Source organism: Streptopelia decaocto (assembly GCF_964273445.1).
Source record: "Streptopelia decaocto genome assembly, chromosome: 2".
Classification (NCBI taxonomy): domain Eukaryota; kingdom Metazoa; phylum Chordata; class Aves; order Columbiformes; family Columbidae; genus Streptopelia; species Streptopelia decaocto.
Genome location: NC_138655.1, coordinates 14,685,585 through 14,802,642, shown reverse-complemented (window position 1 = coordinate 14,802,642; position 117,058 = coordinate 14,685,585). Strand labels below are relative to the sequence as shown.

The following is a 117,058-nucleotide window of genomic DNA, read 5'->3' as shown; positions in this document are numbered from 1 at the left end:
GGGACGGGGGGTCTGGGGAGCCCGGGCGGATTTGGGGAGCCCGGGCACCCGGCTCATTCGCCCAGTTCGCTCCTGAAGTTTCTAAACTGGGTCACGGAGCAGAGTCCCCCCCGCAAAACTGGGGACATTTTGGAGCGGGGGGTTATTTTTCAACGCAGCTCTCCCGCAGTGCTGTGACGGTGCAAGACTCAGATCGATGGAAAGGAGAGCAGTTTTATCTGAGTAGCTGGAAACCGCAGACTTCCAGAAAGGAAGGGAAGTGACACGGTCCCTCTGCCCCACATTTTCCCATTTTCATCAACAACAACAGAAAGCTTGGCTGCTTGAATAAACGCTTATATTTACAAAGCAAATGATAATGCTGACCGGAATTAGGGTGCAAATCAGCGGCTTAAATATTATTTGCCAAGGCGAATTTTTTACCAGTATAGTTTGCCATTTTTTTTCTCTGATGAAAGCTTCTTTCATTAAAGTGTTTACAAACAATTACATTTAAAGGAACAGAGTCAAAGTTCGTAAGACCTCGGATGGACTGAGCTTCCCTTGGGACCTGTCCCATATTCTATACTGGCATTAAGAAAGAGAGTACAGTTTTCTTTAAACTATCTTGCAAAATTAGATGTGTACAATTTTGAGCTTCGTTTAGAGATACCTTTTACCTGCTTCAATATCTCTCCTTCCCCACCCTGTAGCTTTACAGGGCAGAGGCTAAACAGCTTTTCTACCCACATCTTCTCTGCCTGCCAGCCTTTGCTAGGAGCTGATCCTTTTTTATGCAGTTTCTTAACCAAAAGTGGCCCCATTGTGCAGCTGCATCTTTGCGCTGCAAGCCCCAGGGAAATGTAATTAGCCTGAGAAGACCTGTATCTTAGCTGCACCAGGACATCTAATTCCTCTCCCTTGTAATGACCAGGGCACTATGAAGTCAAGACCCATCTTCTAATGTTCACTTCTTCACTAGCTGGGTTGAAAATGAAATAGGTTGCAACAGGCAATATTTTCCTAGAAAAAAATGTGTGACCAGAGGTGTAGAGAATAGTGATCACGACAATTTTTACCAGCTGTTCCTATAAAATTCTTCATCTTTAGTCTCTGCTATATCATGTGGTTGAACAACTTCACCCCCAAGCACTGGGTAAGTATAGCAGTGTGTGACAGCAGCAGAAGGGAAAACAAAGGTGTCACAAACAAAAGGACTGTTGCCTATCTGTCTTGGCTAGTGAAGTTCAGGAACTGATGGGCAAAACATGGGAATCAGCAGCCCCGAGCTCTCCTCCAGCCTGGAACCCTCGGGATACTGAGTGACCAAAAGCAAAACACGACTGAATTTTCAAATCTGGTGACCAGTTCTGAGTGTCCAAACCAATATGTCCAGCCTCATTTTCAGAGATGCTGAGCCTTTGCTGTTCCCGTATATCATCCTAACACACAGGTGCTCAGTTCTTTTGAAAGTTCCTACCTAATTTAAAAATGGCCACTCAGAAAAATAAAGCAACAAACAATACTGAAAAATACAGCAACGTAGATGACTTCAACAGATCTAAAAAGACGTATTTCATTTTTCCATTCAACTAACCTCTCTGGAGTTTGTAAACTGCATTATTTCACATTGATGGAGGAGCTCATTTTGTGTTTCCTGGTCCATGCTTTATTATATTAATTAACCTCCTTTGTAATCCCCTTTCAAACTACAGATGATGGCAACTCTGAAACTGCTAATCTTTTTCATATGTGTTATGTAAGACACATTTCCCAGTAGCTCTGAACTGACCACAAACTCAGATGCACAACCAACTTTTTGTCACAAGAACTCTGCCTGAAGCCACCCTAGAATGCAAGATGAACTCATTAACATAAACAAGGTCTAATGATTTTGTTCATGAAAAATTGCACTGCTGGGTCACTGGCAATTAACTTTTTTAGCAATTAATTGCTATTTTGCTCATCAGAATACGAAAGACTAAAGTTGAAATAATGTATTCCTGGCCCAAGAATGTAGCAGTTCAGTGCAAGTTTTAGGGCTTAAATGAAACACATTAAAAAGGAATTTTATCGAGCTCAAAAGAATATAAAATGCCTCTTTATCAATTATTGTGCATAAGAATTAGCCTTTGGCTTTTATGGCTTATATGATCATACTGATTATTTTACTCGGGTTGCAAAACATCCAAAGAGCCACTAGGTGCCACTTTAAAAGAGAAGTTCATACAGTGACATTTCCACAGTTACAAGCATTCCTGTTCTGCTGTTCCACAGAGTTAATATAAGAAAGGCAATATTTACAGTCTTATATAAAACTGATTTTTCTTTAGCAGTTTTCCTCATGAGAAAAGAAAAAGCAGAGAAATCAAGTGTATTGGCTGAGTCAGAGTTCTGGGATGGAGAGGGCTCTAAAGAAATGAGCCTTTTTAGTCAGAGCCCGTAGCTCTGACTGGCACTGCTGGATGCAAACACATGGGGTGACTGGGGGCCGGGCTCAAAGCTTCCAGTGTGCTTGACAGCAGTGTGAGGGCCAGAAAGGTGCAGGACTTCCCCAAAGCGTCCCAGAGCTCTCACTCCACCAAACACAGCTTCCACATGTAGTTGTGGCCAAGAAAAACAGTAATTTGGGTACGAAAACCAGTAATTTGGGTACACAAAACAGCAATTTCAAAGAACAAAACCTTTTGATGAACTATGGAAATCCAAGCAGTGTCCACATCAAGTCTCTGCAGATACAGGCACTGTGAATCCAAATAAGCTTCCAGCAGCCAAAGTGAACATGGGTACCTCTCTGAAAACACCCTGGCGCTTTTTAGCAAAACCAAAGAGGCACAATATAATAAGAAGAGCTGATTCCTGTGTATAAAGGACTTTAGACCGTATTTTTATAGGACTTTAAAGATCAAAACCAACTATCTTTGGCACTCAGCCACAGCCATGGCTAATAAACAAGACGGAGATGGAAGGGAAGGCGAGTGCGTGAGGGAAAGAACAGCAAAGGAGCAGCAAAAGAACAGCAAAGCCAGCCAGGGTCAGCAGTCTGATGACAAAAAGACAGGCAAGACAAGTAAGAGTCAGTGCAGGAGGGTGATGACCTGCGATGAGCAGTTCTCTCAGCAGAGATCAGCCCAGGTTCCAAGTTACAGCCACATACAGGAGCCCAGAAACATGATTGCACAGCCTGGGTATGCAAGACAAAGTACACAAGAGTTGCTGAAGGATATATCTGTTCAGCTTGTAAGAATACCACTGAAGACCCAAAATAGGGTCACTGGAAAGTCCTGATGGAGGCAAAACACTCCAGCAAGTGATAGATTTGAAATGGCTGGCAAGCTGGCTTGGAAACAAAAATGTTACAATCTGATCATAAATGGTAGGGCACAAATATCTGAACGGATGCATTAAAGGGGCAGGCAGGACAGAGAGGAATAGAAGCTCTTAGCATAGGCATGGGTCAGATTGTCCCTTCCTTGGTCGTTAGGGCATGTTGTGGGAGTTGCAGCAGCTTCTGCAAGTATCTTTTGTTCTTACACACAAAAAAGCTGCATTTTGCCAAGAAGATTATTTACCTGGCAGGGCCACAGGAGCAGCTGCTGAGGAGCTGCACCACCATGCCCACTGCTACACACAAACCAGGCTGTGCCCATGGAAGTACACCCTTCTCACCACAGTGCCTCAAAAAAACACCCAACTGCACCTTGAGGCTTGAGGAACAGTCACCAATTATCTGTCTGCTCATCACCACCCCGAGGGGAAAGGTATGCAAACCGTAGTGCCTGGTGCACTGGAGGAGTGTGCTGACGATGACTTTCTTGGCCAGAAAGTTCCATAAAGGAGTGCCAGACCCTCAGGGACAATCACCGACAAACTAAAGTCTTCAAAATTGCAGTTTGCTGCAGCCCAGCCCTGAAGCACCAGGTGCCTTAGGCACCTATAGGCCCATCAACATTTCTGAGCACCCTACATAACACCTGCAGGGTTCACAGGACTGAGAGGTGAGCACCCAGATCCAGTCCAAACCTCACTGAGTATGAACGGCAAAGCACGTCGACCAGCAAAGTACGTCGCATCCCTCCTCGCCTCAACCTCCCGTAAGTGCCCTCCCAAGATGGTTACCAAGCTACTTCTTGCACAAAAAACAGATGTGTTGGGTGCACCCTTGTCTGAACCTGAACCTACATGATCTACCTACCTAGAGAGAGAAGAGGAACCACAGCCAAGGACCTGAGCCCTAGTCCCTGCTTTACTCACACAAAACATTCATATACTCACTGGGATGAGGACTGAAACCCCGGTGGGCAGCTTGGTGAAAAAAAAAGGGCACAATTCTTCCATACCACACCTCAGATGTTGCAGCTTTGTTGGCTAAATGAGGCCTGTGGATTTGGTGAGAGAGCTGCAGCTCCTGAAGCCACCTCTGATGCCTGTGGAGAGGCCTCAGCTCAAGTGCATCATGCACACACAATCACCATTTGTGTCCACACACAAGCAAAGCAAGATTTATTAGCAAGGTCACTTCTTTGATCAGAGCAGCTAGGTTAGCTGGGAAAAGAGACAAGTTTTCAGTGTCCCGAAGAAAGCTTTGTGTGCCTGAATGCCTGTCCCTCTCCTCCCAGCAGTATTACAGCTGATGAACCAACTGCCCCAACACGGGGCTATTTCACACCCTGTGAACCGCACATAAGACAGTGACAGCATTGACATTAGTCCAACATGTATACCTTCATCATCATCATCAAAAGAGACTAACATTTTCTCAATTCAGTTTCTGGACAATATTATTATTATACAGCAGTATAAGTACTTCACTAAAATGCACCAAGTTCAGAACTATGTTTCTTAAGATCTTCTTATACAAACAATCTGGAATACTGCAGAATAAAAACTCCTGTGATGAAAAATCAGTTCTTCATCGGGGGGATGAATGAGTGAAACATGCAGCCAAAGAGCCAGTACAAGTTTTTAATACAGCCCATGCAAGGCTAAGTGTGTCTTCAGGTCCTCATCCTTGCTTTCAACTGTTTGAGATGGTGATGGGTATGATAGGGGCACATCAACCACTTTACGTTCATCTTTTTAAAAGACCTGTAGACTTCAGTGGTGTGAAAATGATCCATCTGGCCCTTGACAGTAGTCTGGAGGTCTGAAGGGCTTTGCATGGTACCTTGTATGTGTCACACACAATCTTAGTTAATTTGTTTGAATTTTACAAGTGATACAACCTATTCTGTCCCACAAAAACCATAGCCCTTTAGAAACAAGTTAGAGCTAAAAGAGAGAAAGAGAGAAAGAGAGAGAGAAAGAGAGAAAGAGAGAAAGAGAGAGAGAGAGAAAGAGAGAGAGAGAGAAAGAGAGAGAGAGAAAGAGAGAAAGAGAGAAAGAGAGAGAGAAAGAGAGAAAAAGAGAGAGAGAAAGAGAGAAAGAGAGAGAGAGAAAGAGAGAAAGAGAGAAAGAGAAAGAGAGAAAGAGAAAGAAAGAGAGAAAGAGAGAAAGAGAGAGAGAGAAAGAGAGAAAGAGAGAAAGAGAGAAAGAGAGAGAGAAAGAGAGAAAGAGAGAGAGAAAGAGAGAAAGAGAGAAAGAGAGAAAGAGAGAAAGAAAGAGAGAAAGAGAGAAAGAGAAAGAGAGAAAGAGAGAAAGAGAGAAAGAGAGAAAGAGAGAAAGAGAGAAAGAGAGAAAGAGAGAAAGAGAGAGAGAAAGAGAGAAAAGAGAGAAAGAAAGAGAGAAAGAAAGAGAGAAAGAGAGAAAGAGAGAAAGAGAGAAAGAGAGAAAGAAGAAAGAGAGAAAGAGAGAAAGAGAGAAAGAGAGAAAGAGAGAAAGAGAGAGAAAGAGAGAAAGAAAGAGAAGAAAGAAGAAAGAAAGAGAGAAAGAAAGAGAGAAAGAAAGAGAGAAAGAAAGAAGAGAAAGAAAGAGAGAAAGAAAGAGAAGAAAGAAAGAAAGAAAGAAAAGAAAGAAAGAAAGAAAGAAAGAAAGAAAGAAAGAAAGAAAGAAAGAAAGAAAGAAAGAAAGAAAGAAAGAAAGAAGAAGAAAGAAAGAAAGAAAGAAAGAAAGAAAGAAAACCCCAAAACAACAAACAGAACAAAGATGGGAAAGCAATAAGGCAGGATTTCTGGGCTTCAAACCATGTTCCTTGTTTCTTTGCATAACTTGTATGTACCTTCTTTACCATGTTCAAAACTTTCCCAGTAACGTATCAGCTCTGAATTTCCTGGGTATGTAAAACCACTTATGCGGACTTCTACAATATTCCTGTAACATATCTCTCCTACTTAATCACATTTACCCTCAGCCCAAACTCTATTTGGCACAATTTTCAAGCTCAAGGCTTGGATATGATTAAAAAATTTCCAAGTGCTAATCTCTTCCCTACAAGTGAAATGTGGATATAATTAATACTGTTTTGTTTACTGTGAGTTTGTTTTCTTTGCCAAACAAGAGTTTCTGTTTGTTTGTTTTAGATCTTTTTTTAATTGTTTCTGGCACTTAGATCAAAAAGTATTCTAATTAATATTTTTCTTCCCCTTAATCTAGAAAAAAAGCCCAAACCACTGGTATTTTCTAAATAGCAAAACCCTATTTGATTTCAATTTAAAGAGATATGTCACTAGGAATATTGTTCTCAATTTGCCTGCAGTTGAGGGTTTGGACATCCATGCTCTGCAGCACTGATACTTCTTTTGGGGAAAAAGCAAAGTGGGATCAGGCTGGAAACAGAGGATTTGCTCACAACAAACAGGGACGTACCCTCACATGGGCACATTTTCCTCCCATTTCTGTGCAGAAGGAGTAATCTCAGGACTGAAAACTGGCTGCTGTTATGGTGACCTATATACGTCTATACCTATGAAAGCTTTTTTGGCACAGTAAATGAATGCATGAACAGGACAGGCCATGGCAGTGTTGTAGTTAAGACAAAAAAAAGACTGTGGGCCTTCTGAGGCTTGAATCTACACACAAACACAAGTCCAGCTCAAGTTTGGAGCTGTTTTATTTTCACAGGGACTGCAAGACAGCACCGCTAAATGCCATCAGTCCAGTATAAACAGAAGGAAATCCTCTACTAAAAAAATCCTGCAGAAATTAGGACAGCTGAAGAAGGAGAGATGACCTCTGAAAAAGAAAAACAACAATTAATAAAAGCTGGCTAAAACTCCCTGATCTGATTCACTGAGCTGTCCCATGAACACTTATGTGGAGGAGAATACAATAGGAACTGTGCAGTCTTCTACCCAAAGAAAAATGCACAAAATAAGGACACAGCTAACACTGTCACAGACTTAGCCCCCTCTACAACCCTTTTTGGGGTTACTGATTTATCTCATGATTTTAAGGCACATCTTTATAACTTACACAAGCTTAAGCCATCCCCAGCTGTTGAGAGGGGTTAGGTATTTGATTAACTTGGAAATAAATGGATTTTCTGCCCTTTTCCTTCAGAACAGAAATAAAACTGGCAGGTAGAGTCCAGTTACCAAGCACGTACCAGCAGACCAGACAGCCTGGCTAGTCCTTGCCATCACTCCCATCCCTCACACACCCAGACAACCACTCCCAGGGCCACACTGTGAGTCAAAACAGGTTAAAAATCCCTTTCTTTCACAGGTTTTGCAGTTGGAGAAGTTTCCTGGCTTGGTCCTCAGCCTTGGAAGCAGCTTGTCTGTGGGATAAAGTGATCTGCAAGCTGCTATTGCTTCTAGACCCATAGCCGGGGACTGTAGATAAGTGGCATCATCCCATGGCCATGATAGCAGATGGCAGAGCACAGAAAAGCTCTTCTTTTTCTTTTTCTTCTTCTTTTTCTCTCTCTCTTCTCTCTCTCTTCTCTTCTCTTCTCTTCTCTTCTCTTCTCTTTCTCTTCTCTTTCTCTTCCTTCTCTTCTCTTCTCTTCTCTTCTCTTCTCTTCTCTTCTCTCTCTTCTCTTCTCTTCTCTTCTCTTCTCTTTTCTCTTCTCTTCTCCTCTTCTCTTCTCTTCTCTTCTCTCCTCTCCTCTCCTCTCCTCTCCTCTCCTCTCCTCTCCCTCTCCTCTCCTCTCCTCTCCTCTCCTCTCCTCTCCTCTCCTCTCCTCTCCTCTCCTCTCCTCTCCTCTCCCTCTCCTCTCCTCTCCTCTCCTCTCCTCTCCTCTCCTCTCCTCTCCTCTCCTCTCCTCTCCTCTCCTCTCCTCTCCTCTCCTCTCCTCCCTCTTCCTTCTCCTCCCCTTCCTTCCCTTCCCTTCCCTTCCCTTCCCTTCCCTTCCCTTCCCTTCCCTTCCCTTCCCTTCCCTTCCCTTCCCTTCCCTTCCCTTCCCTTCCCTTCCCTTCCCTTCCCTTCCCTTCCCTTCCCTTCCCTTCCCTTCCCTTCCCTTCCCTTCCCTTCCCTTCCCTTCCTCCTCTTTTTTTTCCTGTTCTCTTCCCTTCTCCTCTCATCCCCCCACTTGCTGCTGTACCCAGGGAGGCAGCATCACCTCAGAACACACTCAGCTCTCCATACTTCCTAACATGCATCTGCTGCCATCTGTTTTAATGGCGAAGCACTAAAGTGTAAAACGATTGTAAAACAATTGCATATTACTTTTTAGGTCATTTCAGACACATGGGCTACCTTCCAAGCATCACAAATTTTCCTAAGTTGAACCTTGTTACCACTACTGTAGTCAAACACCAGCTTTTTCTTCTGATTACAGCTGAGTGCAAAGAAGACCAATGTAAGTACAAAAACATCCTGTAGGAACAGTACTCCCTGTTTTCTCCAGGTGAGAAAAGTATAAGCAACATTTCAATAACAAAACAATGCGATCCATTGCTGATTTTTTTTTTTAAACCCATATAATAATTTGTAACGGAATAAATTTCAAGCTCCGCAGGAATGAAATATTTTAAAAAATGAAGGAAAGTGCTAAAAATGAAAAATATGTAACTCAGTGCTAGCATGGGTTTGCATAAGGATTATCAGGGTGTTTTTGATGTAAATACTTTTTTCGCCTTTTCAGCATAAAACTTTGGAAAGGAATAAAGAATCATTTTTTTAATGGATTAAACAAGTGGACTGTAGGGAAACTCTGGCCACTTAAATATTAATAGACTTCTTCAATATTTTAAAACAAATAATCTTACTGAGGTAAGTTTTGTTTCTCCAACTCATCTTTTTTTTTTTTTTCATCTAGCAATACAACATTTTCCGAAATAATTGGTTCTTTGGTTTAATGATTGCTGACTGCTGTAAAACAAAAGCAGCTCTGCTCTGCTCAGCCTTCACAGAAGGCTCCCTACCCCAGTAAATCTCTTTTACACAGCAGACAAGACTGAGGTCAGCTTGAAATTATATTTGTTGAAGTTTCTCAGAGCAGAAACAGACAATCCTGGGTATCGACAGAAAGGCTGCAAAACAGCTGGGGCTATTTAATTTAGAGTGTTTTCACTGTCTATTGCTGCCCCTTGTCTAAGACACTTCAATCAAACACTTTTGAAGGCAATGTCTGATCCAACACAATGCAAAAAGGACTTGAATAAACTACCGCTCTGGTGAAGAGGGTGGAGATGCCTCCTCTTCCAGCAACAGCTTTGCCAGCTGAAGGAAGGGTTGCCAGTGCCTGATGCCCCACTCGGGTCTGTGAATTTGGCATTTCTTCTTTTCAGGTGAGGAGCTGCCCAGCCCGGCTGCCTCTCCTCCTCCTTTGCACCGCACCACACTGACCATGGGAGTTTCACTGCCTGGGCGATCTTCCTCCAGCCTGGTGCTGGGGAACGCTGTGTGCTGACCTACCAAACTGTGGACCGGGGCAACTGGAGGGGTGTCAGTTTGTCACTGTCCCTGCAGCTGCAGAGTTTCTCTGTCCCACCTTTGGTAGCCCTGACACTGAATTAGGCACAGGTCTCATCCCCCAGTCCCTATGCTGCTGCTACAACTTTGGTTCCTCGCTACTATCTTGTCCCAGCTCCAGTAACCCCCACCAGCCCTCGGCCCATTCCCTGTTCTTCTGCCATGGCCAGAAACCTTTTCCAAGCTGTCACATGTATCAACAGCCTCAGTCACATACAGCTAATATGCCTAAAAAAGTTTTTCTGCAAGGGGAAATATACAGCAATAACTGAGCAAGTATTCTGTAGATAGTAATGTCTACCTTGAAATTCACTTTATTCTCTTTGCCCTTTTCACCACTATTTGTCAAGAGTGATGGTGCTTCCTGCTGCACCAAAATCTCCTTCTGCCTCATGGACTTGCACTTAAATCGGGCAGTTTGAAGCAATTCTGCAGAGCTGAGCTGCAGAAGTCAAGTCATTGAAAACACGGGCTGTGGGATGGAGCGTCCCTAGGTTGTATTCCTCCCCTCTGCTTTGTTATGCTGTTTAGAATGTGCTGAGGGAAGTGTTCAAATCCTGCCCCAGGTTTGCACAGGGCTCTCCCTAAAACCTGAAGTGATTCTCTGCGGAGCCCTTTTGGAGATATCCTGTCTGCACTGACTCAGACAACTTTTGCTACAGCACGGACACAGCAGTAAATCATCCTTTCTTCAGGTCCACACGTTTCCACCTTGCAAATTATCCATGTTTGGCAAAAGAATGGGCTGGTGGGTTAGTTTGTGTGCGAACACAAGCACATGGACGTGTCTGGGAAGACCTTCTCATGGGTTAGTCCTGGCTGAGCACAGGTCTGGCCCAACAGCCTAGCGTGCTTGTGCCCTGCCCTGTCCCCACAGCTACCTGCATTTCAACAGATGTCAATTAAAAGCCAGAAGCTTGAAATTTTGCATTAGATAACAAAAAACATGTATGAATAAAATGGTATTACCCAGGGTGGTTAATATATCCCCAGCACAGGGTGTTTCAAAACGATGGACCCAATTTGAAATCAATGCTGCTTTGGAATCAGGTCCATCTTTTTGAAACACCCCATGCTTTGAGCACCACACGGATGAGAGGAAGGACCTTGGCTGAACATGCTCTTTAACAACATGCAGCAAGAAATGAAGAGCTGTGAAGAGAATGAAATGGGAAGTTGCAATAATGGGGATGGGAGGGAGCTGCTGTGGAAGGGGGAGAAGAATGGCAGGGATAACTGGCTATGTTCCACAAATGATGTGCAGGTTTGTGCATCAGATGACATTGGAGGAAGAAATAATGTTCTTTTAAAGGATGAGTTCTCAAGAACTCCCCCAAACAAACCCAAAAGCCAATGAAGAGGCAAGTGATAGCAAAGCCAGAGGTGACTTCCAGAATGAGAAGGCTTTCAGGTTAAAATATTTGAATAGCCAAAAAATACACAGAAACAGAAGATCAGAGGGTGAGAGTCCAGAAAGATGTAAAATTGTGCACTGTTTCTGTAGATATGAGGTCAGGATTTAAAGCTTGTGCACTGAGTGTCAGTGCCCAGGTGCTGGCAGGGGCTGCAGGATGGTGTCTGTGAGGAGAGGACAGGGCTGCCCCGAGCTGGACACAGCCAGCTCCAAACAACACAATGCAGGACACAGCTGAGCCCTGCAGCCAAAATGGTGGCACCTCTGGTAAAAAATATTGAAGGTAAAAAACACTGTGCAGGTGGTGAGAAGTAAGGTAAAAATTGTGAGAAGCAGCCTTGCAAACACTCTGGCCATGAAGAAGAAGGGGAGGAGGTGCTTTTCACTTCCCACTATCCAAATCTGTTTTAACTGTCCGTAAATTAAATTTATTTTCCCCAAGTCAAATCTGTTTTGCCCATGATGGTACCTGGTGAGTGATCTCCATGTCTTTAACTCAGCCCATGAGTTTTTCCATCTTATTTCCTCCCCATCTCCTGTTGAGGAAAGGGAGTGAGAGAGCAGCTGCGTGGGCAGCCAGCCAGGCTCAGCCCACAACAGCTTCCTATTTACAATCTCTACAATATATTATGAAACTAGATAAACAAAGGAGAAAGCTTATCAATGAAACTTTAGAGGTACTCCACAATAAAAAGAGAGGAAGAAGGGCATGAAGTCCTCCACAGAAATGAAAAGAGCGTTTCTGGACAGAAATTGTATTAGAAGAGGAGGCAACAGGAGACATAATTTATCTCATAGTCACAGATGTAAGGAAGGTCCACCTGCAATAGGTGAAAAGCTCTGTCTGGCTCAGGGCGAGAACACAGGAGCTGAGCATACCTGCTCTTATTTTGCAGTTTTAATCTCTTTTCATCCATTTTTTCATGTACAGCACTAGCAACTGGAACTTGTAAGCAATGGAATTTTAGCAGTACACAACAGCAAAATAGTTCTCCATTGCTGATAGAGCCCATATGTATTTATTTCCATATTTACATTTATTTGTGTACTGAACTGACAGTGACCCCCTTCTCCTTCACTCTAAATGTGTGGAGTGCACAGTTTCACGGGTTTTGAAACAAAGAAAGCCTGTGAGATCATTTGGTCAAATACCCTGCAAACACAGTCGTCATCTCACTCAGTGAAGAGCCCATGGGAGGGCGCAACCCAGCGGGGCTGGCATGGATGGCATGAAGAATGTGGCACTGGAAGGCTCCAAAGCACCATCCAGCAAGGTGCAGCAGAGGTCAAGGTTTCCTCCAACTTCGCAAGCACATGAAAAAAGTTTATCTCACTGCTGTGTTTACCTCCATTTCCATAAGTGACCCATTAATTTGGTGAAGAACCATTAATAAGCACTTACAACAGTGCATGGGAGTTCGGATGAGTGGTCCAGGTGGCACTAGCCGCAGCACTGCCAAGAGCAGTCTCATGTGTCACCTTTCATTCATCTCCCAGAATTATTCATTGCCTCCACTTCCAGCTCAACTGATGTCAAAGGATTACATTTGGTGTCCTCAGGTAAAGGCTGCTATGCAAGTGCTGTTATTAACAGCTACAGCTTTCAAGAATGATGCTAACATATCTTTAGCTATCTGGCATTCAAACTCAGCTGGCATCCTTTATGAATAATTGGAACCCTCCCCACTACAGTGACTTTAAACTCATAGCTTAACCGTCATATGACATCCTCTGAAATAAGGCAAGATTTTGTAGAATAAATATTGCTGCACAAATGGAGCACTGTTTTGTTTTCTTGACATCCTATACAGGCCAGTCTGCTAGGAAGAAACATTTCTACAGCCTTTGACTTCATGAGAAGTCCTTTCTTAAGCTAAAAAGGTCCATAGCTGTCCCTGAACAGTGCAGCAGGTCACCTTTGGGCAGCGAATGTCAGCGGCAGAGTCAGCCTCTTCTTTCTTGCAGGTACAGGCAGCCCCCCGCTACGCCCCCCTGCCCAGCAGGCACAGCCAGCGCTCCCTGTCAGCCCCCTGCCCACCTCCCCAAAGCACATCCAGCAGGCACAGCTGGAGCACTGGCGTGCCCTGCAGATAGAGCCTTGACACCCCTCTGGTAACACAGTCTTTTGAACCTGCTTCACATCAGAAATATCTTTTTTTTCCTTTTTTTTTTTTTTAAATCCAACAAGTCAGCACCCTGCTTCGACTTGCAGAGCTCAGCGTTTCCATCACAGATGTGGTGGCAATAAGGAGCAGAGCACTGACGCATGCTGACAGGAAACTTGCATGTATCAGTAGTAATTAGAAGCAAATCACAATTAAAATCTAAGCAAATCAGAAGCAAAAGAGGGACTCAATAATTAATACTTGAAAATCAAAGTAACCAAAACCATTATGAGTCTAACCATATGGAGGAGAACTGCAAGGCATGCACTGTTTTATTTACTCCTTATCAACTTGCCTCTCTAATTTACACTTTACATTTGTGGCACAGGGAGTTATGAATAAAAAATTACAGATTCTTGAAGTGTTAGTGCCCTGATTAAAGAAATCCATATATTTCCTCTGGAAAAAAAAAAAAGCTTAGGTAGAAGTACCTGCAATGGGAACCTTATTTAGGCAGATTGCCTTTAAGCTCAGAACTTTACCAGTGAAGCTACAGACACTGAAAATTTTAATATAAATCAAAAGCCAAGTGATGTAGGAGTTTTAAACTCATAATTATGTACTTGAATAATATTAATACTGTAGGAGATAAACACAAATAAAACACAAGATACTTTGCCTGTGTCTGTGCTGGATGCCAATTTTAACATTGCTTTAAGGTAACAATATATAGGAAAGGCAGCTTATATTATAAAAGTGAAGAGAGAAGACATCTTCAGAAGGCAAAACAAGCTGTAAGAGATCTACGATGGTTTCAAAAATAAGTTTTCTTCTCTGTGCATTAAATAATACTTTCTACTTTACTTATGAACCAGAGCACTTCCAACATCGCCCCTGAATGCACAGTGAAGGGACGTCCAACTTGCCAAATCCCAATCCAAGCTGCACTTGGCAAAAACACATTCATGCTACTTCATAGCCTGACTTTGCTTGTAATTATATTTATTTAAGACTACTTTGACAAGCCAGAAAAACACATGGGGCGGAAGGGGAGGGAAGATGTGCCTACCGTACCAGCGGCTCTTTTTTCTCCATGACCAAAGTTCGATGCGGAAACCTCGTTTCTCCCCAGCGGTGGCTCCCGGCAGATGCTCTTGCCCGGGGAGGTCGCGGGCTGCCCTGGCCCTGGGCTGGCTCCCGGGGGGCTGCCTGGCCACCCTGGGCCTGGGATCCCGATGTCGTGTGGCTGAAGTCAGGGTGCCAGCTGCCCCGGCGGGACAATGGCTCCATTGGGAGATGGCTGGGGGACAAAGGCACTGCTTTCAGGAATGATTTTATATGCACACATGTGACCTTTGTCTGAAATGACTCTATGGAAAACATCCCTGTCCTGAAGCTCTGCTTTCACATGCTGCACTCAGATCCTCTTGCTTAATCTGTCCTTTCTTTTTTTTCCTTTATTTTTTTTTTTCACTACAGATGCCTCAGGAGAGGTCATGTGCAGATAACAAGGTGGTGCTGAGGTCCTTTTGACCATTTAACAGAGCTATTCAGTAATGGATACGATTATTTTCTTCACTTTTCAAAGTCCTGTACCAGAATCTACTAACCGGAGTGCTTTTATCTGCGTTCAGCAATTTAACTACAAAACCAGAGTACTGTAACTTCCAATCCCGTGTCCTGAGCCAGCCTACCAGCCGCTTCCAAGCTCAGGCCACTTTTGCTAGAGAGCTTATAGGTTTAAATTTATGCATCCAGTTAATGACAGCAGAACCTTTGGATTTTTAATGGATTGGAGAGACTTATTTCTTTATTATAAATTCATTTATTTTAACTATGATTGTTAAGTATTTTAAAGGCATCTTACTTGACTGAATATAAAACAGAAGCTGTGAATACATAGTACAGACTAAAACCAAATATCACTATAGCTGCGCTGGAGGTGGGGGGATGAAGATGGAGTTTATTTTCCTTACATTAGAAGGCTGTAGCAAAGACTGAACCTCTGGTAGGTGAAAGGAAGGTCCTTCACAGTGATTCTGTGCTAGGTTATAGGGAAACGTAATAGCAGTGTGTCTCTTTAAGGTTAGCCAACATTTTCCTTTGTAAGATTGTAATTTTTGCTGTTTATTGCTCTGATAAACTAACATTTGCACTGGCCATTTTTGCGCTGGAGTGGGACTTTTAAAATTTATTTTTAATTTAAGGCAAAATCCACCAAACATTTTGAGATTAAAACAAAGGGTATATACTTTTTCTATATTGATGTTAAACATAATTCTCTATCCTTTCTATAAATAAATCTCTCAGGCTTACATTCCCTAGAGCAACAGATTGGATTTTGGGGGCTGGGGAAGAGCGGCCTTTGTTAAGTGAATACGTTCATCCATCCCTACCAAATTCCAGCCAGATTTGGTGAAGTTATAAATCTTTAAGAGATCTTTGTGTATGCTCAGCACTGTGTGCTACTTGCTCACACTGAACAGCTCAGGTCTCTTAAGGTCATCTTCTCCCGGTGTCTTTGAGCCCCTTGCAGCCCATGGGTCACACTGGAGGTTTATCTCAAGGGAAAGGAGTTTTAAAAGGTGCTCACAGAGACAATAGGATCCAGGAGTGGGGTGGTGTCCATCTGTCCATCATACACCCCCTGCCCCCAGCACAGTTACACACAGAGCGCACATCTCTCCCGTAAAAAGTGTGTGCTTGTGCATGCTGAGGAAGGGGATTCCTTGTCCTGAAATAAATCTTGCCCCATCCCCCACACATAATCAAACCCCACTGTGAAATCTCCCCATGGACTGCTCATCCATCCTCCCTGCTCCCGACGGCCCCTTCCCTCACCATCCTTCATGAGAAGGAACATGGAAATGAGGATAAAATCAAAGCTTTGAGGAGCTGCTGAATAGGTAGTGGGTCCTGTGCTGTAAATTAAACAGGGCTGTTGTCAGAAAGACAGTGCTGAGTATGTCATAATGCACAGAGGCCATAGAAGCAGACAGATTTCAAGTGTTTGATGTAGAAATCTTAAAGTACGATGTCAGTATTTTCGCATGCCAGATCAAATAATTTTAGATAAAAACTCAGAGTTATATAAGTACTAAATACAAGTGGGGTTTTTTTTTCTTTTTAAAAAAATATTCTCCAGTGTCTAGAAGCAAAATATCTGAGCATCTTAACACAGGGAGCAAAAAAAGTAAGGAAGAATAAACAAATAAGCAAACTCACAGAAGAAGTCCCCACCTCATACCACATTGTTCCCAACATTGGGTTCCCTAATGTTTGTTTGAATTCCATTTAAAAGATGTTTCTTTCTACCCTTAGAAGCTAATGCACAGCCTGCAGTGCCTTTGACAATTTTTTTTATTCTTTGATCCCCATCTGACTGTAATGTCATTTTTTTTTTTTATTTCAGCTTATCACTTTTAATTATTTTGTGCCCCAGAAAAATACATCAGTTCTAGAGCAGAGCAACTTAAACTCATCATTACAAGTGTTCTGCTGAATAAAGACATGTTTACATAACAAACTCAATGATTTCTCCACATTTGCAGAGGTTTTGTATTATCAGTGTTTGGACACAAGCACAGGCTTCCCCACTTAGTCTCCTTTCAGCACAGTTAGCAGGAACTAGCATGATTTAGTATTTCCCAATACATCCATTGCAATCTAAAAATATTTTGGTAGATATTTACCCCTGTTTAACACCACAGCATTCTTAGTCATATGGCTATTGACTTCTTTGAGTCACACTCAGTTAAAATAAATCTTAGTAAACTCTCTCTCGTTCTGTATAAACAAACTCAGGCTATTTGGCACCAGAGATGCTGCAGTCTCTAGCTGTCATGGGGAGCGGTGGCTCTTGCTGTAGATAACGCTTGGTCAGAATTAACGCACACCAACCAGCACAGTTCGAGCGGGGCAGCAGCCCAGGGCAGGGTGGAAGCCAGTGCCTGTCCTCAAGGGCCCAAAAGGCACTGGAAGGGCTTTAGGGGTGGAGCTCTACCCATAAATACATCCTTTTTCCACACATGCATCGGAAGTGGTAGACCCCTAAGAGGGGCTCAGTGCAGTGAGTGCCACTACCACCGCTGCATTTGATCAAACACCCTGTCCCTGCGGTGTGTCCCTGCTGAGCCATGACCAGAGCTGTTGGATCTGCTTTCTGGTCCTGGGTTTAGGCAGCAGCGAGGCACAGGCTGCTCAGACCAGGGCAGAGCTGGACATGCACAGGAACAGAGCTGCTGCACATGGGAGGTTTCCAGGTGTGGCTGGCAGCTGCCTCCCATTTGAAGGTGCAGCTTGGCTGGACAGCCAGAGGACTGCAAGTCTTGGATAAGGAACCAAACATCCACCCAAGTCATATTTTGATCATGCAAAACATCCGGTCTAATGAAAACCAAAATGCCAAGTTTCCAGATAAACTATGTTTAACAATTAGTATCCAGGAATTAGATTTTACAACAAATGCAGCAAGAAAGGTTATTGAGGGGCATAATTTCATGCTTTCATATGTAGCACAGGCCAGGCTATACTGAGAGGTTAATGGAAACAAAAAATATTCTTTCTTTTTCAGTATTCAGAACTGAAGGAGATGATTTAAGGACACGTGTGCAGCCACATAGGAGAAAAGGTTATACAGCCTCAGCTTTGAAGCAGCTGTTCTCCTCATCAGAATCAGAAATCTGATCATCTCTTGATCTTGTGCAGAGGGAGCAGCTATATACTTAAAGCAGGCCACACATTGAGCACCTATATACGGATTTCTGGAGCTAACATTAAGATCCTATTTTTAAAAGCTATGTTTACAGATGCCTAGATACCTCAGCCTGCTACAAATGAAGACCTTTTGAACATAACCCCTTTTAATCCCTTCATTTTCTGCATTCATTCTTAAAAATGTTGTTGCAAATAAATTGATCAGAAAATCATACTGGCAGTTAAATATACCATGGGTAGTACAGCACTAAAATAAACCATTAAAAAGTGCTTTAAAAAAATTGCACTGTAGATAGTCACGAATAAAAGAAGATTGTGACTCACAAGAAATATACAACCCCTCCTCCTGCTAATCTGTTCCATATTTGATGATTGAGCATGAATTACAGTTGAAAAATATCCCGAGGGATTACTTAATATACCGCCTAATCCAACCATCCACCCCCTGCAAAGTACAACCTCATGCGGTTTTGCTTCATCAGGAGTTTTTCTGCAGCTCCAATGTCCCAGCTCAGTTTCACCTCCTGCAAACAGGTCTGAGCATGAAGAAACGGCTTCTGTGGCCAGAACTGTGCAGAAATATGTAATTCCGTACAAGCATAATTGCACGAGCTGAGCTAATGGAAAAAACATATTTTGTCGGGCTACCTTCTAGCCATGGCTGGAATTACTCCTGCTGCAATCTGAACAGATGATGTGGTCTTGTATCTCTGGTTTTGCCTTGACATATTTTCCTTTTCTTAACGCTTAGTTTACAGCACTTGGGCTAGATAAGAGTTTTGTTCAAATTCTGAACATTTACCACTTCTCCTGCTCAACAACATTTTTCCTGCCACGAAATATTTTATTTCCAATAGGATTTGACCACGAGCACAGGTGTTATGGTATCCTTTATCCTGAGTTTATACAAAACCGTATCTTCACTTTGAAAAGTCATCAAATCCAGAACTTCTAAAGAGTCTCTGTCAAAAAATTAATCATCCCCCTCTCTTGAGCTCTGCTAACCACAGTACACTAGGCTATGAGCAGCTCTAAGACAGCAGGATCCACCCCCTTAAGGGTATCTGCCACAGGGAGCTTGGGATGGAGAAGAAATAGCCATAAACTGGAGTTGTGGGTAAATGTGTGGGGAGATGAAGCACGGATACCTGGAGAATTCTAAAGATGTTAACTAATGTTCAGTTCTCCCTGACCAGCCTGAAAAGGCTCTGCATGGGATGATGGTTTCATAAATTTGTTGAGATAACTTAAAGCTTTATCACTTGGGTGATCACACGTCGTGCTCCAGGCCCTGGATAAGAAAAGGGCCATAAGGGAGAGTAGAGCGTCACCAGTACCACACAAGATCCTGCTCCCTGGCTTGAGGGCTGACACCATGACTCCTTTATCTACTTTTCATATCATTAAAACATTTTTTTCTACACCTCCTCTTCTTCTCTTCTCCTCCTGTTTTTTTTTTTTTTTTTTTTTTTTTTTGCCTTAAGACAAACCCTATCCCCTATCCCAAACAAGATCTCTGTAATCTAACTCAGGTACAGCTCCACCCTATTTTGAAGTTCCTGGTCTCATACAATATGTACAAGTTATGCCAAATACCACATTCAGGATAAGATGTACAAATTTCCTAAATGAAACAGTAACTCACAAATTGTAACTAGGGACCATGTTAATAAAATCCTTCAAGAAATTTGACATATGTATGCCCAGAAGGGAACACCACAAATTTCAAGGCTGCTCTTACCTTTTACAGAAAATGCAGTGTTGAAAGCTGGCTCGAAAGGTTTGAAAAGAGATGTTTCACTAGGAATAAGGGATATGTACATAATTTTTTTTTTAAATGATGAACTGATAACATAGATACAGACTCCTCACAAACTGTGCCCTTTTCACCAAAGAGCAATGCATTGGGTAACACAGATCCATAAGAAATGGTAGCCAACATACACAGCCACAAATACAACCAACATATCCTAGAACACTGAGAAGTCAGGAAACTCCAGAAAAAGGCTTACAAAGGAAGGGTGATGACTTCCAAGGGGTGCCACTTCGGAACAGGGTTTGGACACACAGATGGATTTGCAGGTCGTACAATAAGACCAGACCACAAAGCACAGTGAGGAATTTTGACCACCCAGAGGCTGCTGTGCCAGCAAGAAGCTGTTGGTCCAACAGCTGTGGCCTGACTTGGGTTGTTCATGCAGCACTTGTGACTCAAGAACAGCAGGTTGGCCACCATCACCCTAGTGCCTGGATTTTCAGCTTACTGAAAAGAAAGTTGTAATCTGGAAACAACATAAACATTTCAGTCTTTTGGGGCTGGGAGAATGGGTTGATTTTTTTTTGAAGAAAAAGAAATACCCTTCTTATCACCTGCGATTGGGGTATAAAAGCTACTTCCAGTGAATGAACAACTTACCCTTGAATTTCCAAGCATTTCGAATGAAGCCTATAAAAAATCCATCGTGAAAGGAAGCTACAAGCCCAACTGCAAAGTGGATTGGGAGCTTCTGAGTGCTAGTCTGAGCAGGTATCAATCACAGTGACAGCTGTTCCGGCATCAAAAGGCACCCAATTCTGGGGAAAAAAACTGAGAGTAAACGAGCCTTTTTGGTTTTTCAGGCTGCAGAGAGGAGCCCTTGTGCAGTGAAGTTTTTGGGGCTACATAAATGATCTCTGACTTGAATTTTACATATAACTGTTGAGACTTCTAAAATGACTCCAGTTTGTTCGCAAAGCTTGTTTTATATTCCTGCTTATAATTTATCTTCTGCTTTTGATTCCTCACAACATCTGTGTCCTTTTTCCAGACCCCCCTGCATGGTTTTATTCACTAAAGCTTTCAGAGTTTTGTTTTTGTTCTAATGTTTTTGCCTTCTAAGTTGTTTTTATTATGATGTACACCACACTGAGTGCTCTGGCAGGCTGCAAGGGGTGTTTTCTAAGAAGAATAAATTATGGGCATTAATAAAACAAAGCACAGAGCTTTTGAACATTTGGTTTCAACGTGGAAGGATTCTCTTTCATATGAGAATCATGTTGAGGATTTATTTCTGGGGGGACTTTTTCCGTTATTAAGATCTAACAAAGCAGTATTTTACTGAAGGCTTTTTGTTTTTCCCTTGCTCACTCTGACATGGTTATTGCAAAGCTCTTCTGCTGTTTCTCATTTTGCTGCAAGGTACCTATGTGCATTTGAAAGGTACACTGTGCAGGGTTTGCTTTCAAGTTTGCAGTTAAGTGGGGGGAGGGAGATTTTGGAGGTTTTGTTTGAGCTTCTTTTGTGGAGAGGGATTAACATAAGGATACGGAAACCAGGGCAAAGGAGTTCATTAAAATAAACCCAGATCTCCCCTCTGTAAACCCATGCCAACCAAATATACAAATTACGGCAAACTGGTTGGCTGTGTTCACAACTGGGTTAGCGCTAAAAAACAAGAGCACTATAAGCATGAGTTACAACATTTATTTGGACCTTCTTGAAAAGTCTTCCTTTCAGTAGGCTCAATCCTGCAACATAAGCAATTTAGCTCTCATGAGTAGTCCTATTGACTAAAAGCGGTGCCTGGATTTACAGGGTCACCTAAACCAACAGAAGAGTTTTGAATGCAACATTTTCCCATAAGTCACTTCCCATTATACCCTTTTGCCACCTGGACTCCATCTCTTTAAATTTGCTTTATTGGTCCCATATGCCTTTATTTAGCGAAGTGCTGGAGCTTTGATGGAATGGAAGGGACGTAAGCTAGCACCAAACAGCTTTCCTGAACCGGTGCTGCAGCCGCTCTCCTGATTAATGCCTCCTTTCATAGAGCTGCGTCCCCGTGCTACATGCAGGGAACAGCCTCCCACTTGTAGTTCCCAAACACGCTGACTTTGTCTTCCAAACCTGCTCACAAAATCCGCTGCATCCCGGCTGTCTCCAGCTCAGAGCTTTATGCCATTATCCTTTCATAGAATCATAGAATAGTTTGGGTTGGAAGGGACCTTCAAAGATCATCTAGTCCACCTCCACTGCGATGAACAGGGACACCTTCAACCAGATGATGTTGCTCAGAGCCCTGTCCAGCCTGGCCTTGGATGTCTCCAGGAATGGCGCATCTCTTGTGAAGTACCATTGAGTGCTCAACACCATCAAGTGCTTCAGCTCCTGTGAGGTTGGGTCCCCTCTGGTTCCCCAGAGCAGGGTCTCAGCTGCAGCCCAGCAGTTCTGGGGTCTGGGACTCCCCAACTGGCACCAACTGGCACCGCTGCCCCTCCTCTTACTAACTCTGGTCCTCACTTGGCCCCCCGGGGATTTAATCTAGGTTCCCAAAAGGCACAAAACACTTTTTTCTTCTGATTTTGGTTGGATTTGGTTGCTGGCTATTTAGAAAGCTGGCTCACCCCATCAAGGTGAGCCTCCAGGCTGATGTGTGGGAATCCCCACAAGTGGCGTGGGAGGAGGATGGGACCACCATGTTCAGCAGTACTGGATTAACTAATTGTAGAATCACACCCTAATTAGGAGAGAGACAGTGGCAGCTCCATATATCTACATGCATCTTCTTCCTTGAGTCCGTATTTTACAGTACAAAAAATAAGAAAACATTTTAGTGTAGATTTCCTGAAAACAAGTACAGTCTTTGCACTTGAATGGATTTTTTAGCAGCAACTGAACATATTTCAAAGCTGGTTTATGTTAGCTATACACCTACTTCTAAGTTAGAGATGCAAACAGTTTGATTACATCATACTCTAGATCAAAAAGTGGAGAGTGGGAACCATAAACTTTGCAATGTTTGACTTGAACTCAAGTGAAAACATCTGAAGGCTTTTATGGGTGTTTATATTTCTCAGTGACAGGAATCAAGGTAAAAGCAACTTAGATTGTTTCTTTTTATCACTTTCCAGCCATGATACAAAACCAGGAATCTGTTAATTCCTTTGGACACCAGTGGGGTCAGATTGGCAGCACTGAGAAGCTCTGAGCCTTTTTGCTGTAATTGCTGTCATGAAAACCCCGGTGTGTTTCCTTCCTCGCCACGTGTCTCACAAAACGATTTACAGCTGTGTTTTAACCACACATTAATAAGCCGTTCAAGATTCACAGCAGCAAATTTGGAGACTTACCTGCAACAGAATTTTCCCACTAATTGGCTATAGCTTATAAGAAATGTTTGCATATTTAATTAGCTGTATTATGAGATTAAATACTACAGAATGGTGGCCTAAACTATGGAGGCAAGTCAATGGCACTATATCTCTTCCTAGAATGGTGAGGAGTAAGCAGGACCTGAGGGGTGAGATCAGATTTCTCAGCTGCACTATGCTGCTCACAAGCAGCAGCGAGTAAGTATATAGAAATACCAAGAAATGGATTTTTAATTGCACATCCTGAGGTTTTGCTTTGGTTCTTGCTGGATCTTTTACCATAAATGCTATGTCAGTCAATTTGTTTTAAACTGGACTCCAAAACTTCCCAGAAGTAACGAGGAACTATACAGTGAATTTAAGCTGGTGGTCAGGTTGACCTGTTTAGTCACCTTGTACTAAACAAAGGGTTTGAAGGCCATTTTCCAGGTTTGGGTTTTTGTTTGGCTGGTTGGGTTTTTTTGCAGTTTACATGCACAGGACAGGGCTCTGTGATGCTGGAATAGAGAGAGGCTTGTGAGGCCATGCCAAGGATGAGACCTGGGGCAGGTGAGAGCTGAACACTCATATTTTCTTTACATGATGTCTCTTGGTGCTGTGTTTCTTGACAGCTCGGAGCCACTTTCATGACATGCATGCCAGGGAATGGGACAGCACAGCAAAGACTCCCTGCAGTAGGTCTAAGTGGTACAATTCCCTGTTACCAGAGATGCATGTTTTTTATCAGGTCTTCTCCAAGCCACTTTGCCTCAGCTGATGACAACTCAAGTCCAGCTAAGGTGGTATCAGCTCCTCCCTCTCCCTTTTTGCCGTGTGGCCAGAACATAATCTTCCTCCACGTTTCAAATACCAAATCTTTCATCACGGCTTTGAGCATTCCCAGCTTAAATTCCTGTTACCTCTTCTGCAACACAACCACACAGCCAAAAGTGCATGTACAACTCAGACACCATGGCAACACACCAAGTTACATTCAGCTTTGTTTCTCAGTTCCATTGGGATTTTGCTGTTGTCCCTCACAATACTGAAATCAGCAAATGTCAGACTTCGCTAATGTCAGACCTATTGAGCTGACTTGAGAAACTCTAAAAAGCTCTCCATCACAGCCCATTTTCAGGTTAGGTTGCTTTGGTTCATCTCTGGGGTTCAGTAGCTCTGTTTCTCCAGGTCTGTTCAAGTGTTGGTATTTGTATCCTGTCTTTTGGCTCAAAAGGTGAAAACACCTCCAGGCTCAGCCTGCTCTGCCTCCCACTGTCATCCCACCCATACATTCATTACCTCAGAGAGAGAGAAGCACTGCACAGAATAAGCCTAGAAAGGCCTGACCCAAATTAACAGGTGGCAGCACCAGTCCTTCTTCCACTTTATCTTCCTGCCCCACTGACAGTCATTTCCATTAGTGTTGTAATGTTTTGCATATAAACATCTTGGTGCCAAAATCACATTCTACCTTTTAAAAAGTGCTCATGGCACCTTCAGAAAACATTTAATTACTACAGGAGTGGAATTTTGCTGTTTCAACTATCAGTCCTCGCACATCTTCCAGGGGACCAGTATGAATTTCCAAAGTAAAGTTGAGCACAAAATATATATTTAAAAGATGACATTTCAATGTGCCTTCCTACATCTTAGAGGATTTGGAGAGCACAATCCCATCTCCTTCCTTCTCCTTCCTGTAAGACACTCAGGAATTCTTGAAGCACAACAAAAAAACAACTTAGGTATAAACACAGCAGATGCATGGCAGAAATAAAACAAGTAACCCATTTAAAAAACTAATTATTGGATCACGTACACTCTAGCAGAGTTTCATCACTCTTTTAATTCAGCTCATTCTTTATCAATAGGTAAAACCAGCAGGATCAGTGTGGAACTGTGCAAATAAATAAGACCAGCAATAACATAACTTGCAAAGTGTTCCAAGAAGGTGTTGCTCCTCTTTTGCAAAGCAACAGTTTTCTCTCTCTGATCTCTTATGCTTTTGCCATTCATCTACGGTTGGAAGTAAGACGAAATTGTTAAATCAGAGGCTGGGGAACACGCCAGGCTTCCAAGCCCGGGCTGTGAAAGGCCCCCTCTGTCCACTGCAGAGTTTCACAGGGGCTGCAGACAGCAGATCTGACACAGCCTTTCAGGCCTGTCTTTATCAGTCAAATCTCCTCTTGCACTCCGGACGAGCCCCCCGCAGAGGCTCCGTACCCAGGCTGTGCTGGCGTGGGGGGCTCCGTGGTGGTGCCCCCATCAGCCCAAATTTGGGCTGCCAGACGTTCCCTCTGCTCAGCCAGTTGGCTGTCGGCAGCACCGGCCTCCTCTGCCTGTAGGACTCCTCTTTCTTAGACCAGTCTGGATGTATGGAAAAATAAGATACCTGTCAGGAGAAGAAATTAAGCCCCTTCCAGTTTTATTACATTCCTTCCATTTTTATAGGTAGGCTGTTTCTTTTGCATTTGCTTTGTAAAAGCCATTACAACAATAATTAACCGGTGGAAAGAGTTTGCTTTTCATTCCCTTGGATGATTTGCCTTAGAGAGACTGTGTCTGAAGTAGAAGAGATTAGTGCTATATTCACTAACACGCCACAGGCTGAGTGAGAGAAGGGGGGAGTAATCCCTCAAAAAAAGGCTGTTTGTTATAAACCCCATCACAAGTAATCAATATACCCCAAAAGAGCAAAGGCAGCGATGGAGCAAACCCTTAATGTGAACCAGACCGAATAACATGAAACAATCAGCTTGATGGGTGAAGTAGTGATTTGGCAAATGTTCTGATGCTCCTTGCCACGGGATTTCCGGACAGTCATGGTGAAAGTAAGTAAACATGCCTCATCAAAAATAACATTAGCAACAGGCACAGCACTAACGCACAGCTGGGCCCTTCATTCAGAAAAAGGATTCCTTCCTTTACCTGACACTAAATCTTACCCTCTGCACGGTGCCACAAAGCAACTTGGATATGAACTTTATGTGGGGTTCACTTGATCAAAATACTTTTCAGCTGGAGTTGCAACAGTATGTTGGTGGAGTTCACACTTCGTGACAAAACCAAGAGGTTCCTTGAATGAATCCATATCCATTACAGATGTCTGAGGAAACAATTCAGGAGCTGGCAATTTCTGGCTCCCAATCTCATGGTCTATCTACACAAAGAAATCCTGTGTTTCACTGACAGGATTACCCACAGCTTTCTGGGGAGTTTTAAGCCAAATCAATTTCCTCACCTGGAAAACAAGAATAAGAGGGTTAAAACATATAAAGGGTTTTAAACTTTCACAGTTAAAATGCTAATTGCTATTCTCCATGTGGCAAATGAATCTTGATTTTTTTTGTTGTTGTTTATATTTTGTTGAAGGAACTCCTCCCATCCCTGGGGAGAGAGAACTGCACAGAATGGAAAGAAGCAGAAAAGGGATGTCTCATTTTGTCAAGAGAAGGGATTCAGTCCCTCCAGAAAAAAGGAATATAATACATAAAGTCACTTTCTAAATCTTGAGCTCCAAAGATACTAATCCAGGGTTCCTTCAATGTCTTCAAACTCAGACGATCTCCTAATGCCCAGCCCTTCTCCCTGATTAACTGCAAAGAGACGTGAGATTTTTTGGTGACACCAAACTTGGGGAGAATTTGAGATAATCCTCTAGATTGGAAAACAACTGTGATGATTGTATACAAAGGTTTGGATTTTTGGATAAAACATCAGGACCCATGGGGAACATTTCTGCATTAGTCAGTGTTTGATTCCAAAATTTGACATGTCCAAGATGCTAGAGAGCTTTCCAGAAAACAAGACCATCACTCAAAATGTGACAGGGGCTTCTAACTGTTACAACATCATCTCCAACAGGCATTAACACTAAACTTTAAACACTGAACACTGGGGTTTGATGCAGCTCCAGGAAAGTGCTTTGCTAAGCTTTGCAGAGGATGTGCTAAATTTGGAATGTTGTCCAAAGAGAAAAGCAATTATTTTCACCAGAAGTCCATCTAATGTTTTGCAGTGACCTTAGAGCAGGCAGATATAACAAGGGATGGCAAGTAGCCACTGACGTGAACTGCATCTCATCTCAGCTCCAAGGTCACTTGTCAAATACAAATAGCAATCAAATACTGAGAAGGCACACGGTTTTGAACATGCAGCACCAGGCTGGAGGGAGCTTGCAGCAGGGCTGAGGGACGCCCTCCTGCCTTCTACAGAAGGAGCTCCCGGCTGGTTGCGTGTTTCTCTGCTACTGAGGGCCTGGTCAAAACAGTGACCAATTCTGGGTGGCAGAAGACACCAACATTGGCCAACATTTCTCCTGTGCTTTGTATTATATTCACATCTCTGCCACAACCAGCTGTAGCATGCTCTTACAGGTATCATCATAGTCACCTAAATACAAAACACATCACCCAAAATGTACTCCAAGCCACTCAAACCAGGGCAGATTCCCAGTTCCACTGGAGTATGTCCTCTGGCCAAACACTGATTCATGGCTCTGCTGCTCTGACTCCAGTGTGTCCTGTCTATTTGGTGCTTTCTGCACAGGTCTTCTTGTTGTAGGCGGTTGTTTCAAACTACATCATCCACAGCTACAAGAAAATGGTCTAACAACACCCTTGCTCCATCTGCTTCCCCGCATCAACACCACACTGCAAACCAAGTCAGGGAACTGTTCCAAATAAGAAACTTTAAGCCAGCTTGTTCTCAGTCGGATCCATTTCGCAATGCTAAACGCTGCTGAGAAGAAAGGGGCACAGCCGTACCACATCCTCGCTGCCCGCAGCCTGCATGGCTGCACACTGGGGCTGCAGGACCAGCTGCATCTTACAGGTGCTGCCAGCGATACCAACACCGAGCAGCCCAGTACAGTCACTGCACACAAATTCCTGACTTCTTTATTTATGGAGCACCATTCAAAACTGTTCTGCGGACAAGATGATCCAGAGATGCCCTTGCAATAATGTCCAAGCAGTTTACAAAATATTGTGACGACACTCCATTTTCAGATGAGACATTAACAAACTATTTCCACTGTATTTTAAGAGCCTGCCTTAAGACTTCAAGAATCCCAGTTTCTAGAATTCATAACATTATATAGCACTACTACTACAGTCTGCAATGAACACTACCAGAGACTTGCGGTACTAGATGTATGCAGCTTACACCCCTGTTATCTCCAGCTGAAGCCACCAAGACTCCTGTGTAGCCTTATCTAGGTGTTTCTGCTCCAATGGGGGGACTGGACTAGATGACCTTTCAAGGTCCCTTCCAATCCCTACCATTCTGTGATTCTGTGAAGACTCAGCAGTTCTCCTAATCAGAGCTGCGCATCTCAAGATGAGTGCTGAATAGAGATGTTAAAAATGACCTTTTCTGAAAATTATAGCTGAAATGACCTGGCAGTATCCCACAATAATTCTGTCTATGGAGACACAGAAAAAGGATTCAGCCCTCCAGAACAAGACTGAGCTGATCTGAGCGTGACCTGACTCCTCCTACAGCCTCGCTCCCACTCAAGACACTACTTTGAGATCATCTCGTCATACTCCAATGCCAAGGAGCTGAGTAAAGTTGCCCAGGTGGCTTTATGTCCACTTGAATTGCAGCTTTAATCATATTCTCCAAAGAAAGTACTTTATGTTTTTGTTTGTTTTGTTGTGTGTTTTTGTTTGTTTTGAAAAACATTTAATTCAAAGAAAAGCAATTTCTAGTGTGTCAATGATGTGATGCATGCTGACACTTTCCTGGTTCAAGAACAGCACTGGAACACATTGGGCTCACATGAGGTAAGAGACGGGCAATTAAGAGCTGTTGCAGATTGACATCCTTTTGGTAATTGTTGCCTACAGAGGAACGAAGCATGTGTTTTAAGCAAACAGTTATGAAACCTCTTGCCCAGGAGCACTGAGACTCCAGAACCTCTGGTTACAAACCAACTTCTGGAGTGGACTGTGGTTCAAAGGGATTTTGTCTTATCATTTTTGCTCGTTGATCCTCGATGCCCAGCTTCTCCTGCTTGTTGCTGTTCTCTTTCAGATCTTCCTTTGACTTTATTCTCTGTCACCAGTTCCTTGTTCCAGTACTTGTTCCATTCACCTAGTTCCCTCAGTCCCTGGGCTTAACTTTCTACTTCTTGTTTGACTCACCTGGAACAGGCTGCCCAGAGAAGCGGTTGAATCAGCTTCCCTGGAGGTGTTTCAAAGATGCTTAGATGAGGTTCTTGGGGACATGGTTAAGTGCCGGTGTTAACAGTTGGACTTGATGATCTTGAGGGTCTCTTCCAACCAGAAATATTCTGTGATTCTATATCAGGGGTCAGTCTAAACCACCAGACTTCACTCTGGAACTGCTCAGCCCAAAGTGCTCATTCCCTGCTGCTGCCTCTGCCCTGGGGCCAGCAATTGTGTGAACTGTTTCAGCCAGTGTGTATCACCCTGGTAAGTCTCACAGAAATTCACAGGGCTTTGATTTCGCCATCTTAGAGGCTCTTCTGGAAACTGGGCAAAGACTTCTAAATCACATGGATGGTTTGGCCAGTTCTACCTCTTATGTCTACTGAAAACTGAGAGTCTTTTCATTATTTCAGGCAGATGTTAGTGGATGATTCAGGGAGCAGATACACATAGTTGCCAGCCAGTGAGCTGAAGTCCAAGAGATGATAAAGTTGAACAGAACTGAGAGTTATCGAAAGCTTGTAGCTTGCGCTCAGCTCCCGTGGGAACACACAACACACACTGAGCAATGGATTCCAAAATATTAAGAAATAAGCTAGCATGTAAGAAAAATAAGGTTCTCCTGTTGAATTAAGGAGTTAGGTCATTAATGCTTGTTCATGTTACATTACTCACACTTGAGAGACAAATAACTATCTGTTGCCTCACTGACCCACATATTTATTTGAACAAATATTTCCCATGAAGTAGGTAGAGAGAACGATTTCAACAGCAATGTTCCATATTATGGTCTTATCATAACAAGCCACTTCACAGTATGCTGATATGTATCGTATACAAGCATCCATTGTAAAAAGCTACCAAGTGTATCTCATTTTACTGTGTTTGTTCATTCATAGAGGCCATTAGCTCACAATGGGGCCTCTCATTTCCATTTGCCCTACTGAGGTTTTGCTATATTTCAGAATCGAATCTTAATATGAGCATTATTAACTCCAAAGGACATGATCAGTGCCATATAAAGCCAGTTTATTTTAAAATCCTTCAGTCATTCAAACGAAATTTTGTATTAAAAAAATTACAGCCTCTGAATGGAAAGGACATAGTGTATGACTAGCGCAATTTCATTTGTTTAATATGTTCAAAGGAAAAAAAGAAAAAATACCTAATCCTAAACAAAACTACCTATTTTCCTCTAACTTCACAGCTGCCTGTGAACACAGGGCTGGACACGAGCTGCATGCAGAGGGGAATTGCTGCTTACATTTTGATCAAACACGTTGGCTATTGTGGCCAGAGCGCCGACATGACCCTCAGCATCGCTGCCCCAATCCGATGGACTCGGCTACGCCAGAGCTGTGCCGGGCAGCCACGGGCAGAATGTGATCTGTTTGGCAGTAGAAAACACGGAGGAGAAAGTCAAAACCTCCAAAAAAATCAAACAACATTATATGGAATCAGGCAACAGCTGATTAGCAGATTGCCCTCACCCATGCGCATGCAGTTTTAACCACCTCTGTCATTGTCACAAGGGAATGATAGACATTTTGGTGGCATGTACTGATGCCTTCTGCGTGAATATAATCCCGTCTCCTGGTTCTGCTCCTTGTCATATGGGGTTTGAAACATCAGCATCCTGAGCAGCTCATGTCTGAGGCTGCAGAAAATTAAAAAAAAAAAAAAAAACAACACTAGAGAAAAATAAAATGGGGTAAAGGAAGAGGGGAGACACAAGGGTAAGAGGAGGGGAGCGTGGAGAAGCAAAGTAGCCTGAGAACTGATGGGGTGGGAGGTGGCCCTTGTCCATGCGGTGAAGTCAGCTTGTGAGAGCTACACAACCGTTCACGTCCCAGCCTCTCTCCCTTCCCCAGCCTGACGAGGTGCTGGTTCGGCACGAGCAGGTGCATGAAATATCCCAAACAACTCACCCCGACAGCAGGTGTAGCCGATGAACAGATGGGTCATCACACAGAAGGAGGGGTTGGAGAAAAAGTCCTGGTGGTTGTGACTGCAGCTCAGGTGAGCTCAAGTATTTCTTGTCTATTTTATCCTGCAGCCCTGAAAGGACAGGGAAGGCATTTCCATGCAAAGAGAGGACTTAAGCTGTAATTTGAAAGAAGAGAGGAACTCTGTAGATGTAGAAAAAAGAAGGAAAAAAAAAAGGCAGCAGCCAGAATGATACCAGGATCCAAAAAACTTGGATAGTAATGTCATATCATAGCATAGAATGGTTCGGGTTAGAAGGGACCTGAGCGTTTTATTAAGTACCTGGAAGATTTTCAGTGCTATGAAAACAAATGTCTATCTTTAAAAACCTGAGTCTTAAAATTAAAGCAATTGAAAGTCTTCAGTATTTTGAAATTAGTCCAGTACTCAATACCAAACATATGAATTCCAGCATTTTAAAATGACTGCATCCTTTCATAAAAGCTTTTCAGATAGAGAAGCGTTTTCTATATATACTGCTCCAAACACAAGAAAAACAAAGATGCTTGCACAGACTCTGGAACTGTAAGATGCCCATCGGGGACAAGGGACATCTATGCCTGGAGGAAAAAGAAGCTGTAGTTGCCTCCTGGCCACAGAGCTGGGAACAGACCAGCAAAAACCAAGACAAGAGACCCAAACCCTGAGTGCACAGCATCATCCTGCTCCAAAGCAGCTTAAACTCTCTCCTTTGGCAGATGTCTTTGAGTGACCTGCCTCTCTTGAAGCCTGGACATCCCTCAGATGGCTATTACATCAATAAGCTGGAATAAGAATTGAAAGTACACAAATAATGGAGGAAAAGAAATGGCAGCAGCTCCATGGGCAAGTCCAAAATACCGAAAAGCAATAGAAACTGTCTTAGGAAGAAAAGTGATGAAACTGACGCAACACCTTCAATCTTGCCAAGTCTCTCTTCACTGCAGTGGCAGATCATCTCAGTCCCTGGGAATTAAGTGACTAAAACTAGCAAAACAATGTAACTTCCATATCAGCTTGAGAAGCTGTACTCAAATTATTTCCAAAACCACTAAAAAACCTTCTTCCCCCACATACTTTAATTTGACTCCTGGGTGGGAGATGACCTGCCCAAAGTGACTAGATATAAATGACCAGATAATAAGCAAAATAAGTGACTAGAAGCTCATCAGGACCAGCAGCATAAGGTGAAGCAGGTCCAGGACTGCTGCTGCGTGTGCTGTAGCTGGTTGCTGAAGGACGATTCTGGCCACGTTTCCATCGCCCTCATAGTGTCCCCTCGGGTCCCTGGTGAACCCTCAACCCAGGCTGTCACCACCAGGCTTGGCACAAGCTGTTCCAGCACCCACAGAAGCAGAGGGTTACTCGCACAAGTTCAAACAGCTTTTAAATCATGAGTGAGTTTGAGTCACCCCTGCTTTCCCTGGGAAGCTGAGGAACAGATGAAAACTTCCAGAAGAGGCTTTTTTTCCTGAAATAGTTTTTTTCTAAAGGGAAAGAGTCAATCAGGTCACAAGATAGGCTTTCATCCCTAATGTGCTTTCAAACATTTTTCTTCTTTCTAGGGTGTGTTTTCATTTAGAATTTTTATCAGTTGCTTATATTTTACAGTATGATTTATTTATAAAATATACGAACATTTAGTAGGCCCAGAGAGGTTCTAGTAGGTCGAGAGAGGTTCTCCTTCCCCCTCTACTCTGCCCTGGTGAGACCACACCTGGAATATTGTGTCCAGTTCTGGGCCCCTCAGTTCAAGAAGGACAGGGGACTGCTGGAGAGGGTCCAGCGTAGGGCAGTGAAGATGATCAAGGGAGTGGAGCATCTCCCGTGTGAGGAAAGGCTGAGGGAGCTGGGTCTCTTTAGCTTGGAGGAGACTGAGGGGTGACCTCATTAATGTTTACAGATATATAAAGGGTGAGTGTCACGAGGATGGAGCCAGGCTCTTTTCAGTGACAACCAATGATAGGACAAGGGGTAATGGGTTCAAACTGGAACACAAGAGGTTCCACTTAAATTTGAGAAGAAACTTCTTCTCAGTGAGGGTGACAGACACTGGAACAGGCTGCCCAAGGAGGTTGTGGAGTCTCCTTCTCTGGAGACATTCAAAACCCGCCTGGACACCTTCCTGTGTAGCCTCATCCAGGTGTTCCTGCTCTGGCAGGGGGATTGGACTGGATGATCTTTTGAGGTCCCTTCCAATCCCAAACATACTGTGATTCTGTGATTTAGAAAATGAAATGTGCATTTTCAGAATGAAATTCTTCATATTAACACTTTCCTGAAATTCAGTTCTGTGAATAAAAGTAAAATAGAACAGAATAAAATAGAATAATAACAAATACAAAAAGACTGGAAATAATTTTTTAAAAAAAACAGTTTGACCCGAAATGGCCTTAGGAGTAATTTTTGAAGAGTTTCTTTTGCCCTTTACTGTTGAGACCATTCCTTTTCTATTTTTAACATAGCAAAGAAAAAGAAAGCTGCCAGTCACATCAGCTCATCTCATTCCAGCCTTCCAAAATTTCCCAAATGAATCCAATTCAAAACATTCACTCAACCGATTCACAGCAAAATTAAGACTCTCAAAGAGGCGCAGCTGTAAAAACTGGAATTCACCCTATCTTATGTTCTCTAAGAATAAAGTTGCAAGGAGCAGCGCAGCCAAACGAACCGGCTGCTGCCCCGGTAGAGCCCAGTTTGCACCAGAAAGTCCAACCTGGGACTGTGGGGTCAGGAGCTGGGGGAGAAACAGCTCCTTGCCACAGGGGTGGTAACTGATAGATCAGCCCAAAGCACACCCAGCCACTTTCACTTTCACTCAGAAATGAAGAACAATCTAGCTAAATATGCGTTCAATTTTTTGCTGTCACTTTATGATGTTTATCGGAAAAAGATTCATGTTTTTCCTCCTAAGCACCGTATTAGGTAAAGTCTGCTTCAGTAAATACAAAGTCTTTTGAATTAAATCCTGACTCATCTACATCAACAAAGGTCACTAACATTGTATGTTTATCTGGAGAAAAATAATAATAAAAGAAAAGCTTAGAAGTGTGCTTAGTGACTCAGGTGACCAGGGACTAACACAGACTTTATAGGTTAGATGCCATGGATTAACGTGTATGCAAACACACAGTAATATTGCCATTTAAATGATAAAAGCAGGAAACAAATATATAAATATATTTTATGAATAATATATATTTTATACATATGTATAAATATATGAGTGTATAAGGGACAGACTTTTTGGCAGGGCCTGTTGTGATTGGACAAGGGGTAAACGGTTTTAAACTAAAGGAGGGGAGATCCAGGTTAGACATGAGGAAGAAATTTTTTACAACGAGGGTGGTAAAACACTGGCCCAGGTTGCCCAGAGGTGGTAGATGCCCCATCCCTGGAGACATTCAAGGCCAGGCTGGACAGGGCTTTGAGCGACCTGATCTAGTTCAAGATGTCCCTGCTCATTGCAGGGGTTGGACTGGATGACCTTTGAAGGACCTTTACAACTCAAACTGTTCTATGATTCTGTTCTATGATTCTAACTAAATCTCACGCAAAATTTTTAATTTTACCCTGTGTATTTTAAGGGCCTCTATGCAATACTGATGCTCCATTAAAAGGCAGGTTCCTAATTTTCTGTGGCTTAACTGTCTTAAGGAACTGAAAATATTGACACAACTGAAAATTCCTTGTAATTTACATAACTCATCAGATTTACATGAATATGAAATCAACTAAAAGTGAACAGTTTTCATATCCTAAAAAGCAAAGCAGTGTAAGGATACCTTGTTATCATCGATATGAACCCTAATGCCAGCTGGAGCACTTTTGGAACTGCACAGTTTGTGGCAGACAGACGGCACCAGCTCACCCAAGGGCTCAGCAAAGCTGTGTCCTGCTGTCCTTCCTCCGCAGCAACAGGACAGACTGACAGGGCCTGGTGGTGACCCAATCAAAGCTGAAACGTGCGCTCGCTCGGGCACCTCAGGAAAGGAGCTTTATCCTCATCAGATACTTGAGCACATCTACAATCTAAGAGATGCAGCAGTTAACTTTGTGGACATTTTAATCTATGATTATGCTGAGAAATAAAGCAAAACCAAGATAAATGAAGTCTGCATTAAAAATGCATTTAGGTCTTTTAATATTACATATTTGCCCTACACTTACACGTATTACAATGTTTATAATGAACAAAATAATCAATGCTAAAAACTGAGATGTCAAAATAAATTCTCCAGACTTTGACCTCTGTGCATTTTCAACATCATACGCATTTCTACTTTATATGTGTAACATGTGTTCTTCCAGTATTTGGCTACTACCTCACCTAAATCAAATATCCAGCCTTTCATTTCAACCACAGCACACTCTAAACCAAGAGTTCTAACTGAAAATCAGAACCAGACCAAAATCAACTGCACAGGTTACAGCCAGCCTAGGAGATTTGAAGGTGGTGAGCATGAAGAGCTTCATCCACCATCCAAAATACAAAGTTTAGACTCAAATTGATGTTGGGTTATAACTTGCCATAGTCACTGATTTTTCAGCAGAAGAGAAACCCAAGCGAAACTGCAATCTGCATGATCTTTGGGCAGCAAAGATCCTCCTCAGCCTCCCACAAGGCCCAGCCCATCCAGGGACCCACCGCCGTAATTTCACCTAAAAAAATGGAAGACCAAAAACATCATGAAAACGAACTACAGCAGCGAACTATAGCACTGTGGCAGGGTGAAGCATCCCATAAACATCCCCTGCAGACATTTCACAGAATAACAGAATCACAGAATGTTACAGATTGGAAGGGACCACAAAAGATCATCTAGTCCAATCCCCTGGCCAGAGCAGGAACACCTAGATGAGGTTACATTTGCCAATCTACTGCTTAAAAATATACAAGGAAAGAGCTTTCACATCATCGTTAGGTGTCTGTTAAATATTTTCCAGCTTAAAATTCAACAAAAATATTTTTTTCTTGTAAATAAAGCTAATCATTTCCTTCCCACAGGAAATATCCAGAACAACTGATAAAAGTTTTGGGTTGTAGAAATCTTTTAGATGTTAGAAGGGAGAGTTCCTTCCTCAGACTTCTTTTATTTTAGACCTGGAATACTCAGTTCCTTTTCTTTTTTTTTTTTTTTTTTTTAATCTTATATGCAATGTTACGTATTGTTTCTATTCAGGGGAACTTGCCCAACTATTTCTTAAAATGTGTAGCCACCAATCACTGGCACTTAGCAGAATAATTACTTCCACATCTTATATAACCCTTCAGTGAGTTTTGCTTTTTGCATTTGTATCAAGTTGCTCACCTCTGTGCAACCAGGCACTTTTTTGCCTCTCTGCATCTCTCGAGATGGGGCACTGGTTTGCTTTCATGCACTTCATCTTCTCTGAAGTTCAGTATTCCACATTAATTCCTCCTGGGTTTTAGCTTGATGCTGTTGGATCACCTGTGCCACCTCCCTAATTAGTCTGACTTTTGATGACATCTACCAGTCTGTGAGTTGTGTCTGTCCAAGTGGGACCCCCTGCAGACATCGACCTTACTTTCTATTCCAAACACATGAATGGATCTTCTGATCAAGAACCATGACATTACCTCAGAAACTGCACTGGAAAAGTATTTTTAGATTCTGCCCCCAACCCCCAATTTTCTGTTAACAGTGTCTTCACCATATTTCCTTAGCATATATTTAATAGTTCATTTGAAGTTGTACAGCCACGTGTTACAGCTCTGCCTCAGTTCTGTGCCCGTATCACTACACAACATGTAAGAGTGTAAATCCACATCTCCAAAAGTAGAAATTACACCAGCCTAAATTATCCGTGACCTCATTTTTAAAACATAAACGCATCTGCCTCTGCTCTCCCAAACAATGCCAGCTTTCACTGCTCATTAGCCCAGCTCTCCCACAAACACCTTTGGCAGCGCTACCTCACTCCTTTGCCAAGGGAAAAACACCGACAAATATTTCCATCCAGCTCGCAGTTGCTGCTGGAGGCAACAAATCACCCCAAGGTGCTTCCCCAATGTGAGGAGCTGCTGGCGGGGCAGCAGGTGAGCAGCGCATCCCCCGGGAGAGGCTGCGACGCTGCCCAGATCCACCACAGCCAAATCCAGCCCAAACGTATCTCAACATGTGTTCCGAGTACAATTAGCACAACTATCCATGCAATATTAAAGTGATATGGTGTTTGAATAACAAAATATGTGTACTACAAAGTACCCGGGCCTGTCATCCTTCCATTCTACAAATACTTTGTTATTACAAAATAGCAAATTGCTTCTGGTTTTAAAGTAGAAGAAGGGAGATACAGGCTAGACATGAGGAAGACATTTTTCACAATGAGGGTGGTGAAACCCTGGCCCAGGTTGCCCAGAGATCTCGGTGGCAGATGCCCCATCCCTGGAGACATTCAAGGCCAGGCTGGATGGGGCTCTGAGCAACCTGATCTGGTTGAAGATGTCCCTGCTCATGGCAGGGGGTTGGACTGGATGACCTTTGAAGGTCCCTTCCAACCCATAGAACTGTTGTTCTATGATTCTACAATTCTATGAAAAAGTACAGGATTCAACAGCAGGTATACAATATAAAAGTATTTATTAACTTTCATGAAACAGAATATGGCTTAAAAAAAAAAAAGCTTCTTGGGTCAATGTTGAACTTTTTCCCTTTGCCCTAAGAAGGCAAATCAGTCTCTCACAGCTATTAGGGAAAATTAAAAAATATATATATATTTAACCCAAATACAACCATCTTATATAGAAAGCTAAATGTGAACTCCGGGCAACATAAGTCAACCAGTGCATGGAAATCAACCCCTGCCTCTACATACAAACAAAGACATATAAAGTGGCAGAGATGATCTATCTCTATTATCAAAACTTCTAAAAACTTAAGTTTTTAAATAAAACATTTGCTGGGTGTAAACAGTACACTGCATAAAAACATAGCTAAAGAAGTTTAAATGTATCCCTTATTTAAAGCCCCAGGCCTAGCTTCATCTAATCCTGTATGTATTTCTCCTGTGGATTCATGAGCTGATCATACAGAATGCTTCCAAAAAAACCCCACCACCCCTCAGAAGGAGGAAATATATATTTTCCAATCTTTTAATATTTAGGTTTTCAAAAATATTTTTTTATCAAAGCCATCTTTCAAAAGCATATTCCAATGTCAAGCTTGAAGAAAAAATTCTGCCTCTGTCAAAATAATTTGCAAACTTTATTGGATTTTTAAAAGCCTGATTACAGGACAAAACATGCATTAAGCATTTTGCTAAAATTCCAAAACATAATTGCAGAATGTCATTATATTCAAAGGGTCATGTCCATAATAAATACCCGCAGCTTAAAAGCAGCTTGGAATTTTTTAAGAGTTTTAGTATCTGAAAAAGTCAAGTGTTCTATATACCGTTCTTAAAATTCTGGCATTACGTTCCAATGGTTAAAGCAAGAAACAGCTCAACTGAAGACTACACGCAATCCCTGTCTTCTCAGGGGGTCCACACTTGGTTATACAACACCACTCTGGAAACAGTGCTTCACCAAAGCTCTGGCAACTGGCTTCTGCTTAAAACATATTCTGCCTCGTAACAGTCTTCAAAGGATTAAAACATAATTGGCTCTGGCAGTACACATGGTCAGCATGATGTGCAGGGGGTTGCCAGTGGACATGGGCCCTTATATAAAGAGCTCTTTTCTTTGTTTAAAATGGAAAAAAGAGTGGGAGGTGTGGAGAGCAGTGAAATAGAAAATGACTCAGAATCATAGAACATATTTTTTGAATCAGATTATTTCAACAAGCATATGCAAATAGAAGGCTTCAAACACGGATGGTGGTAGAGCTTCTGAATTGCTAAGGCAATTCACATACTCTTATTTCCACAACCATAAAAAAGATAGAAGCTATATTTATATACACCCTTCTAAGGATTCAGAGAATATTGCAAGTTGAACTCCAGAGAAGCCATCGGTATCAGTCTGAAAGCGATGGCGAACGGATCGATCGTGCACTGGCTGGGCTGTTGGAGAAAGCAAAGGGATCCTTTTCCTTTTCTTTACTATCATGTTTATGTTTATGCTTATGCTTATGCTTGTGTTTCTTCTTCTTTTTCTTGTGCTCGTGGTGGTGATGGTGATGGTGGTCACTGTGTTTTGAGGAGTTTGATTCTTTACTAAACACAGAGAGCGGAGCTGCTGAGACAGGGTGCATGTTCATCTCTCCTGAAGATTGTTCTTTACCTGAAAAAATGGACACAGTGAGATTAGTAAATGTTTAACTTGCATTATTTTTCAAAAATAGGAAATTCTGAAGTATTAGACAAAACCTACGTTATAATTTAAACATGCACCATACTTGGACCGTTAGCGTTTTGTTCTTCTCAGAAAAGGCTCTGAACATGCTACTAATGTTCCCGCACCACTGACAGTTCTTACAGAGGCAATTGCTCCCTCCTCCCTCAGAAGTGTAAGCGCATCCCAGACAACTAATAACCGCAAAGAGTTGAGAAACTGCAAGTTACACTGGCTTCCAGAAATTAATTTTTAAAAAGAGTAGGAAGACCACTATACCAGGAATAATGAAAATATAACTGCTTATGAAAACTACGATATGAAGTGCAGGCCGGGCATATATAGAGCGCAGTTCTGGGATGTGAACTGCTTTTAGTCAGGAGCTAAAGGTCCCTGCAAGAACATGCAAACCTTTTGATACTGAACACAAGGATTAAATTGCTTTTTCCAGACATTGCATCTTACAACCAATTTAGCCTGTTCGAAAGATTATAGAAAGTTTCCATTTCCAATAAAGACAATTACACCATCTTCATTAGTATATATTTCACAAATACACTACAACTCCTCACACAGTGAGTAAGCCTGGTATCTGAATCTGAGGAGAGAAAATCTGACCCATGACCTTTAAATTCCTGAACCGCTTTCTTATTCTTTCTTTGCTTCATTTACTTTTTCATTATTTCAGACAAACTGCAACAGCTTCAACAGTAGGGATTAAAGGCATAATCTACGAAAACCAATGTTGATGTGGGGAAACACCTGAAAGGTCAGCAGGCTCCAACTCCTTTAGGCAGAAATTGTATCAAATAGCGTTGCAAGAACGTGCTTTAACTACTAGACCAATGTGGAAAAGCACCATCAGATTTTGGAGGCAACTACTCCTTTAAGTCTTACTAAAAATGGGTTTTCTTCACAGCTATTTTAAATGTGGATGATATTTTTTTTCTCCCCCCGTCCCCCTCCAGTTTTTGGTGAAAACAGCCCTGTTAGACAAGGAAATACATTACATGTTTTGAAATTATATTTTTCTGTATATTTCAAAACAGATTTTTTTTTTCCTGGTACATCTTTTTGTTTGGCTGGTTGGGTTTGTATCTTTAAAGTCGAGAATGTTTCATCTTGTCATCTATGGTAATGATTCCTGGAAGTCTGAAGATCCAGCTCCCTGTAGTATGACAAACAAGCATTGAGAATGATTTCCATGCAATCTTTCCAGCCTTATCCAAAAGATTAAAAACTGATTCAATCAAGCACATCTATAGGAAAGTTTATAGACAGTACAGCTGTTCTGGATTTTGTCTGTTTTTAAACATGGCTGGAAAAAACCAAAATGGACATCTGTAAGCAGTGTTCAGAAGCCAGAACAGAAACAAAACATTTTCGCAGTGAGGATAATCAATGACTTGCTACGGGACACGGTGAAATCTCTATTGGTTGAAGTCTTAAACAACAAAAGTGACGTATTTCTAGAAATGTTTGGGCTCAACCCCAAGATGTGAGTATGGTGCAATACAAAATTCTGCTGATGTTACAAAGGAGGCGGAACTAGAGTACAATAGTTTCCTATAGATTTTAAATCTCTGATATGTATTTTTAAAAAACTTTAATTTTTATTTCATCAGAATCATACAATAGCAAGCTTATGTTACCAATGCAAAGACTTATTGTTAGAACTCACAGTGACTCAGTGATTTAGTCCTAGAGTTAAGGTTGGACTCGATGATCCTGAGGGTCTCTTCCAACCAAAATGATTCCATTATTCTGTTCTATGACTTTACTTTTTTATGTATATTATGGCAGACAGAAGATATGCACACAATTTCAAACTTCCACTTGTTGACTTCAATGCAGTTGCTACAACGTTTTTCATTGTTACTTGGAGCAGCTCTCAACAATGCAGACAGCATGCAAATATACTGTATTTGATGCACAATTTAACAATTTCTAATTATGTTTCTCCTACCTGTACCTAAACCCACCCCTGTAACCTGAGCCCACTCCTCTAAAGCACACAGCTTTTCAACAAGCAAGAAAATTCTCCTTAGCAACTGCAAGGATGCAAAACCAGTCCTGAAACAGAAGACAGAACAGTGGAAAAAAGGAGCATATCTGTCTCGTGCCATTAGAAAATGAATGGTTGGAGGCTGTACCTCAGCAAACCAAAGCACACAGTATTTGACACCATTAAAATAGGCTACAGTAGTAAAAGGTGAACTGCGGAAAACACAAATGCAGCTTCTAGTACCATAGAAACACAGATTGTGGGAAAGAGCCTGCAGAAGACCCACCAGCATCTGTCCAGAAGAGATGTACAAAAGATTATCCAAGGTAGGGAACACATTCTCACATGGTCTCAAGCTACTGGCACATGATGCATTAAAACATAGAAGGCAAACTAAAGTCAACTTAAAAGAAAACAAAAAACACCCCTGTGGCAGAATGCAAACCCCCCTCTCTCCCCCTCCCTCCTTCAGTATGGAAGGAGTAGGCACATCTCCCTCTGAACCTGTATTTAAGTCACTTTTGGAGTGCTAAAACCCTGTTTCTCACCGGTTTAATAAAAGTTGTTTTGGACCCTGTTATCCCTTAAACTAACCTCGGGGTGCCTCCGTGTCAACCCCACATGACACAAACCTTTAAAATTTCAAAACTCCATTAGTTCCAAATTGTGAAATTATTTTTACGTGGCAACTGAACCTGTAAGGCTAGACACTACATCTGTAACAAACTCAAACCAAAGCCTAGGCCTCTGAGCTTTAAAAATTTTAACCCAGAATAACTGGTGTAAGGACATGGGCTTAAGTCTGCAGGGACGATGTGGCAGAGGTGCCAAGTGCCACCAAAGACCAAGGTTGCAACCAGACCCTCCTGACTCTCTGGCACCACCTGCCACTCGTGCACGTCCTCTGGCGTTAACTGAACCACCAGCTCTGCTAAGGCAACAGGGCTGCACTATCTCTACTTCTCTCAGGTAGGCTATTAAAAAAATCCATTATTTAAAGCAGTTAAACACCACTGAGCGGAGCAAGTTGGGGAGCAAATACAACGGTAGCTTAAACCAACAGGTCTGGAGGGGTGGTGATAGGCACCTAGAAACTGAAAAAGGCAGGGAGATCTTCAGGAAGCAGAGTAAAGGGATCCAACTGCACCTCATGGACTCCTAACGCTTAAGGAGACAGTCAGTATTATTAATATGGCACAAATGTCAACAAGAAATGAAAGAATGTCATTAAAAAATATACTTTAAGTGACCCAGTAGTAAGAGTACACATACACTTTCTTCATAGAGGTCAATGATAGCTATAATATGTTGCTTTTTTAAATGCAAAACCAAAAATCCAACAACAAAAAAAATCAATATCAAAGTAAAAATAAAAAAAAATCTAGAAAATTTCTTCCTACTGTAAAAGAGTGCTTTGAAATCAGGAATCAAATATATTGATCCTGGATGATGGTTCAGACAGAATGCATGCAGACTACCAAGTTCAGCTGTCTATAAAATGGACAGGCCTGGAAAAGCTTTAAAAAGAATTTTACAGCTTTGTACCTGTAAAATTCACCATTAAACTTGCAGAACGTTTTTTCTTCATTTTAATTTATTTTTAATTACTATCTACTTAAAACTGATGCCAAACCAGGAAAGCAAGGCTGAATAGGAATTACTTTCCAGGGCACTAATATAAGGCTCACACCCAGGCGGGTGGTGGGGAACCCACTTCCCCCAGTGGAGGGAGCAGGATGGGAACTCAGGCTTCTCAAATCGCAAAACCACCCAGTAAGTGGAGGGTGAGCCCAGCAGCTGGGTTCTGAAGTGGTTAGTAGCATTCCTTGGAAGAAAAGGCACATACATATGTGTACCCCCTTGGATCTCCTCCTGCTGGGCTGTGGAGGTTCCAAGGTAATTCCTGGCTGTGCAGTGTTCCAGCCAGCTGGGCAGGTGTTGGAAATGAGCCGGGATTAGTCCCCACCCTGTCACTGGGACCAATACAAGTGCTGTAGATATCATGACAGAGAATAAAATATGCAAACACAGAACTCACAGTTTAGTTTAAGAATGAAAGGGTTTTAGAACCTGATAAGCAACAATTTCTGTCATAATAAAAATTCCTGTCAGATAATTATAACATCCTGATCTAGGGTAAGTTTTTTCTTTCTAAGAATCATTGGTGCATGAATATCAAACAATGTTGTTGGGTACACTGTTTTACGTATTTTACCTTTATTTTATTATTGAACCTTCACCATTTGGGAACATGGAACTTGAGACATTGACATGTCAGCAAGCTTTCATAAGATCTTCCATATGGTCTCTCCCATATTTCTGATCTTGTGTGCAGAGGGTGGGACACCACAGACTTACAGTCTCTGTTTCCCTGCAAGTACAACCTATTTAAAACAGCTGGCTTATGTAGGACTTTTCCAAATTGACACTTGTTAAAAATGACCCTATTTGCACCCTGGTTGATTCAAACATCAGAGAGGGAGAAAACTTCACAAATCCCAGCAGAGGGTCAGGCCCAGGGGTCCAGTGCTTCGGCTGTGGGTGCTCCAGATCCCGCCACAAACCTCCTCTGGGAAGACGGGGGCACCAACATGAGCACGCGAGCACTTAAAGGGCTTCTCCCAGAGCCCAAAGAAAGCGTCCTAATGAGAAAAATAACACACTCCCTTTGCCTAGCAGTTGAACTGCAGCTCTGGCTAGCATTTTCTCTAAAGAAAAAACATTAAAAAGGCTGTAAACATCTTGAAAACTGTTTTGACAATTACCATGTTTTTCCTTATTTCAACTTTTCTTTTTTCAGTATTACCCTGGAAACATTCAAGACACACTGTTTTTTAATTTCATGCTGTGTTTATGCATCTGCTGAACCATCAACAAAGCATACACAGAAAGTTACCACGCATAAATAATTCCAAGCTTCCACAATGCAAGTGTCTCGTCATTTGTGTTAAGAAGCAGAATCTTCAAATTGTATCTCTCTGAAAAAAGAGTTATCAATTTTCTGTCTAGTAGAATGTTCTTTTATGGATCATGAAACAAAATTTCAAGTTCGAGAGTGACAAGCAAAGGTCTAGTTAAAACAAAAACCAAAACCACAAAAAACAAACAAACAAACAAACCAACCCACAACCTATCCAAAAGTTCTCTGAGGATGTGCTAAACACATCAGTTAATTTGGCTTCAACATAAAAATTTTAACTAGTTCCACTTGACTTCATATCTTTTAGTAGTATTTATATACAGATAGATAATTACTATACCAAAGGATCACCTCTGCTAAAGTACTGTAAAGATGAGCTGGTGATTTAACTAAAATATACTTTTTAACTAGTAACTATTTATTAATTTCCACATTTGACTTTCATTTAACAACTATATTGCTTTGTCCTTACATTAAAATAATATTTTATTTTTACTACATTTGATATTCCAGAAATTCTAGAATATTCCCTACTCTAGAGAAAAATACTAGTTAGATCAGTAATTCAATTCAGAATACTTTGTGCCTCTAACACTTTCAGGTAGTTCACTTGAAAATTTATTTTCTAGCCTTATCCATTTTCCAGGTTTAAGAATGATCAGTTGTTTACTCAGAAAGTCACAGCTACAATATTACGTTGCTTTTATTTTTATTAAATCGTGTAGTTGACACACTGCAGCCACACACTGGTGTGATTCTCATTTATGTTGTCATTTTATCTGCAGGGCTCATGTATGTACTAAAGCAGCTTTCATGCACTTGAGGATAAAGCACTTGAAAACACCCTTCCTTGTGAAGTGTACAATGAACAACATTCTGTTTTTGTGAGGCAAAATTATTTATAGAACCTCAAAGCCTACGAGTTACCAGTTTGGAAGCAGTTATATTTTGGGTAATATAGCTAACGTATGCGTAACAGAGACTATCAAACATATACTATATTAATATTATATTTTATTAACAGAACAGTAGCGGCTTTTCCCTCCTTAAAAAGTAAAGCAAAAATCCATAACTGTCAGTGGTGTCCTCATATCCAAGAAGTGCACATGTATATATTTCTCCATGTGCTGATGTTTCGGTGACCAGGGAGCCACTAACAGCTGAACTCTGAGGTACTGGTGCTCTCAGAGCCAACCCTGGTAACCCCGCTGAGCTGCAGACCCAGCTTTTCACACAGTTCAGACTGAAATCCTATTAACTGCTGTATCCACACCTGAAATGTGGTGATTTGCACCACAGGCTCAAATCTGCTGCTGTAAATGTACTGTTTAAACATAAGGACTACAGTAGTTTCCCTCTGCACCTTACTGCAGTATGTGCTGTAGCATTTCAAATCATTCCAGAAACAATTCAATCCATCTAAATCATTATTTTCTCAAACTGTAGACAATAACTGTGATAAACAAGACACAATCCAGTCAACACATCTGAGTGTGGCCTAGACCTTCAAAGGTTCATATACATCTACATGGTAAACAGCACGACCTATGAGGGCAGCAGTGGGAATTTCCAGTTTGATTATCCTAGGAAACAGCAAATGGATCAATACAATGGCAAATGAATTTTTCTGATCTGAGTTTCAATGCTCAGGATGCGTCCTCAAAGCCCAGCACTCCGGAATGCGAGCAGAAAAAGGACTGCAGTACGCAAAGATAACATCGCTGCATTGACTTTTTTTTCCTTTTGTAGAAATAAAGATAAGAGAATTGGATACTGCTTTGTATCAACCATCAAACTACCGAAATAGTTGGGATAATTCTAACTAAATGTTTATCAGTGATGACCTGTTGAGCCATAATGATGTGTAACTTCACTCGTAGATCACGCAGGCTACAACCAGGCATTTACTTTGGAAGCAGAAAAGACCAGGTCAGTCAATAACCACTGACACATACAGCACAACTTTTTGAAGTATTGTGCTTTCAGGTGAGTGAAGTATTAAATAAAGCATATCTTAATCTGATTTCACCGAAGACAACAATGCATGACAAACCTTACAGACTGAAATGAGAGTTTAAATCTACTGCTTTCACAAAATCTGATCTTGAAGTGCTTTTGATCTTAAGATAAAAGCAGGGAGCATTACTACTATTCTTGATGATTTAGAAGCAAATAAAAATCTGTTGTCGCATTAGAAACGTGACCTCCCACAGCTTTAGAGGCTCAAAGGAGGTTACCATGTTTCTAGTCCTTAGGGCAATGAATAATCAATGCAACAGCATTCTTCAGACAGTTTACAACTGATGTTTTGTTTGTTTTAATAACTCCTTGAAAAATGCTGAGAATCCCTTATAACCACCAGAGGCCACAGCTCTATTATCACTGACAGAATGCTTTAGCAAGATCTAAAACATTTTCTATATGAACAACTATGAAAGGCACTGTAATTGTAGTATTGAAACCTGTAATCCTGCAAGAGTTGTAGTACAAGACTTCTTTTATTGCCCTTGCAGTGTCTCAACCCTAACTTTCACAACCATAAGCAGAAGCATACAAAAAAACTCAAAAGTTTTTAAAGGAAAATAATTTTTTCCTGGCTTTATGGGGTTTACATCAACTCAAACAAATCCAAATTATCGTTTGGGGTGGTGCGGGGAGTGTGAAAACACACCAAGAATAGACAGATACGGCAGGATTGAGACCCAAGATGAACTTCTCCTGGCAGCTGCCGTCCGCAGGCTGCGCTCGGCTGATGACCTCACACTTCATGTGACATGTGGGGACATAACCCACAGCTGTGAGAGGAAAACGGAGCATGGACTGAGAGCTCACTGCCTTCCAAGAGTCACGGAACTGAGGCAGATACAAGATCTTACAGATTTAGCAACAAGGCACTGAGACCATTTCGGAACCTGTTGTCAATCTATTTCACAATAAGCACTCACTGAAGTGCCCCCATCCTCCGTCATTGCTGCAAAAACTCGAGGGCCCTCAGGAAATATTATCTGCGATTCTTTTGTAAAACAAAACACTCCTATGTGTGAACAATTTTATTTACGTATGCTTTTATTTTCCCCCATCTGTTTGGCATTTCTCCTCAGAAGTATGCCATTTCCTAAAGACTGAACTGCCTGTATTCACTCAGCCTGAAATTCATACATCTCTGCTCCTAAGAAAAACGCTATGAATAAGTAACAGGTGAAATTTTAGAAGCAAAGAATATCTGACATAACACAGCTTCTAACCACACAAACCAAAGAAAATGAAATTAATCTGAAATGTTTCAAAATAATGCTTTTCAAAGGCTTGTTATTTAAAATGAATTCTGTGGCGAAACCCAGCTTTTGTCTCATTTACTACCTAGGAAAGAAAATGTATTCCAGTGTGCTGAATGCCTAAAACAGCAGAGGTGAGAAGGTCATTCAGCACACAAGTGAGACTTGAAGTAGCTTTTGCCTGCTTGCTGTAGGTCTATAAAGCAGCAGCCAACCAGCCATTCTTCGGCTGGTGATCAGGTTTTACCCTTTCTGAAGTCCAGTGCAAACTTAATATGCAACAGTCCTGGAGCACAGAGCTGGCGTACACAGGGTCCCGTAAGTCCTATTTGTGAAGTATTTGGCAGAGTTTTGTTTATGACTTTATATTCCGCAGAGTGTGTAAACCTAGTAAAAAAAATTGTTGCAAAATACCATGGAAGAGTTATAAATACTAATCCTCAGCGGATTAGCTTCACACTTGCATGCCCTGGATGTGTCATTCTTTGCCGTAACAGAAATGCGATGGTTGACCATAACACTGAGGATAAAATTCAAAGCAGTTCTGAGAGGTTTAAAATAAAGGCTGTGCAAAATTAGGCTCCTAAGCTCATGACAGCAACCTATATGCAGCCTTCCCTTCTACTCTGCTGAAATACCTATGATTTAGGTAAAAAGTCTGGAGTTTTGCTACTCTACATAATCTAACAACAAGTCCATCCGGGTGGAGCTGGCTGTACAGGCACATGTCATTAACCAAAGGCCATCTGGAATCCAGAAACTAGACCTCCCTGTGTTTTATGTCCCCATATGAACTTCATTTGTTAGCTGAGCCATGACAGCAGTTACCTTCTTCTTCAAAAAAAAAAACAACAGAAGGAAACTCCTTAGTGGCTGAAGCATCTGCCAAGGAAGTAAAAACATAAGTCCTAGGCCCTAAGGGAGTATGAGCCTGCAGCCCGAACCCCCTGGCCAGCACCAAGGCACCAGCCCCAGCAGGACACTGGCAGCAGGAACATCCCCCAGCCTGTCACTTCCACGGGGCCACCGAACTGCCAGGGCACAGGGAACACAGATGCGGTCGCCTGTCAGCGCAGCTCACGACGGAACTGACGTTCCAGATCCCACTGCTAAGGTCTGCTTATGTTTTACATTAGGCAACCACTGGGTAAAAACAGAAAAACAAGCAAGAGGATAATTATTCTGAATCCTACTTCTGAGGCCAAATGCTTCACTTCAGCTTAGCTCCACTGGCACATTGTGGAACCAAACTTAAGAAATATGGTTAAAATATCTTGAGAAAATGAGACTAACTATGGAAATTTTTGCTACTGACAGAAGCAAAGAAGGTGGAAGTACATCAATGAAGTTCAGTCTCCCTTAAGGTTTTTAAGAAACACTATTGAGAAGTAATTTTTCGAAGTATTTTGTGAAAAAGATTCCTTTGAAATGAAATCATTTTACTCATAGATGCAATCTCTTCAGCTTTGAAAACCCCTTCTAATCATCTCTGAGGCTTGCATGTCTTTTAACTACTGATGTTAAGTTACAAATCATTAAAATTAGAGATTTTTTAAATTCTACCGGAATAGTCTAGCTATTTTCTTTAAATTTAATCTTCACATTTATTCTTTTTTAAATGACAACTATGGCAAAATACATCTTACCCATTTGCTTATGATGTTCTATTTCAGCTTCATATAAATTTATTCATTCCTTAGCTTTTCACTTTTATAAGCACAATGAATACTTGCCTTACTTAGATATGTATGGAAGTATACATGTATACAGTTATAGATAAATATATCAGAAGCTAAGTAAATGTTCTTTTGCACCCTTTACACTCTTCCCTGAATTCAGTTAACATTCAACACTTACCAGCATTCTGTGTATGGGAACAAACAGTAACAAACCCACCCCCGCAACGGAAATAGCTGAAAAATTCAAACTATCGTTTTGCCAATAAATTTACTCGTACCTGGCGTGGATGGTCTCTCCAACATGTTCAAATGATGGTAAATAAAGGCTTGACTGTCATGAACCGTGTCCATATCAATTTCCTCTTCTTCTTGAGAGTTTGAGAACTAAATATCAGGAAAAAAAATAACGAGATGCTAATAATTCATAGGAATATCACTAAATCAAACTTAAAATATTTTATTTTTGATGTAAACTGGGGGTGAGAGGGAAAGGAAGTGATATCTACCACTGCAAAGGAATAAAAATTCAATAAAATTAAAAAAGGTCAGTCTTTTCTTCTTTCTAATACACTGTGAAGCTGTGTGAACAAGAGCATGAACTGTCAACTTTAGTTCTTGCCAGCCAAAAAAGAATCTGATGGGAAATGATTTTGCCAAAGTAAGCGTAACAACTACTGTACATATATACACAACGTGTCTTTTGTTTGAACACAGCTTTAAGGGAAATCAGCAGAAGCCGCTGCTCTTACTCTGAATACCCTACATATTGTGCAAGTTGAGTTTCCATTTCTTACTCTGATTTTGAGTTTGACTTTACTGTCTTCATTCTTCTCTAGTATTTGCCCTGGCTCCAATGGAGACCCGAGTGGCATATCAGCCTTCCTCTTCACCCCCTGCTGATGACCAGAAATGCTGGATGCTGTTTCCTTAATAAGATGATCATCCTCCTGAAGCAGCATTAAAAGACCAAAATTAGAAGATAGCAAGAGCCATGTTTCAGCCTAAAAGAGACCTGATAGCTGAAAACACTTCTGAGAAAAGTGGGTGATTTGAACAAAGTTTTCCCTGTAGTCCTGGCAAAAAGTATTTTCTAAAACCCTGTATGGATTTGTGCCAACCTCTCCAACAAACATAGTTTCTCTTTACTTCTATCCCTGCTCCCTCTGCATATCTAGCATTGGCATCTTTTCTGTCCCTCCTCACAATCATGGTACTGTTGGTGTGCAACAACGTCTGCTGCCTCTGAATAGTCTTTCTATGAATCTGTGCCTTGCAGACTTTCCTCAGTCCAAATCGCAGCTGAAAAACTGTGATAGCCTCTGATCTACACATGGGATTTAGCTAAATCTTCTTTTAGTTAGCTTTAAAAGCTAATGCTTATTTTGTTCAATACAAGTCATATTGAATGCTTACAATTTAGTTTGTTTGGGGTTTTTTTGATTTCACAACAATATTTATTAAAAAGAGTTAAACTGTTTTGTAAATTACTGCTTTGATTATCAAACAGGGGCAAAGGAATATAAAAATAGCAGGGGAATGTACTAAGTTATACATATAGTCATTAAAACAGGAGATGGGTGTTCCAACAAATCCAATACATGAAATAGAGAAGGAAAAATAAAGCACCTACAGAAGCAAACATAATTAAAAGCCCACTAAAAACTAGATAACATAGACTGTCAAGGGCACACACTGCTCCACTGAACTGCTCTTCCTCCAGCCCCACAAACTCTTGCCCTGAACAATTCAAATTCAATTTTCTGAAGTGGGTAACCTCAGCAAATTCAGTGTCACGAGTCTATCAGTATTGATTTTAGTGTGGTTTTGCTCTCAGGATATACAGTCTGCTTTAAAGAATCTAGTTAATCTCATGTATTCTATCACTTGTTATTGCTTTTTTCCCCTCTAATATGCATTGTCCTTTTTTCATTCCTATTATTTAAACCAACACACGGCTGTTGTGAAACACTTTTGGATAAGCTTTGGCTGATGTGAGAAGCACCTTTATTTCATGTTACTGGTTCTTTTTTTCTTCTTTTTTCTCAAGGAAAATCAGTTCCCAAATTTCGTGAGAGTTACAGTGAAAATGGTCACCTTAAAGTAAGGGGTAGGAGAACAGAGATAAGCATGGGAGAAGATACTAGGGATGAATGTGAACTGAGGCTTATACTAACGTTGTATTTTCAGACTACAATAAGCCAGAACCGCTGATAGAAGAAGCAGCCTCTTCACCTTCCTCACACATTTCTGTCCTGGGCTGCCACAAGCACTTGTATAACTACACGATGAACTGGACCAGTAAACTGACACAGCAAGAAATAACTGTTCATAAAAAAGGTATTTTTCAACCAGATTCTCCCCTGAGCCAGCTCACTATGCAGCAACAACTCTGCCAGCACAAGGGAGATGACACTATAGGAAAAAGAAGAGTTAAGAGGAAATTTTTTTATTAAGGTAGTCTGTCTGCAAAAGAAGTTTGGATGTTCACCAAACCACAGCCTAAAAATCTGCCAGCAAAATGTCTCCTGGTATTTAATTCTGATGTTTAGGTGCAGCAAATTAGGACTCATGACATGTTCTGTAAGTATGCGGTATAGCTCTAAATGATATTTGACTTCATCATCATTTTCTCCCCCTAGTGGAAACACACCGCAAGGTACTGTGATAATTTGCGCTGTCAGTGAACTTCTGAATAAAAACAATTTAGAAACTATGGGACTGATAAAGTAACAGTAAACCATCCCATTCAAAGAATAGAAAGAGCTTCAAACATGCTAACCACATGTTCACATTCTCTTTCAGGATTTACTCCTAAGCAGCGTCAATCAAATATAGTTTTTGAAACTGTTACGAAAATTACTCATTATTTCCATGTCTGTTGAGTTTTTTTCCCCGTCAATTACGTTTGTCCAACAAAAAGAATTAGTCCTGCAGCAGTGGCAGTTATTCTTAAGAAAAGTATGACTTGAATAGCTGATAAGGTCTACTTTCTAACTACACAATGGACTATGTGTTATGACTGAAGCCTCCGAAGCCAGAAAGATATGAACTTAGTGTATGAGATTTTTCAGAAGTTGTTACAAATCCTTCAGAGCACAGTACTAGTCAGGTTCAAGCCTTCAATGAAGATGTGTTAAAGTTCAGACTTGCACATCTCTTAAAGTTGTTTAAAAAGAGGTATATCTATATATTTTAAGATGTCACACATTTACTGATAAAAGGTTTTGTTTTGGAAAATTGCATGACTTGCCTGTAAGCAATATTCTTAGTCTAATGAAAAAAAGTTTTCATCACAGCATCAAACATTTCTGTGAATCACTTCATGTCTCATTAGCAATACAGAGAAAGGGAAGTTTTATAAAGAACAGAAATTATGCAACTAGAAAACAAAACAAAACAAGTAAAAAGGTTGCATACGCTATGCAAAACAGTTTAGAAAAGTCAGAAAAGTTATGGTATATGCCAGCTTTTCAAGAGGAAAGAATAAAGACTAATAAGGTATGAAGGTAGCTTAGGTAAAGCATGAGAAGCCTGAACACAATATGAAATTAAATCAGCAACCAGCGCAAGGACTCAGAGCCAGCTGAATGGGATATATGCAGACGGTTTGTGCTTACGGTGTTCTGAAATCCTACTGACTGTCCGTGGTTGTTAGTACTGTTCACAGGTTCCTGATTATTTGCAACTGATTCAGGGATAATCGTTGGATTAAGTACAGCCTTCTTTTCTTTCAGATTAAGAACAAGTCCAAGCTCTGGTAATGGTAAACAAGACGGTCTGCTGAGGCCAAAAAGTGTGAAGTAGAGGTCCACAGCACCACATCGTAATCTCCAGTCATGTGAAGTTCCTGAAATCCAAAAGAGATTATTGTTAATACAGAGATACAATCTTCTCCTCCCCCACAAGTAAAATTGTTTCAGTCTTCTGGATCCACCAGAGTGTGTCACTTTCTGTGCTTAAGATACATTTCCCTCATTATTCCTGCCTCTAATTGAGCCAAACTCACCTGCGACATCCTGTTTAAAAGGAAGGCTTTGAGTTGCTTGGGTTGTAAACTAGACATTTTTAGTAGAACAAGACTGGGAAACTAAGTGCTATAATAACGTAATGAAAAATAAAAGGAAAATAAGCACACCCATATGTTTTTATTTTTAAAGTTTCAATTTTACTATTGGACAATTAAATAGAACTTTTTGTTACCAAACCGGTTTTCCACATCAATGGATTTGGTTGCACTTGCATATGTATTCCATGAAATGTAGTAGAGCCTTAAGCATGACTGAGATGGGTAGCCTCTGGAAACAGCACTGCTAGAGAACACAAGCCAGCAATGATAACGTGCTTTTTGATGTCGCTACCTTGTCATGTATTTCACTGGATACTCAATCCTTTCATTTGTATTCATACTGGAAATACGTATTCTTACTGCGCAAAGCAACGCTTCATTGATTTTGTTTTTCACTGCAAACTGTAACGCTTTTGTATCTTCTTACACAAATGCTCAAAGCACGTTTGGCACCAACCGCAACAGAAAGACATCGAACATCTGGTGCAATGCTGCAAATACAGCAATTTTGGTGTTAACTCAGCCCAGCTCTCGACTGATTGCAATTTTATTGAACATATTGTTCTGCAACAGGAACAGAACTATATCTGGTAAACGAGACACACATGTGCCAACTGCCATGTTAATGCGGCAGTGCAAGATGTGGCACAAAATAAAATTAAAAGATCTACCCCTGTTAATACTAAGTTTCATAGGGCTAAAGTAAGCTTAGCTTTACATATGCTTTCCCAGTTACAAGTGTAAGCAACATGAACATCAATTTGGACATTTCTAACACTAAAATACGCTCCGAAGAATGACACATTCACAAATATTAATTTTAGAACTATTTAATATTTTATCAATAAACAATTTACTCAACTTCCTAAACTAGCACATCTTAAAATGATATTATCAATTCCCATCCAGCGCCTCTCTTCTTTTCCAGCAGAGCTTGTGCGCATTACCAATTTAATGCAGATTAACACTGAAGAAACAAAAAGATTACATCTATCAATGAGAGTCTGTTTTCTATTGCTTGTGTTTACGTTAAATGAAAGCAACTCACTATTCTGGAATCACACAGCTTTAAACCTGGCTACTAACTTGTCTCATATTAACACACATTTTTTCAAGGCATCCTGGAATGGTACAGTTATCCCTTACAGAAAATAAATTGAAACATTATGTCATCCTGCTGTATAGAAATTTAAGTACTTAAAGCCCCCTGAATCATAATAAGAATGTATACTCTATTTGTTACTTGCAAAAAGAGGTAAGGGTTGAAGTAACACTGCACATACTCTTCTCTCCAAAAAAAGGAAAAAACAAACTCTCTGATGGGAACATCAAAATTGTTTATTTTCTGTGCCTGACACTTGGCAAATCCGATGAAACTCAACTATTAGCAGTCTCCCCACTTCAACCCCCAGAGCATAGCTGTAAACTTTTAAACACTAAAAATAAAGATACATAGAGAGCAGACAGCTTTCAATGACCTAAAAAAAGCTATATAACCATTTATACGTAATCTTTGTAGTAATGTGCCAGATGTTAAAGGGCAGTTTGTCAGGACTGGATAAAACTGCTTCAGTAATGAAAAACAGGTCAATGGTAAAGATGTAAGCCCTTCTCTCATTAGGATCTTTCCTAATCACAGAAAGCAAATTGAGTATTAGGTTTATAATACACTTCAAAAAATCTCACTTAAATTATCTATACAAATGTTATCCTCTCATATTTTCTCAAGTATAGTAAAAGAGGACACAGAGAGACTATCTAATCTAAAGCAAAACTATAAAGAAAAAGGTAACACAGACACCACCATTCGAGGAAATATTTGCTTTGAACATCTGGGTCAAAGACTCATCCTATGCCTAAGTACATCAAAGCACTATGACAGCACACAAAAGAATGAAATCCAAGGTTTGGTACCCTGTGTTGCTGAGAGAGTTCTGGAGGTACATACATGATACTGAACTTTCAAGAATGAATTTTCAATTTTAACTGTCAAAACTAAGAGAGCTCCTGGCATATTCCGAAGCAAGTCTTTCACACTTTTCTCAAAAAGCTTACAATAAATAACAACAAAACAATCAAACAGCAACCAAACAAAAAAACCAACCTGAATTCATCAGTTTCCAAAGCTGATCTACCAAAGCTTCGTTACATAAAGGGGACTCCATGTTCTTAGTAAACGGTGGATTCTTAGTCAGCATATCCAGAATCTTGTGCCTAAAAAAGAAACAGAAAAAAAAAAAATCTTTATTAAATCCAAATGAACACACTAAGAATATAAAGTCTGTTCTGTTTGCAATATTCTTACAAATTTATTCAAATACAGGATTTCTTCCAGAATTTTAGCCAATGTCTTATGCTTTTAGCTCTTCTTTTTGTCCATACTATGAATAAACACAGATTTACCTTCTGGAATATAACTTAAAAATAAGAAGTAAGGTGCAAAGCAGCAGAATGGTACTAGACATCACTTTTAACAGGTACAAAGTTTTAAGCTACATTACGTTTTTCTGTTCAGTAACAGTATTTTTTGCACACTGATTTGATAATTACAACGACAGAGAAGCACTGGCAAATAAATTCCTAACATTGTGACATCAATGAATCTTTTAATGTTTATGACTGATATAGAATGAAAGGAATAAAACCAGTGACCTACACATCCTTCTGGAAAGGAACACTGTCACCTCTTCAGTTCCACTGGTGTACAAATATTCTGCACCTACCAGGTTTAGTTACAATATTTACACACTGAGCCGAAAGTAGATACATTTTCCCCACTAAACTTGGCCTTGAAAACATTTTATTAATAATTATTTGTTGCATTACTTGTTATTTTAACTATTTTCCATGTTTAACCAGCTTTCCCCTTGCTAACTTGCACATTCAGAACAAGAAAATTCTTACAGATTTTCTTTTTCTTTTAAAAGAGGTTTACATATAGCACTCAATACAAAATTTAAACTCCTCTTTAAAAAGATACAAACCAAATTAATTCTCCTTCCTAGACTGAAGCTAAGCCTCCTCTAGTGAGTCTAACTGTGTCTACTTTCATTAACAAGAATGAGAGAAATAAAATAGAGAACAATCTTGCAACTATGATCTTCCTAAGAAATCACCTATAGAGAGTAAAACTAAAATTAATCTTTGAATTTAAATGGTGGCCATAAGAACAAAGTGTTAGGGAAAAACAATTATTATGAACCTCAGTGTTCAACGATTTGTTAATATAATGAATGTGCTAAAATATCTCATGTGCTAAAATTACTCACAGGTGAAAACAAAGTTGAAACAGGCAATACTAGAAATTACACCGTATTTTCCCATTATCCTTTCACCCCATCTACAGTCTAACAGTTGCTTTACACTCCTTGCTGGCAGAACATTGTGCGCACTATGTTTCAACCTTTGTCTTCTCTAAATATCATAAAATCTTCTGATGTATGCAACATCAGATTTATATATTTTATTTATGATCAGAAAATGACCTCTAACTTCAGACTTCCACCATAGGGGTAGAACATAAAAGACAAAAATAATATAATGAAGAATAATAACAGCGTATATTAATTTTGGGGATGTGAACTGTTAAAACATCAAAACACATTTCAATTCATAATATATAAAATAACAAGCAGAAAAAAAACAGGTTTATGAAGAAGTTTTAGGCAGTTAAGCATTTGATCTATTCCACGAATTCCAGGCCAAGAATTCACTCAGTAGTTCCAGCATTAGTAAAAATACTGTCTCTTTATTCACTCACTAACCTTATGTAGGGTACAGGATCATTCTGAACCATAGTAAGCAGCCACTGTAGTTCTTCATAGCTCCTATCAACTGTGAAGAAAAATCAAATGCCTATAAATATACATAAACTGGCAGGATTTTGATCAAGTAAATCACAAGTTCCTGAATTAGCATCCAAAGAGCTTGAATCACTGCAACTAAAGAAAAATTTAATTAATTATAGTGCAAATTCAAAGTAAAGGGTGGTTTACCTTACAGTGAAATAGAAACAGGCATGAAACTCTTTCATGCACCAATTGTTCAATAATGACCAACTTGACTATTAGCAGGGAACTCGGCCACCCGTGAGAGCTGATGGTAACAGAGTAAATCATTATCCTGATATTGTGTGCTTCCTAAAATGAACACATTCCAATATCCTTTCAACAATCAGAAGTACAATATTTTCTATAGGGAACAGAGAATACACAATTCTCATACACAGGAATCCATGAAAGATTATTATCCTTAGTTTTTTGATTAGTATACTTTGTGATTAAAAAGTATTTTGAAAGTTATCAGCATATGCTGCTAGAAAACTGCTGCCTGACACTGTTGGAAAGAAAATCAGCTTGTCAGTTTAAAATTTAAATTTCATTACAAAATTCTGACTGTCAGAGTAGCATTGCAAAATAGGAAACAATACAGGGTATAATGATACTGATTACAGAAAAAAATGAAAGAATTTTTATGAAGTATTTCTCTCAGGTGCATAATTGTAAGATTTTGCAGCAGTATTCTCTTCCCATTTCCTCAAAACAATGAAGAACTTGCTTAGGCTTTGCTTTACATCAGAATTTGGGGTGTACTAATCATTCCTGTATAGACAGCTCCAGAAACATTTCTCTTGCTTTCCATTTTGTGGTCCTAGCGATGTATTTTTCTTCCCCATGCCTACTGTATTTTCAGTTCTCAATACCTCAGTTCAACTTTCTTTCTGATCTCAGTCAGTTTTCAGCCAACAATTTTTAAATACAGCTTCTCAAGCCCAGTCAATTCTAATACCAATTATTTCCTTGTTATTCACTAGGGTAAGTTGCTTTTAAAGGAGAAGGTGATTATTTCAATTATACTATGAGAATGAGCACTTCATTTCTAATAAAAGTTCTTTAAATGCTTTGGACAACTAGAACATAAGATCTCTTCCTGGGCTGGGAGGAAGCAGCCAAGCAATTAAAACTAAATTATAGTAATGTTTGGAAGATGGGTAGATAGTCTTCTGCAGGCTACTTGCAAGTCAGTTCTCTTACTACAATCCAACCAAACCAGAAATGGTTACACTGGTGAGGCACTGAACTGGGCTGCACCATTTAGAGCACAGCTACACAGTTCTGGATGGTGTCAGAGCAAATTTCTATCCATACAGACCAAAACTGCAATTTCAGATTTGCCTTAAAAACTTGAGATATCTTTGAAAAGCTGTGCCTAAAATGTACTTCTAAGGGATTAGTGACTGCCTGTGCTCAACACCATGCACAACTGCTTTTCCTGGCAGCTACCTTGCTTGGGACAGAAAGCAGTTAGAATACTAAATACAAACCTTGTTTTGCATGGAAGAAAAAGAATATTGTATAACCATGCAGCAAAAAAACTCAAAACATGGCAAACACACAGAGTCACAATCATAAGCAAGTTGCAATTATTTCAGCTGCTAACAAAACGGATTTAAAAATGGTTTTCGATTAGAAAATTAGAAATCTAGGAGATGAATCGTTTAGGCTGACAGTACCGCATAACAGAACCAAGAAACATTAGACTTTCGTAATTAAAAAAAATCCATTTTTCTTCTTAAACTTATTTGTGCTTTACATAAAGTCAGTCTTCCCTGCTATTTGCCTTGTAGTGTAAACTAGGCCTGCTAGACTTCTGAAGCTTTGGTATTTATGCATTTAACCTGCTCTTCAAATTTATACAGGAACTATGAAGCATTTTGGGGAGTAATGACAAACTAAACCCAACCTTGTGCAGAACAAAGCCAGAAGAATCATAGAATCATAAACCAGACCAGTTCAGAAGGGACCTCAAAAGATCATCTGGTCCAACCTTTCATGAGAAAGGGAGCCCAGATGAGATTAGGTAGCTGTCCAATTGCATCTTGAAAATCTCCAGTGATGGATACTCCACCACATCCATGGGCAGTTGTTCCAGTGAATGATTGTTCTCACTGTAAAGAATTTATTTCTTATATCAAGATGAAACTTCTCCTGGTGCAAACTGTACCTGTTGCCGTGTATCCTCCCTATGTGCCTACTTGTGTAGAGAGACCCTCCCCATCCTCTTTGTAGCTTCCCTTTAAGTATGGGAATATTGCAATGAGGTCCCCACAAGCCTTTTCTTCTCCAGGGAGAAAAGATCTAACTCCTTCAGTCTTCCCTCACTGGGCAGGTTCTCCAGCTCTCTGATCATCTTTGTGCCCTCCTTTGGACCCTCTCCAGTCTGTCCATGTCTTTCTTGGATTGTGGGGGCCAGAACTGGACACAGTACTTCAGGTACAACCTGACAAGCGTTGAGTAGAGTGGTATGATTGTGTCGCCCTCTCTGGTAGTCATGTCCCTGCAGATGCAGCCCAGGATCCTATTTGCCTCCATTCCTGCAGCGTGCACTACTGACTCATGGTCAGCTTGTTGTCCACCAGGACTCCCAGGTGCCTTTCAGCGACGTTGTTCCCTAGCCACACAGATCCAGTCTGTACTGGGCTCTGTGGTTATCCCTTCCCAGATGCAGGACCTTCCACTTGTCCTCATTAAACTTCACACAGTTCTTGCCTGCACACTCTTCCAGCCTGTGCAGGTCTCTGTAAGATGGACACATCAGAAGGGAGAGCCACTTCACCATCTGTTTTAGTGTCATCAGCAAATTTGGTGAGGCTGCTTTCAATGCTGTCATCCATGTCATGTATGAAGATGTTCCCTGAAGAATCCCACTTGTGCCAGGCTGCCAGCCTGAATAAAAACCATTGGTTGCCACCCTCTGAGTGCTGCCCATGACCCAATTTCCTACCCATCTCCTAGACCACCCATCCTGTCTGTATGTTGCCAGTTTGTCTAGGAGAAGACTGCAGGAAAAGAAAGATGTGTAGATTTTCATATTTCTGGTAGATATAAAAACAAGTGATTGCTTTCTGAAGCAAAAGTCCTCTTGAATTTTTTTCAAATTACAAGACATGGTATACCACTTCCCAATTACAGCAGAGCATCTCTGAGACACTAAACTATAACATTGTGAGATTAGATAATCATGAGTATTTATTTAGAATGGTTTGTTGTTCTCTCTTACAAATACGCAACTGCTTTATTGTATACATATAACTACTAATAGTGACATAACTATCAGAAGCTAACTTTAAAAAGCTAATAAACTGTGCTTACTTCAAGCCAGTTTAGATCAACTGTCCAAGTCCTTATATGCTGCCTCAAGCATTTTAGAGAGTTACCGTGTCTCAAGAAAGGCCTTACTATTAACAGCAAAGAAAACAACTTATTCAGTACCACAGAGAAATTATTTCTTTTAAAGTAACTTAAAATCAGGCAGTGCTATTCTTAACCTGAGAGTTGATAGAAAAACATGGGAGTTCCACACTGCTCCAGAAAATACAGACTTTCCTTTTTAGGGAAATTACAAAATCTGTCAGCTTCCTTTACAAGAACTGTTAAAAAAACAGCTTTGGCACAAGCTACAGGCATTTGATAGCTGCTGGTTTACATCCAGTATGAGCTGGAAATCAGGTAACCAGGAATGAGAATCAGACCTCTTGGCAATAGTGACCAATCTTTTCTCCTTCCAAAGCCAGGTTTAGGGCTCTGTGAGACAAGCGCTGCAGACTTCTCTATGGGCAGCGGCAGAAGTCAGTCAGCACACTGAGCTTCTGGAATTACCCCTCCACCAAAAACTTACCAGTCTTAGAGCAGGAGCAGAAGTTAATGTGGTCAGTGCTGGAAGGCTGTATTTGAGAAATGCTGATGACCAGTCAGACAGTAGGCTGTGTTGTGAATTATAGTGACTTCATAGCAGATAGATACTTGCATCTGCTACCTCTGCATCAGAGAAAAAGCCACTTGCAAGGGGCAAGGCAGTTAGGCACAGTTACACTCTAATCCATCATTTCCAGATCTCACTGTGAGCTCAGTCAAAAATTACATTCAGCTCAATCACTGAATTCTTCAAGTAATCTTTCTATGGCCTTTTACCATTCAAATTTTACCTTCCTGTAGAGTACTCTGAGCAACTTACCCTACCTTGCTTACGTGGCAACCTATCTGATCGCTGTTTTGAACATGTACTATATTACTTTGCAGTACAAACAGTTTCTTATCCAAGTCAGTTATTAAGTAGGAACACCATCCATAAAAGGCTGAGAATTTAATGAGAAAACGTTATTTCTATCAGTTTGTATTTCCAAAGGGTGGGATGAATTAGTGAGGAGATTGTTCTAAAGGAAGCAGGATGATGAGTAAGCTTTCCATTCTCCAGCAAATCTTTCCACTAACACTCTATGAAGGGAGGAACAAAGTAAAGTAACCTAACAGAGAAAGAGACGCACAGCACCAGGAGAGTTCTGAATTCTAGCTGGGTATCACTCACAGGGTCACCAAATCGTACGTGTGCAGTGGGTTAAGGATCCGGAATGTCTGATGACTCACAAGACTGAGGTCTGAGCCCGAGGGTTCCGCCCAGCACCCACCCTCCCTTGAAGTTACTAGTTTTTCTGCATGACAGGCTGGCTTCAGTCTGTAAGCGTATGTGTGAATCCTGCCAGATGAATTCACTCAAACAATCCAATTGCCTTAAAACCTCCCATTGCCTATCTAGTTGGAGAAGCCTTTGGACCAAATGACAGCAGTAAGATTGAAGTAATAAAGCCGTTATCAAAAAAAAAAAAAAAAAAAAAAAAAAGATAAAACAATAATTCATGCAAAAAGAAAAAAAGAAAACAAACTCTCCATTACCCTGAAAATGAAAATAATCAGAAGCCCAGAATCACCTATCTGTTCACAGACAAGGAACTGAAGGATTTGGCCACCTTGATAGGGATAAACCTTCAAACACCAGAACTGTCACAGGACTGCTGAACCAAGGAAGACTAACCCAAATAAACACGCTAATGTAGTACTAAATTCACTTCATGCAAAGCTATAATTTCTAACGGCCTCTAGAAAATCTGTCAGGATTGAATTTCAACTTCAAATGATATTTAAAAAAGCTACCCAGCATTGTTTTAAAGGATCTTCAACAGTCAACTACAATAAAGGCAATATTAAAAGAATGGAAATATCTCACAAACATAAGCTATGTACAAGGAGTGGCAAAGTAGAATCAGCCAATAATCATTAAAATAACCCACATTTCCAAAATTTATAACCATAACAGGCATGCAAAAAGCAAAATAAAGAGATCAGCAAGAAGATAAAGAAAAGCCAAGAATTTAGACTAGCAATTATGTCTGAACATGACTGAATCAAAATCACTGAAAATGAACTGTTAAAAAAGAAATTACCAAAATCCCTTACCACCACTCATCGTGTTGTCTCGTCATTATTTCAAAACTCAGGTATCTGATTCCATTTGCAAGACACTGAGAAGCAACACTCATCATATCTTCACAAAACTTGCATTCTCTGGGACAAAGCACTAACAGAAATCTCAGCTTCTTATCAATGCACCTGTCATTGCACAAGCTTTTCTGGTGAACACTACTTCAACCTTATATTAATGAGGTTAACTATTAAGTTTTTCTACTATATCACAAGTGCTACAAAATGTCAAAATACTTGTATAAAGTACCTTTTGTGTAATCAACAACAGCTTCCAATGCTGCTATCCGGACATCTATGAAGTGCCCATATTCTGCATATGACTTGAAGAGAGCAGGATCACTTGGGACATGACCATTCTTCTGAAGCACTCGAATCGCTTTTAAACAGCTAGAAGTGATAGAAAGAGAAAATTCACATTAGGTTTATGTGACGTCAGCCAGAAACAAGACAATTACTTTCTTCGAGATCAAGTAGTGTGATTTTTCTAGAATTATATTATCCAAATTAACTTGTTACAATTACTTTCACAGTATTAACATGTAGCTCTCATTAACTGAATTAGGCAGAAACACAAACAAAATTCCCCACTGTGTCAAATCCATTGTTTGGTTTCAGTAGAACTATACTAATTCAGAGGGAAAACACAGCTCAGACTATGTTGTGTACTCTACAGATATTGTTACAAGGCTGCCTTTTACAAAACTTTCTTAAATGATGTTTCTAAAGAGGCACAAGCATGATCAACTTGTGTCTGCTATTATTGATAGAAATTAATGTTGAAAAAGAAAGCAATCAGTACAAACTTGCGCTATCAGTTTTTGGAAACTGGAAGGGATTTGACATTTAAGACACAGAAGCCAAAATCTCAAATACTAACTACAGAAGTGCACATAAAAACCAAACCAATAACAATAATTTGTCTGTTCTCTTCATGTGTACAATTATTAAACCACACCTGACTGTAATGGTATGCCTGTAACTGGGAAGAAGCTTCTCCATATTTAGGAAACGGGTAATTTCCTCAAGAATAAGTCGAACATCAGGATTTAAGTTATCCAATGTTCGAACTTCATTGTTCACACTGACTGCAGGAGTTACAGAGTTGGCTAGGGCATCAATCAGCTCAGCACGATAGTAGTTGTCTGAAAACTAGATAAAAACATCACTTAAACACAAGCAAATATAACACGTATATTCTTTAAAAGCTAGGAAATGTTGAAACACAGTTAGAGAACAAGATCTTAAAACAAAAACCATGTGAAAAACAGCATGAGAAAGCAAAACAGGAATAAATTTGTACTGAAAATGCATGTGAGAGTGACTGAACAAGCAGACATACTATTAAACTTCACTCTGTAATAAGAAAATATTAATGGTAATACAAACATATTAACACTAATTCTTTGTTTTATAAAAACAGAAAAAAAACAGGTGTTAAAAATTTTCCAGATGTGGAAAATAAAAGCAATTATTTCTAAATGTGAGCATCTAAAACTACCTGTCTGTTTCTATATTCAGTACCAAGGTTAACAGGTGTTTAGCACCTCAGAAAATCAGTTTATCTAGATAGCAACTTCACAAGCTTCTGAAGTGAACTCATGAGCTTACTGCTGCTCCGTGAGGAAAATCTCACTTCTTCATTTGCTTCTTTTACCTGGGCTCACAGTTTCACCCCTTCCATTGTGCTGGCTGTTGCATTTGTTGGTTGAGTTAATTTAGTAAGCAGCACAAAGTATCTCCTTCGGCGGTGGGGGGATATTATCACAACTGACCAGATTCTGTCAGCGTCAGGGCTTGTACCCACATGTCTAACTCTCCACCCTCTATCATCCTCTTATTCCAGTAATCTTGCAGTGTCTTGTTACAGTGTGTGTTTCTACATGGAAAAAAGAGAGTCTTAAGAGGCTTCAGATTTGTGGCACTTAACTCTGGGTACTCAATTGGGAAGGTTATGTTAGGCTTCTAGCAGTTGTAGCCTTGCTCTGTAGCTAGGGAGATGGAATTTTTATCATCTCACGATCTTAAAGGTCATCTCAACAGCCTTCAGATGTGGTCTGTGTGGGAAGGAACTTCAGATGACAACACTGCCAACTCAGATGCTTCATTTTAGTGGTGGAACAATATTAACCTGGGTTTCAGCTGTTATTTAACCAAATGAAGACAATCCAGTTCTGTAAGCTAGAGCTGACATTCAGAACCCAGAATGAGTCCTATATATCAATTAAAAAATATCATTTCCTTTCCTTGCTCTTCAAAATACTCTTCTCATGGTGAAAAAAAAGCCCAACAAATCAGTGTTTAACTTCACATGCTACATGTCAGCCTGACGCACATTTTCTCAGAACACATGGCTCTCTTGAATGAAAACGGAGACAGGCAGGTCCTTAGTAAGTCAACAAGCACAAAGAGCTTTGAAATATCCAAGAAATGCTGCCACAGAAATGTCAGCTACAGAACATTCTGTAACATTCAATGTTTAGTTTAGTGTATCACCTTTTCATCAACTCTGCTAGCTAGATATTTATATTAGTGGCATAAAACATCCTGCAGTATATTAACTAAGACTTTTTTCAACAAAAAACTGAGAGATTAAAATAAGCACATTCTTTACCTTATTCTTCCTGTTATCGTTATACTTGATCAAATCCAAAATAAACATTAAAACCTCCTTAGGACAGAGGTTGTGAACATCTCTCAGAAGGGCCATGGCAACAGGCATAGTCTGTGTAAAAAAATTAATACTAATATGATCCTTACATTAGTGAAATGATAGTTATATCCCCAAAAGAGCTACATCCTGAAAACAAGCAATTAACAAATTTACAATAGCAAATCCCTGTGAAATAAGAACTCAGTCATCAAATAATTATAAAGTGAATCTTAAAAGACAATAATTGTAATTCATTTTGTTACTCACTGTACAACTAAGAACTATAAGTCTCAGTGAAAAAAAACCCTTCATTAACATCAAAAGAAGCTGCAGGAATTCATGATGTTGAAAAGGAGGGAGTAAAGAGGCTTATGCAGTGCCTTGAACTAAAAAGCCCACCAATTTAAGATAAGATTTATGAGATTTTATTTGCAGTATGATATCATTGTCATTAATGAAGACAGTTGCTGAATTCACCTAAAGATAAGATGAGTAGTTTTGTTACTGTGCAAATTCTATTTAAGAACGAGCTCACAAATATTTACAAATAATTATCACATGTACTTCATTCTTCTGAAGAAGCTGCTAACTTCAGATACTCAGAAAAGAATTACTAAAATTTTGTTAATTGATTTTTTACCAAGATGGAACAAACAGATGCCATATAAGAAAGAACTAGTTATTTTTTTTTTTTTTGAAGGGGTAAAGCAGGACTGTGTTATCCACGTTCCTGTAGCTGTCAACTATAGGAAAATTTTTGTATTTTGACATTTATTTCAAAACTTTCAGAGAAAAAAAAAATTACCTTTTGCAGAAAGTAGCTTTGAAAGTTCATGAAGTTGTTGGTCTTCACAATGTTTGGACAAGTCTTACAACAAAACATTCGGGTAAAGAGCGATTTCATGGCTGGTGGTCCTGTCCACGTACTTACCATAGAATTTGCAATCTGTATAATTAGAGGAAAAAGGAAATTGTATTAACATCACCACTGCAACTTTAGTTTGGCTGTAGAAAAATACACATTTCCCACAATCTAAAAGGATAATAGCCAAGAACACACTTCCTTCAGATAGATACATATTTTCATCAATGTATTATCTTACATTAGCTAAGTTTTCACCGCCATCCCCAGTATATCTTCTCTACATTAAAGGTAATTTTAATGCAAATTGTTCCACTTGGAAGATGTCTGCAAGTAATTATCTTTCCATGACAAACTGCTGTTCTTAATTATTTTCAATTTCATATTTTAGATGAAAATTCTGTGTTTACTAAGCCAAGTCTTCTGACTACAGAAGCCAGTGATGGAAGAGGCTTTTGCAATACCAACTTCCCAAATTTACCCTGCCAGCAACCTCAGCCTAGACTTTAGGTCTGTCCCAGCCACCTTAAGACTAAAAGACCACCCCTAAAGCACATGCAAACAAATGGGGCCAATGCATCCTACAATGTAGCAGGAGTTTCCATTGCTACACACCCACCACAAACTAAGGAAAAATCTGGTTTCATAGAGAATAAAATTAACTTGATGATTTCCTTCTAAATTATTCAGTTTGTTTCAAAGGGCATTATATATGCAATAAGAGAAAGAAAAGCAAGAGGCTATCTGAAGATGGGTAATAATCCATTTCACCATTGCTCTTACAGATGATGGGTGCTTTATTACTGAAAAAACATTTTCCTACTAAGGCTTCAAAGGAAAGTTAGAGAGAGAAAATACTGTGGTCAGACTAGATGTTTCATTTGCAATAACTGAGGTCTTCGAACTCAAGATGCAGATCTAGCTCCATCTGTAAGGTATGAAAAGACTCTTCCTGCAGAAGAGGCTTCTTAATTCCAAAGACTGCTTAGAAACCATGATGATGAACTTGAAACTGCAAATGTGAAATTTATGTAGCAGTGTAAAACAAAACCCAACCCCCAAAATTATTATCAAAGGTTACTAGATTTAAAAGATATTCACTATTCCATTAAAACTGGAGTGTAAATTTGTTAATATTTTTAAACTTCTGCTTATTTTAAGCATTTCATTTCATTATATCTGTAGTTGAACAACAGTACCTTCAAATTAAATCAACAGCAGGTCAATCAACATCTTTTCAGTATTTTTGGGTCTTATAATTTGTTCTGGCTCATTTGAATGTCTCTTTAAATACTCATAGAAGCCAAGCTTTGTATTTATTCTCCTGACACACTGTACACTCTGAATTAAATGTATACGCACATTCCCCACACCACAGCGCAAGTAGCCTGTCTTGCATTATTTCTACTTAAAAAGACAGCATGTACACTCTATTTCTGCGTCCTTCAATCATAGCATAAAAAAACTGGCTTAAGATCATAGAATCATTTCTGTTGGAAAAGACCCTCAGGATTATTTAGTCCAACTGTTAACCCAACCCTGGCACTAAACCACGTCCCTAAGAACCTCATCTATAAGTCTTTTAAACACCTCGAGGGATGGTGACTCAAAATAAAAGAATTCAAAGCAAAGACAGAAAAAACTATTGCATTTAAACATTTTAACAACTGCTCTTTTAATATTTACCTATGGAACATACACTTTTTAATATTCCAAGTGAATTTGAAATGCGCATATTTTAAGTCAGATACTGGCAGTACCAGCACTAGCACATAGATTGGCAGCTTCACATCAGTGTTTCGTAACATTAAAATACTTCACAATAAGCATTTATTAGATTTTGATTTTCAAAATATGGCCAAGGGATTTATTTCTATACAGGTACTGAATTACGCTCAACGGGTACAGAGCAGAAAGCGAGCTATGTGCCAATAATCTGAACTCTACATATTGTCAATAAGCATGACTTTCTGTCGATAAAAGTACATCAGTAACATGCTGTTTCAGAAATTTTTATTCTTCTGTGTTTTCACTCAGTTGTTTTATAGGCTTCTCTAATTTTCATTCTTAATGCTAATCTTTCATCTAAAGAAAAAAAAATGTTTCCTTCTCAAGGGAATTATTTCACTTTTTAATATTAGATTGTAGACAAACATGATGTTTATTTTGTGCTCCTATTCAATCTGAAACAATATAGAGCAGCGATCTGAATTCATATTAGACAGATGAATTTCAGCACAACAGAGAGGCCAAGGAACTTACCAGTAAAGTAAAAAATACATTTTTGGCTTTGAAATAAATTAAACAAAAGTCTTTTATTTCTGCCACTTAATGAAATCTGGAAAAATCCCTTGTGGTTTCCATGTCTGACATCTCAATTTTGACAATTATTAAAGCCTTCTGCAGTCTCCATTTACAGACTAAAATAATACAGCTTCCCTTTCAAATCAGTCATGTTAAAAATACTTGGCAAACACTTTTAAGAAGCTAAATGTCAAGCCAGTCTAAGAACTGTGATGAGTTTTGACCCATTTTCAAACATTTACAATGTCTAGTGGATTTCTTCCCTTATTCCCACCCAGGCAAGCTCACCTTTGCCAGGCAGAAGCAGGCCAGCATCCGCACTCGGTAGAAACATTGCTCCTGTTCCAGTATATCGGTCAGCGCAAGCCGTGATGCTGGAGTAGGGAACTTTTCCAGCGCCAGAATGGCTTCTTCTTGTGCAACCACATCTCTCTCATATCGAAGCTGGTACTGCCACATGAAATCAGATTGTTCAAATTCTACTTTCCTCAGTACTGACATATCGGGGTCTATTCTTATCCAGAGCAAAGGGGAATCAGCACTAAGAAAGACACGAAAAACATTAATAGCTTACAACATTTCAAGACTATAGAAATTAAAAAGATGCTCTAACTTGTTACAAGTTATTTTTAAAGTATTTAGATTCAAAGAACCATAAAAGAATCAAACTAAGAGGGGACTTTTGAAAGTCACCTGGTCCAGTCTCCGGCTTTAGGATGGCAATTCCACAGCCTCCCAGGGCAACCTGTCCAAACTTCTAACACATCAAAGTGAATACCATGTTTTAGTATTTTTAACCTAGAGATCTTAGTTCATGGTAAACTACTGTATAAACTCAATAATTCTGCTTCCTCAGACACTATAACTTTTCACAAGTGAGTGGCACTTTATCACATTCTGCAATTTAGGACTAGCAAAAAAACCCCCAACAAATAAAATCTGGTGGTTGACATCCATTATTTTATATACTATTTTTTATCAATAGATGTGAAAGTGCTTTACAAACACACATATGCTGTGATGTTGAAAGCTGGCAAGGGTAACCATGCAAACACACAACTGCTAAACCAAACAATGATAAAAGTGAAGGTATCAACAGACAAGATTAAAGTGTTAGTCCTACAGATAAAATTACTCAGTTGTATTCCACCCAAAGAAATACTTTAGTATTCACATCACACCGTGACTGCAGAAGTAATTGATGGGAACAGCAAGCACAAACTATATAATGAAGTCTCTTACTAAATTTTCCACATAAAATTAATAACAGCAAAATACAGATATGGAATTAGGAGAGAGTTTGGAACGACAGAACAAGCAACATTATAAATATGTGTAGTTCTGTATACATTTTAGAATTATTGCCAAGATAGAAGCCAGAGAAGAAGCATGCATACACAGGATTTAGAAGAATAGAAAAGAACGGACATTATTATATATGCTTGGAGCAGAGGACTCCAAACAGGACAAAAGAATAACAGCTTTGCAGATTAGAAGGTCAGCAGATAAACAAAACATAAGTGACTTGCATAAAGTTGTATACTAGTTCAAAGGTAGTTCTAAAAAGAGCATTAAGGTCTCAGCTCAGTGTAAAGAAAAAGCTGCCTGAACATAACTGATCAGAACTACTCACAAATATTTGTGTTAATTACTCTTAAATACAATTAAAATATTATTTATTCATATGTTAACTATCATATAGAAAATATAATAATTTGCTCAATGAAAATGTCTCTCATAAAATTATTTCTCATCGTATTTCAGATGAGGTTAAATTTACAAGCATCCCCAACACTTTTAAGGTGACAAGCAATCTATCCTTCTTCAAACAGACACCATTAGTTTACAAGAGCAGATTATTTACTTCCCTCAGCCAGTAAACAAGGTACCAACACCTTCAGTACTTCTGAGAGCACCGCTGGCTACAACTCAAGGACAGTGAAGTGGGTATTTCACAGAATCACAGAATCGACTGGGTTGGAAAAGACCTCAGAGATCATCGAGTCCAACCCTTGGTCCAACTCCAGTCCATTTACTAGATCATGGCACTAAGTGCCATGTCCAATCTCACTTTAAAAACCTCCAGGGACGGCGAGTCCACCACCTCCCTGGGCAGCCATTCCAATGCCTGACCACTCTCTCTGTAAAGAATTTCTTTCTAATATCCAGCCTAAATTTCCCCTGGCAGAGTTGAAGCCCATGCCCCCTTGTCCTATTGCTGACTGCCTGGGAGAAGAGACCAATCCCCGCCTGGCTATAACTTCCCTTCAGGTAGTTCTAGAGAGTGATGAGGTCACCTCTAAGCCTCCTCTTCTCTAGACTAAACAACCCCAGCTCCCTCAGCCTCTCCCCATAGGTCTTATGCTCAAGTCCCTTCACCAGTCTTGTTGCTCTTCTCTGGACTCGCTCCAGCACTTCAGTGTCTTTCCTGAACTGAGGGGCCCAGAACTGAACACAATACTCCAGGTGTGGCCTCACCAATGCAGAGTACAGGGGAAGGATCACTTCCCTTGTCCTGCTGACCACACTATTTTTGATACAGGATATTTACATTGAGCAAGGATTTTCTTCCAAAGAGCTAAACAGTTGGAACTGAAATTAATGCCAGTATGAATTTATTACTAGGCATTTCATCACTTATTTTCAATCTAAAAGGTTTATTTTGTAATTAACCACAGATTTCAGGAACTCGTCTGTCTTAGTGTCAGTTAAATGGTCTTCATGGAGGTCCAATAAAAATTGCTCTTATTGTGTTTCAACAAAATTCTTCTTTATATTTTATCAATAAAGTCAGCTGAAAGATATCATTAGAAATGTGTAAGAAAGAAACAAGTCATTTATTTTATCACTTTATCAAGTCTAAGATTAAAAAAAACCCAAAAACTTATTATTGTAGGTAACCCATGCATTTTAAACTTGACAAGCATTTTCTCAGCTACAGAAGAAAAGTCTCAAGGAAGGCAAAGAAATGTGGTATAATATTGTAATTTGCTAGTACATAACTAGTACTATGTATGTAGTACAACATGACTATCAAATCCTCCAGAACAGCATGCTTTAGACGAGGAAACATGGCTCAGTCTCAGACTGAGAAACTCCAACAAGCTAACTTACTCCATGGCAGAAAGGTCCATGTCCACCTCTTCTCCATTCATCAGTGGAATCTTTTTCTTCTTATTTCTATTAAAAAATAGAAAATAGAACAAAATAGGTATTCATTACCATACTAGCAAAGATACGTGTATAAACGCAGCTAAGGCCTGCAAAAGTACTCTCTCTGTATTTCACCACACTGAAAAATAATGCTCTCTCCAGCAAAAAATATTCACAAAGTTGAGCTGTGCATCAGTTTTGTTCAAATAATAATCACCAATACTTTGCATGGGTTTAAACTTGACTCCCATCATTTTTACAACTGCACATAAGCATACAGTTTTGAGAACCAGAGGTCAAACTAGTTTTTAAATGCATTAGGCAACTGAATCTATTTGGGAAGTATGTTACTGTTCTTGCTCATGGGCTCATGGGCACTCTCAAAATAAAATTATTCAAGTGTTTCATTCATGTATCTTCACTTGGGGTACACTCCTCTGGCCTTCATTTGTCTTCCCTCTAATTTGTCTTTCCCATTCAAAGGCATTTTGCATAATTTGATTAATCATAGCAGTCATTCAACTTGTTCTATGTAAATAAGTTCTTTTTAAAACTTCTATCAAATTACTTATAATAAAAAACTGCATATAAAATGTAAGATTTCTTGCTGTCCATAAACAGTAGTAGATTCTACTTTCTCCCCTTACATCACAGGTAAATCTTATTCAGTAAGACTACAAAAAGATAAACACAAAAATTTAAAAAGCATATATTTATTGTCAAATGCACTATATGTTTTAATATATCCGCAGTAAAAATACCTGCAGTTTGTATTTCAGTTCTTACCTTCTGCTTTTAGAATGGCAAGGTATATCATGTTTAAGACTGTTCTCTTCAATCTGCAATGTATGGTTGAATGATCCATCAAGTTCTTGCACTGTCACTTTAAGAGGACCCTTCAAGTTCACAAGATTTTGTTGTTAACATTAAAATTATGCTTACATCATACATACATCATACTTGTACATATGGGTAAAATATGGAAAATTGACCTTACCACGTATTTCTGAGTCCCAGGAGACGTGTAGTCTTGTTTTATTTCCAATTCCAATACATTCCGTTTTCTATTAAATGCAAAGCTACCATAAAATTTTACCACGCCACTCTGATCCCTAACAAGCAGTATAGGAATTCTAGTGCACAATGCAGTAGGTATAAACAAATATATTTCTCAATGTTTTAATTCTTTACACTTGCTTTATGTTTATTCCTAGAATTTCTGATCCAAAGAAAATCAGGAAATTAAAACACGTTTGTTCATGAACTTTAAGATTTTTATTTTTCTTTAAACAGTTCTTTAGTCTACAGTCATGTATTTTATGGAGAAAAACTGAACTACAATGGAAAACTAACTGGAAAGAAAAAAGTAAGTATGAAAAACTATATTGGACTCCACCACAACCAATGTCCTTGGCATGTTCTCAGAGAAAGTAGTTGAGTAAGACTTCAGCTATTTCAATATGATTTGTTTTACTACATCTTTCAGTTAAATAAAACTGCAGGGAAAATGTAGATATCAGCTTCTGTTTTCTACCCACGCTACATTTAATTCAATTATTTTATTGCAGTTTTTCAAATTGGGTCATTGTGCGTGTATGTATGTCTATATATGAGTTCACATACACATCACAGAATACAATAGGACTGATGAAAAATAATTATTTAACTCCACATTTTTATTCCAGGCAACGATTTCAAGTCAACTGTTCCCGTGAATAACTTCATCATTCATTATTTGTGTGACAGCCATTACTACACTTTATTTATAGTAAAACTCAAAGACTAGAATGATGTATTTTAGTCTAGTGCATGGTCCCAACAACTTTCTGACAATATGGCACAAAAGCACAGAAGGAAAACCTGCTCTTTCATGTCCTGATATTTAAGGGAGGAGCGTCCAGATTCAAAGAGGCTTCTTATCGTATACACATTATTAACTTTTCTCCCCAAATACAGTCATTTGGCCAAATACTTCAGACTGGTTCTGTTCACAGTGGCTGCCTTCATAAAGGCCTGTGACTGTCATCAGGTACAGCTTAGGGCATTTGTAGTGGTTTCTTCAGCACAAGGTTTAAACTCGGCATCAGTGCAGCACTCATTAACAGCATAAGATAGTGCTAGTTAACAGTAACCAGAAATTGTCCCAAACAATACTTAAGACTTGCTGTGGTCTGACAAGGTGGAAAATCTACTGTCACAGGTGCAACAGTGTTTGAAGTGCGGCAGGCAGGTTGCAACCATCGGATTAAACCCAAGTTCCAGTAAACAGGATCAGCCTTAGGGCCAAAGTCCAGAGAAAATGAAGTTTCCAAATCCCAGCGTTATGATTCTTCCATGCTTACCGAACAGACAATAGTTGAGATTCACCCAGCCCACACAGTAATGCTGACATGTAGGTACAGCTGCAGTGTGAATATATGTACATACAGAAGCCTTATTTTCCTCAAGTGCTTGGCACAGCTCAGTGTGGAAATTAGAATAAAGTATATTTATACTTTATGAATACTTTTTATGCAGATAGACTTAGATTACTCTATAAATATTAATTATACATTGGTTTTAGTTAGATAATGGGATGCAAGAACTCAATTACTATTAAGTCAGCTCAAATAAATGATGTCTAAATATAAATACCTACTTTTGCTTTCTGTTAGAACAGTATAGTTTTGCTGCAGTCACATACGATTCTAGCCTGCAGTCATGTTAATTAAAACTACCAATTTAACCTGTTAAATGGAGCAAATTAAAATTTACCCTCATATCAATACAAGAAACTCAGTTTCTTGACTAATATCACTGAAACTTGAAGAATCAAGACACAGAGGTTTACTTTAACTGAAATTGTAATATTAACACAAGCTACTAAGTTATTAAATGTTAGTGTATTTTAAATTATCGATCTGCGCTTTAGGTTACTTATTTCATGGTGATTTACTAGAAATCACATCTTAAAATGCACCAGACTATAGCATTTTCCATGTCAGACTTCAGCATACTTCTATGGGCAGTGTCCTCTGGAATCCCTTTAGTATAATTTGGCCTTACATTCCAGCAGAGTTCTTGTGCTTCTTTCAAAATAAAACTTAAAATCATGAAATCCCTTCTAGTGAAGAACATGCAAAAAAGTCAGCATATGCTAAATGACTATGAAAGTAGTGTGAACCTGTGGCTAATTCAAAGGATAACGTACTTAAGTGTTTTAAGTAAAGATATTTCATACCTTTCTTCACATTCCTTTAACGGTGCCAATTAAAAAACAAACTCTTTCTCCATATTAACAATCCAGACCGAGAATAAAAAGGATACACCCACTGCTTTATTAAAGGTTGGATGTCTTTGCCAGAGACATTTGAGATAGATTTCAAAAACCCAGATGTGGAAACCAACATCTGACTCCACATGTGTGACTGGAACTTCTGAGATGAAGCAGTGCTGGCCAGACTCAACAACTTGTTGAAAACCTAAAATGATAAAAAGTTATTATTTTCACTAAATACTTCAAAATATATAAAATCAGCTTTTCTGTTTAGTTGCAGTAGAATTGCAACTAAAGGCAAATAAACTCTCAAAAAAAAGTCTTTCAAAAGAAAGACATTTCAGAAAATTATTTACTTGTCCACACCAGAAATTGTGATTTGCAGACACAAATGAATTTTTACTCAAGGCAAACCATCCATGATGCTGAGAAAGCTCTGAAACCCCAGTTTCTTAACATGAGAAACATTTAACGGTAACAAAATAAAACTAAAAATGGCTTATTTGCTTATCACTGCTACAGATACAACTTATCATGCAGCTTTTTAACAAACAGAGTTGAATTCAACGTGGAATACACAAAGACTTTTCAGTGTCCATTTTCTAGTTCTAAGCATTTCTGTACTTCAAAACCATGGAATCTGTGAAGTAGTCACTGCAAGCAGATGTGGCCTTCAGTGACCAGATCATAATGCAGCGTAAGAGCTGCATTTTTAAACAATTCTTTACACCTGAGCTTTTTCACAGAAATGACTTCCTCAAAGTTACATATACACCTGCAAAATCCACTAGGACCATGAGCTTTCCAAAATTATCTACAGTAAAACAGATTACTGACTATATCTGTTCTTAAATAACAGTAATCAGATTCTCTGCTTTGCTATTCCTTTTTAAAAATTGCAAGCAATAGTTTAAATTTAAGTAAGGAAAGCTTTAAAAAGGTGCATCTGCTGTATTTTCAACCTGATGACTGCTTAGAATAGCTCTAGCAAAGACACATACATGTTTTCCTTAAAAACAAATCAAAGCAAACAACCCCCCCAAACCTGAAGCTGATAGGAAAAGGTATCACAAAGTTTCTAACTGGGTGTTTGTTTATAGCACACGACCTTCTTAAGGCATCTCACAAACCCTATTAGTGAAGAAAAAAATCTATTACTTTGCAGAAGTTTAACACTTCAGAATAAAATTACAATCTTCTATTTGACTGCTGCTTCTAATACAAATATCTGTGCTTCCTCTAGCACTGAAAATTCTATACAGTGGAGGAAGTAGAATCTGGATTCTCATTACTTTCATTATTTATAATTTGATTAGTGTAGCTCACAGCAACACCAGTTATGGCCAGTAAAACAGGTCCTCAGTGTTAACCCACGATAACCAGAAGCAATGACGTACCTTAACATTAAAGAGAAAATGTAATATGTAAAAAGTATTAGAAGTTATAATATATTCCATGAATATATTATAAGAATAACTAACCTTATCCTGGCACAAGCTACCTCCATTTTCTGTTTGTTCTGTCCTGCTAAAACTGAAAATATAAATGGATGACCTGTTCTGTTCTTTCTTAAACTCCATTAAATGAATGGAGATGCAACTGAAGACAAAATGTTGTGTATATTCCACGTAATCATTTAAATACCTACCTGTAACATGAACTCCATGCTAATCCTGTTCTCAATCAGTCTCATAACAAGATGTGCTTTACACTGGAACATAGTGTAATATTCCCAGGACAGTGTATGAGGGTGTTTGATAGAGAAATGTAAATGTGATGCAGGGCTGAAAAATATTTTAAAAAATAATAATTAAAAATATTTTTTAAAACCCCAGCTTGCTATTTTGCATTTTATGGAATGAAACTTAAAATACAGGGTGTTTCAAAAAGATGGACCCAATTTCAAACTGAAATTACTTTGGAATTGGGTCCATCGTTTTGTAACACCCTGTATATCTTAGCAACCAAGACTACAGCCGCACCAAGAACTTAGGATCTCTTCTACTGCTTTACAGTTACAAATTATGACATGCTTAAAATGACCACTCCCCTGTGCGATGTGGATGTATGTACGAGGCATACAGCAAGTACTATACAGCAGATAATGGCAGGTAATACGTGCTGTGTGTTACTGTGAAGACAGCGGTAGCAGCAGCACAGAGACAGGAATCTGTGGCTTGAGTCTGAAAATTACTCATGTAATGACATTCCCCCTGCTCCACTTTAATTTAAAAGTGACAGTACATAGTGAATAGTTTATATTTAAATCAATAATTGTTGCGATTAAAGAAAAATAAGAGTTTTAAAATTCACATCAGACTTTCATATGATAAGCCAAAGGAATTGCTTGGGGTTTATTTTAGTTAGCAACTTTATGCTTTCAATACTTTGGCAAACTGACATCCTCTAAATCTGATAACATGCCAAGGAAGACCAGGCAGAGCATTGTGTTACAGCTGCCACACTGTTTCCATAATTTCTCTGTGGTGCTCTTTCACACATATCCTTTATGTCTGTAATCAAAATATTTTAAATGGTTTGAGTTCATCCCATATCAGAAGACAAACAAATAGTGAAACCCTGAAACTTTTACAAACAGTACTGATTTCTGGATAGCCATAGTGGCTGTACAGCAATAAAACACCAAAAGACTTAATTTTGATGAGCTTTAAAATTAATTTTCTCCACCAAGTTTCAGAATACTTCAGAGCACAAACATTCTGACTTATAACCCAGTTTTAAAGTAGGAAAGTAGCTGTAATACTGTAATTCTCAAGAAAAATAAGACCTTTTTGCCTCCTTTCAATTATTTGAGGAGTGGAGATAATTAGAACTCTGACAGTCTGTGGCAACTGTATTTTCTTGTGCTATGCTTTTTCTTTCAGTTCTTTTCACAGGACACTTCAGTTTTCCATGAATGAATAACAAACAGCTGAAGAAACAGGACCCACACCCTGTCTGGCCAACTTAAGAAGTGGGAATCCAGATTTCTTTTATGCCAGTTGTTGGAGAATCACTAATCGGCCATTGCAACATCGAAAATGCCAGATACTTAAAACTTCTGGGCTCAAAATTGGATTGGTCCTCCGTGATTTGCACTTATAGATAATGTAACTAAACAATTTCTGGTCTGCCTGAAGACTTTAGAAGACACTGCAAGACAGAATGAAATAATTCACAAATTGTAATGAAAGATAAGCGCTATAAGCCCTATCTTTCATGCCAGCTACCTCAGCAAGAGACTGGTCTTCCAGAACCTTCTAAGACTTACTAAACCACCCACTTTAACTCTGACCTGTCTTTCCATGCAGATGAAAGACATACGCCAGAAAGTTCTAGTACGACACGACCAGCACTGAGCTCCTTATCTGCAGCTCTTAAGATTTCAGGAGATGTCAAGAACCACGGTAGCTGCAACACCTTCATTTTTTTTTCCATCCTATTTACTGGGAGACTCCCTTTACTTCACTTAAGAAGACACAAAAAGAAAAGTATTTCTAAACTTAAGCAAGTACTACCCTTCTTAGCTCTAATATGTATATGAATAAGAAGGTACTTATGCTTACTACTTGCTGTTTTTAGTTGATAGGGAATTGCTAAAGTTCTTCTTATCAAAACTGTCCCATTATTTTAGATACTTCTCTATTCCAAGGTAGGGAAGGGTTAGCAACCATGAAAGAATTGAAATGCGAGGAGGAAACTGAGGTTTGCGGCTCAGACATTATATAATAATTTGGTCTCAGTATAAAAACTATTTATCCATCTTCAGGTTATACAGTTGATTGACTTTGGTAAAATTCTTCCCTTGAAAATTACATCCATGCCAGGACTCACATTCTTGGCTTTCTTAAATTTGCTAAGTGTTGATTGATTTTGGTACTGCTTACATTATTTAACTGCAAATCAAAACTGGAAAAAGTTTGCATTTGTCAGTTACATTTTGTAGTTCATTCAATATTAACACATTTCTTCCAATTATATATTTTCTTCCAGCATTATACTTCTAAAAGTTTTATTAATTTGGCACCAAATGAGAATGAAAATTAGCCATATGGACCTAGAACCTTTGTCAAAGGGAAAATTCTACTAGAACTTGCATGGACATCTATAATGCTCATGCATCCAAATACACTCTGGTCATTCAATGTAAACCTGTCAATATGCTTCTTCCACTTGAAATATATATATATATATATATATTTCTTGAGGTTTTTAATTTTTCCAACAGGGTGGTACCAGTACAATCACAGGCTGAAGAGAACCAAAATCTGAGAGGGGAGAACACAAAATGAAGCCTTATTTTCAAGCTTTCATCAGTAAAGCAGTTAACCTGCAGTTTCCTTTATTTCATTTTCCCAAGCTACAGGTTTTTGCTTTTTAAGTGTGTGCTCTGGATAGCAGTGTTTGTGTCCCACCAGACAGAAACAGGAAAAATCTGTAAGACCTGTGTTTTGCACAGAAATTAATCCATGTATCTGAAGGAAGGTTTTTTTCCCCAATGAACTAAATCAAAATGCATCATGAGCAGACAAGCAAAACTGAGCTTGGCAGGCACACACGTACACAAGCTTCATCCCTGATTGTCAACATCCAGAAAACATCCCAGAGGATTCACCTGGCTGAAAAACTACGCAATATGTCACATTCCTGATTTCAGAAAAAACTTTCTTCATCTCTCAAAAAAAGATCACTATTCAAATTTTAAATGGGTTATTTGCATACTTAATTCAGTTCTAAATCCATAATTTTAATTTTAAATGAACAAAATCTGGATTTGTACGCGTTCAAATGCAAGAGAACCACTGCTGCAGACAATTTTGGTTGTATTTTCATCATACAGGGGCTTCTGCTCCAGTAACAACTTAAGAAATTGACATAATCACCCACTCCACCTGCACACATTCAACCTCACAGTTTTGCACACGCTGCTCATGGGTTTCCAAAGAGCAAATCTTTGTGAGTTTGTGTCATAACTAGATTTGATTTTTCCAAGAAAACAACAACCCAGCAAAAGGTTGTCATTGAAATGTAGATCAACTTACTGATCTGACTTCTAGTAATACTTTTCTGCCTCCAGTAGTTAGCACTACTCAGTGGAGAGTACGGGAGTATTGCAAAAGAGGTATGGGGAAAATTCCTAGGTTAGCAATACTGAAACTACAGTTATTGGGAAAATACAAACCCAAGCAGTTCACAGATGACTGATCTAATACTTTTTTTTCCAAATTATTAAGAATCTCAGGACAAGATTGCAAGGTGGTAACTGAGAGTGGAAAGAAAAAAGAGCAAAGAAAAAGAAAACTATGATACTATAAAAAGACTCAAGATTACCAACCACTCCAGAAATAGCCCACATCAAAATTCTGGCTCCATATTTTCTCTCATTCTCTTACTAAAACGTAGTTTCATAACAGCATTAAAAACATTCATTATACTTAATTCTCTTTGAGATTTAAAGTGAAAGAAAAATAAAACAACAGTGAGACAATATACTCAAGATGTACTTTATGAGCCTGGTAATACATGCCTTGGGCAGCTGAAGTTCTTCAGCCTTTGGCTTTGTGCAGCACAACACACCCAAGGCGTCTATTAATGGCCCCATAAAAACATACCCTTTAATGACTTGCTGCTAAAATAAACATACTTGTCTTTCTCTTTCCTCCTCCGAATATCGGATGCAGTAAAACTCCACCAGTCTTCAGTTCATATGCCACTATTTGATCTAACTCCTAAAAAGCACAACAGATGTAAGCAAGCATAAATTTTAAAAGTAGAGAAATTATTTAAAGAAAACAAGAAAGCTTTTAATATCATTGTTCAAGCCATAGTTCCTATTTAAACTTGTTTACAAAGAGCATTTTAAAAAGCAACGATGTTCCTCAGCATGGCAAACAATAATAAAACAGTAGAAATTAGCAGTTAATACTTGTTCTGGGTCTGGATTGTGGGTCAACCCACAATGATATTTAACTACAATATATGTAAAGAGTATTATTGTTCAATAAATAAGCTGCCTCTGACCAAAAGAAACACAGGTGATCACCATTTCCTTGCAGTGGACAGTAATCCTGGCTATACCTGCACAGCAGACCTCAGCATATAGAAGCACAACTCGACCCATGCCCAAGCCAGCAAGAAGCCAGCTCTGAACTGGAACATGAATTTGAACTGGTGTGGTGCTGTGCCCATTTAACAAGCACACTGCAAGGAAGGTGAGTGCAGGGACTCACTGCCACCCAACAGTCAACGTGGCTTTTGAGGAAGCAGATATACATCTTTCTGTGAATGAAAGATACTGGCAAAGAATGAGGAGTCACTGCTGCTATCACTAGAAAGTACCTGTCTCAGAGCATTACATTTGGAAATCTCTGGTATAAGCATACATTACGTTTCCAAGAAAATAAATCCCTTCAACTGGGATTTTTTACTGTTTCATTACTTCATTTAGTACTTAAATGATACTTAAAAGATAACTGACCACTATTGATCCATGCTAACACTGAAGCCCTTTCTGAGCTATATGGATAGCCATCACAGTATGATAATTTCACCAAATATATTTCCTTCAGAATCTTGTATTCTATTTGAAGTGTTAAAAAAGTAAAATATTTGTTGACTTTTTTTTCTGTTTTTTTGCAAAAGCCCAAACAAAAAGAGGAAAACTAATTGCACAGAGAGGCAATGAAAATGATTATTCATAAGGCAGTCACAGAAACATATTTTGGTTAGTATGTTTGGTGTTCTTCCCTGCAGCAAGCAGTAAAAATATTTCAGGTCTAAGTTTTGTCACTAATAAACATTTCTTTAGATTGCAATGCCAAACTATACTATATTCTGGCTTTATATTGCATCTTCTTTGATGTAAAATGGCTGAAAGATGTAGAAAATACTACTGGTATGTTGTTACCTGTTTAATCCAGTGGCGATACTCATTAACACCAAAGGTTTTTTTCATCCAAAGGCCATAAATATAACCAGAGATTCCCTTTAGCACCCATTCATCTGACCTATAATAAGAAGGAAGCATGAATTATAGCACTTCAGAAGGTATTTTGTAAGGGATGGCATTTTTGAATAGCTCAAAATAGCCACAAATTTCAGCAGGTTATATAACTTCTCTAAGTCAACAGGAGTCTGATGAGCTGCAAACCAATTTATGTAACTTGGCACCTGAATGGGACCGATGAAACTGAAAAGCCAGTGAAAACTGAACTTTTACCAAAGAAGCCCAGATTAAAATATAAAACCAAACTATCTTAGCTGAAAAACTAACAACAAAATAGTGGAAATGGACGCTAAAGTTAAAACAACTGCTAATCTATATGATTAATTTATTGGTAAACATCTCAATGCAATGCAGAAGATTTGGATGTTAAACAGACAAAATCCCTGTATCACAATTTGGTGGACACTCATTTAAACATTTATTCCAAGAGTCATGTTCTAAGAGACAAACACATGAACGAAAAGTACAAAATGATAATGAACTAGAATTCTAAGTGTAAGAATGACATACAGGGTATGATGAAGTAAATAAAATCAAGACACAAAAACAGAGAGTCATTATGAGGGAGGAAAAAAAAATTGCTTTCACCATCGAACTAGGCTAGAAATGAGGAAGAGAACAAGAGAAGTTAAACTAGTACAAACATCAATTTTAAAACATCGAAAAAAAAAACATGGCAAGAGCCAGTTGGGGGAGATTTTCTGAGAGCTGGCGTTATAGGCAGCTTACTACTCCAATGAATTTGCCCATTTGACACCAATTCTCCCTAAACTTCTGCATAATTTATTAGTTCTGTGCTCCACAAGTACTTCCTATGCAGGCTACACTTCTTCATCCAAAACTTCTGACAGAAATTGACTGATGATACAAAAGAGTCTCCCTTTTAAAACTGCCAAGTGCCAAAGCACATTACAACATTTCTGAGAGAAGACACGTTCAATCTCTACAGTCTTTGGAATCTTTATATCTCACATTCTCCTTTCAAACAAAAAAGTACCCAGGGATTTTCATGTATTTTTTATTTACTGAGCTGGATTTTTTTTCCTTTCTTCTACAGTTACTGTTACACTTATTCTTCCAATAAAATGTGACATGCAAACTTGAGTTTCTTAGATTGTCCCCATTTTCTAGAGAGTACAATAGTAAAATACTTACCAGGACATTCTGGATATAAAACATCCAAAGAACTGCTGGGCCAGGGCCTGTGCTAAGCACCTCCTGGTCAGTGGAGTTTCATCTATAATCATTGCGCTGTGTAAGAGATTTGTGCTGGACCCCCATAAAAAGAAAATAACACAATATGAGCACCAGCTCCAAAGAAACAAAATAGACACCTTGCTTTAAAAGCCAAAACAAATAAAATAATTCCTTCACTGGTTTTCCAACGAGATAGTAACATCTCTTTTTTAATATCCTTAATCCAGGCAGATCTCCTGCTGTTATGATCTATATACTATTATCTGTGTAAAGCCAAAGTAGTTTGTTTTAACTGGTGAAACTCTTTTGGATTCCTGGTATCCTGTCCTAGCTGAAGAAAAATAAAACATAATCAAACTTCTGCACTTGATATGATCTTAAAATATTTAATGCATGTTGTTTCTAATTGAGGAAGAAAACCATTGCCAACTTTTTCTTAAAGAAGATACAAATTCAACATCTTTATAAGAGATGAAATTGGAAATGGTGTTAAAAGCCTGTAATGTCAACGAAAGCCAGCCTTTTTCAAACTTAGAGAGCCCAAAGCTCAGGCTATAAAAATAATAAGACCTTCTTGTATTTCTGAACAGTCTTGGATCTAGAGCTTCTGAGTCTGTGGATTTAGAATGTGTAATTTTCTCAGATACGAACCTGAAAATACTCATGGATGCATAAGCAGCTACTTCAACATAAGCTTCATCTATAAAAACAGTCTTAAAGCAAGAGTACGGATAGCGGCAGGTAAGAATCTCCTCATAGAATTCAAACACCTCATGAAGGTATGACGTGGTATGTTTGAGCAATGGGAGAAGTTGTGGTAAGCAAAAGTGAGTCACCTACAAACAAAGGAAAATTTAGTACAAGGCTGATGAATATATATAATTGATATTTATGGATTTAAATAACAGAAAAAGACCTACAACACATCAAAAATACAGCTGCTGTAAATTTATCAGAAAAAAAGAATTTTCAAGCTGTGATATCATGGCAGAAAAGTGCACCAGGATGCCCATCTTAATTGCGAGAGCAACAACAGGAAAACAGGTTTTAGCAGACAATGCACAATAACAATGTTTACCTGGTGATGTCTTTCATTTAAAAACACATGATATTTTCCTTTGATTTTGCAATCAAATGTCTTTTGGAAATACTATTTTTCTTTCATGCAGTAAAGAATTAGCTATTCTCAAATTAATCAAGCAGTTTAGAAGGCTTGTTACAGCTAAAACTACAAGTAACCTTTGATATTACTGGTTTTTGCCACAAACTTAGAATGCGGCCAACAGTATTGACTTCATCAGTGACACAGGAAGCAAGTTAAGAATGATATATACTTCAAGTCAGCTCTGTAGAGTGTGTCCCACCAGTAAAAGTCAACAGAATACCACTGCTGAGGGCTAAAATCCGACATCTGCCTTTGGATCAAGTAAAATATAGCTATTCCCCAGTATTTTTCCATCATGCTTTCAAAAGATTATATAGACCAGTCTTTATGCTAAACTCGTAACTTCACCTGCCTGCCAAGCTCATCCTTTCCCAATCTGAAACTACAGATGTAAATATACACTGATGGATTTCAACATTATGGCAACAATCTGTTAAGAATGAAAACTCAAAGTCAAATTTACTTCAAAAGACTGCTCAACTGTGTAGCAATAATTTTCATCTACTACCAGCAACACGATGGATTTAAAGCTATTTTGAGAAATATGCTTTTACCATCTCCAACTAAATTAGCCCCACAAAAATCAGGCATAAATAGAATTATTGGTCATTCAAAGGCTTTACTTTGGATATAAATTTATGTACAGGCATCACTAGATAACTTTTATCATATAACTGTACTAATGGAGGTCGTATCTAGACATACCCATATTTGACCAATCTATACTGGTCACAACATAAAAATTGTCACTAATTCTTCACAAAAAAATAGCGGAGGCCTCTATGAAGATTATTACCTCATGCATGTATGGATCAACAAGGATTTCAAAAGGTCCTATTGCCAAGGAGATGTTAGAAGCTGCAGTTGGAATAGTCAGCATGTAATGAAAAGTCTTCTTTCTCATATCATGGGTATATACAGTTTCCACCAAATCTCCATTTGAAACAGCCACCATTGCAGCATCTACAGTATACTCAAGTTTCCAGGTACACAGCTCAGAATGAGAATCAACACAAGGAAACCAAAATCTAGGGAAGTTATGAGTGGGGGGAAAAAATGGTTAACAATTATACTTCACAATTATACTTCACAATTATACTGTCTTTTTCACAGATGATTTTTCTCTCAAGTTCCAAACTATATTCTTAAATACTTTGAATCACAGAACATTAGGGATTGGAAGGGACCTTGAAAGATCATCTAGTCCAATCCCCTACTAGAGCAGGAACACCTAGATGAAGTTACACAGGAATGTGTCCAGGCGGGTTTTGAATGTCTCCAGACAAGGAGACTCCACAACACCCCGTGGCAGCCTGTTCCAGTGCTCTGTTACCCTCACTGAGAAGAAGTTTCTTCTCATATTCAAGTGGAACCTCCTATGTTCCAGCTTGAACCCATTATCCCTTGTCCTATCATTGGTTGTCACCAAGAAGAGCCTGGCTCCATCCTCGTGACACTCATCCTTTACATATTCATAAAGACTAATGAGGTCGCTCCTCACTCTCCTCTTCTCCAAGCTAAAGAGCCCCAGCTCCCTCAGCCTTTCCTCATAAGGGAGATGCTCCACTCCTTTCATCAACTTTGTTACCCTGCGCTGGACTCTCTCCCTGTCCTTCTTGAACTGAGTGGCCCAGAACTGGACACAATATTCCAGATGTGGTCTCACCAGGGCAGAGTAGTGGGAAAGGAGAACCTCCCTCAACCTACTAACCACCTCCCTTCTAATACACCCCAGGATGCCATTGGCCTTCCCGGCCACAAGGGCACAGTGCTGGCTCATGGTCATCCTGCTGACCACCAGGACCCCAGGTCCCTTTCCCCTACTGACTCCTGCTTGACTTACTGACTCCTACTATATGTTTAATTTTATAAAGCACTACAAGTTTCTTTGCCATTACCTGCCGGTGAGCTATAAAGACTAGAAATCCTAAACACTAATCATTATGCTACTTCCCATTGGTAAGCTTCTTACAAGTACAACTGAAGTTTAAGAAGTCTTCAAACTTGCAAGAATTCAAAGAAATTATATGTATTTCCTACACTCTGATATTAAACAGGATAAAGATAGTTTTCTTACCTTGTAGAATTTTGATAACCACATGAAAAGACATGAGCCCCTCTTTCTGCCATGCTGCCCTCCATGTTGGGTACCACGAAATGAAGGCCTCCTTTTGGCTGGTCCAGAGAAAAGTTTATATGCACCTTCAGGACTTTTAGCTCTGCAGCACCAAGACCAAAATTAGAGTAAATACATATAACTTATATGAACGTTATTTCAGAAGAATCATTAAGTTTTGGACTCTTGGTCTTTCAAGGTTATGTGTTTACTTCATTCTCATGGGTGTCCACGTCCACTTACAAAGCACAGCTCAACAGCTTACAAAACTGAGACCTCTTAAGCTTAACTTAAAGATTATTATAAGTTCATATCCTGTGATAATTAATAAAAACTGCAACTGCAGTTACATTTCATCTTCCAACTCCCCAATAGTAAAGAATCTTTATCCACTGATTGCACCCTAACCATGATCTCCTTTGTACCTTGCTGAAATAATTTCCTACAAAAACTGCATGTAACAGGCACATTCTTAAAAGACGTGTTATTGTCATTTGCAGTTTCCTAAAATCTCTTACTATAGTTAAAGCTTTTCCTGCTACTAAAATGTCTTTGGTTTGGTTTGGCTTCACAGAAATCTCACCTGTGAATAGGCTGGTAGGAGAAAAAAAATGAAGCACATGGTGAAATTCATCCAACAAGTTTCACCATATTTTAGTAATCAAACTTTGAAAATAAAATTACACCTGTTTGAATATTTTCCCTTCTAGGCTTGCAAGTAACACAACAGGAACTTAAACAAATACTAAAATAAACAAAAGTCTTTCCCATGAAGGTGTATCTGACAACACTGTGTGAGCCGGCTTCATGATACAGCTGTTTTTTCTTTCATGGGTATCACTGACAAAACCATGTAAGAAAACCAATACAAGAAACTAATAAAATCCACATAAGAAAATAAACAATGTTGGAGGGTAATTTATTAAAAAAGTCACTCATTCCAGGATTTAGTCTACCAGTTTATAAAGTAGTCTACTTTTCACTATCAAATCAATTTTGAAACAACCATTCTTCAAAATGAGATGGGAAAAAATTAATACAGCTTTTTAAACAATACATATATAGGCATATCTTTGTAAATTATTTTGTTGGTTCATGTATACCGTAAACAGCTTCAAACAGCTATAATTTAGCACCCAACATACTCCATTACACCCACATCCTGTGCTTATGACCACCCAAGATTTTGTTTGTAAAGGGTGTTGAGAAACTTCACAACCATTTCTCCATATTACCAAGAAGTGTGAAGGTGTTTTTCAGACTTCAGCTGGAAAGATATAGGTGAAGAAAAAGGAAACAGTAACCACTACTTCATAATACAGTACTATTTCTATGTATTTAAAGCTACTTTCTTCCTGTGCAAACTCAGAGCTAACAACTCTATGTCATCCTAAATGAAGCTTTCAATATGGTCTCTTTACCATCAACATGTTTCCACAACTCTGAGGGGACCTTAATGCAGAGTTCTCCATTTCCAGCATCTGGGTCCACGGCACTGACTGCAGCAGCATAGGCATTGGAAAAATAGTTGAGATTCCTCCTGTCAGAAATATCCAGTTAATTCTTAAAGTACATGCTGAACTACAAAAGACAACTTCTGAAGTTATAGGATTTCTATAATGAATTTCACAGTGCATGTTCCACCAAGTATTTTGTTGTGTTTTTAAGGGAGTGAAAGGGAAAAGGAGCAGTAAAGATTAGATTGCAAAAACCAGAACTTAAACATAGGCTCCTACAGAAATGATCCATGATCAAAAAGACTCAAGCAGCAATAATCCTCAGTAATTTAAATGAGAAATGCTCAGTGCTCTTTATTTCTCAGAGTAATATTTATGCTTACTGGAAGATCAATTAAAATTATTGTTTTGGAAAATTTTGGATTAAGTTTGTATGTTTATTCTAAATATCTGTCTTGAAGATCTCTCTTCTTGTATATTGCAGTTTTTCTTTAATGTTCCTTTTCCAAATGTAGTAAGATTTTGGCTTGGTGAGGGTATTTGTCCCCCTCTTAGCTTGATAGATAGGAACAGTTATATTTTATGCTTTTTTAAATATCACATAAAATAGTAGATGCTAGAGTTTTGGCTTTAATATACTAAAACACAGAAATACATATTATACTTTTTAGTCCCTAGAAACATTTTTTTTAAATAATACCATCATTTGCTTATTTAGAATGCAGACATAAATTTTTCTAACCAGATCTGAGCTGTTTGAGCTACTATATATTACCTGCTAACTGGCTGCACATTTCATTCCAAAGTAATATCATTACTTCAGTTATGGCTTAGATTAGCTCTTTGTTACTGAAATGTGCAGGAACATGCAAGTGTCTGCTGTTACAACAACTATGAGCAGAATGTTATCTTCTCAATATTTAGTGTGATTATGTTCAGATACTGGAGGAATGACCAGTCAAGTTCAAAAATAACCTTGGTTTTGCAGCTTTACACTACAGCTTTTATACTTTTTCAAAATGTATTTTTAAACTCTGCAAAACATGGAAGAAGCACCTTTCTTAGTTCTAATCTTGTAGTACACCGAGTTCTTCAAAAGCTTGCGCAATTCTGTACCTGAAGAGAAAGTGTGTGAACTACCAATCACCTTTTTTCCAGAATCTGGAGCATTTAGGTGTGTACCACTGATGAATCCAATGAGTACGAGAGCAGAGCCGCAATCAAGCACAAAGTTATCTACACCACAACAGGGTAAAATCACTTTTGGCTGTGGACACCACTCTTCTGTGGAATCCCAAGTCCACACAAAGCAGACATGATCTCATTTCAGGACTTTACTTTCATCTAACCATTCTCTATTCACCACCCACAGAGAAAATAGCATTCAACCCAAATTACAGTGCCTTGCGTGGAAGAATGGAGGGTAATTAACCATGCCAGGATCATCCTATAAGTCTTGGTATGCCAAACACCATGCTTATGTTCCTAGCCTTCCACATCTAAAAAACTTAGCTAAAATACTGAAATACATTGAGAACATATTTTCATGTAATTCTTGATCTTTGGCAATAATAGCGCACAAATTCCCTGGCACCAATACCAAGACTGAGAATGTTGGGAGCAGTCAATTCGTCTACTTTGCTTGGAAGCTTCTGAAAATAGGATGTGAACAGTAAATGGGAGAATACAAGCACAGAAACACCCAAATTCCACGTTTTAATACATATTCATTTTTTCCTTTTCCATAGCTGAAGTGTACCTAAAGATAGGATATAATGCCAACACGTTTTAAAAGCACAAGGAATACACTGGAATACACTGTGACTTGGGGTATGGTTCCAGAACAATTCAAACCAACTTAAATTCCAGCTGATGTGCTGTCTCCTCATCTCAGCCACGCATTCCTGCTCCCTCGCTCATTAAGGTGACTACTGTTCATCCGTCCCTGTGGTGATACTGCTGAAAGCGCGAAATAAAGTATTTTCCTGAAGACAGCTCTGACTTGGTTTAGCTCCCTGATCTGACAAACTGAGGGGTGAAAGAAGCACTACTCCTGAGGCATGGGAGACTGTCAGTGGATCATAACCACCCCAACCAATGTTGCTTCAATTTTTCTTCAAAAAACATCCTCAGAAGGCAAGCAAATACCATTGCAAAAACTCACTTTAAAAACAAAAAACACTGGATAACTAAAAACTACCTTAGTAATTAAAGAAACTAGTAGCAGAAAAAAACAGTAACTTTCTGTTACACTGTAAAGTATCAGAGTTTTTTCATTTTAATCTAAACCCGTTCTGAAAATTCACAATTACTGACGGGGGATCCCTTTCTAATACATCAGTGAGAATTTTTTCCAAGTTTAAGGATTGTGATGAGCTTATGGTTCCATTTTAAACATCAATGGCTTCATAGACAGGAAAAGGTTATGATTTTATAGAAAGGAAGGTAGACTCCACAGGGCTTAACATTTTATGGAAAACAATCTATTCTGATATTTCTATTTTTGTGAAATGTTCCAATTCAAATGGGTGATTCATTGTAAAAGGAATCCATTAAAGGCTTAGTACCACAGCTTAATTTTTTCATAGGTTGAACTATTCTCAATAAACAATATGGCCATTTTAACAAAAACAGAACACATGCCAAAATTTACAGCACAGGGAACAAAGATAATTTTTTCTAATGCTAAGTGTAGACTGACAATGAAAAAGTAATATGCACTCATGTTTTTTGCTGGTAGAGATACATCTTATTATCAGAATTCATGCAAAACACTTCATTACAGCCCAAGTGCATGCTTTTCAACTCAGTAGAAACAAGCAATCCTGTAGAGACTTATTTCTTAAAGCTACTCATTGATTCCAAACACCTCCATGTCAGCTTTCCACACCATCTCCCGCTACTAGATGCAGCGGTGCTACCTAACTGTTACACAGTCCAAACATATAAACTACTTTCTTCCTACAGTATTTAACATCAACTTGGCAAAATAAGTTCATTGATCTACATGTAATTCATTACTCATTACCTGTAATTGTTTTACTATTCTACTTTGCTTCCCAGCTACGACTTGCACATGGAGTCCAACCCCAATATATATAGCATATATTCTATATAGCGTATTTTATAGATATATAATATGTACACTTATAGGCAATTTATTAATGAGGCAACAATCTGAACCCTTGGCACACTGAAAAAACGGATTTTCATTTTTTTCCCAAGGTTAAGGGCTTTCGCATCTCTTTCTTCAAAAGTTCTTTATACCTCTGTTTATTCATAATAAAGTCTATTATGAAATTACAACTAGATAAGCATCGTACCAGTGGAGAAGAAGGTTATTTATTGCAGCAAAATAACACATGCTCAGTCCATTGGTATTTTTTCTGGTTTGTGCGTAGGCGAAAGGCTTGACCACTGACTTCTCAGAAAACAGAACACTGCAGGACATGTCCTGAGTTACCACATTGCCCTCTCTCACAGCTTACTGCTGCTTGTCATGAGAAAAAAAAAAAAAAAAAAAGGAGAAAAAGGGAAAAGCTGAACTAGTGAATGAAGAAGTATACACTGCTGAAGGCTAAAATTACAGTGAATAGAGTACCTGTGCACAGGAGAGCACTATGTGCACATTAGCTAGCTATACAAAAACACAAAAATGTTATCTTCCTTTACACAGAAATAACAATAAAATGCAATAGCTCCTCAACCCTGCACCACGGTTATCACACAAACATGTGAAGCACATAACCAGGCAACAGCAGAATCATCACAAACTTCACTTATCACAGATCAAACCACTGCAACAAAACTCCAAACTTTTGCTGTGGCTGACAGCTTACAGTCTTACTCATAGGGCTAAGAAAACAATTCTCCTTTGTCCGCTTTAACATAAAAGGGGCTGAGATACAAGCACTTGTCTCAGTAGTCAGAACACATGCTGTGGATTTCTGCATAGTATAGCCCAAAAAAATAAATCCTACTTCCCTTATGTTGACAGAATCGAGAAAGCAACAATTTACGAGCAAAAGAGTGAAGATGAGGAGGACAGAGGAGGCTCTAACACTCAACAACAACAACAGCCCTAAGAGAAGACCCAGACAGAAATTCTCCAACACTATTTTGAGTCTTTGCAAGATTTCAATTCCTTCCTTAAAAGTATGAGGACAATAGGATTCTCTGCCAGCTTGTGTACACACAGTAAAACAATGTGAATTGTTTTATACCTTACGGCACTGATATACATTACAGGTGCTTGCTCAGTCAGGGAGATAGTGTCTGCATTACATAAGTTCATCCCCCTATTTCAATATAAAAAAAGTTATAATGTCCTGAAGCCTCAAGAGGAAATTATAAGATGGAAGATCGACTTTATTTTTAGATAAAACTTTTAAAATTCTTTTAGTTGCTACCTGAAATTATGGTTTGGGACCAATGGACAAACTGGCATAAAAGTTGAAAATATATTTAATCCATGACCTAGAGGTTTCTAACATTTCCTACAAAATACACTGATATTTAATTACATTTTAGTGAGGGGTTTTTGTCATTCAGCAGAAGTGACAATACACAAGATGAAAAACAATTATTTCAGCTTCTGCAAAAGTGAAAATGTGAAACAAGAGAGACAATAAATCAGTGATTTTTGCCATCAACAGATGATAAAACCTGAAAATATTACTTGAACTAAAGAGAAGTTGAATGTTCAAATTCAGAACACAAAGATCTGATCTGGCAGAAGATCTCAACCAAGAACTTGCAGAGAACATCATGGTCAGACAGAAACCATTTCAGCTGGCACTGCTTGTATTTCACAGATAAAACTCTGTTTAATCTTTACTTTCTCAAACCTCTTTTAACTATGTTTCCTTGCATGTCAAAATTTGCACAACATAAACAAGAAACAATTAACTACATCACTTGACCTTCATCTCATATCAGCGAACAAACTCTCAAGTCACACATAATAAAAGTGGCTTTAAACACAGAATTTTCCATTTTTAATTGAATTCTGTTGTTAAAGGAGTAAGAAGTCTTTACAATATTTTACCTCTCATAAAAAAGGTATGAAAGAGTCCATTAATTAAATAAAGAGTCCATTAAATAAACAACTTTTTCTACATACTTTACATATTCTTTTAGAAACCTACATTTAAGGAAGCCAAAAGTATCATCAAAAGCAAGAAAGTATTTGCATGTACAACCTTAAAACTTGAACTATTTCTTTATTTGCTTCATACTCCAGGAAAGAATAAAGATATAAACCCAATTATTTTAAATAAAGAGGTTGCCAAGAACAATCTTAATTTCACATTTACTAGTTCAATGGACTACCGAAGGAAATAGTGCAAAAGGGAACTACCCCTGTAACACTAGAAACGAAACCTGACAACTAATCTGTGTCCTGTTCAAAATAACTGATATATCTAGTTCAGTTGCAAGGGTACAAAGGATTTCATCACTAAACTTGCCACCACAAAAGAGAACTTGGACAAGATGACCAGCAGAGCAAGGACTGATTAGATATAAAGACTCCTACAAATGCCTGCTGTTTCTAGAAGCAGTTATTTGTAAAGAAGGGCAGAGGAAAGCCACTGATTTTTCTCTTTTTTTGTTGAGGTACTAATTCTGGAGTTTTTAGATATCTAGCATTTCTGTTTGTAATCCTGCCATAAGAGCGTAGGTACTGTATTTAATCAAAACTCAGCTACAATCAAGCTCAATACCCAGTTGTCACTGGGTATTTCAGTGGAAGAAATACACATTGCATGCAATACTTTGTAACCCATGTAGCCTTTGAGATTAAGAGGCATACTAGTTTTTCATTATGAATATTTGGTGACCTCTGTCTTTCATAACTATGAATAACACGGGAGTTATGAAATACAGAGACTTTGTATTAAAGTTCAATAGCAATGTGAAAACTTGAAGCAGTGAAAAACACAGACCACTTTAGTCCAGCATGAGCCAGTATTTGACTTTGAATGCACTATTCTCAAATTTCATTCACTGATCTTAAACTGGATAATATGACAAAAGGATGATGTTCCACTACAGCACTAGGCACTGAACAAAGAAACTCACTTGCTCCACAAAAGGACAGAGTTGTCTCTCCTGACCCCTTTCTTAACATAATGGAATGATCGCTCTGATAATTCTAAATGCTGCTCCTTTGTCGCATCTTCTGTAAATTATTCAGAATTCAGTAAGTACAGAATCACAGAAAGCAGCTGAGATTGGAAGCTCTTCAGAACAATTAGAATCCCACTGATGAGAATTCTGAATGTTTGACTTGCCAAGCAATAGCAGCAACAACAAAAATATCAAGTCACAAACGAGACAGGAATTGCAGAATTAATAGACTCGAGTGGTTCAGTATCAGGACTCAAACAAAAATTCCAAACTCTGATGTCCAATTCAGTGTCCTATATAAATGAACACTGTGTTTGCAAACTGAATTATTGAAACTCTCACATAAGTGATGAATAAAGAAATATAGAGTGTCTGCCATAACCAAACAGTTCAAATGCAAGGATGTGTAACGTAGGATAAAAAGTAGCACTTGAATCTCAGTAACTGAATAACAGAAGTTCTCTCTAATACTCTAATTTTCAGACAAAAGTCAGAGAAGTCAAGTCAGGTTTAACCCAAAAGCTGAGATGGTCTAGGAAACATCTCAAAGGCTCTAGTCATTAAGGCAATGGGTAGACGACCTCTTACAGATCTCTCTACATCATTTGAGAATGCCACTGTTCTCACACATCTAACAGGCAGGACTATATGAACTCTGCAGTTTGCTTCAAAATAAGTCCAGCCAGTTCCTACCTGCCTTCATCAGCTACAGGAGTTAACCACGGTGATATCACCTCTGAAGTCGCTTACTGAGCCCTCTCCATCTTTTCAGCTAGCAAATCTCTCAGAGCAATCATTGTCCAAGGGGACACAACAAATCACTGAAGGACAACAATAAACATCTTAATTTAGTAGTCCAATAGTTAACCTGATACAGTCACATGATTTGCCTTAATCCTATTATTTGTTTCAAAGTAATACGCTAATTATATGTAAGGCTGGACATATCTTAATAAAATGAAAAACAATCTTATTAGGAAAATGGGAAATATTCCTAAGAACTTTGATATCATATGAACAGTCTTAGGTTTAAAAATAGGAAGTAACAAAAATGATCATCTAATCTGACATTACACATCATAAAAATCAGGACAATTTTTGCCAGACAAATTATCAGAACGTAATAGTTTTGGTCTAAATAATATTATACTGATGCAACCAAACTGATTTCACTAACTGTGCTGGAGTAAAAAACAAACAAAAGAGAAAGCTCAAAAATAATCCAACAAAACCCAAAACTGAAGTCAATCTTCTCAAGTGGAACTCTCATATGAATGTATTTGTAGCACTGCAAAGTGTGCTCTACAAGAATATAAACAAAACACCACTGCCGCAATAACATAACCAAATTTTTTTACAATAAATGAGTGTAAAAGTTGGGCATAGATAAACCCAAAGTCCATCAAAGAGGAAACATTTTATCAAATGTATTTGCTTACCAGGTAAAAAAACACAGGAGAAGGAGAGTTCCCTAAAGCAATGAGAACACTACCGGCATCCACCACTTTTTTCCCCATAAAGTACTTCCAAAAAAGTTTCTGGTACTTTTACGAAACAATACAAAGAAGTGTTAGTAAAAGAAATTATAAAGATGAATAGCATAAGAGTCAAACTTATTGCCAAAATACTTTCCCAAATACAGTCACCATGCAAGAACTGTTTCTGTCTGAAACTTATGTCACCATTAGGAAATCAACAGGTAAAACTTGCCAGTACAGTAAAACAGGTCATGCTTAACAGCCACAGAAGACACTGCATCTGCAGTCTTAAAACATCACTTACTGCTTGGACTCATGGTGACAAACCTCCAGCGTTGGATCGTTATAGATGAAAGCTGCTTCTAAATCGTTGACTCTCACTCTGTAAATCCGGCATTGTTTACTGTTCAGTTTGATTCTATTCAGGTTTGCAACTGTGGGAAATATTGTCAGTTCCACATATCCCTATGAAAAAACAAATCAAAACCACCTATAAAATCTTTACCAACTCATGAAATATAGATTTAAAAATTCTTATTAATGCATTTCACAGGAAAAACGTAGGTAAAAAACCATAATTTTTCATTTAAAATGGAAATGGGTTTGCTCTTTTTGATGTCTACAACACATTTTCTTTTATACCACTTAACAAGTGAATTTTCCCAGCTGTGGAACAGAACAAAACAAAAAAACTTTAAAATAACTGACAATCATGTTTGTTTTACTGGAAATGATCTGCCTCTACTGACTAGATTTTAAGCTACTAGCATCACAATGTTTTTCATTACTATGTTTTACATTTTGGTATCTGAGCTTGAGACAATGAGTTTCAAAACCAAAGCAGAATCCATTCTGGCAGATATGTAAATGCACAAAAAGCCTCAATGACTTCAGGTCTGAAATCATTAAAGTCTCTTCAAAGCCCCAGTGAACTCACATATAAGCTTGAAAACGCTGTAACTCCATCCCCACCACCAGCTAACACTGTGTTGAATGTCCATTTTGACTTGCAGATTGCTTTGTAATATTATTTACAATACAGTGACCTTCTTTTAGAAAGCTTTTCCTTAGAGAGATTAGTGTTCACAGTTAGAAGCTATTTTATTTGATGCATCTCAAGGAATGACAGACTTATGAGATGCATCAGATTAGAAAGTATAAAACACAAAGAAGCTGAAGAACATAATTAGCTGGTGTGTGCAGTTATGCCCTCTAAAAGCATGAAGAAATCCCAGACTTTTAATTTCTAATTCCACATTTTATTAAAAAGTACTTACTACAACTGACTTTCTCTGAAAATTTATGTTGTTGATACAAACTACCTGGTGAGTTGTGCTAGAAAAAAAAAATAAAATAAGTAAGGTTTTGCACAAATGCCAGCATTTAAAATAATATTTTAACCCAGTTTCAAAAAAAGAGAGCTCACAAAGGATGTATGTACATATAGATAAATATTGCATGTAGCATATACTTATATAAGAAGAATTCATGATGGTCTAAATTTCTTACATGGTCCAAAACATATAATTAATAGAAGTTGCATACAAGGTGATAAAAGTTCCAATAAAATCAAAGTATAGTATCATACCAGTATGAATATTACCAGTAATATAGGAAGAAAACATCGCTTTTGAACATCACGTAACAGTAGGTAAAAACACTATATTACTAATGGGACAGAATCACTTTCTAACAGTTTAGTGATGTACAGTATTAGAAGCAGGGTACAGCTGCAATATTTTCCATTAGAGACCTGTGGAAGATTTACCTGGCGAGCTGACTCTCATATATCATTTATGTAAGCAGTTACTATACATGAAAAAACATATGGTATGTGCTTTTACAATTAGTATGTCATAAGAATTTTTATTTTAAATAATGATTATATATCAATCAAGATAGGTATTTTAAACAAGCCAATGCATTGATTTAAATTTTGAATCACATATTAGAACTCCTAGTAATTGAAATTCTGATTTACAAAATGCAAGATAAAATAATAATTCAAAGTTTTAACATTTTAGAAGTTATTTCTATATTTTTCTGTAGTAAGTGGCATCTTTACCACACTTCACAGTAGTTCTATTCACGGCTCCAGATACAACCTTATAGTAATTCACCTTTTATGCCACATCACACATTATACATACATACTCATGTACCCTGTGCATTAAAAAGTGACTTTCCTTCAGTTTAGCAAGCTCAATAAAAATTCCTACAGAAGAATGGTAACATCTAATATCCAGTGATGGATTCAAACTTTACCTACACATTAAAACATATAAGATAACATGAGTGATTCTATTTAGAAACACATTTGTCTTACAGATTTATAAAGAAATTGAGGTATAAGCAGAAATACATAAAGATCCACTAAAATCCACAACCAACTGGTTTACAGCTTGCTTACAATCAAAATAATTCATACGTAAAAATGACAATTTGCTTAACAAAGCTGCTTGCTGCTAATGCAAGCATTTTTTAATATGTAAAAAAGTACTTGCATCAATAGGGTTTGACACAGCAGTAAGAATGAAACATGGCAGCATGGTCTGTCATGCAGAAATTAAGTGAAGAGATTTACCACGTTTGAAGAGCACATTCAGTATCTTTATGAGACTGCATGGTTGACAGACTCACTATCCATGAGTAAGTCCATTTACACAATAAAACATACACCTACAACATGCATTTTCTGAGTGCAAGCTACACCATAAGTAATAGTTACAACCTCCTCAGTTAAATAATTACCAATCAGCCTGTGGCCTGTTTCAAATGTGCAGTGATCTAATGTAGAGCAATTAAAAAAAAATATGATACTTATAATTTATATGGTCTTGGGCTCTCAAATCCTTTGTCTCCTTTCTTCCTATTCATCCTGAACAGCGGCACTAAACACACACTGCTGACCGTCAGACTGGCACCAGCGTCATCCCCGCTTGATGGGTCCTTCGATTTTTCCCGGTGTCCAGTCGCATTTGATCACTCATCTCCAGAGTGGATCTTTGACCCACAACAGTCAGGCATCTTCAGCTCGAATAAGCACCATAGTTATAACACAAACAAACTTCAGTATTTCTGTATAACCTTTCACGAGTGCAGCACACAGCCCCTCTCTGCACTGGGGTATGGTACCGGTTCAGAGGAGCTTCGTGTTTCTTGCCCAGAACCTCCGTATATCGCCGGAGCTACCCCCTCAGGAAGGCCGGGGCGGCTGGGCCGGTACAGCCGACAGGTCCCAGCTACTGGGCCAGTGGGCTGGGGCCGCACCCTCCGCTGACAGGTGAGAGAGGCGGTGCCGGGGGACGAGGGGGAGCGCAGGCGCTGCCGCCGAGCCCCCGCGGCGCGGCCTTATCGTCGCTGTGGAGGCGGGCGCCGCTCCGGCTGCGCTGGGGGCTCCCGCGGCTCGTTCTGGTCCGGGGCGGAGGGCGAGGGCCAGCCGGCATGGAGGGCAGCGCGGCCCAGCACGGCGCGGGCTGTGGGGCCCAGCGAGGCTCCCCCTCAGCAGCGCGGGCGCCGGGCCCCGCCGACTCTCTGCCCCTCGGCACCCGCCGCCATTTTGATAGCAACCTTTGACCCCTGGCAGTTGAAAGGTCACAGCCTGTTTAACGGGGTTTATTTCTTTAAGGATATAAAGGCTTTTGGAATCTTACTTTTCATAAGGACTGTGTCAGAGGCAGTCGTAGGAAAAAAAAAAAAAAAAGAGAAAAAAAATATTTCCCCCCCCAAATAACCTAAAGCATTCCTACGGGCCGGGTCACGTACTAGTGCGCGTGCGCCCGACGGGCCTCCTGCACAGGCGCGCGGGCGTGGCGATTTGCGCATGCGCACGCGGTGCCGGGGCGGGGCCGCAGGGCGGTGGGGTGGCGGTGGAGGCGCCTCATGCGCGGCCTGTGCGGACAACCGGCTTCTCAGCTCCGGCTGGAACCCTCGGATAGCGGCTCAGGCCCATAAAATAACCGTTTGGTTCTCAGTCTGGGGTTTACTTGAAGCGCAGCCGCGCCCTGTGCCGTCAGCCTCCCTTCTGGAGGCGCTGCCCTGCGAGCGGGGGGAGGGGAGCGCTTGAGCTACTTGGAACAAACCGCGTATAGACACCTGAGCTGACGGGCCGGGCTCCAGGGCACAGCCAGCTGTTGAATCAAAACAAAAAGGATTTGACACTAAAAGCACTGCTGGAAATACGGCACAGAGCCACAAAATGAGATTCGATCCATTGACCTCCTCCCTCCCAGCCCCAGTGTGCTATGGAGTGATCTTAGTTACAGCGCCAGGACGCACCATCTTCATAACCTAGATTTGTTCTATTACAAGCAAGTTTTGATTCGTCTGTTTTACACTAAAATAAATGCTTGCATTGCAGCAGTTAATGGAGTTAGCCATTTCAGCATCAGCAGTTCTTGACATTTACAAAGCATCACCTCATTTTGCACATCTGACAAAAATCAGAAGCACTGTGAACGTGTAGAATAATTACACATACAAAAATAATGTAGATAAACCTGAATCATTACCTCAGTATTACGATGCAGCTCTAATCATGTAATACTTGAATTCTTGTTTCACAAATAATCACCACTGTAAATATACAGTGTTGTATCACAGAGCACAAGACTAGTAATTGTCTTGTGCATTTCAACTACAGAACCTTATATGATGCAATGGAAGTTATTTCCAAGGCTTTTGCATTCATATCACTGTTGATCTCTCTTGAGAGGGAACCTTCTGGTGCCATGAAAAGGACCGTGGCTGTTGAAGCCAGGCAGCAAACGAGGCAATTCCCAGCAGGAGCTGTTAGAAGCCAGCTGAGTCTCTACACAACCAGCTCAACCACCACGCTTGTACACGTCAGAAACGTGGAGCAGAGTGAATTGATCCTGCATCAGTGAGCAAGAATAAGCAGAGCTCAGGAAGTAGGCTTTATTCAGTTTTTTATCTATAACAAATTCTAAGGATGACACATCCATTTAAGAGTCACAATTGAGACAGTTTCTTTCCTCTCCCTGCTCACTCTACACTTGACATGCTAGCAATTCCAAAGTTTTTCTTACCTTACATCTGAGTTTGATGCAGCAAATAATCTTTTTTATAAAAAATACAATTGTTAAAAAACAACTGAAAAATGCATAATATTAAGCTCTGACTCATAAATGCAAACAATCCTTTTTAATGATTACAAAATTTCAATTTCAGGCACTCCACTTCATGACAATATCATAAAAATAACCTGTTTCATTGCTCTACAGAGAATAACATTCCAGCCTAAGTTTTCAAGGCAATTTCTAAAAAAAAAAAAATTAAATAATTGCATTAGAAAGTTTTATAAGTTCTCTTTGAAAAGCAAAGGTAGTCTTCTGTAAAATATTAATTTTACATCAGCTACATTCTAATGGCAGTTTATAGGAATTTCATAACACAATGTTTAACTATTCTTTCATACCATCACACTTGATTGCAATGTTGTGGGTTTTTTTTTTTTTTGTAATAATTAAAAGGCAATTCTGCCAAATGTTAAAGTGTCAAGAGCTTGTGCCAGTGTTAGTCACAGACACGACCATAGAAAGAACCACCTTCCAAAATTAAGACTAGTGTAGTCCCAGTTAGGAGTAACTTGTTGATGAGCTTGTCAAGGTCTGTAGTACTCAAAATGTCAATGCTGCTACAAAATCTTAATCTTTAAGAACGCTCACTAATGGGCAAAAGGCTAAGCAGTCAATTTTGCCATTGAAATCAATTAAATTGCTTCAATTATTATCAAGGAGGTTTTAACCTTCAATGTCAGACTTCAGTGTATTGATAGATGGCTAAAGTGTGTTCAAGAAGTAGCTTGACTCCTGGCATAACTATAGACATGAAGGAAGAAGACGGTGGGCACGGGAAGGTGGGCATGGGCTGCTGACACTGGTTTCCAGGAAAGACAAGTGACCTGATGTTCTACTCAGCTGAGCAGAAAACAAAACTCATTCAAGCAGCTTAGCTGCTTAAAAACACAGTATTATATTGGTTGATAACTTGTTTCCCCAGAAGGCAGGAAGATGCAATATTCACTGTTACTCCACTGAGGATTCTCTGTTCTTAAACCAATACTTGTTATGAGATGGGTCTTCTAGAATTATAAACTCTAACACCATTCTGCATTGACGAGCGAGCGTATTTTGTCAGAAGAGCACCGACTGTCTGCTTCTCTGCACATAAGTCTCTAGAGATGAAATAAAGCAGGTGACATTGGCATTAGAGATATTCTCATACAAAACAAATCCATGAAATAGTTGTCAATATATCGATACACTGGCTTAGGGTATTGGGAGAAAAAAATACTGCTAAAACTTTCACAAGATGCTTTAAACTACCTGAAGTTTAGAACTTTGCTTGACATTTGAACAGGCAAACTACATTAATTACTTCAGAAACAAGGATTTTGTTTCTTAGGGGGAGTTGGTTGGTTTTTGCTATTACTGTTCTCTAAAGGATTTTCAATCTAGCATAGCAGTTAGCTTTGAACTACTTAATTATTTACAGTAAATTTACAGCCACTCAAAGTTTTGACGCAGTTACTCCTGGGTTACCATCTATAGCTGCTCCCATATATCCTGTCTGTGCCTTCCAGGCAGCAGCACAGTGTGTTAACCGCCAAGGGAACAAAGGACACCATACAGGAAGCACTACGGCATCATAAATATGGAGACCAATTATAAATAATATCAGGAGGTTAATCCTTTGAGTTAAATCTGCCTCAATCAAATAGGACAGAGTTATTGCCCATTTAAATTCAATAAGATCAGCTTTTTTTTTTTTTTTTTTTTTTTTTTTTTTTTTACATCCAACAAATATAGCTACAGTTCCCAGGGGTGGCAATTCTATTCATATAGAATTTGTATTGACATAAAATGGAAAGTATAGTATTTGAGGCAATTATAGCTCATAAGAAGTCAGCCATGCAAAACAGGAAGAATATAACACTATTATATTTTACTAAAAATAAATACATCCTTACTGTATATAAGGGGTAATATCCTCTTCTGTCCACTTTTCCCGTATGCTGAATAAGCTGTTGAATCTGTCCTGATTGTCTTCAGGTAAGTCGTCTACTTTTAGCAGAAAGATGGTCTCTGGTCTCGAGTTTTTATCCACAAGAGCCAAGCCCTATAAGTCAGCATAAGAGAGAAAAATGTCAAGTAAAGACAAAACAATGAAACTTCCTTCTTTTTGGCAATAATCCATACAGGTTGTTCTTTGCACGTCCAAAGCCGCCTAAAACAGCACTACTAGTGAAAAAGTGTTATTGTGGTGCTGGTTTACAGGCACTATTTATGACAACAAGGGAGGGGGAAATCCAACTCTGCCTCCTTTGAGCATTTCCACAGTGCTTGCTGCTCTACTGCCTGTCATTACAATTTGCTCAACAATAGCTTCAGCTTCTGTTCGAGTTACATTTTCAAGTATAAACTATACAGCTGCAACTTTTCTTCAGTGAAACATGCCAGAGTTACAGAAACCTGAAATGTCATGATTCCAGACTATTGATGCTCAGAAAGAATGTCATAGGAAGTACTTAAACTCAAAAGCTGACAGAAATAATAAAATCAATACCCATTAATCGATAAAATCTACATATGACACAAGTCACTTTACAGCCTCCTCATTACAGAATCCATACTTTTTGTTTTTACCTTCAGCTGATCAAGCCTTGCTGTCATCCCTTCAGGGACACTTTGTTGCCAGACTTCTTGAAACTCTGATAGATTGAATCTAACTGCATTTTGCAAAAGCATTTGTGCTATAGATCTGCATATTTTATCTTCATGCATCTCAAAGTAAACCTCCCCTGCTGAGAAACAAAAAAACCCAGGTTATCTCGGATTTTTCCTTCTTGATAAAAGAACAGAGAACAGCCTCACATTTCTTTTCTGTTCTAGTGTCTTCTACAAACCAAATATCCTGTTTTTTCTTTTCCTCAGGGAGTAATCTGACTTGGTAGTACTTTGGGTAAGTGACAGGATCTTCTCATTCTCAAGAACAAATTAAACAGAAAATTATGTGCATGCAGCACTGCCCAAGCTACGGTATTCATTTATATCAATAAATGTAGTTGCCTCCCATCTTTTCCCCTTTCACAATAACACTGCTTCTCCTACAGCTTTCTTTTCTGTTTCTGAACAGCTTGAAGTATTTGCTCTCTGTGATTAAACAATTAAACAAAACTTTCACTTTCTTAATCATCTTTATGACATGATGAAGGGAATAATGATCATTTATTCTTGTTCACTAACTTGGCTGAAATTCCCTCAATAACATCAGGCATCAACACTTCCTTCCACTTTTTCAGTCATTTGGACTTCCTGCAATTTTAACTTCTTCCTTGTGCAACCTGCCTAAATGTACTAAGACAACGATCTGTGTCGCTGCAGGTGCTTGCCTATGGCCTTTAAGGCCAAGTGTGACTCCTGCTTCAGCCAAAGGTGAGATGAAAGCAACTGTGGGGAAGAAATCAGATTGAGGTTAAGGCACTGAAATATTATGCCTATATGTGGGATTTAATCAATACAATCAATGGATTTTGTGGTGCAGTTCGACAGACCAGAAGCAGATGTCTACTTCAGCAAGCTGAATTCAGGGAGATCTACGTGCCACTGACTACTCACAATAGCACAAATAATTGTTTAAACATCTGAGACCTCCTAGGATATCTGAAGAGAGATTCTATCATAATTTCAACCAGTGATCTGTCTTTAGTCACAAAATTACAGCTTGTAGACGCTGAATAAATCACTTCAGGTACCTCTGATAGTTCCTGATTTTTCCCTAGTGTCTTAAACAGTTTAATATTCCCTTTTCCTATGAAAATTTCTCTAGCAGTTTGATTCTTAGCTCACTGTTTGCTCCCTCTATTTACCGGCCTTGTAGCACGTTCATTTGTTTGAACCATCTGCATTTATTCATGAATAGCTATTTTCGTTATGCAAAATTAAAATATACATGCTTTCCCAAACTTACCATCATCAACATATTTCCTTCCATAGCTTAGAAGAATATGTTCTATCATATCTCTGAAAAAAAAAAAAAAATTAGAAATCAAGGTTTAAAACTGTTCATTAGGACATTACAGAAACAGTTCCCAGGAAGAAGATGGTAAAAAAATCAAGGAGAATGGAGCATGGGACTTGTCTTCATGTCTGAAATGAACAAACTGATAACATCTTAGAAGTTAGAAGAGGACAAAAGGGGACAAAAAGGACAGATTCAGCATATCATCCCCAGCAGTCTCTTCCACTTTCTAGTTTAGCTACCAAAGACTAAAAGGTGTAAGGAGAATGAGGAAGACTCTTGCAATGTCACTTCTTTCCAATGAGAAGTGATGCAAGTCACAAATTTGGCAGTTATTTATTCCTAAATGAATAGCAGGCATTTTTCTAGACCTCTGGCATAAAATTACAACATAAATGCAAACACTAATACTAAAGCAACATATGTTTTCGAGCCAAAAGCTGAATAAATGGAAAATGCTACATATTGTAAACTAAAGACTTTTGAATGGTAATCTTAAATTATTTCATGACCCTAAATGGCAGTACAGTAAACTCAACTCTTAAAATCTGAATTCAGTATTATACCAGGAAATATACCACCATCTTAGACATTATGCAAGAGGTAAACTAAACATTTTTTGGCTAGTGTCAGAGCAAGTATTTCAAGATGGTCAGCAATATACACCTTAAGTACATGTTACTTCCAACACTGACAATTCAACAGTAATGTTTCTATTGAATCAATGGAAACATTACCAATAGACACTAAAAAGAGGTTACTGACCTGTCTGTCTAAACTACTAATGCCCTTATATATTTTAGAGCCAAAGAAAATATATCATTAACACCTTGGTAACTGGAATCTAGAGTTACAAGACTATAATTCTAAAAAATTATTAATAATGATTGCAATTAGTAATAGTAAATGATGGCTGTGGGCAATTTTGAGTACTAAAAGTAATTGCTTACGTGGGTTCTAGAGATCCAAGTTCCTCAAGGCAGGTACGTAAAGGAACCTTACTTAAAGGCCAGGACTCTGATTCTATTAGCTGAGTCACGTGATTCAAGAGTTTCATTTCATAGTCAAATTCTAGAATTCTCCAATATCCTGCACAGAGAAAACCAGAAAACAGTGTTAGGAGGGAAACATTAACACCTTCATTCTGTTCCCCTGAAGACATGTTACAGGAGTCTGAAGATTTCAGTCATACCTTTACAAAGTACAGCAACAACATTCTGTCCTGTGCAGTATTAAAACTGGGAAAAAGGAACAGAATAGTAAGAGCAAATGTAAAGAAGAAAGAAATTAAGTAATCTAAATTATTTGTAACTGTTGATGTAGATTAACTGCCACAGATACAAAGACAATACAAATCCCATCCCAAGATGAATCAGACCTGGAAGAACTAATAATTAATTCAGACACAGAACTGCATGAACAGCACTGACTGCACTGGCCCTGCAAAGTGGCAGTTCAGGTCCAGCCACGTTCATGGAAATCCAGATGTGACCAAGCACATATCTGGTACAATGGTGCTGTGCAGCTGTAAATGACAACAAAAGTCACCTGTGAGCTTGTCCTCACCTACCTGATGGGACAGTATAGAGAAGACAGAGCAGAAGTCTTCCTAGTGGTGCTCAGCAATGGGACAGGAGGCAACAGGCAGAAGTTGCAACAAGGGAAATCCCAGATGGGTGTTAGATTTTTTTTTCCCTCCTTGCGGATAGTGAAACACTGGAATAGCCTGGACAGAGGTGGTGCAATCTCCACCCTTGGAAATGCTCAGAACTCGACCAGCCGAGGCCCTGCGCAGCCAGCTCCAAGCTGGCCCTGTTCTAAAGCAGGGGTTTGGATTCCAGAGCTCAATTCTGCCCTACATTATTCTGTGACTCTAGGACTGCTGTCACCTGCTATACAGGTGAGGGCTTGGGCTGGGCCAAGTACAGGATGAGTAAGACCTGTCACAAGGTGAGGCACTTGCTCCAGCTTTGCCTCACATGGCAGGCAGACTTCTGAGACAAACCCAGTCTAGGAGGAAGAAAGTTCTAAGAAAATGCTGGGGTTACCTAAGGATCAAATATTTTTGCATCTAGAACTGCAGAAAGCAGCAGCCACTCACCTAGGAAGAGGGCAACGAGCCAAAAAAATATTCATGCTATGGGTGGGATACTCTGATGCCAGTGTTTGCAGAAGCAGAGAAGAAATAACCCTGGAAAGAGTCAGACTGGTTGATGCCTGCTCAGTTTTATCTTTTTGATCAGCATAGCAGCAGAACATATAGGAAATACAGAAACAGAACCTAGTACTTCGAAGTAACTTGCACTTTGACAGACGAGGATATGGAATGGGCCTTAGAAAAAGGACACATGGATATTTTGGGAAAAAAGAAAAAAAACACACACAAAAAACCCCAAGGTTATTTCCTCACAGGCAATAATATTCTTTAGAGACAAATACCTTCAATTTCGCAGGCATCTATAACCTGCAATTGGTGCAATATTTCTTCTTCACTTGCTTGAATCAGACTTAACAAATCTTCTGTTGTATACTGCAACAAGAGAAAAAAGAACTAAATAAACCAAGTTATCCTTACTCCTCCTTTGCTTCAGCAAACATGCTAAATGGATGATAAGATGTAATGAAGGAAAGACTTAAAAGATTGATTTTTTTTTCCCCACACTCTTAATTTTCTAAGGTTTACAACACTCTCTGAAACTTTTCCTTTATCTTACAGCATTTTCTCAAAAAGTTATTCAATATAAAATACAGGCTAACTACAGGGAAGTCTTTGTGCCTTGCATGAAGAGTACACCTATATTCCCAAGATGTCAAACTAGCACAAGTAGGCACCACAAGTAAAGTATCACAGGAAGAATGAAAATAGAATGTATTCTGTCTTTCATAAATCACATATTTTGATCTATGAGATGCATAGAAAAGGCAAAACAGAGCACTGGAACAGGCTCTGGAACAGAGAGGTTGTGGAGTCTCCTTCCCTGGAGACATTCAAACCCGCCTGAACACATTCCTGTATGATCTGCTCTGGTGAACCTGCTTTAGCAGGTGGGTTGGACTAGATGATCTACAGAGGTGCATTTCAACCCCAGCCATTCTGTGATTCTGTGAAAACAGAAATCACCACTTTTGGAGTAGTCAGAACTCCAACTTAGTACCTCCACTAAGGGAAAGCCTCCTCCAGCATGACCTCAACTGTTACGTATTATGTTTTGGTGTCTGCTAACCAATTAGCAGATGTATAGCACAGACCTGGCCACAGTACATACAGCTTCTTGCAGAACAGTTACTAGGTGAGATGGGAGGGTGCTGTGGATACTATGGTAAAGATTTAAGAGGCATGGGAGGAACAGAAGGTATCATGAAGTGTGAAGTAAAGGGAACGAACACCAGTCTTAAATACCTATTAAACAGGACTTCATCAATTCCTTTATTCACCTTACAGCCTTTTTAATCAACTCTACTATTAAAGTTTTGTTGATTATAGCATATTTCCTATCCAAAAAGAAAAAAAATGGATCAAGTACTTGAGATCTATTAGACTATGGGAACACAAATAGAACAAACCAACACTAAGTTTGGAACATTCACATTAGAAAAACATTTCATAAATACAGAAAACTCTCCTCTTCTTGCTATGCCATTCCAATTAGACAGTATGTTGAAACATCATCAGACTAAGCAGCACTGAACTCACATCAGTATTTGAACAAGGGATGACCATGTATACCAGAATTTAAAAAACACTGCTCGCAGTTTAGAGCAAATATATCCCCAGATCAGCATGCAGCTGTGTTTGTGAGCTAGATACTGCCATTTAGGTAGGACCCTGCACAGGAGTCCTCGGCATTTGTTCCCCTCTGAGGCCTGGCACACACTCCAACAGCTTTTTTAAAGAAAACACTGCTCTCAACTATGACGCTTTTATAAGCTGCATCACCTTTGCAAACATAAAATGGAATGGGTTAACTTGCATTATGTCCATACCAGCATTTTCCAGACAAGGATAAGAAATATATTAAACATGTTAACTCTGATGCAATCAATCATCTGAATATGCCTTGTCATCTCACTGTAAGCCCCAGTATGCATCAGGCTTCCTTACAGTAACTCCTTATAATGCTATAGTTCCCCAGGGTTCTTCTCTTGTAGTTCTCTGTGTATGATACAGTACAAACAACTGAAAACCACAAGCTTACAGTAAGATACCAAAACATAGTAATTTGTGTTTAAACAGATTAAAGATGGTTTATTTGTTTCCAGCACCCAATAAATATTAAGTGTAAGCAAACAACAGATTTTTACTATACATGTATTCTTTGGGATTCCAGTGAAAATTAGTCCCATAGGAAAGACAGCTTTCCCACGGAGAGCTTTAAGATCTCCATAGCTAAGATTCGTCTACATTTATCAGATACAGAACTGCTCTCCAGTAAGCCAATACATGGAACATTATCCTTCAAAACAAATGGAGAAGATCAGTTCCCAAACTAGGCACTAACACTTGGGGAGACACAGACATGTTTTTATAAAATTAATTCCATGTTATCAGTAAATACTATTGCATATGACATCTTATTGTGTTGACAGGCTTTGTCAATGCTTATAATTTCTGAATAATTTAGGCTCTCTTCCTTCTGCCATCCCTTATTTTGCTGCTATGTCCTTCTATGCCTAGGCCAGAGTAGGTAGGAAAAATTAGAGGTGGAAAAGGGAATGCTGGGGGAAAGATTCTGAAACTTATCAGAAATTAGACTGTTAATCACCCAGAGAGAGGTAGCGTCTCTCTCCAAGGGATACACGTAACATCTATGTTTGCACATGCAAGCACACACAGATGGCTTGTTAGCATCAGCTTCAATGAAGCCTCTGAAGCGGGCACTGGAACAGGCTCCCCAGGGAGGTGTCACAGCCCCAAGCCTGACAGAGTTCAAGAAGAGACCGGACAACACCCTCAGACACATGGTGTGACCTGTGGGGTTGTCCTGTGCAGGGACAGGAGTTGGACTTGATGATTCTTGTCCCTTCCAACTAAGGACATTCTATGATTATATGATTCCGTGAAGCCTCAGTGTAAAATACGGTGGAGCAACCATTTCTGTTTTTTAAAGTCAAAAGGAAAATCAACTAAGCTAACAAGACTCCAGGATTTTTTGAGCCTTTTATATGAGATCATATGCTGCACAGTCCCAGTCTATCCATTACTGGATATCCTAAACTGGATTTCCTGGAAACACACGGGGGTAGTAGGTCAGGATTTTATTTGCGCTTTCCCTTCTTGTAACGTCAGTCTTATTCTCTGCCTTATATCATCCTTGTCATTCTTGGCAACTCCCTGCTTCTCCTTGTCATCATAAAATAATGATTGACAAGTGACTTTCACATGAGTGTCTTGTGAACTTATACCTAGCTCATGCATGACAGCACCAAAGGAGGAGCAAAGGCTACATTATACCTTAGCAGTCATATAACTCTAAAGGAATTTACAAAAGGTTCTGAAGACTGTCTCAAGAAACTCCCGGCATGAAAAAGGAAATCCTCAGTCTCTTTCAGTGTCCTTCCTTTTCCTCTTTTTACTAAAAAAAGAGTTGCTTACCTGCTACTCAGTGGAAGGGCTAATAATTACCAATTTGTTTAGAATAGTAGGCTTAAAAAAGTTAACTCAAAGCAGCACTGTGAAACATTGAAGTAAAAGTATTTTTCCAGTTGAGAATGTATCTTCACATTAATTTGCCCATTACCAATTACAAAAAAGTAGCTTACATAGATGATTTACCTTCGAAAATGTCGAAGTCTGATCTTTCTGGCTATCTGGCCCTTCATATGGATCTTCCATTAAAAGCTTCCTCAGTTTCTTCAGTTTAGGTCGACATCTCCTTAATTCCCAATAGTTATTGGAGAAGCCAGCAATCTAGAAGAAAAACCAGCAACTCTTAAAAGATTTTTACCTACCGTTTGGATTCAAAGAAACTTACCAAAAATTATCAGCAAAAAGTATTAATCTAGTCACTGAGAACGATCATTTATTAATAGGGTGATTACTTTAAAGATAAAGCAATCATCATAATATTTTCAATTTAAAAATCACTGCAGGCAATGGAGAATAAAAATCCATCCGTTGATAAAAATACGTTCATGGTGCATATGACAAAGGGAACAACTCATCTCTACATGCAGATGATAGATAGAATATCATGATGGGATATATTCCTGCACAGTCCTCATCAACACTTCTTATCCTCTTAATACTAAGTCATATTATTGCCATAGAGCCCTTCCTGTATTATCCTGTTTCCATCTTCCTCACTTCTTCCCATGCTTGAGATCTACTGCATGGTGTTTTTACACCTTATTGAATCATCATATCACTAAGCTCAGGTAAAAGAGCCAGTAACAAGACAATAAGTTACACTTGCACACAACTAACAAGATATCTCTGTTCCTGACTCTGATTCAACACACAAATTCAAAGTGTGAAACAGGAAGCTCAGGTGTAATTGATTCAACACTAACTGCGTGAAACTTTACCTTCAAAGTAATCCTGAGTTGTTTCATGGGGTACAGCTCAGACTTCCTAGCAGATTCTTTGAAGAGGACAGAGTATTGGAGGCCTTTCAGCATTGTTTCCGCTATTTACCAAACCAACGTGAGTGGGTACAGAATGATAGATGCAGAACAGACTCCAGGTTTGCAACTCCTGACCCAACCACTGGCCCCTTGTAAAAAAGCCTCCATGAAGAAGCATCCAGACAGTATTTTAAAACGGCCCAAATCCTTTGCCAGACTACTTTTTTTTTAAAAGTCATCAATTAAAAAAAAAAAAAAATCAAAATTTTAAAATAATGTTCCATTTAAATCAACTATAAGCAAACCACCTATATGTAGAAGTCCTATTCATTTCTAATACAGAAAAAGCTAATCTAACTATTCTATGGCTTGCTTGGCAGAAAATTCACATAAATACTAATTTCCTGACAAACTTCTACATTTTTTTTCCTCCATGTCAAAGAGCATTTACCCAAGTGTTAGACTCTTTTCCTTGCCAAGTTTTTTTTCTGAGCAATTTGCCAACGAACAATACGGCATAGAAAAGGAAATAAATAATTCTAATTCGTAAGCCAAAGCTTATAACTGGAGTTGGTCTGTGTGAGGTTAATAAAATCACAGATGCTTTGGCTATAGGTATTAGTCTTGCAAGCAGTACAAGACTACAGGAGAAAGGCAGTGAAGCCCCAAAACACTGAGTAAAAATAGTATCTTATGTTTTACAATATGCAGTGTCAATACATCACATAATGTTTTTGAAAACATAAAGAAAGCTCTTAGAAATTAAACTCTAAAAATAATTCATAAGCAAATCACACATATTATGTTGCCATGTATGACTTCAGAGGACTAGAGAGATCATTAAACAGAGAAAAAAATTATGGAAGAACATTACTTTCTCAGTAATCTACTTTAGTTTGAATTAACTTCTGTTAGCTGAACTACTGACTTCACGGAAGAAATTATGTTAGTTTGATTATTATGTTCATCTAAGGACAAGCAGGATTACTTCTCAATTATGTCATTATACCTGTTGCAACAAACAATGCCCTAGCAATAATATTTCCCTAACTATTTTTAGAAGAATTTTATTGAGTATGCTTCAGAAGAGCAGAAAACAATAAATTATTGAAATCAAGAACTCTAAAAAACTCTAAAATCATTCATTCAAACGAATCTTTCCAGATGCTAGTTGAGAGTCACCTTTGAATATATTTCTGTATTTAAAAAATAATATTCAGGCATGACATGGTATAATCTACCTTTTGGGGAAAGCACTCCTAAGAATCAATTTGTGAACAGCTTATTTTAAAAATAGGTGCTAACACTGAGAAATTAGATTTTCTTTGAAAGCTTTTAATACCTACCACAAGTGATTACTACCCACTGAAAATAAACCGAAGTTTTAACTTCTTAGAAACAGTAATTATCATACACCATGGATAAAATTCAGTTGCCTAAAGAAGGGCCCTAGAGCCATTTTAGATCCCCTAAGGTATAGCGTGCCCCCTGTGTATGAAGTTTATTTATAAAGACATCCTCCTGGGTCTGTTCAATATACAAAGAACCTACAGGAGACTCATGTCCTTCTACGGCAGCAGCTCGCCGCTAGACCAATACCACAGGCATCTAAAATGGCATTAGAAGCCTATGTTTAGGCAACTGAATCCCAGACAGATTTCATATATGTATCTTGGGTAAAATACAAGAAATCATAGAGAATAAGTAGAGAATTAAAGCAAACAAATAAAGACCCAGAAAGACATACCTGTGAATGAATAATATTACAAGATGCTTGATTGTCGTTCAGCTGTTCTGGAGTTTTGCAGCCAGGAATAAACAGCAGCATATTTGAGGTATCTGCTATTTTCATGTCGTAAGTTTTATCTTTGCTGCACAACACTGCTTGTTCATCCTTTTCACCACGGATTACTAGGCTGGAAAAAAATAGCACAAAAATAAAGATGTATTTTTACCTCTATTTTAGGATGAACAACTATTAAACTGGTCTGATATTTTTTCACAGTTCTATTTAGTAGCAGCAGTCACAGTATACCAAGATATAAAAATGTAATAGTCAATTAATCTAAAATATCTTAACACTATGTTTTTTTCCTCTCCTTTTTGAGTTTTCTCACTTTGAAAGACATGCATTCAAGGTTCTTATGCAGATCACAGTCCAACCACGTCACCGGCCCATTCACACAACCCCCCAAAACACCAATTAAGTGTGCTTAAAGCCTGAACTAGTTCACTGATACTAGAAATTAGATTACTAGTTGTTCTTTAATGAGGACTGAAACTGGCCCATTGTGAAACAAGAAAGAAAACAGAAATTTTGTTTATGGTACAACATCCTTCAGACAATTCCCTCTCATAAACATACACATTTTCTTGCAAATAATTCCAAGCAGGTAAGAAAACCATCTTCTAGAGCATTTCAGTGCAAAGAATCAATGCAAACATCCCTCTTCAGCTCACAAACTTGGTTAAATACATTCTCAATGAGGACATAATACCAAAGCAGGCACACAACAGGGAACATTCAGTTCCTCCCAGGCTACACTACATTTAAGTGCTCAGATTCAATTTAATCAAACTGCTCCTCTTGCTTTCAAAAGCTTCCCATGCATGAACAAAGCTCAGCTGTGCCCCATGGTCCTCAGCACAATCCAGGCCTCTAATCAATGACACTTTATCAATATTACACCAAATAAGAACAGGCTTACTAACACACATCTCTGATGACTATTTTCTTTAGAGGGAGTTGTATAATTTTAAACATTCTTATTGTGCCGCTGGCATTGCAGCAAAAGAAGACATTTTAAAACCACATCCAAAGCTTATCTAGAATCTGTTCTTGGTCCAGAGTTAGAGGTCACATAACTATCCTACCAAATGCCCCTGCTAATACCGTGTGTCCTTCTCTGTCCTCTTTGGCCAACCTGCAGGCACCTGCCTCCCCTCCAACCTCCAGAGTTCCAGGAGGAAAATCTCAAAGTCAGTGGAATTCTTTTAAAGACATTATCTCCTTTCTAAAGCCAAAGCTTTTAGGCACCTGTATTCATATGCCTGATGAGAAACTCTTCTCAGTTTTGGCTAGAAGTCTCCTCAGAAGCAATTTTTCCGCGTTAGGAAAAAAAAAACCCACCACGCTTCTTATGGGCTAGTAACCTAGTTTTTAGTTTCTAATGTAATGGAGCCAGGTTTAAGGGACAGTTACATTTTCAAGCAAACCGTATTAGAACAAAAGTGTGGAAAAAGCTCCGTTTAAGAGCCATGTCAGCTCCTGAACACTAAGGACGGGCCAAGGGGCAGCCCCGGGAGCGCCTACCGGCGCCACCTCCGTCCCGCTCCCCCGCTCGGCGGGGGGAAGGGGTGGAAAACTGCAGCGTCTCGCAGCGGGGTGGGCCTGCCCCGACTCCCCAGCCTGCCTCGGGTCGCCGTTCGAGATACCGCGGCCGCCAGGCCCGAAGCGGCGACGGGGCGGGGGTGCGTGGGGTGTCACCGCGGCCCGGGTCGCCCCTCGCCTCAGGGGACGGCGACTACATCACCACCCCCCACCCTCCAGGGGGCGCCCCACGCCGCCCGCACCTGCGTCCCGCCTCCAGCTCGGCGCAGAGGCCCGGCTCCAGCTGCAGCAGGCAGCACTCGCCGGCGCTGGCCTGCGGGCCGAAGCTGAGGCAATGGACGGTCGGCAGCAGCTCCGCCGGGTTCAGTTTGGCGGTCTGCAGCGTAGCATCCACCTCCGCGCGGTTCCGCATGGCGCCCGCCGAGCTCGATCCGCTCCGAAAGCCGCGCCACAGCGTGCCCCGCCCCGCCCAGGCGGTGCCGGGAGCGGCGTGGGAGGCGGGGCGGCGGGCGCCGGCGGGGTTGATTCTGTGGTTGGCTGCGACGCGGCCGGTTGTGGCCAGCGGGGCGGGTGGCAACGCGTCGGGGTTACAGCGGGAACTCGCTCTCCTCAGCAGCCGCTGGTTCCCGCCCGGCTCGGCCCGGCTCCCGCGGTTGCAGCTCCACCTCCGTTCTGATGCCTGACAGACCTATCGATTTCTGTCTGGCTGCACTGGAGCTAGGGATGCCATAACATCTCTCTATATACCAATAAAATGCTATAAAAATCCACAAAATGCCCTAAATAAAATATATATATGAAATACAACAAGAACCAGGCCCAATATGGGAATCCCTGCCCAGCTCTGACTGAGGCAGCACCTTCTCGGTACCTCCTTGACACCAGAGCATGAGGGCAATGATGGACCAGAGGAAGGGTGATGGTCATCACTACAGGGCCTGGCTGTGGGCGGGAAGACACCGGCCAAGGCTGCAGGTGGCACCCCCAGTGTCCCCACCCTGTGCCTGCTGTCACAACGGCTGTGGGGACAGGCTGACCGAGGGCAGGGTGTCTGCTGGCTCTTAGCACCAGATGAACACAAGTCTGATGAGGAGCAGATGAGAGACCTGGAGCTGTTCAGCCTGGAGGAAAGGAGGCTGAGGGGAGACCTTATCGCTGTCTACAACTGCCTGAAAGGAGGTTGTAGCATGGAGGGGGTTGGTCACTCCTCCCAAGTAACAAGCCATAGGATGATACGAAATGGCCTCAAGTTGTGTCAGGGGAGGTTCAGATTGGATATGAGGAAAAAATTATTCACGGAAAGGGTTGTCAGGCACTGGAACAGGCTGCCCAGGGAAGTGGTGGAGCACCATCCCTGGAGGTGTTTAAAAGGTGTTTAGGTGAGGTTCTTAGGGACATGGTTTGATGCTACAGTTAGGCTATGATTGGACTCGATGATCTTAAGGGTTTCTTCCAGCCGGAATCATTCTGTGATCCCTTAGGAAATGGATGCCACAGCCCCTATGGGGAGGTTCGTCCCCTTGTGACTCAGGGCCCAGCTGGGCTTGGTGCTGTGTCCTGACCTGGGCTCCCCCTGCTTGAAGAAGCTGTGATGAAGTGTTTGAGCTGAAGCCATGACAGAGATGAGTTAAAACTATGGCCAAGTGCAATTATTGCAATGGAAATAGTCTGCAGCTCAGAGATTCCAGAGGAAGCCTATTGACATTCTTCAACCATATGGAAAAAAAAAAAGTGGAGGCTCGGAAGACAGTTCAGCACCAGTGCGAGTCAGTCCTCTGCAAGGAGCAGCACGGGGTATCTCTGTCCTGCCACGTCCAGGACAGCCAGCTCCCCAAAGGCTCACTGAGGTCTTGCTGCGGGGCATATTATGGCTCAGCCTAGTCGATGTTAGTCCTAGATGTCTGCTGCATGCATTAGCTAACAAATACTTACTTTGTGCCCATATGTTGTGTATATCCCCTTGCAGAGTCCCTCTGTGCTTGGTATAAGCCTGCAACAAATGACCTACACAAGGAGGATGCTCTACGTTCATGTCAGAACCAAAAGCAGGAGCTGGTGGGATGGAGCAGGCTCAGTTCAGTACCCAGCCCAGCAGAGAGCAGCTGTTATCTGTGACTAGATCAGGCATCTTCTGCCTTCACAACGTACTTTGCTCGAGTGGTGCCAGCAATGCAATTGGTCTTGGAGAAGCCTTTGAAGTAATGAGGCAGTTTCTATCACACACAAAGTGGCTTGTTCAAATACTCAGCCGTCTTATCATATTTTCGTGTTTTATTTCACTTATTGGAAGGTGGAAATACAGTCATTGTGTACACAGGAAACCTGAGGCACTTTGGCTTTGGCTAGTTTCTATTAATTCATAGGTGTAAACTGGTATGTACAGTCATTTCAGACTGTGACCTTTTGCTTTAATGTAAATCTGTTCCCGCACACCTCTAAGCTGAACCAGAAAATCACTGTTCTGTCAAGTAAATGTTCACACAGTTATTGTTTAAATAGAAGCTTAATTATCCTAGCATTAATTTCTACCT

At 39.4% G+C, this 117,058-nt stretch overlaps 2 protein-coding genes across 4 annotated transcripts; both read right to left on the bottom strand.

Annotated features, from left to right (window-relative positions):
- Positions 1 to 37,844: 37,844 nt before the first annotated feature.
- On the bottom strand, positions 37,845 to 99,155 carry TAF2 (TATA-box binding protein associated factor 2). Its single transcript, XM_082046576.1, is given in 27 exon segments — positions 37,845 to 39,504; positions 49,713 to 49,818; positions 50,229 to 50,381; positions 53,052 to 53,281; positions 55,605 to 55,714; positions 57,265 to 57,334; positions 63,065 to 63,204; positions 63,773 to 63,966; positions 65,429 to 65,539; positions 66,273 to 66,413; positions 68,922 to 69,174; positions 71,748 to 71,813; positions 72,573 to 72,682; positions 72,784 to 72,898; positions 75,093 to 75,247; positions 76,691 to 76,826; positions 80,687 to 80,699; positions 80,702 to 80,771; positions 81,950 to 82,049; positions 83,204 to 83,317; positions 83,897 to 84,081; positions 85,207 to 85,438; positions 86,488 to 86,629; positions 87,948 to 88,066; positions 95,895 to 96,055; positions 96,868 to 96,922; positions 98,415 to 99,155. Coding segments are annotated over 27 exon segments (3,600 nt in total). The 5' UTR covers positions 98,468 to 99,155; the 3' UTR covers positions 37,845 to 39,238.
- Positions 99,156 to 100,483: 1,328 nt separating this feature from the next.
- Positions 100,484 to 115,007, bottom strand: DSCC1 (DNA replication and sister chromatid cohesion 1). 3 transcript variants are annotated; one of them, XM_082044969.1, is made up of 9 exons: positions 114,770 to 115,007; positions 112,944 to 113,112; positions 110,406 to 110,540; positions 107,072 to 107,162; positions 105,583 to 105,721; positions 104,582 to 104,634; positions 103,258 to 103,415; positions 102,582 to 102,730; positions 100,484 to 101,786 (listed from the first exon to the last, which is right to left on the bottom strand). In XM_082044969.1, exons 1-9 carry the CDS (start codon positions 114,937 to 114,939, stop codon positions 101,678 to 101,680), a joined length of 1,173 nt encoding a protein of 390 aa, XP_081901095.1. In that variant the 5' UTR covers positions 114,940 to 115,007; the 3' UTR covers positions 100,484 to 101,677. The 3 variants fall into 3 exon arrangements, with proteins under 3 accessions (XP_081901095.1, XP_081901097.1, XP_081901096.1); XM_082044971.1 differs by having other exon boundaries at positions 100,484 to 100,869; XM_082044970.1 differs by having other exon boundaries at positions 103,258 to 103,412.
- Positions 115,008 to 117,058: the final 2,051 nt, after the last annotated feature.

Bases quoted from the DNA above. Each gene is read 5' to 3' on its own strand.
- DSCC1 (XM_082044969.1), bottom strand. From the start codon at position 114,939: ATGCGGAACCGCGCGGAGGTGGATGCTACGCTGCAGACCGCCAAACTG. The intron at 110,541-112,943 runs GTATGTCTTTCT...TTTTTCTTCTAG, and splicing joins GTAATATTATTCATTCACAG to ATTGCTGGCTTCTCCAATAA. The intron at 104,635-105,582 runs GTAAGCAATTAC...TTTTTTTTTCAG, and splicing joins CTTGGATCTCTAGAACCCAC to AGATATGATAGAACATATTC.